The 120,296-nt window shown below is 46.4% G+C and overlaps 2 protein-coding genes across 3 annotated transcripts; one reads left to right on the top strand and one right to left on the bottom strand.

The window, feature by feature from the left end:
- Positions 1 to 4,226: 4,226 nt before the first annotated feature.
- On the bottom strand, positions 4,227 to 75,008 carry LOC135260522 (metabotropic glycine receptor-like). The gene is made up of 11 exons (XM_064345804.1): positions 73,275 to 75,008; positions 61,454 to 61,559; positions 45,781 to 45,883; positions 39,714 to 39,931; positions 38,048 to 38,116; positions 21,065 to 21,174; positions 15,131 to 15,369; positions 12,602 to 12,740; positions 8,572 to 8,677; positions 8,070 to 8,216; positions 4,227 to 7,498 (listed from the first exon to the last, which is right to left on the bottom strand). The coding sequence occupies exons 1-11, from the start codon at positions 74,156 to 74,158 to the stop codon at positions 5,582 to 5,584; spliced, it is 4,038 nt and encodes a 1,345-aa protein (XP_064201874.1). The 5' UTR covers positions 74,159 to 75,008; the 3' UTR covers positions 4,227 to 5,581.
- Positions 75,009 to 92,810: 17,802 nt separating this feature from the next.
- prtfdc1b (phosphoribosyl transferase domain containing 1b) lies at positions 92,811 to 114,249 on the top strand. Of its 2 annotated transcripts, none has more exons than XR_010331602.1 (9): positions 92,811 to 93,180; positions 94,139 to 94,245; positions 96,741 to 96,924; positions 102,840 to 102,905; positions 104,983 to 105,000; positions 106,956 to 107,038; positions 109,100 to 109,229; positions 109,584 to 109,660; positions 111,813 to 114,249. XR_010331602.1 is itself a non-coding variant. In XM_064345805.1 (9 exons), the coding sequence occupies exons 1-9, from the start codon at positions 93,130 to 93,132 to the stop codon at positions 111,858 to 111,860; spliced, it is 681 nt and encodes a 226-aa protein (XP_064201875.1). In that variant the 5' UTR covers positions 92,811 to 93,129; the 3' UTR covers positions 111,861 to 114,249. The 2 variants fall into 2 exon arrangements, 1 of the variants encoding a protein (XP_064201875.1); XM_064345805.1 differs by having other exon boundaries at positions 109,100 to 109,146.
- Positions 114,250 to 120,296: the final 6,047 nt, after the last annotated feature.

Here is a 120,296-nt window from a genome sequence, read left to right on the forward strand (position 1 = left end):
CATCGCTCCCTGTGAGGCATTTGAGATTATTGTTTACCATCAGAGCACAATACTGTCAAAATGGGAGATTATTAAGACGGAGTGATTTACTATCAAGAAAGAGCAGATGCTGTATTGACTACATTTTCAAGAGTTGTTGCAGTGACTCTGTTGAACACGGGAGATAGTAAAGGAAACTATTAACCGTGAAAAGCTGAACTACATGGTGAACCCAGCAAATGTACACATCACCGAAGTCGCCGTACCATGTGACCAGGTTGCTTGTGGACAGTGAATGGCCATTGGTGAGAACAGCTTGCTCACCGGCCAATCGCTGCCACACTACACTACACACGGGTGTGACACCCAGGGGTTGAGCTGCAGCTGGGGGTAATAGCAGTTTAGGCCTCTGATTATGTGACACTGACCATGCGGCTGTGCCACACACACGGGGATCGGACATCACTCAACACCAGGCCCAGACTGAGCGGCTCGGCAGTAATGGTGAACAGAGAGAGCCTGGTGATCTCACTCCCTCACTCACACTTAAGGGGGTGAGTCATGGTTCTTCATGCACACTAAACCCCCGACAGACAGACCATGTCAGAAGCGGCCCAGGCATTCATAACAGAAGAGACAATCATAACTGAACAAGCCCCCTGTGCTCTCACACACTACAGAATATTTGTTATTAAAACATGGATATTTTCTTCAATAATCTCATGCAAAACTGTATAGTATTAAAACAAATGGGTTAGAGTCCATTTATGGAAGTGATGACTACCAAAACCACTAAAAAGAATACGAAACAATCACGTGTTATGAATGCTGGTATGGTGATTTTAAAAATATTTATGAGTAGGGTTATATATAATATCATTTGAATATTTCATAGACAAAGGATAACCGAAATTCGTCTTCGATTTGTGCCGAGCGAAAGTTTAAACAGTCTCTTTGGATGAATTGTTTTACTGTATATATGTCGAAGGCCCGTTCATTTTTCTGTTTTTCCAAAAAAAAAAAAAAAGTTGGAAAAAAATATGTCATGCGTATGTGTGGGTGTGTGCGCGTTTGTGTATGTGTGTGCGCGTGTGTTTGTGTGTGTGTGTGCATGTGTGTGTGCGTTTGTGTGTGTGTATGTTTGTATATGTGTGTGCGCGTGTGTTTGTGTGTGCATGTGTGTGTGTATGTTTGTATGTGTGTATGTGTGTGTGTGTGTGAGAGAGAGTGTGTGTGTATGTTTGTATGTGTGTGTGTGTGTGTGTGAGTGTGTGTGTGAGAGTGTGTGTGTGCGCGTGTGTTTGTGTGTGTGTGTGTGTGTGTGTGTATGTTTGTATGTGTGTGTGTGGTGTGTGTGTGTGTGTTGTGTGTGTTATGTGTGGTGTTGTGGTGTGTGTGTGTGTGTGTGTGTGAGAGTGTGAGTGTGTGTGTGTGTGTGTGTGTGTGTGTATGTTTGTATGTGTGTGTGTGAGAGTGTGTGTGTGTTTGTGTGTGTGTGTGTGAGAGTGTGTGTGTGTGTTTGTGTGTGTGTATGTTTGTATGTGTGTGTGTGTGTGTGAGAGTGTGTGTGTGTGCATGTGTGTGTGTGTGCATGTGTGTGTGTATGTTTGTATGTGTGTGTGTGTGTGTGTGTGTGTGAGAGAGAGTGTGTGTGTACAGGGAAATTATCTATGGTCTCCCTGGGCCCACTGATAATTAATTAATTACTACAACTCGTTGCCGTCAGCATTTTTGTGCGTTAAAGTGATAAAGCGAAATTGAAATCATTAGGGATTAATTGTTTTTTTTTTTCCCTTCCGGGGCCTGTACACACAGAAGACGGGATTCCCCGGCAAACGGCTTCCTATTGGACCACCGGCCGTTTTTGCTAATCGGCGCCACGGCAACCTGCTAGCTGCGGCACAATTTTCCGGGCTAATTCGCGTTCGCGTTTTTCGAGGACTTCGCCTCATGCGTCCCACTAGCAGACCTCAGAGGACTCCGTCTGCAGTATGCTGGGTCTGCTAGCCACCAGCAGGCCCGTTTCTATTGGCTGGGAGCATATATAAGGGCTTTGGGCAGCTGGCAGGGACTGTTTTGATTGGCTGGGAGAATATGTAAGGGCCGTGGGCAGCTGACAGGAACTGTTTTGATTGGCTGACAGATTATATAAGGGCCTTGGGCAACTGGCAGGGACTGTTTTGATTGGCTGGCAGATTATATAAGGGCCTTGGGCAGCTGGCAGGAACTGTTTTGATTGGCTGGCAGATTATGTAAGGGCCGTGGGCAGCTGGCAGGGACTGTTTTGATTGGCTGACAGATTATATAAGGGGCTTGGGCAGCTGGCAGGGGCTGTTTTGATTGGCTGGGGGAATATATAAGGGCCTTGGGCAGCTGGCAGGAACTGTGTTTTTATTGGCTGAGAGAATATACATGGGCCTTGGGTTTTGAGTATATGGACAAATGACCAGACAACAGTTTTAGAACCCAACTATGCTGTCACCTTCATGCATTTTAGTTCAATGTATATTTTGTGGCATATATTGTAAAACATACATTTTCAATATAAGACACAGTTCTTGACATATAAACTATAAACTTGACTTCATATATATTTATACATGATTTATTGCATTTTCCTAACGGTACCTTGTCGTTAAAAATAAATAGGTCTTGCGGTCATTTTGTCTTTCTGTAAATAAATTGGGGATCTCACGCTGATATTCCATATATGTAATATGATACTGGGTACCAAATATTTGCAACACTATTAAAGGAATAAATGAATATGCTGATTCATCGCAACTGAATGGAAGTCATTTCCAAAGATTTTTAGGCAGTAAGTTCATTAGCTTGGTGGAATAAAAAAATAAAAAAACCGCACATTTCGTTTCCCCAGCATCATATTAATATATAAGCACATCACTGGTGAATGCCTTTCAAAGCCAAAAGTGAAACCAATTGCGCACAGCATTGTTTTTTTATACAGTCTACAAGCTACAAGCGTATACATATCCCATTATTTTCACTAAGCTCTATGACTACTGATTGTTTTATTAATGGAAAGCTGAGGCATAATCCAGTGTGTCTTGGGAAATGTCGTCGAATGAATAACTGACACTCCTATTACACTAGAAAAACGAGACGCGAACATTAATTTTGAGAGGACAAATGGAAATTTGGCATTTTGATTGTACTGTTAATTCCTTGCCCCTCAAAAAAAGAGAGAAGCCGTCACAGAAAATAGCTTTTTTGTTTTGGATGCAAAGAAAAACAAACGGTAAAAATGTCAAATGCGTCTTACTGGTCAAAGACTGGCTGTGTTTGCACACACACATGAATGTACTGACATGAGTCTGTTCATGTTATATGTAAATATTTATACGTGTGTATGTAATGTAAACATGTAAACATATTTTTTAAAAAAACGAGTTCTGACTGTTGGATACTGAACAGCAGAACACATCTTTCTGTAGAAAGAAAGAAAGAAAGAAAGAAAGAAAGAGATCAGCAATGGTGTCTCACCTCCACAGGCGTGACCAATCCTTTGGCAACATTCTTGCTCGTGAAAAAAGCAGCGGCCCTCAGCCCTGGTCCAAGAGCACCCCTGTGAACGCTGGTGTCTCTCCAAGCCTTAATTGCAATCCCTCAATGATCAATAGCTAATAATTGCCTTTAATTACAGGCGATTAATGTCTAACGAGGGAGGATGAACCTCTCTTAATGGCACGTTATGCCAGAGACAGATGCCCGTTTAACAAAGACTGAATACTCCCGAAGAGGACTCGGCTGGATCGATTTCTCAGACAATGGACGCCTTCGTGGTGTGCTGCAGTGTGCTGGTGGCAGATCACTCCTCCTGGAAGCAGGTGCATCTCGTATCGATCAAGCTCATCGACGGCCGCACAGCTGACGCGAGTCCTTAATGCTTAATTAAGAGTGGACACCTGGTCGCTGAAATTAAAACCCTGTGTGGGAAAAACGAAGGGTTCTAGAACAAAGAGAACGGTAATGAGCCAGAGGAACACTAATGCGCCGGTCTGCTTAAGCACATAATTATGGAACGAGCGTATTTCAATAACCTAATAATCTCGAAACCTCAGCATGCACGCGGATGCTCCAGGACCAGGGCCGGGGAAAGCAAAGTTGCAGTAAAGTACCGACCGATTTCACACCGCACACCCGTCAGATGAAACCATCAAAGTGCATTGATAAGATAGGACCCCCCGAAACCCCACCCCACCCCTCCGCACCCGCCCCCACCCCCTAAGATTTTATTCTTTAAACTCCAGAAACATGCAAAGATGTGCAGAATGTGAGAGGAATGGTGAGGAATCCCGGAGCGACGGGATCCGGCCGACCCTCGCTATCATCGTCTGAGAGCCACAGCGCAGCCAACCGCTTTCTTCACCTCCATTTATTTATTTATTTATTTTTCTCCTGTCGTCGTCGTCGCTGTTTTATTTTTGGGAATTCTGAACTCCGCCTGCTCCTCCCCGCATGCTCTGGAACAGGAACAGGAAACGCCGCGTTCGCTCGCCGGTGTGCCGTCTCTTTTTTTCAGAGGCGTGCGAGACGCCCGTTCGGCCTCCGTGATGCGCCGCGTGGTGTTCGTATCCATAGAGACCGCCGCGTTAAGGCATCCGCTAATTTCCCCACCCGGTTAGCGCATGACCGGCACCGCACACCGGCACCGCACACAGAACCGCACACAGTACCGCACACCAGCACCGCACACAGAACCGCACACCGGCACGCACACCAGCACCGCACACAGAACCGCACACCAGAACCGCACACAGAACCGCACACCGCACCGCACACCAGCACCGCACACAGAACCGCACACCGGCACTGCACACAGAACCGCACACAGTACCGCACACAGAACCGCACACCGGCACCGCACAGAACCGCACACAGTACCGCACACCGGCACCACACACAGTACCGCACACAGAACCGCACACAGTACCGCACACAGAACCGCACACCGGCACCGCACAGAACCGCACACAGTACCGCACACAGTACCGCACACCGGCACCACACACAGTACCACACACCAGTACCGCACACCAGCACCGCACACAGTACCGCACACAGAACCGCACACAGTACCGCACACCGGCACCACACACAGTACCGCACACCAGCACCGCACACAGAACCGCACACTGTCTGCCCTGTGTGTGTGACTGACTCCTATGTGTGGCAATGTAGCGTCTAAAAACAAAACTAGATTTTAAAAAAATGTGCCAGATGTGTGTGCACTGCACTCGACAAATCTGTTGATATATCCCCTCGCTGTAGATAAAGTGACTAAGAGTTGCATAATTGTTTTTTTTAAATAACAACCGACCTTCTCAATTTCGCTAAATCCTTAGTAGGAATCTGGAATGCTTATTTTCACGATGATTCAGCTTCTTGGTTTTCTCCAGATCGCAGGGGAAAGATTAAAGATTAAAGAAAAAAGGCAACTTGTGCAAAACGTGTGTCTTCTTTTCTTTTCCAACAAGTAACATTTAAGTTTTAATATCAGTTACCTTACATTTTTTCAGGGATTTTGTACCATGTTTATATAAAAATGTATGTGGTCAAAACCGAATCATCTGATGAAGTGTCATGCGTTTTCCCCCAACATTTTGTCATCGAAGTCCCACGGACAAACGTCCGCCATTTTAGCGTTGGCCGGCACCGCCGCTGCCTTCAGCCCCGGCGAGCTGCGATTGGCCGCCGAGGCGCTCTTGCCCTCGGCCACGCCCTGTAGATCCCCCCTGGGGCAGATTTCGGCCAGCCTGCCGTGGCCCGCCCCCGGCTCCCCCCCGGAGCTCTTCCGCCGCTCGGCTCCGCCCACTCCGTCGCAGGGGCAGCCGTCGGCCATCTTGGACTGGCTGACGCGGCGTTTCTCTGAGGACCGGCTGGAGGAGCCCTTCTCCTTGCTCTTGGACCTGCGCCTCCCCTCGTCCTTGTCCTTCCCCCTCTCCTTCTCCTTCTCCGAGGAGGTCTTGGCGGTCTTCTTCTTGGAGCGGGCGGAGTCCCTGGCGCGGGGGGTGCTGGGGGAGGAGGGCGGGGTGTCGTAGTCCCAGGGGCAGACGTCGGCGCGCAGGCCGGGGGGGTGCAGCAGGCTGCCGGTGGACTGGGAGTGGTCCGAGTGCAGGACCTTCTCCTTGCCCCCCCCCTCGGTGGGGGTCACGCTCTTCTTCCGCCTGCTCCGGTCGGGGGACAGCCCCGCCTCCCGCCCCGCCGACGGGGGGTCCCCCCCGGCGCCCCAAAGGCGCATCTCGGGCCTCTGCGGCGTCCTGTCGCCGCGGTTACGGCCCGCCCGAGGCCCGGCCCCCTCCTCCTCCCCCTCCTCCTCCTCCTCTTCCTCCTCCCAGTGGCAGACGGCGAGCCGCTCCCCTGCCGGACGCTGGCGGTCGGGACCCCTCTGTTTGGGCGGCGCCCCCCGTCCCCTGAGGGCGGTCCCGTGGACCACGGTGGTCTCGGCGGGGGCGATGGACACGTGCTTCTGCGCCCGCCCGTCGGACGGCGGCGGCGTGGGGGGCGGGGCCTCGGCATCCCAGGGGCACACCTCCGACAGGTCGTGCAGGTCCTTGGCGCGGCCCGGCTCGGAGCAGATGGACGGCTGGCTGCCGCTCACCTGCTGCCTCATGATGCCCGCCTTCGCCGCCGTGCGCCTGTACTCCACCGACTGGCTCACGCTCATTTTGGGGTAGCGCTGCTCCGGCTCCGGCTCCCGCTCCGGCTCCCGCTCCTGCTCGGGCTTCCCGCCGGCCTCCGGGCGCCCCTTCCCGCCCCCGCCGCCGCCGTCCCTCGCCCCCCGGGGGTGGTGGTGGCCCCTCTTGCCGTCGTCCCCGCCCCCGTGGATGCGCCCCGTGAGGCCCAGGGTCCGCTCGCGGGCGCTGGCGATGACGCTGAGGGACTTCTGCAGCACCGAGGTGCGCAGGAGCGCCGGCTTCTTCTCGGCGGTCAGGTTGTGGGCGCTGGCCGACTTGCACACCAGGGGCACGGACTCCGCCGACCCGCCCTCCGAGGCCTTCTCCTCGCCCCCGCCGCCCCCCTTCCTCTGCCCCGCCGGGGCGTCCGGCAGAGAGTTCGCGGCGGCGGCGGCGTCGGAAGCCTCCGCCCTCCCGTCGGCGGCGGCCATCTTGCCCTCGGCGGCCATCTTGCCCTCGGCGGCCATCTTGCCCTCGGCCTCGCCCTGCTCGAGCGCGTGGTGGTCGTAGCTGCTGTGGGACTTGTGCAGGGAGAAGACCTTGTGCTTGGAGGCGTGGGACGGGTCGAAGGGGTTCCTGCGCAGGGTGCAGATGCTGTTTCGGGTGCCCCCGTGCTCCCCCTGGTGGTGGGGGTGGTGGTCCCCCTTGTCGTCCCGGCCGCACTGGCGGCTCATCGTTTCGGGGATCTCGGTGATCCGGCGCATGAGCGACCGCCCCAGGCCCTTCCTGGAGCTCCGCTTCTTCTGCAGGTGGGGGTTGTTGGCCAGCATCTTCTTCCGCTTGTAGATCTCCAGCTGGGAGTACAGCTTCTTCAGCTCCTCCTGTTGGGGGGGGGGGAGGGTCGTAAACACAAGCACAACAGGCCAAAAGAGGGTGAATAAAATCAGAATTTTGACAGCATTTTATTTTATTTGTCTGTTTATTTAGCGAGGACTGTGCAAAACCTGTCAGCTATATGTGAAGTTAAGGAATGCACACCCAAGGTTATTGAATTGAAAGATTTTTAAAGAATTGATGATTGTCACCAATACTTCCAGCAAAATTCCTTCTTTCCTACGACTGTGCATTTTGGTTTTGTCTTTTGTTATGTTTTGGTTATGTCTCCAGTACCTTGCTCAAGGGTACAACGGCAGTGCTCTACCTGGGAATCAAATCTATGACCTTTAGGTTGCAAGACCAGCTCTTTACCTGTTATACTACACTGTCTCCCCACGTACATGACTATGTATTACCGGTATCTAAATGGCATTTGAAATATAAATGCTTTTTTTTGTCCTTCTCGACAATTTAAACCAGCCAGGAGTAAGTTCACAGCAGGCCACATCTGGCCCCTGGCCCAGGAGCTGAAGAGCCTTGCACTAAGCGGGGGATCGGGACGCGATCAGCACCCACCCGGATGTCCTCGGGGTCCAGACTGTGCTCGCTCCAGGCGGACGTTATGCTGCTGTTCAGGTAGGACCCGGACCGGCCCATGTCCAGCTCCTCTTCGTAGGCCTCCGTGGCGAGGTCATCACGTGTGTGCGTCGCCGTGAACAAGAACTGAGGAGGACATGATTATTATTATTATTATTATTATTATTATTATTACTATTATTATTATTATTACTATTATTATTATTACTATTATTATTATTATTATTACTATTCTTCTTCTTTTTCTTCTTCTTATTATTTTTATTACTATTATAATAATAATAATAATAATAATAATAATAATAATAATATATATACTTTCATACAGCATTTGGATTAACTGTGTCCCAACCACGGAAAAAACGGTTTTACTCCAAAACTTTCCACAGGAGGTATGCTGTCCCCATTACCACCATCTTCTGCACTTGAGCTGTGTGGTATTATTATTATTATTATTATTGGTATTTTTGTTATTATTTACCTTGGGAATGAGCAGGAGCCCCAGAGTGACGGTGACCGTCAGGTGGGTGTGGCCGAAGATCAGCATGAGCATCCAATCAGGGTGCAGGGCAGGAGCCAGAGTGAACCTTGGGGTGGGAGAGCAGCCAATCAGCAGCGAGCAGTCAAACACAACCCTTATCACCACGTTAGGAGCAGCCAATCAGCAGCGAGCAGTCAAATAACAACCCTTACCGCCACGTTAAATGCACAGTAATAAAGAGGTTGTATCGTATTATGGCCGATAATAGTCTAAATAGCTTAAATTGGCCGAGATAGCTGGTATCAGCCGATAAAATACGATTATAGCCAACGATACAAAACAGCGTACACACACCACAGAGGCGACGTATTTAACACAGTGCTGATGCCGTAAATTCAGTGAAAATGTCAAGAAGTCCAAACAGAGACGGACGGTGAGGCGGTGATGTTACTAGCAGTAAAACAGCACTCTCACAAATGCCCCCATAGTCCTGGGTTGCCATAGATACTGAAGAGATGCCCCTCCACCTCAGGGTCATTAAAATGGCTGACAGGACTACACGTCTTTTCATTTTTCAGTGAGTTTCACATTAAGCTGAGCCTTTTGGTTAATGGAGAGGGAAGACGTGTCGTCATTAATCCAACAAAAATCAATTTAGATTTAGAAGAATTATAATTTATGGCGAGGATACACATTATTTAATTATTTGTTTGATGGATGCTTTCGTCCGGAAAAACGTACGCGGTTGACATGTTCACGATACATTAAATGAATCACAGCAGAGTCGAGGCCATCAATCAATGTAGGTAGAGCAGCCAGAAAATGGATGGATTAGGGGTGAAAATATTGTCAATAAAAACTTAATAAAACGGTGGCAAGCAGTCGTTTTTAAGAAAAACACAATTAGATCAAACCTGACGGAACACAATGGACTTTAGTTTGCTGTATATCACCGCCACCAATGGAGCCCGACCAGAGTGAGCGTCTGGCAAGAAGCCAGGACCAGATAATGTTGTGATCTCAAGATTACTTCTGACAATTTCAGCAACCTGAGACGCTGTCTTACTACCTACAGGCAGAAAGAAAAACTGCCCCTTCCCCCACACCCCACTCCACACCACCCCTGCCTGGGCAAAGGCTGAAAATAAAACTCCACAAAGGCTTTAACGAGAAGTTGTAAATTAAAATAACACAAAATAATCAAGGAGTAAAAGAGTAGGATCCTGCTGCTCCTTCAAATTTTGTCTTCATTTAATAATGATGGAAAAACACTAGACCAACACTACAGGGAGCGACAGGAAGTGTGGTAAACAAAGACAGTACAGTAGAGAATTACGTCATACAGTATCCTGGAGTGCACAAGGAGCAACACAGACCTGGGGTCTACCTTCTACCATCCTACCTGCAACTCTTTCACTATAAAGTATAAGTTATTTTTCACTCATGCATTGAGCAGGTCATTGGGGTTTTATTTTTTAAACATAACAGCTCTCTGACCACCAGAGGTGGTAACTGCTGTATCTACAGTATATAAAAACTTAATATCATCTTTTTTTTTTCTCATGTAATTACTTTTTAATGAACATTAATGGCCAGATGCTTTAGTGCTTTTTTTTAATGAGGGAAAACAAATCAGCTCCAATCAAAACCTTACATGTTTCCTTTTCTGTCTCCCCCTCTTTTCCCCTCTCTCTCTCTTGGGCTCTGACTCCCTCTCTCCTTCACCTCCCTTTCTATCACTCTCACTTTCGCTTTCTCTCTCCTTCTTGATCCCCTGCTTCATTTCTCTTCCCTCCTCCAGTTCCTCTTCCTCCCTCCCCCAGGGCTCTACAGTCCATGGAGGTCTTCTATCTAGTACCATAACAATGGTGGTTCATGGAGGTATTCTATCTAGTACCATGAGAAGGAGCGGTTCATGGTGGTGTTCCATTTAGTACCAAAAAAAGAAGAGCTCTTCTATCTAGTACCATGAAAAGGAGAGGGTCATGGTGGTCATCTATCTAGTACCATTAAAAAGAGCCCTTCGTGGTGGTCTTCTATCTAGTACCATGAAAAGAAGGGGCTAATGGTGGTCTTCTATCTCGTACCACGAAAAGGAGTGCTTCATGGTGGGGTCTTCTGTCTAGTACCATTAATAGGAGGAGCTTATGGTGGTCTTCTATCTAGTACCATTAAAAAGAGCCCTTCATGGTGGTCTTCTATCTAGTACCATGAAAAGAAGGGGCTAATGGTGGTCTTCTATCTCGTACCACGAAAAGGAGTGCTTCATGGTGGGGTCTTCTGTCTAGTACCATTAATAGGAGGGGCTTATGGTGGTCTTCTAGCTAGGACCAAGAGAAGGAGCGGTTCATGGTGGTCTAATATTTAATAGCAAGAGAAGGAGCGGTTCATGGTGGTCTTCTATCTAGTACCATAAATGGAGCAGTTTGTGGTGCTGTTCTATCTAGTACCATGGAAAGTAGTGGTTCACGGTGGTCTAATATCTAGTACCATTAAAAGTAGTGCTTTATGGTGGTCCTCAATCTAGTACCATGAAAAGGAGCGGTTCATGGTGGTCTTCTATATAGTACCATGAAAAAAAGCGGTTCATGGTGGTCTAATATCTAGTACCATGAAAAGGAGCACTTCATGGTGGTCTAATATCTAGTACCGAGAGGAGCGGTTGGCGGTGACGTTACTAAGCAGCAGCGGTCCCAGGCGGTGCGCCCGTGGGCCTGTAGAGGCGGTCTTCTGCTTTTGTGACATTAAAAAAAAAACCAGAGGCAGACTCACAGGCTCACATTTTCACAACAATAAAAAAAAAAAGCAGGAGCAGGAGGAGACTACCGCTCCTGAGCCAGAAATCCTTCCTGTGGGGAATACTGTCTGTCACGCCGCAACTAGGCTATGATAAAATGCTTCTGCCGCCGCAAAAAAGAAAGAAAAAAAAGAAGAGAGAGAAAAAAAAAAGAGCTTTTGAGCATCGCCGCCGAATCCGGAGCCTTGGTGCTCCTCAGACTCTATTTAAAGAACACAGCCACAGACGAATTCACAGCTAAAACACCGAACGCTACCGCCCCAACTCCCCGAACACGTCTCAGGTGTGTGTGGAAACATGCGCGGGGGAGATAAGCCTCATTACCCAACTGTTCCGACCAGAAGAAATTCCAATTATGCTGTTTCTGGGGAAAGGGGGGGGGCAGTGCATTTTTTTAACCATTAGCTGACTAACGCAGGGAAGGGGGACATGTTATTGCTGGTATTATACTGGAGAAGGACAGAGCACTGAGGCCTGTTATTCGGGGGGGGGGAGGTGGGTGGGGTAGACTACCTCCTGACTAACTCTACCTTTCACCAAAGACTTAAGAGTGGATTATCTGTTTGAAGTAACTGGTACAGACAAACAACCATTTCATCATATCGCAGAACTGAATGTCAAAAAAAGCCAGGAATAATAATACTAATAATAATAATAATATGATGATGATGATGATGATGATGATGATGATGATGATGATGATGATGATGAAGATGATGATGATGATGATGATGATGATGATGATTCATTTCATGTTAGTATATTCACTTTCAGAGGGGGTATTTCTTCAAGCAGGAGTATTGAGTTTGCTGGACAACTGTAAACCCCAGAACCATCCTAAATCTGGAACATGGACTGAAGTAAAAATGGCTGTTCCAGGTTTTGCTCAGTGTTGGTATCCTGCTAACTCAGTTATCCTGCTAACTCAGTTATCCAGCTAACTCAGTTATCCTGCTAACTCAGTAATCCAGCTAACTCAGTTATCCTGCTAACTCAGTAATCCTGCTAACTCAGTTATCCTGCTAACTCAGTAATCCTGCTAACTCAGTTATCCTGCTAACTCAGTAATCCAGCTAACTCAGTTATCCAGCTTTGTGAAACAGGGCCCTGGATTACTGAGTTAGCTGGATAACTGCGCTGAGTAAAACTTGGCTATTTTACTCAGCTATTGAGCTCACCTGGTGAAATAACCCCCTGGGGTCTGTCTGCGGGGAGTCCCAGAGACCTGCTCACCTGACGATGTGGAATACCGCGGAGATGACCAGCTCGTTGTAGATGGCGACGGCCAGGTAGCGCGGCTCGTGGAACGCCGACGGCACGGTCCTCACAGCGTAGCAGAGATACACGCCCCAGAGCAGGAAGAGGAACTCAGCTGTGTGAGGGAGAAAAACAGGGTCCTCACAGCGTAGCAGAGATACACGCCCCAGAGCAGGAAGAGGAACTCAGCTGTGTGAGGGAGAAAAACAGGGTCCTCACAGCGTAGCAGAGATAACACACCCCAGAGCAGGAGGGAACTCAGCTGTGTGAGGAAAAACGTCCTCACAGCGTAGCAGAGATAACACACCCCAGAGCAGGAAGAGGAACTCAGCTTGTGAGGGAAAAACAGGGTCCTCACAGCGTAGCAGAGATAACACACCCCAGAGCAGGGAGGGGAACTCAGCTGTGTGAGGGAGAAAAACAGGGTCCTCACAGCGTAGCAGAGATAACACACCCCAGAGCAGGGAGGGGAACTCAGCTGTGTGAGGGAGAAAAACAGGGTCCTCACAGCGTAGCAGAGATACACGCCCCAGAGCAGGAAGAGGAACTCAGCTGTGTGAGGGAGAAAAACACACACAGTCCTCACAGCGTAGCAGAGATAACACACCCCAGAGCAGGAAGAGGAACTCAGCTGTGTGAGGGAGAAAAACAGGGTCCTCACAGCGTAGCAGAGATACACGCCCAGAGCAGAGAGACTCAGCTGTGTGAGGGAGAAAAACAGGGTCCTCACAGCGTAGCAGAGATACACGCCCCAGAGCAGGAAGAGGAACTCAGCTGTGTGAGGGAGAAAAACAGGGTCCTCACAGCGTAGCAGAGATAACACGCCCCAGAGCAGGAAGAGGAACTCAGCTGTGTGAGGGGGGAAAAACACACGGTCCTCACAGCGTAGCAGAGATAACACACCCCAGAGCAGGAAGAGGAACTCAGCTGTGTGAGGGAGAAAAACAGGGTCCTCACAGCGTAGCAGAGATAACACACCCCAGAGCAGGAAGAGGAACTCAGCTGTGTGAGGGAGAAAAACACAGTCCTCACAGCATAGCAGAGATAACACACCCCAGAGCAGGAAGAGGAACTCGCCGTTTCACGCCCATATTATTCACAGAATTACGGATTATACACAAAACACAATGCACATAATAATGTGTGTACTGCCTCCAGGGGAAAGAGACTGAATCGTAGGGATTTTCATGTTATGCTTCTATAACTGTACAATAGAGGACGGGGACCTATAATAAGAGGGGGGTCAAGGCAATCTCCCATCATGCCTCATTTTCACACTAAACTTCGGAAACAGGAATATGTAGCGAGGTGAAGTCACACGAGCAGCAAGCACAACGGAATTATCGACGGAATGCTGAACTCAAAGCCTATTTTTGGGAGAAACAGCTGCTGCCAGGGCTGGTTAAAAATGGAGGCGGGGGGGGTGCAGTGTGAGGCTCTCTCACACCCCCACCTGAGGTCACACTCTGCTCAGGAAAGCACCGCGAACTTCCGCTGAGTTTCCCTCCGCAGTCTCCCTCACACCCTCCCTGAGTGTTAGTCAGAATGAATCACTGCTCCTGTCAAACTGAGAAGATGCCTTCTCTCTCCCCCACTCTCCTCACTCCTCCTCCCCTCTCTCTCTCCCACCTACCTCTCTCCCTCCCTCTCTCCTCCTCTCCCACTCCACCTCTCTCTCACTACCTCCCTCCCTCTCTCCTCCTCTCCCACTCCACCTCTCTCTCACTCCCTCCCTCTCCTCCTCTCCCACTCCACCTCTCTCTCCCTCCCCCCTCCTCTCTCCCACCACTCTTCTCTCCCTTCTCTCCCATTCCACCTCTCTCTCTCCCCACCCTCTCCTCTCTCCCTCCTCTCTCTCCACTCCCTTTCTCTTCTCCCATTCCACCTCTCTCTCCCCACTCCTGTCTTCGCCTTCCATCTCTTCTTCCTCTCTCACTCACAGTCTCCCTTCCTCTCTTTCTCACCAACTCCTTGCTCCTTCTCTCTCCCTCTCTGTCTCTCTTCTTTCTTTCTCTCTTCCTCTCACACCCCATTTTCAGTCACATTCTTTCTCACTCCTCTCAATCTCTCCTCTCTCCTCCCCCAATCCTAACCCTTTTAGAGGCACGCTGAATGCCATCCTGAATATGTCCTGTATTCCAGTCCTAATATAGACAGGCATTATTATTACATTATTATATTTAAAAAGCGCCCCCCACCCCAGCACCCCCAAACCCTTAAACCCCCCCCTCCCCACGTCCAACAGGAACAGCCCATTCTGTTTCACCATCTGCTTCACTCACAACTGCGCCAAGAATTATGGGAGATTTAAAAAATAACTCACAGGACCAATAACTGCTTCTGCCTTGAAGACAAAAAAAAAAATGTGAAATTAAGATCTCCCAAATGCTTCACTGTGACTGAAGGAGGTGTGCAGAAAGGATGAGTCCATGGCGACAGTGTGTGATTGGAGGAGGTGTGCAGGTGCGTCTGTGATTGGAGGAGGTGTGCGGGGGCGTGGCTTACCGACGGCCATCATGTAGTCCCAGCGATCGAGCAGACAGAGGCTGAACTGCAGGCCCTCCTGGGTCACGCCCACGGTGATCGGGGACAGGTCCCGGCCCATGTTCTGGCAGACGGCCAGGGTCCAGGCGACCAGGAACCAGCTCACCACCAGCAGGATGACCACCAGCAGGCGAAGCACCCGGCAGCTGGTCATGTAGGGGATCCGCTGGGCCGTGCGCGACAAGAACACCTTCAGAACCCTGCGGAACAGAACATTCCAGAGCAGAACGTGTTTCAGAACCCTGTGGAACAGAACATTCCAGAGCAGAACACCTTCAGAACCCTGCAGAACATTCCAGAGCAGAACACCTTCAGAACCCTGCAGAACATTCCAGAGCAGAACATGTTTCAGAACCCTGCAGAACAGAACATTCCAGAGCAGAACGTGTTTCAGAGCCCTGCGGAACATTTCAGAGCAGAACACCTTCAGAACCCTGCAGAGCATTCCAGAGCAGAACACCTTCAGAACCCTGCAGAGCATTCCAGAGCAGAACACCTTCAGAACCCTGTGGAACATTCCAGAGCAGAACACCTTCAGAACCCTGCAAAACATTCCAGAGCACAACACCTTCAGAACACTGCAGAACATTCCAGAGCACAACACCTTCAGAACACTGCAGAACATTCCAGAGCAAAACACCTTCAGAACCCTGCAGAACATTCCAGAGCAGAATATGTTTCAGAACCCTGTGGAACATTCCAGATCAGAACACCACACCAGTCAGAACACTTTCACTGGAGCACCTGATCATGAGAACAGCCCCATTGAAACCCTGCAGAACATTCTAGAACAAGACAAGTGTTATGCACAACTATAGTTCAAGTAATGTGTCCTCCATTTTTTTATGTATAGGATCAATGTGGGATCGCCCCTGGTTACGCGCCCACCGGTGGTTCAGGCACCTCTTGTGCGACTCAACCCCACTCACTCATCTGCCTAATGAGGTGATGAGTCTCTCTGTCAGCCCTGTTTCCTGGGGGTGGAGGAGGTGCCAGAAAGATTGCTTCTACGCTTATTTAAACACCTAGCAGATAATTAGAGGCAAAAGTGCACTTGGATTCCAGAGCTTTATAAAATGCTGTTTGTGCTGGTTATTATGCAACAGCTCCAAACACTACAGAGTAAAATGTTCAGTGTTAAATCAATTCTTAGAGAGTTTATACATACTATGGGCAGAGTGGACTCATATAAACTCTGCTAGAGTTGAATTAACACAGGACATTTAACCTGAAACCATATTAATGAGCCATATTAATGACCGATTCACTGAAGTATTTATCCAAAATCGCATAACCAAGTAGTTTGCAGTGACCACAGTTCACAAGTACAATAATACGTCACACTTTTATTTAAGAAGTACCGTTGCAGATTTCCCTGGTGCTGCAGCTGGAAGCACATTCCATTCAGTGCTTTAGTGCATCATCTGCAATTCGTTTCTGGTGCTGCGACGGTTTAACAGACACAAAGAGCACAGCGGTCCTTTTGTGGATTCCCCCCGCGAGTCTTCCAAAAGAGAGAGGTAATAACGAGAGTTCTGTGCGCGTAAGCAAAAAAATAAGTTGCTCTATGATGTGAACATAAATGTGCGACAACAAGAAAATGTCTTTTTTAGATCCTTATTGTACTCATACGAACCAAGCGGCCAAAACCAGACTTCGTTTTTGAAGCTCATTTCCTGGTGTTGTAGTTCCTGGTTGCTCACTAGCGCCACTACGGATGGCTCCAGTATAGGTGTTTTCATATCCGGTTTCCATGTAAGTCTACGGTACAAATGCAATAAAAATACAAAGCCACTAATTTTTTCTCACAAGAACAAATAGTCATAATAGGTGTATTTTATTCGTCTTATGACTGTCCATGGGTCTATTTTATGATTTATTGCATCATTTGGGCACAGGGCCAATATTTGTTCTGGACCAATGAGGTACAGCTTGCGTCACTTCCGGATTACTTCGGAGGACTATGCTACAGTAGGGGCCACAGTCTATGGTCACTGGGGTGGGCGGTGGCGCTTCTTGGCCTTGCCATTGCGGCTCCGGCTCCGCCTGTGCTAAGTCTGAAAATGTAGGCATCCCATTTCGTGGTGATTTCATTATGGCGTGTGCTATTTACAGCTGCACTAGACGACCATAAAATAATCCTCCTCTTAAGTTTTTCGGTAGCCGAGTCATTTTTACTATTTCCTTTAGCCTACTTAACCAAATAATTACTCGGCAGAAAGCGTAATCAGCCTGCTATATTTGGTAAACCAGCAGTAGCCTGTGCTAAAACAGTTCGCAACTTCGGCTACCAAGCCGTTTGACTAGCTAGCTAACCTTAACCGCAAACATTCAATCTGTCAAACGTGTTTGGCGGCTTGTCAGTCGTGTACATTCCGTAAATGTCTACCTGGGCCATGCTTCAAGCATGTGACAAAGCTACTATAATCCCGATTTTGGGATAAACACTTTTTCAGTTTCACGAAGCGAATTAAGAGTCTCAAGGTTCATTTGCTGAAATCACACACACAGAATTTAACGAAATTAACCATCTTGGCATTTAGAAAGGAATATGTTTTTAGCATTTAAGAGACCGACAAGCTAGGCATTTAAGACAGTGGTTCTCAGAATCGGTTCTGGGGCTCCTTGCGTATATTGGCTTTTCTCCATTGGTTTTGATGATTTACAAGAAAAAAACGATAGCCTAATAATAATTAGAAATTCAACGTAGGCTACATTATTTTTGTCTTCATGCACCAGGTGGAAAACTTGCTGTACAAAGTGCGTTGTCATATTTACACGCCTGCAGATCAGTTATTAAAATACTTGGTAGATTTGTTAATAACCGCTGACAGTGTTAATTTTTATTCGGTAGAAAGTGATTTGCGAACGATCGGTCAGCTAGCGTCACCCAGCAAGTGAACACCACAAACGGCGATGGAGTAGCTAGTAGTAGCAGTTACTGGCTCATTAACTGACTGGCGAAAACCTACGACGATAACTTGCTCGGTTAACAGCAGATCTACCAGACAGTTATACGAAAATTAGCCTAGTCATATCACCAGTAGCCTACACATCTCCGATTGATTGACCATCAGTGTAGTCAATGTTCTTCCCCTGTGGTTCATATTGCTAATGCGTGAGCTAACCACGGATAGCCTACCTAGCTCACTGGCAAGCTGATATGCTAGTTAAGCATATTCGTTTTGCTGAGAAACATGAATTAAAGATAACTGAACATAGCCTAATTGTATTTTTAATGTCATACATATAACGTGATTACATGACAGTACAGTCACGGATGGAAATTAAACTCCGTAAACATCTGATAATATATTTTAAAACATAACGGCAGACAGTCAGCTAGCCTCGTTCAGGTTGATGGGCTTTTCCGCACCGGACTGTCAATCAAATTGTAAAAATCACAGAGCGGCTTTTAAACTCTGTGGTTTTGGCTCCAACTCCAAAATGGCCGCGCCCGCCATTGAGCTTCAAAACGTATTTTCGGAGACCCACGGAGAGTCAATGGGTGACGTCACAGTAGCTTTGTCCATATTTTTTACAGTCTCTGATACGAACTGCTACCTGTGAATGTCTATATGAGTGTCTGTGCAAGTGTGTGCATGTGTGTGTGTGAGTCACAGCTTAGACTAATGGCCTAACAATGCTTTTAAAAAGAAATGTAATATCTCACATATTCTGATATAAGGGAGTCTTTTCTGGTCCAGGCTGGAATTACCCCACATTGCCCCCCCCTGAAAAATCACACTAAGCCCCTCCCTCTAAGCTGCCTGGGTTTCACTGTCTTTGGCTGGTCCCCTGAGGAGAGTACTCCAAATGGACAGCTCGCTGAACTACATTACCCAGCTCCCCCTCACTTCCTGTGAGCGTTTGACTCGGTGGGCAGACGGCCTGGAGAATCTCCCAGGAGGTGCCAGGTGCAAAGGAGCAATTAACTTGGGCGATCAATCTATGAGGTGGGGGGTGGTCTCGCTCCTCTCCGACTGCCATCTAATCCATCGCCTAGCTGCACCCCCCCCCCACCCCCCCACAGTTTATGTCACTGCGAAATGGCGCAGCCTGGACCACAAGGCCAGCCCGTTCACACAGGAAGAAAACACACACTGACATTTAATAGCACGGCAAAATATCACCGTATCGCCACGTGGGCCTAAGACAGAGTTCCAGCCTGCCTCCTGCCTGCAGTTAAAACCCAAACTGTGTTCCCATGTCTTTCCTGAAAGGGGTCTGCAATGTCACGCGTGCAAACATTCACAACGCTGCATGTAAATCCAAAAACAGACACCTTTCCTGCCGTGTGCAGTGTGTGTCAATGTTGGAAACCGCACTGTCTGTGTCAGAAACGGGACGTAGTTTTGTGCGCAGAGGTGTTCTTACTCAGACACTTTGCGTAAGTTACCAGACATGGCGTAAAATTTAAGGACCAGCAGAGTCCTTTAATTCATAGGGAGTATCCAAGTACATAAGTCACCGATCGCAGACCACACCCCAAATTTCACAAATTTAACAGGTTGGATATCTTCCAGAAACTCCATTTTTCATGCAGTGCAAGTGTGGTACTTGGTATTCGTTCAGCTCTTTGTGTTAGAACATGCTCCTCTATTTATCCAAGCTTTTGCTAATCAATTTCCCTTCAGTGTTTACTGGTTAATCTCGCACTGTTGTCTTTCAGTAGCTGAGATTTGATTAATTCCTTTGTTTGGTTTGCTTTCCTAACCCAGATGGATCCCGTTGTGCCTAACAGTGATGTTCTCCTAGTTTTAATGTCAAATCACTTTATCAATATCATGTTTCTGAATGTTAAAGCTTTCACAGAATAAGCTCTGCCACATTGCACATTACATGTATTTAGCAGATGCACATATCCAGAGTGATACACACAACATTTTTTCATGGCATTTGCATCCATTTATACAACTGATATATACTGAAGCAATGCAGGTTAAGTACTTTGCTCAAGGCTACAGCGGCAGTGTCCTACCCAGGAATCAAACCTGCAACCTTTATGTTACAAGCCCAGTTCCTTACCTAGTAAAATGGGTATAATTTTCGGTGTATAACTGCTCATCCTGGTCTGGGTCACTGGAGCCTATCCCAGCGTGCATTGGGTGAGAGGCAGGAATACACCCTCGAAAGGCTGCCAATCGATCGCAGGGCACGTGCAGCATTCACTCACACACTCATACCTGTGGGCAATTTAGAGTCTCCAATTAGCCTATTTTCTTATGGAAACTGGATTACCAGGAGGAAACCCACACGGACACGGGGAGAACATGCAAACTCCACACGGAAAGGGCCGGATCGGGATTCGAATCCAGAACCTTCTTGCTGTGAGGCGACCCTTCACCATCGTGCTGCCCCAGCGCAGGTTCCACAGGGTCCGGACAGGCACACGGCCTGTTAGCCTGCGGCGCAGGGGACAGGTGACGCACCTGTACAGGCACGCGCCCTGTTAGCCCGCGGTGCAGGGGACAGGTGACGCACCTGTACAGACACACGTCCTGTTAGCCTGCGGCGCAGGGGACAGGTGACGCACCTGTACAGGCACACGGCCCTGTTAGCCTGCGGCGCGGGGGACAGGTGACGCACCTGTACAGGCACACGGCCTGTTAGGCGCAGGGGACAGGTGACGCACCTGTACAGGCACACGCCCTGTTAGCCTGCGGCGCAGGGGACAGGTGACGCACCTGTACAGGCACACGCTCTGTTAGCGCGCGGCGCAGGGGACAGGTGACGCACCTGTACAGGCACACAGCCTGTTAGCGCGCGGCGCAGGGGACAGGTGACGCACCTGTACAGGCACACAGCCTGTTAGCGCGCGGCGCAGGGGACAGGTGACGCACCTGTACAGGCACACGGCCTGTTAGCCCGCGGCGCAGGGGACAGGTGACGCACCTGTACAGCTTGAGGATGACCGTCCCGTAGACGACGGCGAAGCCCAGCAGCCGGACCCACCGCAGGAGGACGCAGCGGAAAACGCTCGGGGCGAAGAACAGGATCACCACCTGAGAACCACAAAGGGATTCTGTTAGGGACACAGCGCACAACCACCTGAGAACCACACAGGGACTCTGTTAGGGACACAGCGCACAACCACCTGAGAACCACACAGGGACTCTGTGTTAGGGACACAGTCACAGCGCACAACCACCTGAGAACCACACAGGGACTCTGTGTTAGGGACACAGTCACAGCGCACAACCACCTGAGGAACCCGCAGAGAACCTGTGTTAGGGACACAGTCACAGCGCACAACGTCACACACTCACTCAGCACTTACTCAAGACTGGCGCTTTCTACAATACGATTCACGTCACAAGCTGACTGAACACTTACTCAAGACTGGCGCTTTCTACAATACGATTCACATCACAAGCTTACTGAACACTTACTCAAGACTGGCGCTTTCTACAATACGATTCACATCACAAGCTTACTGAACACTTACTCAAGACTGGTGCTTTGCACTAGTGAACTACAGTACGATTCACATCACAAGCTTACTGAACACTTACTCAAGACTGGTGCTTTGCACTAGTGAACTACAGTACGATTCACATCACAAGCTTACTGAACACTTACTCAAGACTGGTGCTGTGTACTAGTGAACTACAGAACGATTCACATCACAAGCTTACTGAACACTTACTCAAGACTGGTGCTGTGTACTAGTGAACTACAGAACGATTCACATCACAAGCTTAATGCGCTGTAAAAAAAAAAAACATTTTTGGAACAGCTGAAAAAAGCAGCGGGTTGGAAGAGCAGTTACAAAAAACGGTTAGAAAATTTCACATTCAGAATAAGACACAGCACAAGTGTTGAGTAAGCTTGCGATGTAAATCGTGTTGTAGTTCACAAGTTCAAAGCCTCAGTCTTTTTTTTTTTTCCCCCCAAAGCTGAGTGGATAACATCTCGGCACACATACATATTCATGAGGAGACACGCTGAGCCAGGCATTAAAGTTTCTTTGTTCGCCATCGTGTGCGGTAAAGTTCCCTGAAAGGAAGCGCCCTCCTCGCGCGCGGCCTGGGACCGGCTCCCCGGAGTCGCCGTCTTCGCCGAAAGGGATTTATTCGCGGATTAATTCCGGTGAATATAACGCGGGACGCATCGCTCGCTTGCGTTAGCAGCGGTTACTGAGCGAACGATAGCGCTGCAGTATGATAACGTCCCCCCACACCGCACCGCACCCCACCCCACACCGCACCCCACACCGCACCCCACCGCACCCCACACCGCACCCCACACCGCACCACCCCACCCACACCCACCCCACCCCACACCGCACCGCAGTCGCTGCTGCGCGCGGTGTCCCTGCACTGCTGCCCCGGCGACGCATCGAAGGCGCTTGTTATGGTGTTGTGTCGGGCGCGGGGGGGGGGGGGGTAAAGCAGGGGTGTGAGGTACGCCGTTTCTGTAAGGCCAACGTGTCTGCGGAGCCCGCGGTGTGATCCCAGCCCGTTAAAAAATGTGGCAGAACGGGGGGGGGGGGGGTGTCTCGTGGCGGAGCCTGTAGGGCACTGTCCACGCGCTCATTGCGAGCCGCGACGTCAGCGGTTCGAGTCCCGACTGTGCAACCCTTTGTCGCACGTCTCTCCCTCTCTCTTCCCCTGCTCATCCTGTCTTTCTACACGGTTCTGTCCAATAATGCTGAAAAAAGCCCAACAGAAAAAAAAAAAAATAAATAAATAAAACGCAGCACGCCACACAGGCTCCCAACCATTTCTCTTATCCGGAGTTTTGTTTTTCTTCTTCTGACGACGAGCGACAAAACTTAGGGGGGAGCGGCCGGCAGGCTGTCCTCGGCGATCGAGAAACCGCGCCGAACATCTGCGGCCCGGGCCCTCCTGTTGCCATGGCGAACATCTGGCGCTCCTCTCCGGCGCGCTCGTTAGCGTGCAAATTAGGGGAGCGCTCCTTCCGCGCGAGCCTGATACCGGGGAGCGCTGAGCTGCCGCTCGCTCGCTCGTTCCTCTTTCCCCGATCTAAGATGGGGTTCGGTTATACGGTACATTAATTTCACCGCGGTCCAGATACTTTATGAAATTTCTCTACTGGGATATTCACATCAGGTTTTCACCCCAGATGATCTCTGTCTTCATCGGTATCTGGGGGAGGGAAGTCACGGTTTGTCGGATTAGTTGGCTTCAATTTGATTGGTTCAGCCTAGATTCTACGTCGCCCCCTAGATTCAGGGGGCGACGTAGCTCAGGAAGTAAGACCGATTGTCTGGCAGTCGGAGGGTTGCCGGTTCAAACCCCGCCCTGGGCGTGTCGAAGTGTCCTTGAGCAAGACACCTAACCCCTAACCCCTAACTGCTCTGGCGAATGAGAGGCATCAATTGTAAAGCGCTTTGGATAAAAGCGCTATATAAATGCAGTCCATTTACCATTTACCATTTAGATTCAGCCAATGACAGTGTATTACATTAGTATGTGTATTACAGGTCAGTGGTTGAGTTGGCTGGAATTGCAGGGTGCAGTTACAGGACCATGCCCACCCACACGAGAACACGATTCATCAGAAGCAACTGATTATTATTTTATTAGTAAAGCAAAACAAAAAAAGTTTTGGCGAAAATGGCTGCCATTCATCGCCTGGGTGGGTTTTACACAGTGCTGGTGGTTGAGGAGCTTCCCCCTTTGGTCTATAGTGAGTTGGGATTACGGAATGAAGGGCACTAAACACATGCAATCCATATTAGTTATGAGCAACAAGTAAAGACACAACACTGCTCGATCTGATCGGTGACAGCTGATTTTCGAGTTTCCGACAACCCAGTCCAAGAGCACGCTATAACTTTTCCAAGGGTGTATCCATTACAATATTATTAACGTCACACTTTTGTTCCAACTCGAAAAGGAGCGTTTCCTCGGCAAACACAGAAAACCAGGCCACAGAGCCCGCCAGTCTGTCCTCCGTTCAACCGCTGCTCAAAATCAGGGATTGCAGCGATTCAGACTTTATTTAAAAAGTGTACTTAATTAGAGGAGAGAACTGTTCAATGACAGGTTCTTGCATCCTTTTTGGAAGCCAATCAAGGGCACCCATGATTTGTGGAGCTGTGGAGCTGTAATTAAAATTTCCTTTTTGTTTATATTTATGTATTTTTGTGAGCAGTAGTTCTTGGCCTCAGGGGGCATCGCTGACAGTCTCGGCTGCAAATCACAACGGTGCCTAAAATTATTATTTTTTTTTTGCAACGACCTGCTATACGGCTAATGTTAGCTGCTAGGTTTTCCCCAGAGAAAAAAATTATCTTTTTCATGTGTGTTTGTGTGTTTCTTCCCTTTTTCTGTGATTTATATATTATTTATGATTACCAGTTTAAAATACATTGAAATACATTTTTTTTAAATACACTGTGAAATATATCCTTCACAGAGAAGAACTTTTAGAGACACTTCCTTCACAGTCAAGTGCATTTAGAGTCACCCTCTCCTTCACAGGTAAGCACTTCTAGAGTCCCCTCTCCTTCACAGTGAAGTGTTTTTAGACTCACGTCCTACTTCACAGTGAAGTGATTTTAGATCAATAGAAGGTGCAGTGCAAACACAATTCATTATAGCTGCTGTCACCCCTAATAACCGCTGGGCTTTGGAGCAAACAGACACTGGATAAGTGCCAACACACAAAGAAAACAGCATGAAAAGTAAGCCACGCATGGCAGAAAACGCTGATTTTACTTTTGTTAATCTAATTATCAGCCCGTCATGTCCAGTATAGTATTTCCCATGGCTATAACCACTCGCCCTAAAATATAACATATTTATCAATATCAGAAAAGATGTCTCCTCTCCGTGTGACCACAGCCTTGTGAATCTGTGGCTGATGGGCAGCAGAGAGCACTGACTGAACCAGACAGGCGGGGGGGGGGGGGGGCGTGCTGTGCCAGCCCAGGGGACAGGGGTAGGGGGTGTTGGCAGGGGGGTACATGATATTGCTCTATACATACATACATAGACATACGTACGTAGAGCGCCATATTCTTAGGGACAAACACTTTTTTTTCTTTTTGATTTGGCTCTGTACTCCACCATTTTAGATTTGTAATCAAACAATTCACACAGGGTTAAAGTGCAGATCTTCAGCTCTGATTAAAGTCTATGTTTTATACATTTTGGTTTGGGTATGTAGACATTACAGCACTTTTTATAGACAGTGCTCTCCCTGATTTCAGGGTACCATAAGTTTTGTGACAAATGAGCTGAGAGTTCAGCTTGGGGGGGGGGGGGGTTGGGGGGCACATTGTAAAACAGCCAGACTTACTAAATGAATCGAGTAGTCTCTACTTTAAAAAAAAAACGAAATGTCATAACTTGCAATATAAGGTACATAAATCCCCTGTGTAAGGCAAAATGATCACAGTAGCATGCATTAATCCATACGCATATATATCTTGGGGAGAAAAAAGTTCTCTCACAACCCAGAACGTGGAGTTGTGATGTGATAATAGGTGCAGCGCTCTCACCACGAGGAGGTTGCTGTGACCTGATTCAGCAGCAGGCAACACTGCATTCTTTTCAGCGTAAGATTTGTTAAGGACTCCCTCAAATGTTTTTTTTCAGCTTTCTTTGTTCACACAGAGGAGTCTATTCTTTAAGTGTTATGGTTTAAGAAGCACGCCCTGTGAGTCTCTTTGTCACCATTTCAGACTGTTTAAAATTCAGATGTTTGTTAAAAAAAAAAAAAAAATGTTAGATGTTAGAATCGTCCCCTGCTCAAAAAGTCCAGCTAAGACCAGCTCGGGTTATAAACTGGACGAAACTTCCAGCTGGTCACAGCTGGTCCGCGGTGGGTCTTAACTTGTCTCTAGCGGGTCAAAGCTGGTTAAGCTGGCAAAGTTAGCTGGTGGTCAAACTGGTGGACTGTATAGGCTGGTCAGCTGGCGAACAGTCGGATGACCAGCTAAAACTGTCCAAAACACAGCTAAAACTAGCGTGACCGGTTTAGGCTGGTTTAAGATGGACGTTTTTGTGCAGGTATGTTTGATGTTATTGTTTGTCAGGCCACAAAGCGACAGTTTAAGTTCTGGGGTTTTGTTCACCACGAAGCCCCAAAATTCCCCTGCAGCCAATGTAAAGCCACCCGGTCATCAGAAGACGTCCTTCATCGCACACAAAACCCCGTCTCAATTCAAAGCCAATTTTAGCGTCTTTTGAGCCAATTCAAAAGACACTAAAACTGAAAAAAATAAAAAATAATAAACCTCAGAAAGTGAACTATCCCATTAATCTTGCAATCCAAAAAGCTTCCATAACAGAGGCCGACCCTGATATTGATGTGGGTGTCCAGGGCGGCTGTCGCCCACAGACAGGCCAATCGAGGGGTTACAACAGACGGGATAAATAGCTGCAGAAAATAAATAAAGTTTATTGATTAAAGAAGCGCTTGCACGTTCAGGGTCAGGCTTTTCGGCCTGCTCCCATCGATCCCCCGTCAACCACTCAACTTCCCCCTCTGTTCTCATCCTTCTGAAATACTTTCAAAGACGTGAAACAGTGAGCCTGGAGATGAGCCTGCACTCCGTCGTTTAAGGGACGGTAAATGCGTTTTATACGGGTGCTGCTGGGTGGCTTGTCCTGTTAAAGCACCGCTCTAGCGCACAGGCAGGCCCCACTGGTCTGCCGTCCAGTTCGTGCTGTGTTGACTGTGGCAAGCAGCCACACAGTGTGTTCCACAATTCCTGCTAGCAATAGTAATAATAATAATAATTAATAATTCATTGCCTTTATATAGTGCTCATTTCACATTCAGAGCATTTATACTCATGAGGGGAAATGTCGCCTCAGCCACCAACAGTGTGTAGCACCAACCTGGGTGATGCCCGGCAGCCATTTAAATCAGGGGATGATTAGGTGGCAGGTCGAGAGAGCCAGGTTGGGAATTTAGCCAGGACACCGGGGGGGGGGACCCACAAATTTTGTCACGGGGGTCTTTAATGACCACAGTGAGGCAGGAACTCTTTATTGCACGTCGCTTTGGATAAGAGCGTCTGCCAAATGAACGAAACGTAATGCGATGTAACGACCTCGGTTTAACGTCTCGTCCGGAAGACGGACTAAGCGTTTCGTGAGATTCGCGTTCCTGACAGCGCTTTAACAGAGAGGAAGTGAAGCGGAAAGAGGAGGACTGTGTCTAACCCGGCAATGGTGGAGGATTCCTTTAGAGCCTTAGGGAGGGAGGGGGGGTGAAGTGTCCACCCCTGTCCTTGTGATTATAGAAGAGTCCAATTCAGGGGGTGGGGCTAGAGGTGTAAACAAAATACCTTAAAAGCCCAGTCACATGCTCGTGGACCGAGCAGACTGCCACATCAAAGGGGTCATATGGAAATGCTAAATACATAAGTTTTATTATCATTATGCTCATATCCCCGCATGAGTACACTGCCACTCAGCACAGTTATTCAGCTAACTCAGTAATCCTGCTTCATGAAATCCCCCCCCCACCTACAGACCCTACGATCCCCTCCCTGGAAGCTGGCCTGATGTCAGTGTTACCCCTGGGGGATGAGAGCGTTCTCTCAGTGAGGTTACCCACAATGCCCTCGCCCGCCTCCCCCCGTGGAGCACCCCAGGTAAAGTCACCTCTTTTGATCTCAGAGCTGAACCTTCTCTCCAGAGAGCAGGGGTGCACCTGTGCACCCGTGTTCAAATATCTCTCAGTCACAGGGCCTGTGCAGAGGCTCCCGAATGTTTAAAATGTATGAGGAGAAGCTCTTAAAACTCCCAGAGGAGCCGGTCTCCTGGCCCAGCCTGAACCCCGCGAAGCGTTAACATTCCCAGCACTCTCCCGCCGCTAACATTCCCGCCGCTCCCGCGATGCGTTAACATTCCCGACGCTCCCGCGATGCGTTAACATTCCCGACACTCCCGCGATGCGTTAACATTCCCGATGCTCCCGCGATGCGTTAACATTCTCGCCACTCCCGCGATGCGTTAACATTCCCAGCACTTTCCCGCCGTTAACATTCCCGACGCTCCCGCAATGCGTTAACATTCCCGACGCTCCCGCGAAGCGTTAACATTCCCGACGCTCCCGCGATGCATCAACATTCCCGACGCTCCCGCGATGCATCAACATTCCCGACGCTCCCGCGATGCGTTAACATTCCCGACGCTCCCGCGATGCGTTAACATTCCCAGCACTCTCCCGCCGCTAACATTCCCGACGCTCCCGCGATGCATCAACATTCCCGACGCTCCCGCGATGCATCAACATTCCCGGTGTTCCTGCAATGCGTTAACATTCCTGCCGCTCTCCTGCTGTCTCTAACAGCTGCCCTTACACGTGAGGGCTCACGGTAAAAGTTAAAAAAAAAAAAAAAATGAAACACTCACTGAACACTGAAAGAATGGTCAAAGAGAACAAGCGAATAGACCAGCACTTTTGCATGTTCAGAGATATGTCGTATGAAGTTAGTGACACTAGTTTTTTAAAAGTTTAAAAAAAAAAAATGTTTTTTACATAATTTACTATACTTATTTACAGGACTGCTACAGGATGTTTTTTTAAATGACATCCACATTCAACCAGATTTCATACTGGGTCACAGATCCCACTCTCTCTGCAAGAGACAGACAGAAATTGCAGCATATTGCAGAGCAGGCATTGTTCTGTTCGAGGGACACAGAATGAGCATACACTCTTCCACACAAAGGCACACACATTTAACCAGGCATTACATGAAATATTAAAAATCTAAATGTGTGAGAAAGCGTAATTCAGATCAATGTTTAATTCTCATCCTGTTCGCACTTCATGCTACGCTCGCGTAGACAGCAATATCCTACTCTAAATATTACATCTAGGTTTAGGCCTGTATTCAATCAATGCGTGTCCTTAATTTTTGAGTTCAAAGACAAGTGTAGCACTTTTTCTTCACAAAGTTTTTGAAATTAATTTTAGTGATGGCTGAACTTGCCAAACTGTGTTGGTGAAGGAAAAAAAAAAAAAAAGAGAAACTCTTGCTATTACATGTCAGTCAACATAAATGACAAATACAAGTTCAATCCCAGCCTTGGCGTCTGTTCTATTGGAACCACACTCTAGTTCCAGGCCCCGCCCTGTCACCATTCTCAAACCGCAGCTATAAAACTTCTCCGAATTCGAGCTGAGATCATGATCCGGAATTTGTTGGAGAAGTTAAAAACCCCCTGGTGCTGTAACTCAGCCAATCTCCCCCCTGTCACCAGACTGAGCCCCGCAGCGTGTCCACTTACTGAGAAAAGGCCCGGAAAAATCTCCCGCTACTGAGCGAATCAATGAACGACACGTTGCGTTTATATTGCACTTTCCCAGAAGCTCCAAGTGCTTTACAGTGAAATTGGGGGGGGGGGGGGGACTCACCTCACCCGCCACCAGTGTGTAGCACCCACCTGGGGGAATGCACGGCAGCCATTTTGTGCCAGAACGCTCACCACACATCAGCAGAGGTGGAGAGGGAGCGAGCCATTTTTAGCCAATTAAATCAGGGGATGATTAGGTCGTGGCAGGTTAAGAGAAAGCCAGATTGGGAGTTTAGCCAGGACACCGGGGAACCCCCTACTCTTTTGCGATGAGTGTCATGGGGTCTTTAATGATTTTTTAAAATGCGTTTTGTGTTTACACAGTTTCAGCATTGTCTAAAGATGTGAGACCATTCGGCGTGACAAATATGCAGCAATACAGGAAATCAGGAAGGGGGCAATTACTTTTTCATGGCACTGTAATCTCAGGAATCCCTGAAATTCACACTGAAATATATGTGGCATTATCCTGTGCTTCCACCACAGACAGGGTCAACTCTATTATATACCATCAGTTCAGGGAATACATTTACATGCAATTAGCATTTAGCAGGAATCCATTCATTTCATTTCAGTTCATGTTCCGCGCTGACTTTAACTGACCCCTGAAAAGAGACGTTTGGAAAGCACGCCGCAAAAAAAAAAAGCCAACTGCCTCATTCCAGTCCCCCCTACCTCTCATGACTTTCCGCGTTTGACAGTAATCTGAAACCCATTTTAACATTTCATCAATTTTTCAATTTTCGCCTTGGCAGTACCCCAAAGTAAAACAGCTTATACCTGCAAACAGGACATACAGGAGGTATGAAATGAAAGGTAAGGCCGCATAAATCATCTCTGAATTGATGATTACACAGTATGGCGACTCAACCTCTCCGATTGCTCCCCTCCCCCCCCCCCCAAGCACCTCGGCCAATGGGAGCTCAGGACTTAAAGAGGTCATTTTGCTAGCGTTTCATTCCAGCAGACTCCCATGAAAAATAGCCAATTGAAGAACACCATGCTTCCCGCTGTGCACAGGAAAGAGGGCATCAGTATGTTATGAGCTGCCTCAACAATGGCACATCACTAAAAGTACGTCTTTGAGCCCACGTCCAACGGACATAAAACCAAAAAATTTGCTCCCATCATCAGTCAAAACCCCACTTTCAGTTCAGCCAACTCCCTGCATCCCCTCCATCCATCATCCAATAACACACAGCATCTTTACACAATGGGCTCAAGTATTACATTACAGGCACTGGGAACAGTTTAAAAATAAAAAATAAATAAATAATACTGAAAACATAGCGCTCATCGGAATTTGATTAAATCAACACCTCCCCCGACAGCACACCTTGTCCTTTTCCATATATAACCTGCATTGTTTCCCCAGAGAAGGTGTGAAAATTCAAACTCATCTTCACCGAACACCTTTATTTCTTACTTCTCCATATTCCGAAAGCCTTTTTTTTTTAAATTTCTCTGCGAGGCAAAGCATTGACAAGCTTTGTCACCAGGACTTGAACTGGCAGCACAAAGGCCAAACGTAGCCTGTCATTGGCTCACTACAGACTACCTTTTGTCAGTGAGAAAAACAAAAACTTTCAGATGTATGGAAAATTGTCGCTATCTGCCCAGAGTCAGCATATCTCCCAATAGCGGGAGAATAGCAAGTAAACACATTAACGATGCGTCTCCTGTGTTTACACACACATGTGCATCTTACATCTTATTCATGCATGGCTTACCAGCCCCCTGCATGATTTTTTAATAATCTGGGGCCTTACAAAGACTCCTGGATTACATCATCCAGTGAGAACACAGCCGTTACCCACAATGCAGTTTGTTAAATGACGCTAAGAAGTGCCCCATGCAATGAGAACATGGTACAATGTTCTATGAATGGTGCTACATAGGAATGTATAACCCCTTCATAAGCACCTCATAAACATTAATGAATGCTTAAGTCAACAAGCACAAATAGGCACATGGTTATAACACCACTGATTCTACATCAGTGGTGTTATAACCATGTTCCAATTTGTGCTTGTTGACTTTACCAGGACTAGTGGTGACCACTATATGCCTATTTGTTACCATTGACATAAGCAGTCATAAATGGTTTATGGAAAAACTTACATTGCTCTTATGAAGGTCATTTCAGAGAAAAGATTTACCAAAAGTTTCTCGTAAACCCATACCAACACCGTTAATTCCCTCAGCTGTCATGCGATTCAGAAACCGAAGGAGCTGGTTACCAGCCAGAGAACATCAGTAACAACGCTAGGAACTTAAGAGCACAAACCTCATGTGACAACAAACCTAAAATAAACCTATAAGTTGACGTCAATGGGCAGCGTGGAGGTGCAGTGGGTAGCACCGATGCCTGCTGGTTTTTTAGGAGACCCCCTGTGGCCAGTGAGGTCTGTGTGTGCAGCCCCCCCTCCCAATAAAATCCCGCCAACTCTGCGCTGCTGCAGCTTACCGCTACACATATATTTTTTAGTGCTGTGGAGACCAGTATATTCCAGGGCCCACAGCCTTTCTTTTCTCTACCCTCCCAGTCTCTGCACCATGGTGAGGGGGATGGTGAGGGGGAGGGGGAGGGGGGGTGAGGGGGGGTTGGGGGGGCTGAGAGGCTGCTTGAGAGGCTAACGAGCGGCCGCTGCGCGGACGGGGGTCGCCGCTCGGTGACCCGCCGGCGGTGCGGAGCAGTCCCCCGTGCGCTCAGCGCCGTCACTCCCAATCTGCGAGGAGCCGCTAAACAGCCAGATCCCTGACGCGGCAAAATCCGCCCGGTAACGGGCCCCCACCGCCGTCGGCATGGGAACGGGCCGAGAGAAAAGCTGCGTTTGGGTTTAGAGCAGGGGTCCCCGAATTTAATCCGGGAGGGTCGCACTGTATCTGCTGTAGTTTTTTCACATTAAAAACTCATTTTAAGCAGCTGATTGGGTAAAGAGTGCATGGGGTTGTTTCCAAGGCCTAACTTGGCTGCTGATTGAAAGGAAAACACAGAAACCTGCAGACACAGCGCCCCCTCCAGGACTGGAGTTAAACCTGCAGACACAGCGCCCCCTCCAGGACTGGAGTTAAACCTGCAGGCACTGCGGCCCTCCAGGACAGGAGTTAAACCTGCAGACACTCGGCTCCGACTGAGAACCGCGACATGCCCTCCAGGACTGGAGTTAAACCTGCAGACACTGCGGCCCTCCAGGACTGGAGTTAAACCTGCAGACACTGCGGCCCTCCAGGACTGGAGTTAAACCTGCAGACACTGCCCCCTCCAGGACTGGAGTTAAACCTGCAGACACTGCCCTCTCCAGGACCGGAGTTAAACCTGCAGACACAGCGCCCTCTCCAGGACTGGACTTTAACCTGCAGACACTGCGGCCCTCCAGGACTGGAGTTAAACCTGCAGACACTGCCCCCTCCAGGACTGGAGTTAAACCTGCAGGCACCACACTGTGGCCCTCCAGGACAGGAGTTAAACCTGCAGACACTGCCCCCTCCAGGACTGGAGTTAAACCTGCAGACACTGCCCCCTCCAGGACTGGAGTTAAACCTGCAGGCACCACACTGTGGCCCTCCAGGACAGGAGTTAAACCTGCAGACACTGCCCCCTCCAGGACTGGATTTAAACCTGCAGATACTGACCCCTCCAGGACTGGAGTTAAACCTGCAGGCACTGCGGCCCTCCAGGACAGGAGTTAAACCTGCAGACACTGCGTGCAGGTTGGCCAATTTTTTGTCCATATAAGAGCCCCCCCCAGCATTGGTATTCTCTGAGCTGCGGTCCTTTCTCTATCCGCAAGCTTGTCTGCTTTCTCTCTATTAGAATAACATTTTTTTTTTATTTTTAGACTGAAGAGAAAAACAAAAATTGGACTGTGGAGGGCTGTTATACTTCTTACAGTTATACTTAGTATCTTTAAAATATTTTTATCATTTTAATGTAACAGCATTCCACCCCCCTATTGCCTCCTTCTTTCCTCTGGGCATCACAGTGTGTGATGGTGCCAAAAATATATGATCCCCCCTTCACCCCCCACCCCCAACCCCCCAACCCCCCGATTAAAACTGCTGTGTGCATCTGGTCTGGTGCTGAGCCCCATGCATCTTTAACGCCTCCATCAAGACCCGGCGCGATGCGATAAAAATAAATCTGCTGATTAATTAATGTCTGCGCTGGAAGACCCTGATTTTCAGCTGAAATACAGCGTAAAACAAACGTGCTGCTTCCCCCCGCAGCCAAACTCCCTCTGCTCCCGAAAAAAAACACTGATCTCTGTTTTTGTTTCCCCCCCCCCTCTTTACATCAAATTCCATCCGACCATCTAAACCCGCTTACTCCTGGTCAGGGTCGCGGGACGGGGGGGGCGGCGGCTGGAGCCTATCCCAGAATGCATTGGGAAAGAGGCAGAAATACACCCAGGACAGGCCGCCAGTCCATCGCAGGGCACACACACCATTCACACCATCAGAGTCTCCAATTAACCTTAGCTGCACATCTTTGGACTGTGGGAGGAAACTTGGAGTAATCTTGGGCAGGAGAGGAACCCCACATTGGATCAAACTTTTCGGAGAGAGCAACAACCACACGACCACCCAGAAAAGGCCGTGGCCAGGATTCGAACCCAGAACCTTCCTGAGTTTAGCGGTAAGAAACAGGACTGCAGAACGGCGAGGGCATAAAGCACAGCCCGGCTTGGCGGGATTTCAGCGGGAAGGAGGCTGAACACACAGGCCTGACTGGCCACAGGGGGTCTCATGAATGGCCCTGTGTTTGATAGCCGCCATAGAGATCTAATGCCTTCCCTATTCTGTAGGGCAGCAGTAACCAACCCTGCCCCTGGAGGTCTACCAACCTGTAGGTTTTCAGTCCAACTGTAACAAAGCACACCTCTGTGTGTGTGTGTGTGTGTGTGTGTGTCTGTGGTGTGTGTGTGTGTGAGTGTGTGTGTGTGTGTGTGTGTGTGTTGTGTGTGTATGAGGTGTGTGTGGGTTTGTGTGTGTGTGGGGGTGTCTTTGTGTGTGTATGAGTGTGTGTGTGTGTTTAGGTGCGTGTGTGTGTGTTTGTGTGTGTGTGAGGTGAGTGTGTGTGTGTCTGTGTTTGTGTGTGCGTGATTTGGTGAGTGTGTGTGTGTGAGGTGAGTGTGTGTTTAGGTGTGTGTGTGTGTGTGTGTGATTGTGTGTGCATGATTTGGTGAATGTGAGTGTGTGAGGTGAGTGTGTGTTTATGTGTGTGTGCATGTTTTTTCTCTAATACAACAAACACTGAGTTTCTGTCACTATTATTGATTGCTCTATGGCAACAGGACTGAGGCTAGTGTATGACCCAGATTCAGCTTTTCTGAAGGATTTCAGTTACATTTCTACAGTTCCTTTTTTTCAATTTCTTCATTCCAATTTCACCGGCCATTTTACTGCTTCTCCATTTATCGACCGGTCTCTCAGAGGTCTTGGGGTGAATCTTCCTGCAGTTTGTGACAATTTCCCCTCTAATTCTTTATGGTTATGAAATTTGCTGAAAACGTCTGGCAACACACTTCTTAAAAAAGAACTGCAAACACACGGAAAAAACACTAGCAATAAATACACATTTTGCTATAAAATAAATGATGCCCAACCTTGACCCTAAAATGAAGCAGTAGATACTATATTGTTTTAAGCTACTTATTATTTGATATACAGCATCACTGTCTACTTGCTTGACTGAAAATGACTGCGTTTCACTGAACGAAAGCACAACGTGATTAAAGCAGCAGGCTGAAACTCCCTAGGCCGACGTACCATAGAGGCAAATAAAAACGATCAGCGTTTCAGCAAGGTTAGCACTGTGCACACGTGGACGCCATGGAAACCGGTCATGTGTGACTGCTATCCGACACGACGTCTATGGTGCGTCTCCCACAAGAAAGCCAAGCTAATGATGTTATATAAGGAAATAAGGGCAGTGACTCCCCTCCCCGTCACTGTTCGGAGAGGGCAAAGGGTACTGCGGTCGGACCGGATCTGGCCCAGTAGTTTGCACTTTGTTGGCAATTTAAATTATATTTGAAATGGGGGAGGAAAGATTTAAACAGTTGCACTATTTAAAAAGGACTATAATCCAATGTTCACACCGCACCTTCAGCAGAAATACTGCCTTTACATTATTTCCATGCTTCTAAAATTAGCGCAAGCCATGAATGTTACAGTACAATGCTTTAGTGTTATTTTATTTTATTTTTTTGTAATTTATCTATTTCAGATCTGTTCTCATCAAACAAATAACAATTAAATAGTAAACATCTTCGTCTATACAGGCGTAGCAAATTAGCATAAGCTATAAAATGTTATAGTAAAATATTGTGAATCATTGCTTTATTATTTTTTTATAATAATGCATCAATGTCAATTTTTATCTGTCTCTACCCAACAAACAAAAATGAAATATTAAACATTTTTCAACAGTAGCGTACAAGCATTGGAAATTAGCATAAACTATAAATATTACAGCATAATCCAACGTTTATAGTTTAACAATTCAATTTATGTCAATTTGTATCAGACAAACAACAAATAAACATCTTCTGCACATGCAACGGAAATTAGCATGAGCTATAAATATTTACGGCTCAATACACCCGATGATTTAAATGATTTATACATGTTTTGTACATTTTTTTTTTACAATGTATCAATGTCTCTCTTTATCCATCTCTATCCAACAAACAGCGAATGCTGGTGGATGCTCTTTTTAAAGGAGAGCGGAGTGTGTTATTCTTGCAGCAGAAGCAGGAGAGGAGGCGGGGGGGGGGGGGGTGAGTAGGTGGGTAAGGGGGGGAGTACGTTGTGGGGGGGCGCTAATCCCGTGCCCAAACGCTAACTTGCCCCTCTCTGAGCCAGAGAGCAGTGGGTTCACCATAGTGGCAACACAACCCCCCCACCACCACCCCCCCCCCCAACGGGGAGCCACGTTTCTGCATGTGACATGCTCAAAAATAAAAAATATAAAATAAAAATAAAAATGCATAACCCCGCCAAGCGGAAGGCCGGTGGAACCGGGGGGGGGGGCTGGGGGGGGGGGGGTAGGCCACACCCACGCTCAAGCTGCGCCCCCCCCCCATCCCATACCACCCCCCGCCCCCGCTCTCACCTCAGCTCGGCTCGGATGGGTAAAAATAGTCCAGGCTCCAGGAAAAGAAATTATTTAGACTAAGACTCAAGACTCCGGCACAGAGCAGCCCCTGCCAGACCCAGCTATAAGCAAGAGCACTGGCTGCCTGCATCCGCAATGCTGGCGAACAGGACCCAGCAAACAAACCCAGATTCAGAGCTGAACAAAACCAAAACACTCCAGTCAAAGCTCCGTCGTACCCACAATTCCCCCCAAAAAAATTACAATGAAACCTCAGGGCCGTTTAATAATTCAACAACAAATTCCACACAGAGACTACTCTCTGCAGCTGAAAGCCCACCTTCTGTAAAAGTCAGAGGAACGGTGCCGATTTCCTTTATTTCCTCTCTTATTTCTTTTAGTTCCGTTTATGACGCAATTCGACAGCCTCACAAAGCACTATTCCCCCATTAGCTCAGAGTCTACAGGAAAATGGCGGCCGTTTGTCACAGAGCTCTGGATGACGCCTTAAACAGAGATTCGGCTGGAAGCAGAGCGGGGCTGGACACTCCGCTTGTGGAAAACAACTCTGGTGTTTGATTTGGGGAGAGTCTCTCCCGCCCTGTCAGCCAATCACAGCGTGAGCCACTATGGGTACAGCATGCTGGCGTACGCTCTCATTATGAAAATAATAATGAAAAGTAGTAGTTCCGGTTCATTGTGATTATTTTTTATTACTGTATTAAGAAAAATCATAATCATTAGGATAATTATGATGATGGCTGCTATCGCTACTGCACTCCTAATTAATAATAGTAATGGTAATAATGACAATAATAATCGTCATGATCATGTTCGTATAATGAGATGTTTATACAGCAGCTTTCACTGGGTCAAGGAGAAGACAAGTTTACGGTAACCACAGCCAGCGTATGATGCAAGGCAGCCATTTTGTTTCAGAACGCTCACCACACAAGAGTTCTAGTGTGTTATGGTTATGCTGGGGGTGTTATTGGGGCATTACCAGAGGTGGGTAACCCGGCTTGAAAGAGTAAAAAGACTGACCATGTATTTGCTCCACCAACATGCACTAAACCAGCTGATTACAATAATTAGTTCTCCTATCATGCTGAAGAGTTATGCTAATTAGAATCAGCTGGTTTAGTGCATGGTGGTGGAGCAAATACATGGTCAGTCTTTTTACTCTTTGAAGCCGGGTTACCCACCTCTGGGCATTACACACACAGTAAAGTACAGTTCCAGTGTGTTACGGTTGGGTATATCAGTGCATTACACACACAGTAAAGTACAGTTCTAGTGTGTTACGGTTGGGTATATCAGTGCATTACACACACAGTAAAGTACAGTTCTAGTGTGTTACGGTTGGGTATATCAGTGCATTACACACACAGTAAAGTACAGTTCTAGTGTGTTACGGTTGGGTATATCAGTGCATTACACACACAGTAAAGTACAGTGCAGCTGAGAGGGATAATGTGTACTTACAGGGAAGTACATCAGCAGTGCTCCGAACAAAATGGCTTCCATGAGAATCAATCCAGACGCTCGGATTCTCTGCGAAATGAAATAAGAACCAATCAAGACACTCGGATTCTCTGCGTAATTAAATAAGAACCAATCAAGACGCTCGCAGTCAAATCTTGCAATCGAGATTTTAAAAAGTGCTGCACACAGTGCAATGAAGACATTTATGATCATAGCAGTTTGAGGTGTATAATCGCGTGTATAATGTCTGCTCGTGGATGAGTCCATCGACTCTGGTTCATCCCCGGTCGCCTCAGACAAGGCACAGCTTACAACTACACCTCAGAGGGAGGGTATGATTAAACAGCTGAGCGTTTTTTTCCCTCCATAAACTCCACAGCCTTAGTAACACAGAAAACCAGCAGACCATGCAGGTCTCCAGGAACAGTGATGCTCTATACTCTGTACTCATCGTATTCACTGAAGAAACAGGAGCCCAGGTTTTTTGCTCTAAATTTGACCATACCATGGCCCCAATATCCATTTTAATTTCTCATTCACAATTTTTATTATTATTGTTATTGTTATCCACTATCTATATCCGCTTATCCTGGGCAGGGATGCAGGGAGTGCTGGAGCCTATCCCAGCATGCATTGGGCAAGAGGCAGGATTACACCCTGGACAGGCACAAACCTATCACAGGGCACCCACACCCACACACTCACACACGCATACCTATGGGCAATTTAGAGTCTCCAATTAGCCCACCTGCATGCCTCTGGACTGTGGGAGGAAACCGGAGTACCCGGAGGAAACCCACGCGGACACGGGGAGAACATGCAAACTCCACACAGACAGGCCCCAAGCCGAGATTCAAACCCAGGACACGTCTTGTTGTGAGGCGGCTGTCCCTGAAATTCTGACCCCGAATTTCGCCCTGTGGCACTTTCTGTCTGATTCGTGAGGTTGACTGACAGCTGCATTGGACGTGAGATACGACCAGCTGCCTTGAATGTGAGGGTTCTAACAAGCAAGCACTGCTGCAGCAGCACTGTGTGACCATCATCGCAGCCATCATCAAAGGCCATCATCGCAGCACTAATACTGATCTCCAGCTCACCGGGAGCAGTGATCTCAAACTGCAACCCTGAAGGGCCCACAGCAAAGGCCATCATCCCAGCACTAATACTGATCTCCAGCTCACTGGGAGCAGTGATCTCAAACTGCACCGCTGAAGGGCCCACAGCCTCTGCTGGTTTCCTGTGTATCTCAGCACTTAAGTTCTTAATTTAAGTCCTTCCGTCAGGTTAAAGCTTCCGCAAAAACCCTGTTTCCCAGGCCTATAAATGGACGACCGCTTGTTGAAAAAGAAACCAGGTCAGAACCTAGTATATGGCTGGACCTAACGCACGTGATCCGGGCGACCAGTGGTGTGACTTCATAACTCGGCCGACCAATGGTGTAACTTCATAACTCGGGCGACCAATGGTGTAACTTCATAACTCGGCCGACCAATGGTGTAACTTCATAACTCGGCCGACCAATGGTGTGACTTCATAACTCGGCCGACCAATGGTGTAACTTCATCACTCAGTCACTCAGTCAGACATTCGCGTTTGTAGGGCTGGCCCCGCTGTTGCGGTCCAGCCAAAAAGAAATAAAGAAGGAAACTACAGGACCGCTCACCTTGTTTCTGCGGAAGTGGTAGGCCACCAGCATGCTGACCAGGTCTCCCAGCATGCACAGGGCCTGGAAGGAGATGACGGCCAATCGCAGCGAGTCGTCGGGCTGGGCGTGGCAGGGCGTGTCGTCGCGGCAGTAGGCGCACCCCTCCCGGCAGGGCAGGCACTTGGCCGGCCCCTCCGTCACCCCCCCGCGATGGCGAGCCCCGTTCTTCTCCGTCCCTGTGGACGGGGGCGGGGGAGGGGGGCAAAACACAGACAGGAACTCAGCGTTTTAAATGGGAGCTCTGGGCTACGGGACTTTGGGTGCAGCTTTTCCTGTGCTAAGCTCCACAGCTGCGGGGGGTGGGGGGGGGACAGAACTCCCAAAACAGCCCAGTGAAAGTTTTCTTGTCTACTGCAGCACTTCCCCAAATTCTGCAGCCGGCCCAGGACCCACTTAGCGAGCGGGCCTGTTTGTGGGCCGCCCCTCCTTAAACGGACCGGCTCAGCCTGTGTAATCTTCCTGGAGTCTGCCGCCGTACGGCACCGGGGTGCGTAAAATAGACAGGAAGTGATGTCGTAAATCACCTCGAACTCTCCCTCCGCTCGCTAATGGGTCCCAGGACACAGTTTTCGGGAGCCACCGGGCTGTTATCAGCTGTGCTTGGCGTCTGGTTTTATTTTATTTGGGGCATTTGTACAGCGCTTCCTTGCAATGCGGTCACCCTGACGGTGCCTGGTTCTTTTACTCTGGACAGGCTAGGCCTCTGTCCGCTTTCCTTGACAACTGCACGCGTTCTCGTACTGAATAATTCCACAATGCGCAGCGATCTCCGCTGATTTCCCTGGCATTTCACAGCTGATTAAATTATGGTTTTTTTTTTTCTTTATTGAAATGAAAGCTGGAGCTCGAGATAGATTTTTCCCCCTTATGGCTGATGTAGTGAACAATCTTCAATACGTAATTAAATTTACAGCTATTACAGTAACTTCGTTATTTAATGATATTAGGCATTCTTAAGAACCAGACCCATCCATCCCCATTGTGAAAGGACAGTCAGTGATCATTGCGTTCTGTACAGGGGGGTCTGTAACAACAGACGCCTGCAAAAAAAACCAGAACCAGACAAACATGGCCTACATTTCACATAACACTGAAACAGAGGGAAATTAAGTACATTTGGCCACACTTCCCCATAAAAGGCATCAACACTTTGTTTCAGAGCATATTATTCATTTATCAGAAGCTTATTGCATAGCACATTATCCACTTATTACAAGCTTATTTCAGAACATATTATCAATTTATTACATGCTTATTTCATAGCATATTATCCACTTATTATAAGCTTATTTCAGAACATATTATCAATTTATTACATGCTTATTTCATAGCATATTATCCACTTATTACACGCTTACTAACTCTCTGCAGGCAACTTTTAAAAGCAATGTCATGCGATTCTGAGAACAATTGACTACATTTACCACAGTGCACAGGCTCAATCCTACACGGTTTAGGACTCAATCCGGAACAACGATTTGGGAAATTGATGCTCCGCTATTATCTTACGTTGAATATTCTACACTAAAATGGAAAGTGGAAAAAGTAAGATAAAATTATGACAAATCTGCTGCTTGTACTGTTGTGCTGAATGAGAGAATATCGCCCAAACCTGCCCAAAGCTCTCAAATGACTAATCTCAGAACTCTCAGTGTTTTACATTATGACATCACAGAGCACCTCTTGTCACTCATTTTGATTGACGTACAGCCAGCAGCCAGCAATAAGCACGCAAGATTCACTGCAAGAGATCAAGCTTTAATTGCAAAACTCTCCTTTTCAATCTTGCCAAAGAGAACTACTTCTAGTCGGGATTTAAAACTTTTTTTTTTTTTTTTTTTTTAAATTGCCAGCAGGGAAAACAAAGTTTGTTTGCAGTCCCTGCCTCGCTGCGGGTACAGAGACGGAATCAGAAACGGGTCGGAGGCTGTTTTGGCTCGGCGTTAATCTCTGAACTTCTTTGTGCTTAAACATGCACTTATAATGCAGAAATGATGCATCGCACCGAGCGAGCGGATAATGCCTCCCGCACCCTATTAGCAGAGGCGAGAGGGCGAGGATTGATGCGCACATTTTAATGCGAATTCTAATAGCGCTTTTATGCAAATCGCGCGTCTCCCCAACAACGGCTTCATTAAGAAACAGAGGGAAGCAAACGTGCGACTCGCAGCCCATTCCAGGAGGGCATTCTCTCTCCGTCTTTAATGTGGATACGGGTGAGACTGCGGGCCAGAAGGACAAAGCATGTACAACACGGCACAGTGTGTTAAGGCCCCTGGGACTGCTCAGAGAAACATAAAAATAAAGACCATTTCTCTGTGAAAGGTGAGTTTTTTTTTTTTTTTTGGGGGTCTGATGACTCCAGTCTCAATCACATCTCAAGTTAAATGAAGGGGCGGGTGGTGGGTCTGGGGTTGTGGGGGGGCTCTGGCGAGCTCTGAGGAGAACCGAAATGTGACGTTCCACGCGTCAGGTTATCCACGTCAACGTCACGGGACCAATCACGCAGTTCCGCCCCTAAACGGCGCAGTCTCGTTTGACGGAAGAACCGTAATCTGCGAAAGATTTAGGAGAAAACAGCTCCGCTCTTCCTCGGGCTATGACTTGCAGGTCGTTACGTTTCAGAAAGGGAGCGGTGTCACCCTGGAGGCAGCACGGAGATTCCAAACCAGGGTAGAATAGAATGGGAGGGGGTAGTGTTATAAAAATAAAAATCTGAAAAAGTTTTTGTGGCGGAGGAGGAGGAGGAATTAAAGGGGATTTAGTGCAACGATGGGCTCTGGTAAATAATCTGTGTCCCAACCCACTGATCTGGGATCAGCCTAGTCTCTCCCGATGCTGAAAGCTGACCACAGAAGGAAGTGGCCGGCGCTGATCCAGGAGCAGCGCTGCTTCGGGACAGGAAGCAGAAAGCCATCGTGTCCAATTAGCCGGGACCGTCCTGCAATACTAGCCAAAAAAAAAAAAAAAAAACTGTATTATAAACAGCCGATTTAGCCAACGTGCTAAATAAACGGCATTAAAGTGTGAGAAATGGCTGGAGGAAAGCTCTCCCCAGCCGCTGCTCTGCCTGGCCAGCGCTGGATTGGATTAAAAAAAAACAAGCGTTGTGTCCGCTCCAGTTAGCGCACTCCGTTACCCACAATGCCCGGAGTGGAAACGCTTCTGCAAACATGAGATAAACTCAAGGGGTCTGGCAAACCTGCTTCTGGGAGGCTTGCAGGGTCCGCCGGTGTCCTGCTGTAACCTAGCATTTAATTGACCAATTAAAGCAGTTTATTACACAAGTTAACTCGCATCACCTCACATATGTTTGGTTTGTTTTTTTTGGATCTGTTGTTGTTTTCAAGGCGGAAACAAATACCCAGCAGCACCTTGTGGCTCCCCAGAACCTCTCCAGAGTCACAGACGCCCGGAGATAACTGGACCAGACATCCACAAGACACAGGGAACAGCCTGTCCTTACAGGCACTGAACATAATAAACACATATTCACATAAAATATATTACAAAGGCACTGGAAATATATTACATTATTACTCCATATATTGTGAACTGTTACACATTGCTGTGAAACGTATACATCATTATATTTTTGAAGAAGTCTGCATTTTCATAATGTATTGCAGGGTAATCTGTCCATTAGGGTGGCGTGTGCGTGGATTAATGTGATATGGCCATATAGAAAAATTATATATTTTATGTACTGCTATAAATAGAAATATGATGTCATGAAATTAATAAAATGATTAGGTGCAATGATTATGATTACACATTCGCTCCAGATGTCTCAATGCTTCGACTTACAGGCCAGGCAGCCTTCCTCTCCGTTCCATACAGGAGATTCAAAAATAAAAAATAACAGAAAAAAAAGCAGAAAAACTCCTAAAATGTCTCCTGTCTCCTGTGAGGATGTGCTGAAGCAACGCCCTCCGGGATTCAGTGGTCTGTGGTTCCCCACCGGAGAGCAGAAACAGAATATTTCTGAATCTCTCTCTTTCTCTCTCTCTCCCTCTCTCTCGGTCTCTCTCGGTCTTTCTCTGTCTCTCTCTCCCTCTCTGTCTCCATCTCTCTCCATCTCTATCTCTCTCTCTATCTCTAGCTCTCTCTCTCCCTCTCTTTCTCTCCTGTCTGTAATCACATCACTCTCCTCACCTCTTCAGTGTGCACAAAGGTGTCACCTGCTTTTCGTAGGCCAGGGTGTGGGTGGGGGTGGGGGTGGGGGCAGGCAGGGGAGGGGTCGGGTGAGGGGGCTAGCCTCCCAAGGAACAAAAAAAAAACCCAGCCAAGAGAGGGCAGCACTTCTCAAAACCTAAACGCACTTCTAAAAATCAAAATGCACCGTTAAAACGTTTAAATGCACTGCCACACAAATCCAAACATGCCACTACACATTTTAATTCACTGGTACAAATGTATCCTACAAATCTAAACAGATGGCTACAAATCCAAATGCATGGTACAAATGCAAATACCCTGCTAAAAAGCCTACACACGCTGCTACAAATCCAAACCCATGTCTACAAATGTTCACAAGTCTAAATACTGGACAGGAGTTCACCCTAATTCTGGGTAGCGGATTGAATTATTATCATCATTACAAACATTTTTTTTTTTAATTTTTTTTTATTTCAAAGCAAATGAAAGATGGCATCAAAGGGCACCAAGTTATTCACTTGTAAAAATGTACAAGTTTATCAGTTTTACCTCCTTAAATGACCCCAGAGAGTCCTAGCGAATGTGCCAAGTACCGCCATCGCAAAAGACCGCTTTTGACCGGACTGGCAAACCCAGGCGGAACGCGCGGAGAACTCCGAGTGACATCGTTGCATCACTCCCAAACGCCCGACTAAAACTAACGGGACAATCAGGAGGAATAAATCACAAAAAAAAAATCATGCGTCGGTAACGACACGGGGCGGGGCGGGGGGTGGGGGGGGGGGCGACACGCGGCTCCCCGTCCGGCCGAAAAAGGATAATTAGCTCGGTCTGTGTCTCCGTGGAGACGGCTCTTCAGCCCTCGCGTTCGTTAACTTCGTTAACCTCGTTAGCGCAGATGTGCGACTGGTGGAGAGACGGGAGAGAGACGGGGCCCCCGTTATAGTTAATTACCCGCTTTAAACCCGCCGGACCGAGACGCCCCAGACTCCTCAGCGGCCGCTAAACGGGATACCTCTTCTCCGTTGCCATGGCATTTCCTTTTTACGTGCCGCGTTAATTGAGCAACGAAAGATAAAGCGCCGCCCCGCAGATTCTACGGACTCTCGTTAAGATAACTCAGCTCTCCGTGTTCCCAACGTTTAAAGTTTTATCGACGAAGCCGACACATTCTTATTTGACGCAGCGTTTGAAAAATAGCTCGGGGGCTGGAGCAGACCGGTCGCCCGGGCTCAGGCTTCGAGGAGACAAATGCACTGTCACGGGCGGTCACGGAAGCTATTTGTATATTCTGCACAATCCGATACTGTATTCATGCTGCAGCACTGATGCGGTCGGATGCTAACCAAATTGTTTTGTGCTGTTTTTGTTGTGCTAAATCAGATTTACCTACAGGGTCCAAGTTAAACTATGCAGTCGTTCCCTGCACTTGGAACTGTACTTCCCTCTAGGGTTTTCAACACACTTGTTCCTGGTTATGGTTATACACTTTGTTGTACGTCGCTCTGGATAAGAGCATCTGCCAAATGCCTGTAATGTAATGTAATGTAATAATTGGTCTCGGAAATAATATCCCCCGATGTATAAAGTTAGTACATTTTTATTTCATATCAGAAAAATACAATAATTAAGTTTTATATGAAAATGATCAGATATATTTCTGGGGAGGAACAGAATTCTTAGTAGGCGGGTCCCTTCCTACCCTATAAGCCCCGCCCATAGCAATGAGTCCAGCCGTATAAGCCCCGCCCATAGTGAGAGGTAAAGCCATATAAGGCCCGCCCACAGCGACAAGTCCAGCCCTATAAGCCATAGCGACGGGTCAGTCGTGTGAGGGGGGAAAAAAAAGGTTTTTGGCGAAACTTACTTTTGAAGCCGTTGACAGCCACCCTGCTGGGATGGTAGAATCCTTGCTTGCATTGACACTTGTATTTGTCCAACACGAACCCGTGGCCCAGAACAGGCTGGCACTGGCAAAGACAGAACACAAGCAGGTGAACACAAACAGGTGAACAGCATTCAGACAACAGCTGAGAAACATCCTTAGCATTACATTACAGGCATTTAGCAGACGCTCTTACCCAGAGCAACTTACACAACTCTTACAATAGCATTTACATTGCATCCATTTGTACAGCTGGATATATACTGAAGCAATGCAGGTTAAGTACCTGTATTAAGATTACAACGGCAGTGTCCTACCCAGGAATCGAACCTGTGGCTTTTAGGTTACAAGACCAGTTCCTTGACCATTATACTTACGAGTTACACAACTTTTTTTATTGTTGTTCCTAAAGAAACACTGAATGAGCCAAAACTGAAGGCATCACACTGACACGCTGGCTACTGACAGATCTGGGTTGGGTTCAGAAAACAATCTGTTCAATTTTCATCACTTCTGTGGATGAGACAGGAGCTGGGCAAGACTAACAGAAACTATATAGGAATTCACTCCCTGAATCTTTCCATGCAGCGAGCACCAATATGCATGTACAAAAAAGCTACTAGTGCATTTGGACTACTTATACTTCACGAAAAAGCTACTACTGCATCCAGAACACTTAGACTTCCCTCCAAGTTTACATTTCTTGTACCCATTCATGACCTCGGAGTTATTTCTCTCAAATGACTGACTTTTGTATTAAGAGAAAATGTACTCCAGACTTCATTCTGAGTTCCATATATATATATATATATATATATATACGAACACAATCAGTCAGCTCTTGATACGGTCAAGTAGACATCATAAATCACGGGTATCAATAGTAACGATGCGCACATCCCATCAAAGACCAGAATGCAGAGCAAAGAAGTGTCGTGCGTCTTAAGGGATAAAAAAGCAATCTCTGCTCGCAATTCTCCTCTTGTTATTCACCGAGATTTGATTTGATATGCTGTATCCACAAAATTCAATTATCTGTCTGCATTTCATTTGAGGCGACGCACAGACCCCGTTAATTAACCCTCCACCAGGGTGTCCGGCGGTAAGCGGGCGGTTATATCAGATCCAATTCGTACACAAATTAAACGCCATCTATTTGCACAAATGAAAGGGGGCGCGCTAATTCCATTTCAAGGGTAATGCGGTTCGGTTTTCCAATCATCCACGTCGCGAATGAAGAGTAAATATCGGAAACACGCTCCACGAAATCCTCCTTAGCGAGGCTCAGGCAAGGCTAACGCAGGACGGTTCTAGAATGTTGATGATGATGAACATTCCGCTGCGACTCGAACTTGGCCGTGAGATAATCCGTTATGTCCCCCCAGGTCTCAGGATGAATTTTATTGTTCCAATTGGGCTCTGTCAACATCATTACAAAACAAAAAAAAAAAACGTTCCAGGCATGTTTCATAAAAACTTTCCGTAACCTTGCAGGTGACATATCACTAAGTCATGAAAAGAACAACATCGTGGAGGATGCATATCAGTAAGATGTTTTAAATGGGTTGCTTTAATGGTTTTAAAAATATATTTTTATTTCAGTTTTTGGTGTATGTCTTCAATTGGCCCAGGCAGTTTTGTGTGTGGTAAAGGATATTTAATGATGAGCTTCACAAATAGCTGGAATCAGGAGAAACCACCTCACATCACTAGTGCTGCGAATATATCCCTCCAGGCATTATGTGTGTGCATATTACCTGATTCTTTAAAAAAATAAAGACATTTAATCTTATTTATGGATGATGTGGAACTATGATGCGAGCAAACCGAGAGAGCTGTGACCAGCTAAAAGAAATGCCACAGCTTCCTACATCAGCAGCACCACACGTGGAGAGAGCAGTAAATTACTGCGAGACATCACAGCAAGAACAAACGCAGAAGACGGGAAAATGGCTTGTCGCTCGTGCAATTCCACCCAGTGAGAGGAAAAAAGTGACAAATTATCCTTCGTGTCACTTTCAACCAACTACAACCCAGGTCTACTGAAAATGTGGCCAAACAAGATGTCCGCAAAAACAAGATGTCAGCCCACCCAATTTACCGTCCTTTTCCAACCTCTCTCTGTTTCAACTCCTTGTCCGTATATTTAGGGGCTCGAATAAAGAACTTTAAGCTGTTTATGTGGATGGAACTCACTTCTGGTACGTAGCCGGATATTACTGGAACATCAACATCAACAGTTTGAAAGCGGCTAGGCTGATGCTAATAAACGCAACAGCACCGGAAGTGTACTAGGCTGCCCGTTGGACAGGCTGGCCCAATCTAACCAGGGTTCTCTGGGCCTGAGAATGACGAGCTGGCCCTGCTTTTGGAAGTGAGAAGGAAAGAAGTACCAGCACGCTATAAAAAACTTATTTTTATGTTTGTAATTGTAAATAAACACTATAAATTCAACCCGCTCTCATACATCGCCTCTGGAAGTCTGTGTATTATTTATTTAGTTTTTTTTTTGTTTAAATCACAAACCCGCCACTGTCCCAATACCAGCCATTGTAAAGCCAGCATGTCATAAGAAATTTCTGTAAAAATCTAAAATATCGTTGACTGCACATAAAAACTCACTGGGCCAATTAAAAACATAAACCAAAACTGAAATAATATAAAAACGTGAGAAAGAGAACTCTCCCTTAAAAAATGTTCAATCCCTTTAGGAATGCAACTGCATGGCAAGACGTTTCAACATTAAAAACAATGTTTAAAGGATATCCCGGAAGCAGGATAAATATCTATTTTAGGGATGCTAATCTTACCTTCCCAGGAAAGTGGGATGAAGCAGAGGGGTGTGGTTTCTGTCGTTTTTATTTCCAAATTTAGCCATGACATTCTAAATTATGCCATTTCCATTTTGGCTTTCAAAACGGGTGTTTTGGAATAATGTCGTTTTGGACTCGAAACACTCCAAATATATTTGAGAAACATAACGGAGTCACGGACGGGTAACGTCGCAAAAAAATAGTAATAGTTTCGTCATTCCCTTTCTCGGCTTCTCGTGTGAAGTTGCCTGTGGCGCGGCTTTCCGTTTGTACCTCGTGCTGAAAGCGCGAGTGCAGCACCGCGCGCTGCTCGGCGCTGTGGCGCGGTACGCACACTACAGGCTGCTCTCGTGCTGTGAAATAATAAAAACGCTGACAGTTCGGAAGACGGGGATGAAAAGCGCCAGGCAACAGCCGTTGAGATAAATCGAATTTCGGGAGCGGGGATGAGGAAGTCCCGATTTGTCTGCGACGCAGAGTGACAGGATTCACAAGCGGGAATGGAAATGATGGACGTGCTCCAATAAAAAAAAAATTGCTGCTGCTGGGTTAAAAAAAAACCCCCCATTAATTTCAAATAGACCTGTATATTTATACTCCTCCCTTCTATGCTTATACACAACAAAATGCCCACTGTTATGTCGACTCTAACAGATTACAAATGAGTCAAATAGGGTAAGAGGTGATTTAACACTGAACATTATTTAAAAATTTGACCCAACATGGGGCTGAGTTTATCCAATTGCTTAATCTACCCTTCCATTTTGTTTGCAATGGGAAGTACGTCACTAAGTATGGGAGTCGAGATACAATGTTAAGATTGGGCCAAGTATTTTCGTAATAGGCCATTCTTAATGGTGCTTCAGTGTGATTTTAGGGGCCATTGCCATTTGGGTTTGTGTTCCACAGTAGAGGGAACAATCTCACGTCCCAAAAATGTTGGATGAAGACATCAGAAGGTTGGATTTAGAGAACCGTAGAGTACTGCTCCGTCACCAACGCAATGAAATTTGTTCTGCTTCAAAAAAACTTAAGTCTGTCAGGAAACAGAATAGCCAAAAGGTCACGCGCTAAGCACTGTAAATAAGATTATATTACAGTTTGCTCGTAGTTGATAAGGCATAACAAATTACGCGTAGGCCTGTTGGTTTGACAGCACATTTTGCATTTGACAATTTCCCCATCTGGGATAGGCATCGGATGTTACAGCCGAGAAATGTGTTCTGATTTCCGAACTGTCAAACGGGAGACGTTACTTAACCATGACTCAGCGCGCGAAATAAAGTCAACGGGAGGAAAAATGTAAAATAAATAAATGAGAAAAAAAAGATGTAAAGGAAAAAATAAATTACGAAGAGGTTCTCCTGCCTCCACAACAACATTTTTCCGAAGCTATTTAGGGATTTTTTTTAAAAACAAAACAAAAAAAAACAGGTTACAATCACTGTTCCAGATGTGTTGCTTTTTATTAGGAACCAAAGCATCAACAACGAATAGGAACAATCGTTTTGTGACTCTGGTTTGAATGTGATGCCATTTGTCTGAAATGGTGATTAGAAATTTAATGAGACTGACTGTAGGAAATGGCTATAATTTCACTGATGATTGGAATCTGGTTAAAATTGGGGTTTTGTCAAAAACAAACATTAGAGGCCTTTTGAGAAAATAAATTTTAAATGTCAGAATTAAGTTTATCAGTGGTAAGAATATGATTTGAATGTGGCAATGATCTCATATTTAACATCACCAATGTTATTATGTTCATGTCACAATCAGAGTAGCGATGACGTCATAAGAGAACGTTGATCGGTATGTCGTCGCCCTGGAACAGTAGAAATGGCAGATGTATAAAAAATTTGAAGCAAGGAACTGTGGAAATATAAGAAAGCAAACTGGTGTGTGTGCACCACTAGGGCCCGACTCAGCGAACAGAAATAAATCATCCAGCCTCCAGTAACAACGCTGTATCCTGTGGTTAATTCTTTGGAAAACAAAAACAAAAAAAAGACTATTTAATAGCTCATTTAAATCACCGACAGACACAGGGGACATAAATACAAGTCGGAGGGAAAGCGCGAATACAAATGAGGATATTTTTTCAATTTAATTGGTTTATTACAAAAACGAAAAAAAAAACTTCCTTTTTTCACCACGGGAATGCGATAAACACTCCAAAGCGCCTCCATCCTCAGCGTGAAACACAGTTTAGTTTCCCTCCCATTCACGCAAATCCATCACAAAACTGTCCTGTCCTGTCCCTATAAACCAGGGGTCCTCCATCTTAATCCAGAGAGGGCTGGTGTGGTTTCTGTTGCAACCAAGCGGCTACACATCTGATTCCACCAACCAATCACCACAGCCTTTGCTAAGAAACCTTGATGAGCGGAATCAGGTGTGTAACTGCTCAGTTGGAACAGAAGCCTGCACCCACACCGGCCCTTTCTGGATAAGCCTGAGGTCACCTGCTGTAACTCATTACATTCCATTACATTTACTTGGCAGACGCTTTTATCCAAAGTGACGTACAATAAGTGCATACCGAAGGTCACTGGAACAACTACAAAACACAGACACGATAAGGTGCAATACTCATTATGTAACAGTTATTCATAGCCATGAACACATTAAGTCCAGTTCACACAGTGAACGTTACTCTCTGACCTAACCTATGCCAAGTCAAACGAGGAGGCATGACGGTGAGCTACAACATCAAGATAATGATACAGAGTACAATAAGTGCTGGATGGAGGTACATGTACATGACACGAACGTGGCACAGGAGGTACAGGTGGAGCATGAAAGAGTTTTTAAAAGGTGCTAGTATCTGCTTATCGCCCTCCGCTTTAAAAAACCTCCTTCTGAAGTACGAGTAACGGCTGCTGAGGAGGTTTAAAGGCCAGAGGCTATGACTCCAGGCTTCGAGAGGGAAGGTTTTAAAAGCGCACCGACAGAAGGGTACCTATGAGGAAGGCCAGGGCTGCCCGGAGAGGGGAAGGTTTTAAAAGCGCACCGGCAGAAGGGTACCTATGAGTAAGGCCAGGGCTGCTCGGAGAGGGGGAAGGTTTTAAAAGCGCACCGGCAGAAGGGTACCTATGAGTAAGGCCAGGGCTGCTCGGAGAGGGGGAAGGTTTTAAAAGCGCACCGGCAGAAGGGTACCTATGAGTAAGGCCAGGCTGCCGAGAGGGGAAGGTTTAAAAGCGCACCGGCAGAAGGTACGCACTCTTTAGGCACGCAGCACGTACCCCGATGCAGTAGGATGCGTTTTAAAGCACGCGAAGGTTTTGCACGCGTCTGATGTTTTTTTTTTATTTTTTTAACGGAGTGCCTTCCATCTGGCGGGGCGTGAGTCAGATCATCGAAAAAAAAAAGAGGAGGCGGGATCAGAGCCAGGCCTCGGCTCCCCGAATGCGAGGGGGGGTGGGGGTGGGGTGGGGGGGCGGAATGGGGGGGCGCTTGATATTCCCGTCACACGAAACCTGTCAGACGCCGTCTGTGCCCCTCGTACGAGGGGAACGTACATCTTTTTTAGAGCGTCGCCGTCGACGCCCGGAGAGCACCCTCTTAAAAAAAAACCACCCGACCTCAACATCGGAATGCAGAGCAGCAAAAAGCAATGGTGCATCCTTAAAATTATGACTTAGCGAAAGGCTAGCGTACTGCCCCACCAGCGCTCCTCTGCATAGCAACGCATAGCAACGCATAGCAACGCTTAAGGTCAATAACCTTGCGTCTAATTCCAGCTCTTGGCACGGGGGGCTGATTTGTGGGATGTCGTAATGTCAGAATGTCATTTCCTTTGAGAGATTGATTTCATTTCCTGCGAGAAACTTGAGTACCGAGTCCAGCTATTGAGTCTGGCTTTCAAATAAATCATCTGAGATACTGATACCTCTAGCCCGCTAGCTCTCCTGTCTGTTTTTCTCAGACTCACAGATCGCACGTTTCTTAGTTTTGCCATTGGTAGGGTGTGTGTTTGTTAGGGGGTAGGGCGTGTGTGTGTGTGTGGGGGGGGGGGAGTTTGTGGGGGAAGGGGCGGTGACAGAATTTAAACTGTATTAACCAAAAGTTCAGTTATTAAACCTTCATTAGGTTAAAGATGACAAAAAGTCAGTTGCTTTTAAAAAAAATATGAACTGGCCTCCGTTGTGTCTAAATAAAACTTCCTGGCGAGTTTACAGTATATCCACCTTCTTATTGGTGGATTTATGTGGCCTATTAGAGCAGGGCTTTTAACCGGGCTAGGCCGAGGAATCACCGGAGAGACGCGTTAAATTATATTTTGCGGACACTGAACCTTGAGGGGGGTGGGCACAGTGAAGAACCCCCCCCCCCCACGCTCGCTCACCATAGCAGACCCTGGAGAATGGTGTGGTGGGGGGGGGGGGGGGGGGGAGATCAATATTCATTATTAATGAAGGATAAGATGGATGGCCAGTTCCGGTGATCGTATAGGTCACCACGGAACGCGTAACCACAGCGACTCTGAGTCCTCGTCCGCTTTCGTTTTTTAAACCGTCGTCTCTGCGCCCGTTCCCTCGCATTTCAACATGGCCCCCGTAACTCACGCACACGGGAAATGGTGTTTGTTACAGCAAAGGTACTATAAACTCCATTTGTTAGATATCTGTATGATAGCAGTAAACAACTGCAGCAGAGCATTAGTCTATAGTATGAGATGAAGATACTGAAAATTGAACACAGTACTGGGCTGGCATCTCACAGCTCGAAAAAATCTTATCTTAAAGTTAATTCCTTGAACCCCCAGAACTTCACCAGAGGATCATCAATAACGACCAATCTAAAAAAAAAAAATACAGGCTCGGTGTTGCCCCCGGCAACAGTGACTCATGCAATGGGAATGTGATTTCAGTAGTCCACCCGATCAAATTGAGTGTGCAAATTGCACTGTGGACCATAAAATTAGGCAACAGCGGTGGTAGTGTCCAGCCACGCTCTGGGCTGGCTCCTGTGACCTTGAAAAGTTGATGCTCTGTGCTCGACTAGCAATGTTTTGAGTAGGCCCAAAATGTTTTTTTTTTTGTTTATTTTTTGTTTTTTTGGGGGGGGGAGGGGGGGCAGATGATGCAAGAGGTACTGTGCAGTCTGTCCTGGTAAAAGACGTGCCATATTTGGACGTGCCAGAGAGCCAGACGTTCTCTCGGTGCATTGCACACGGACAGTTTGTAAGCAGACTGGGCCGGGCGTTAGATTCACAGTGATAATACTGTGCTCCTTTTTTTAAATTTTTTTTGGCAACGTCCTTTTATCGCACCGAGCAATTAGCGAGCGGACAAGGAGCGGAGGGGCATTTTCAATCCACTGCATCGTGTCCTTCCTTTGCACAGTCATTTTAATCTCCAGTTTGAGGCATCAGACGCTCAGGTGAAGGCCGTCTCCAACAAGACAAAATGAATTCAGTCATGCGTCCGTAGCGAAAACGCGCACAGTATTTTCCAATATTGTCTTTGTGTCCCATATTCCTTTATTGGACAGAACAGAGTAGAGAGACAGGAAGAGCAGGGGAAGAGAGAGGGAGAGACGTGCGACAAAGGGTCGTGCGGTCGGGACTCGAACCGCCGACGTCGCGGCTCGTAATGAGCATGTGGACAGTGCTCTACAGGCTACACCACGAGACACCCCCTCAATCAATAACTTAAGTCGTTTGATTATTATTATTCCTGAAACGTCAGTATTTCAAATGTGAGTGGAAGCATCAGTCCACATCAGTCCACAATTTTATTTTCTCAAGAATGTTTTGTTGTTGTTGTTGTTGTTGTTTCTGGTTTTATCTGTACGTTTATGACTGAGAGCTAAGCAGGCATCCAGGTAAAAACTTCTCTATGCACTTTACACACGCACCTCACTGAAGAGTATATTAAATCTGGGAAACGTTAGAGAGGTATCCTCCATTTTGGCTCTGCTCCAGTGTGGGAACTGCACTTTAACATGTATGACCCGAGCTCCAACTGTCAAGTCAAGTTACCAGTCCAGGCATAACCCACTAAACTCCGTGCACTTAATGGCTACACGCATCATAAATGTATGAGCCGGAATCCGAAAGCATGCCCACAGGCACTTAAATCAGGCGCTTTAATTAAGCATTTCAGGTACAGCGACCATCAATAAGAGAGAAATCGGTAATGCCCTTTACAAATGTAGCCAGAGGCAAAGGCTAAACACCAGGGTGTCCTGTAATTATTTCACCAACATTATTAAAAGTCATCACAACCCGGACTGGCATTTGAGATAATAATCCCTGTTAAACATCACTTTCATTATGACAGAATTCAATTAATAAAACGTGATTACCGGCATATATCATTCTACTGATCCTGATCCACATTTATTCTGCAGCAATGTGGTACAGGATAGCCATGCAGGTTAGTCCACAGACATTTTCTGAACTTCACAAAAAAAAGAAAAAAAAAGAAAGAAGTACTTTGGCATAAAAAGATGAATAGCAATTTCCACAAAGGGTTCTTCGGGAAAAAAAAAGTAGCACCAGGTGTGCACAAGTTTGTGGCTGAAAAAAACCTTCATTTCAAATATTCTTTTCCAAAGGATTATGATCTGACACTAGATTAATATTGATGGAATATCACAAAGATGAGTCGATTTCTGTACGACGACAATCTAGCCCACAACACTTTTACAGATAAAGGAAACGGGATATTGTGATTGGGCGACCAGGCCAGTGTCAACCCACCAATCGACACTAGCTTTTAACCCCTTAACTCCTTACGCTCCCGCAACACTGCCCCCCCCCCCCACCCGGATCACAATCCAATCGCCCTGTCCACAGCAGATCGAAACTGGGAGGGGGGGGGGGGGCAAAGACAAACACGGGTGCAAGGCAATACAGACCTAATTATACGCCACCTGGCCCCAGCACAGAGCCATTAGAGCAAGTCACTCGCGTTTGTCTGGGTATTGGAAACTAACGGTGGGCTGCTGCTTTGAATAGAGGCAATTATCTGGCTGAAGGATCACCTTCTATTATTTTATTATTATTATACATTTTTTTTTTACATTTTCACAAAATATATGCATAAATAGGTTCAGGTCCTGCACAGATGAGACTGCTTTCTATACCAGAGTAATTCACGGCATTTGATTTCAGAGTGGTGAACAGAGAGCTAAACCGACGCACCGTGCATCTTGAAAAGAGACAAAACGCCACCTGTAGAGCAAGAGAAATGCTTTATTTTATTTAATCGAAAAATAATTATTTTCTTTGGCTTCAGAACGATATCAACAGAAATGCGGCGGCGCTGTCTCTTTCGATCGAGCCGTAAAAGTTAATGGCGCGAGTAAAACATTTAGGGAGCCAATCAGCAGCTCCCATTAACACATCAGTGCCTGCACCCTGAACCCAGTCAGACGATAAATCGTTCATCTTCAAAAAGAAATTAAGACGGATAAACCTCACACGCCGCCTGAATTATTTTTTTAGCTTTCATTTTAACGATTTCACAAAGACCTCAAGCGAGCATCTCACTGGTCGCTGATCCTGAGGCCAAGAACATGCAGGCCACACCTCTCCTCAGGGCCCCACACCTCACTCTGGGGTCACACCTCCCCCAGGGACCCACCTCTCCCCAGGGGCCCACACCTCACTCTGTGACCCACACCACCCCCAGGGGCCCACACCTCACTCTGGGACCCACACCTCCCCCAGGGGCCCACAACTCACTCTGGGACCTACACCTCCCCCAGGGGCCCACATCTCTCTCAGGGGCTCACACCTCCTCCAGGGGCCCACAACTCACTCTGGGACCCACACCTCCCACAGGGGCCCACATCTCCCTCAGGGGCTCACACCTCCCCCAGGGGCCCACATCTCTCTCAGGGGCTCACACCTCCTCCAGGGGCCCACAACTCACTCTGGGACCCACACCTCCCCCAGGGGCCCACAGGTTCATCATTCATTTTTTTAGCTGAGCTTAAAAAATACAGTCACATTCCATTACAGTCAGTTTTAATTCCCTAATTTCCCACAGGCCGTCTCAGGTGCTTTTCTGCCAACGTGTTCTCATTCCCAACTCGTCATGCACTGAATCCCTGTCATCCCTTTCGGCGCCCCCCAGCCTCTTTATGGTGACGCCAAGGGTAAACAAGATGGTGGAAAGCGATATCTTTTTATTTCCTGAATTGTGAAATGCAAAAAAAGCGATGTTTAATTTTATGAAATCATAGCATGTATATTAGATTCTAATGTTGGTTCATGTAAAGATCTGGTAAGATGCACTGTACCTGTTTACCCCTCACGTCAATATGACATGTTCACAACATAAAGACACTGAGGGTTTCCATTGAAGTCTATGAGATACCGAGGGCATCTGGAAGTGGTGCCAAAGGACTCCTCCTGCGTTGTCTAGTGAGCCCAAAAGCTTCTGACCAAACGTAAACACGTAAGGAGTTTGGAATGAGACCAGATAATTAGTACTACAGAGAGATTCAACTTCACTGCTATCAGTAGTCCCACTGTTCACTGATGCCAGAAGTAAATAACTAAATGACTAATTAGACTTAATTGAGATCACTTCCCAAACGTGTCTACGGGGCAAGCAAGTATAATTTTTAAATGCTTCAATAAAACAACATTGCTGTATCTTTGTTGTTAGCATTAGCACAGCCGTAGCCGCTGCTTCACCGCTTCACTTAATAAATTATGTCAAATGAACACCGGCATTCTAACAGCCAATTATCTGAGAGCCGGGCCAGAATGAAACCTGCCGCGTGTGGCGTACCCCATGGGTCAGTCCTGGGACACACTAAATTAAAGCATGGATCTAAATTGTCTGCACACCAGGTCTTAATACACTTTAGTTTTCCTTCTTCTCTTCTTTCAGGCACAGCCATCTTCCCCTGCCACAGCCCCCAAGAAAGGTATCTTATAATTTTCAAGATTTTGTTGGGGAATTTCAGTCAACGATTACATATTTAATTTTAATATTCATCCCTTATTTATCCAGGCGAGTCCCACTGAGACCGAAATCTCTTCATCACAGAAGACCCGGCCTGGCTTAAGAGGCAGCCGCATTAGCAATGCGTCACAAAAGCGGTGATCACATGACCAGAGAACATCCCACTATCCTGTGGAGCATGCTGGGCATTCTGGATAAGACACCAGACCAGACCAACGGCATCTCTCAGTTCCCATCCAATTAAATCAACTTAAACAGAGTAATTAAGGACACAAACACTGCAGAGCTTTTCCATTCAAACCCTGCAGGGAGATAAAAAACTGAATGAATCCAAGGGGGGGGGGGGGGGAACTGTATAAAATAGCACAATGAACATGTGCGATGACTCATTGATTTTCCCCTACACAAGGTGCGTCCCATAATGCACTGGGAGAGCTGAACCCGCTGGAGTCCGTTGCTGTAATCCGCGCTTAGCAACCGCTCGGCACTTCCTGTCGCCGCCGCGCCGTCGTCGTGCGTTATTATTCTGCGAGTGCTCCTGGCGGGTCTCCGCGCTAATTGAACCCTCCCCCCGCCCCCCCCGCCTCCCTCCCACGTGCTGCTCAGTCCGCTCAGACTCTCTCTGGGGGGCCGCCCCATTAAGATTCACCTCACGGACCAAACGAAGCGGCTGGCACCTGCGCAAGATTTGATTACGCGCCTTATCCCCCCCCCCCCCATACCCCCCACCCCCACCCCCCACCTCCACCCCCCCCCTCTTATTTTTTCTGAACGTTGCCAACTGCCGGCGAGACTGCGGAGCCGGGGGAGCGGGTGGGGGGTGGGGAAGGGAGGGGGGGGCGGACGGTTTAGGAGTCAGGCCAAAGTGAAATCGGGCCCGTCGGCGGTGGTAAATTCGATGTAAAATTTAATTAATTAGCCGGGAGGTGTGACGTGAGTCCCGTCGAAACCGAGCCTTTGAAGAGAAGGCAGGAGCCGCTGCCCCCAGCGTGTCTGTCTCCTGAAACGGGACGACAGAGTTTTACTTGCAGAAAAAGGGGATTTAATGTGACATGCTTTTTTTTGTGTTGTTTTTTTTTTCTCTTTCTTTTACCTCCCCGCCTTGCTGCTCTGTTCAATTTCAGGGATGAAATTGCGCAGGACTGGATTCTATTTATAGGAAGCACTCAGTGGGCGAACCCCCCGCCCCCTCCCTAACTCCTACCCCCCCCCCCCCTCCACTCCCCACCTCTATGTCCCAAACTACCAGAGACACCTCCTCCAGTTAGAGAATCGGAGAGGGAGAGTGCGAATCCGTGACTGAATTCAGGCCAAAGGCATTCTGGGTTTTTCACTCCAATAACAAAAAGAAGGTAAAGCGCAAAGGATCCTGGGATATTTTTGAAAAACGAACCCCCTGCTGTCACACTGCTGTCTGCAGACCCAGCACACGACAACACACACACACACACACACACACAGGCATGAACACACACACACACACACACACACACTAACAGACACACACACACACACCTGCACGCATACACACACTCACACGTCCACACACACACACACACACACACACACTTACACACACAGATCACATCACAACAGAAAATTAAACAGTAAACACAAAAAATAAACCAAACCCGTAAAAATGGGCGGAGCCCTGCAGCCTCCCGTCCCCCAGCAGGGGAGTGGGGGGGGGGGGGGGGGGGGGGAATGCAGAGACAGAAAGAGAAAGAGCGCTTAATTATTTAAAACTCGAGCTACAATCCATTACATGACATTTATTATAGATTACAGCCAGGTCCACTCCACGCCAGCTATAAGAAAATTCTTATGAAATCATAACCCAAAGAGATTTTATTCAAACCATAAACCCTGAACATATATTGAATTGTTTCTGGAAGATGGACTAGACCTGGTAACACAATCGATATACTTTATAATATAAATACACAATATTATATAACATACAGAATGTATTTTAGATTGAGACGCTTGTGCATTTTTTATGCCGTTTCATGGTTTATTTCTATATTTAGAATGGCTGCAACCAACCAATCACAGACCAGCACAGGCTCTCCCCTGTAATCACAGACCAGCATGAGCTCCCTTTTAATAACAGACCAGCGCCAGCTCTCCCCATAATCACAGACCAGCGCTAGCTCTTCCCATAATCACAGACCAGCCCGAGCTCTCCCCTTTTAATCACAGACCAGCACAGGCTCTCCCCCGTAATCACAGACCCTGTAATCACAGACCAGCCTGAGCTCTCCCCCGTAATCACAGACCAGCCCGAGCTCTCCTGTAATCACAGACCAGCCCGAGCTCTCCTGTAATCACAGACCAGCCTGAGCTCTCCTGTAATCACAGACCAGCCCGAGCTCTCCTCATAATCACAGACCAGCACAAGCTCTCTCCTGTAATCACAGACCAGTGCGATCTCTCCCCCATAATCACAGACCAGCCCGAGCTCTCCCGTAATCACAGACCAGTGCGATCTCTCCCGTAATCACAGACCAGTGCGATCTCTCCTGTAATCACAGACCAGTGCGATCTCTCCCATAATCACAGACCAGCGTAAGCTCTCCTGTAATCACAGACCAGTGCGATCTCAAGCCGCTGCTCTTTTTCACTGCACTGTAGAGCAGCCAGGCTCACAGAGCCGGACATGGACTCAGCCTACAGGTTACCAACGGCACACTTGAACCTAAGAATCACTGGTAAGGACAGGAAGTCCTGCTAAATATCCCTTCCACACTAGAGTAGCACTGGGTGGCACACCACCTCACTGCTGTGTGCATATGGCATGTTTGTGTGTGGCGGGTCATGCTGTAGTGTCGTGGTGTAGGAGTAGTGGTAGCTGTGTGGGCGGGTGGAGCGAATCTGTGTTGCGTGTGTGTGCGTGTGCGTGCTCATGTGCATAAGTGTGAAGATCACACTTGGCAGATCTTTGTGAATGGGAGACATAACTTCTAGAATGGTCTACAAGTCAGTTGATGAGGAAACACAAACTCCCGTGTGCTAACCAAGCTCTGACTATTAATAGAGACACGTACAGACAAAAAAAACAGGAAAGTCTACAGTGAGCGCAAAATGTAAAGTAGGCCAACTGGAGCACAGAGTTCAGGGGAAAACCCGCTGCAGCACAAGCGCTCACATTTCGCATGAATGAGCTTGCAGAATCTACGGCCTGCTGGACCAGCGCTCGAACCTGGGATCTGTAGTTTTTCTTTTAGCAGGGACGTATCCTCGGCAAGAATTCAATCTTCCAAGCGAGTCGCTCAGCGGAGATCTGTCACTTCTGGCCTGTGGTCCCGCGGGATCGTCTTAAACGGGGGTGTGCCGCGCGGGGAACGCGTGTTCTCCCGCGAAAGAAACCCAGAAATAGAAGCGTGTTCGATGCACTGGGGCGCTGACGATAAAAGCGTGTAAGATCCCGCCGCAGCCTCTGCACTTCCTGTTACCGGGAGCGTCGGGAAGAACACGCCAGAGACGCAGCCTGAAACGGGTACGCTCGGAGCAGAGAGCGCTTACACCCCAACATCTGAGCCTAGGGCTCCCCCGAGCTCTTACACCCCAACATCTGAGCTTAGGGCCCCCAAGTTCTTACACCCCAACATCTGAGCTTAGGGCTCCTGAGTTTTTACACCCCAACATCTGACACCAACACATGCACTCTCTCTCTCTCTCTCTCACACACACACACACACACACACACACTATTTCATATTGCCTAAACATAAAGTAATTGCATGTGTGTCAGGCAGTCGCTCAAAGAAAATTGATTGGCCATCTGCAGCTATTTTCAAAGAGAAGAGGTCAAACAAATATGAGACAGCTCAGAACTCCAATCATTGTAAAATATTCAAAGACAAAGCAGAACAGTTTAGCCCCCAAACACCAGCAGTGAGAGGACAGGCTCACCTCCATAGTGGTTAAATTGCATCTGTGTGTCCCTGCAAACCAGCCGTTGGCAGAGCACTGGTCAATGTCCAGGTCCTGCAGGTTCACGTCCACCCGAACCACGCCCCTGGAGAGAGACAGAGGGATCAAAAATATCACCATTATCATCCATCCATCCATCATCTATACCCGCTTATCCTGGGCAGGGATACGCCGGGTGCTGGACCCTATCCCAGCAACAGATTGGACAGGCCCGTCTGTTCTGTTCAATCTATCGCAGGACACACACACCATTCACTCACACACCCATACCTATGGGCAATTTAGAGTCTCCAATTAGCCTACCTGCAGGTCTTTGGACTGTGGGAGGAAACCGGAGTACCCGGAGGAAACCCACGCGGACACGGGGAGAACATGCAAACTCCACGCAGAAAGTCGAGATTTGAACCCACAACCTTCTTTTTGTAAGGGGACAGGCTGTAAAATGACATTAGTTTGAACGCAGTAACGCATAAATAAAAAACAAAAATCAAATCGCCTCATATACTTCACGGCTGATTTTCACCACACTTTCCCGATAAATACGCCGTTCCTTTCATTTCATCCTGCAGTTCTCTCATCTTTTAATATCCATTTGTTTTAACGATGAATATCATTAACCGTGACTTTGCCTCATTTCCATGACCTCCCTCAGGATGTTTCCCCCCCTCCCCCTCTCTTTCTATTCTCCTGTGGAAAAAAGGCGAAGCCCATTCGCCAATCACAGAGCTGTTCTTTGAAACTAATCCAGGTCACGTGCTTGACCAAGATTTAGGGTTCACTTATGATGGCATTCTTCGCACCTGATGCAAGAGAATAAATAAATAACTTGAATTATCCGTGAGTAAACTAATTTACATTTGTGTGGACAGTGCCCTTGCGGCCATATGCAGACCATGCGTTTTGGTTTCATGAGGTTTTAATCACGCGCGGTCTGCTTGCTGTTCACCATTAGTGCGCATTTGAATAAACCAATCTCACTGTGAAAGTGCCCAATATTTTCATATTAACAAAAACAGTCTTATAGATAGTATCTATCTAGTCTGTAGGTAATCAGAGCACTAATTTAGTCAGGAAGATGGCGAGCATTGTTGGGCTGAATGGCCTGTTGTTGTCGTTATATTATGTTATATTGGAACAACGTGAAGCGCCCAGAGTCTTCTCCATAGGTTTCAACGTGTATTTCAATGTGTGGAATTGTGTGTATAGTCCATTACCCCAGAGCTAGCAGGCCGCATCGTGGTTCAAACCTGCCGTCTGTGTTCTGGGGTTAATCAGGAAGGCTGGAATACAATGAGAAGCACTTCAGTCGATTCTCAGTTTTCAATTTTAAAAAAATGAGGAGAGAAAAAAAAAAAAAAATCAAGATTTCAACGAAAGAATAAAAAGGCTTTAAAAGTTTCAGCCGAGCCTCTGGGGCATCCTTTGAAGACTCGTAATGAGGAAAGAAAAAAAAACCAAAACTTTCAGAAAGTTTCAGCTGAAGAGCCTGTTTATCAGTGATGAACTGGATCGAAGCTGGCAATGCCACTCACCCGTGACAAAGCAGGAATACATTTGTAGAAGTAAAATGAGAGATTTCTCCTCCTTGCCTATCCATACACATTTTTTTTGTGTTGATGTTCTCTTTTAAAGACCTCATTCATATCAGCAGCAAAAAAAAAAAATAAATCTTAAAGAGCAGGAGGGGATTTTGAATAAAGATACTTATTTTAACTTTATAAGAGCTATAGTGCCAAAGCTTAACCTTGACAGTTGGTTATAACTATAACAGAACTATAATTCAAACCAGAAAAGATATTCGAAAGAAACCTTTTTAAAACAGAGGCAGACAATAATTCAGTCAGACACTAAAAAAACAGAATAACTATTGTGATGCAGCCACTGCTCACAAGGCAGACAGACAGGAACAAAACAAGAGAAAGTTTGGCTTACCGCCTTTTATTGGTCCAAAACACCAAAGTTATAAAGACCCTTAGGAATACACAAAAAGGCCAATCTGGCAACCAAGCCCTTCAAAGAAAAAGGAATAACAGGAACTATCCAAAAACAAGAACATAACCATCATACTGTCTATAGCCCAGCAACTAAACACAATCTAAAAGCACCCTCCCCTAGGCCTGGAAGCTAGGCCTCTTATAGATCCCATGATTAGGTAATGGGCCGCAGCTGATGTGATTACAATGAACCACAGCTGCAGCCATACCTGTCTGCAGGGCCGGTGCTGCCCCCTGGTGGTCAGCACCCCCATTCCCCTTTCTGGCATCACACCACCTATATACACAATTGACCAAACCCCTCAGCTCAACTACTAAATTAATATATTGAAATATCATTAGTCCGCATACCTTCCCAGCAAGTAGTAAAGATGTTTTTAAACGAAAAACCGTATTATTTATTGTGAAGGTTCATTATGGTTATGGTCTTTTTTCTCTGAGTGATGACAGGAGCGAGGTGGTGTGGGTTCTCGTGTGGGCAGTTCGTTCCACATTTAGACGTGTTTACAGATGGCATCCGCGGCTGACATTTTGCTCTCCGTCGTGTTTAGTGTCATCAGAGCACGGCGCTTACTCACTTAACAGCGCTACGAGGAGGATGATTAAATGTCAAAACAAGGTCTGCCTAAATTCACAACAATCTTGCCCCCCCCCCCCACCCCCACCCCCACCCCTGTGAACACAAACGTCTCCAGTAGCGCGGTGGCATGGCGCAGCGGTTGGCACTGCCGTGCCGCCTCGCAAGAAGGAGGTTCGAGTCCCGGCCAGGGGTGTTTTTCCGGGTATTCCGGTTTCCTCCCACACTGAGAGACATGCATGGAATCAGGTGGAAAAGCTTGCCTGGTAGTCGGTGGGTTGCCGGTTCGATCCCCCGCCCTGGGCGTGTCGAAGTGTCCCTGAGCAAGACACCTGACCCCTAATTGCTCCCAACGAGTTGATTGGTAACTTGCATGGCAGCCTTTCACTGTGAGTGTGTGTGTGAATGGATGAATGAGAGGCATCCATTGTAAAGCGATTTGGATAAAAGCGCTACATAAATGCAGTCCATTTGCCATTTTACCATTTACTAGGAACACTAACCAAACCACTGGCCTCTAAACTGACGTTGGTCCCGGGGCAGTGCACTGAGGCTGCCCACTGCTCCTACTGCAAGTAGCAAAGACAACAGAGTATCCAATAGCTTAGCTTAGTGCAATGGTCTCCAACCCTGGTCCTGGAGAGCTACAGGGCCTGCTGGTTTTCATAGTCACTCTGCACTTCATGAATCAATTAGAGCAGCTGATTACACAGTTAACTCAACTCACCTGGTGTCTTGGGTCTCAATTGGATGCTGATTTTAAGGTGAAAACAAAAACCAGCAGACCCTGCAGCTCTCCAAGACCAGGGTTGGAGACCACTGGCTTAGCGGTAGTCCTAGGGGTGAAATGAAGCAGCTGGTGACATCACGTGTTTCAGAGACAAACCGTGGATGTCGAAGGTACACTCTCCCGAATCAGCAGTCGGGTTCACAGTATGACCCCCCCTTGACTTGATGTTTTGTTGTTTTGCTGTTTTTGATGATGTTGTTGTTTTGTTATTGTTGTTATACTGTTGCCCAATCACTATGTATGCATTATCTTTTACCATCTTTTAGGTTTTTAAGTGTACAGAGTGTTCACAGAGAGACATCTGTGAAATGCACTTTAAATAAATGATGACTTGACTTGACTTGACTTGACAGCTGCGGTTGCAGACGATTAGCCATTCCAAAATTTGAGAGGGAACTGGAGAAGTTCAGCCCCATGGTGGGTGCCAAATCAATCTTTTTTTTATTTTTTTAAAGAAGATGGCATCTCCAAAATCTCACTGTTATTTATGAACCAAGAACCAGCCGTGCCTGCCAGCTAAACTCAGCCAGCCTCCTGGCCTCGCCTGAACATATTGGCTCAGTTTAAAATTGCCATCAAAATTGATGTCAAAAATTAAAATCATAATTAAAACTCGAGATTTAATACGACTGAAATATAGAGAAGATGTCAGGTCTGCTGGTTTGCATGGTACTGAGGAGGTGCTCGTGTATCTTTCCTTTTGTCAGGGAAAACAGAACGGGTGATAAATCTAAAGACTAAGGAATAAAAGATGAAGGGGTTCAATATAAATGTATGGATCCTGGTAGAATCATTACTTGCTATTATACAACCATCTTACATAAGTTGCTTTGTTTTAGAATGCTGTTTCTGGTCCCTTTGAGGATATAAATCTTTAACCATGTAGGCATTTAAAAACGTCCTTTGCTATGACAACTAAGAAGTTCTACTGTGGGGAAAAGGGGGGGGGGGGAAACTTACCCGCAGCAACTACACAGCAAATCTTAATGCTGCAGCATACAATCACATTCTAGATGGTTCTGTGCTTCCCCAACAGTTTGGGGAAGGCCCTTTCTTGTTGCAGCATGAGAATGTCCCCTGGCCACACAGCAAGGTCCATACAGAAAAGGTTTTGTCGAGAACGGTGTGGATGAACTTGACTGGCCTGCACAGAGCCCTGACCTCAACCCCATCCATCACCTTTGGTTTCAATTGGTAAAGCTAACTACGAGCCAGGCCTAATCGCCCAATCAGTGCCCAGCCTCACTAAAGCTCTTCTGGCTCCAGCAATGCTCCAGCTATCTAGTATAAAGCCTTCCCAAAAGAGTGGAGGTTGTTACAACAGCAAAGAGCGGACCAACTATAACAAATGTTAATGCCCATAATTTTGGATGAGATGTTGGATCTGAGGTGTCCACATACTTTTGGCCGTGTAGTATATCGGCTGTATAAACGGACACGATGTAAAACTGCGTTTTTGTCACCCTGCTGACGAACGCCTGCGCGTCGATGTTAACGAGGGTGAGAAACAAGATGTCCGCTCAACATCCGAGTCTCGGGCAAGTCGGAGGCCACAGGCAGATGGGTCACAGGTGATTCGGCTGAGACTTTCGCGGACACGGGCCGTTACCCGGAGAAGAATCGGTTAGAGGGAACTCTCCCGGCTCCCGTGGTGAGATGAGGACACGGCTCCTTGTCATCCTGACGCTGTAGCGCTTTTATCACATCTCAAGTAATCATGCCTCACTTATAGTTTGACTTGCCAAAACTTTATCGACTTTATTAAGGCTTTGCTTACAGCGTGAACTAGACTTTATGTTATGACTTGATGACTATGGATAACTGATACTGTATGAGAATTGTACTTCAGCAGGCCTGTGTCCTGCACTTGTTCCAATGACCTTTGGTTTGCACTTGTTGTACACCTCTGGATAAAAGTGCCCACCAAATAAATGCAATGCAACGTAACACAACGGGTCTGGCGTTGCCGGTACGAATCAGACTGGAGATGCGAGGCGGCCGCCATCTTTATTCAGGAACGCAGCAGGGGACCCACAGCAAGGGCGGGAGAGAGAAGAGACGCTCGAAGCACAGCTCAGATCAGGGAGGCTCGCATTCCCCATCTTGTTTACGTGCCTCCCCTGGCTGAATGCAATAGGAGACTAAAGTTATGACTGGAAGCCTTTTGATCACGGCTAAGCCGCATGCAGCGGATGACGCAGTCCGTCCCCCACGCACACAAAGCCAACGCCACTGCTGCTGCAGAGTCCTCATAACACTGCAGTCCGGTCCTCACAAAGTAACACTCAAACCAAGAGAAACCACCAGCAAAGGGAAGCCCTCATTAGAAGAGTGTAATGGTGCATGTCACAGGCAACGTGTCACATCACAGCAAGTATTCTATAAAACACACACACCCTCACACATGCACATTCACACACACACACATTCACACACACACACACGCACTCATACACACACACACGCACGCTCACGCAAGCACACACACTCACACACTTCAGATGTTATTTTCATTTGCTCAGGCTGAAGTTAGTAGCAGTCTATTAGATAAAAGACAATGAAGTTACAAGTTGGGGTGATTTTGTAGATTTGGATAATATTAAAATAATAAGATAATATAATCGAAATGCCATCTGTTCTTTTAATTCAATTTGTCTATCTGGTTAATCTTACTTGGACAAAAATATCTCGAAAAACTTCTTGACTCTTGAAATTAATGATGCCTGACCTGCACTGTAGAAAAGGAAACGTTGATAATTATACCATCTCATGCTTCATCGCACAAAATACCCCTCATACATAATGCCCAACTGCTGCTCTGTAGAAGAGGGCCAGTTTAGGCTTTGCAGTGGAGAGAAAGATATGCATGAAGATTATGTGTCTATGACTGTCATGTCAAAATGAGTTCACTTCAGCCTTGCAAGACATTAATCAGTGAGTGAGAACACAACTGAAATACACTCACTGCACAACAGCACCACATACTAACAGACCAGCTCTATATGTCAGCGTTACAGAACAGAGGCAGCCAATCGCGAGTGCTCACAGAACAGAGACAGCCAATCGTGAGTGCTCACAGAACAGAGGCAGCCAATCGTGAGTGCTCACAGAACAGAGGCAGCCAATCGTGAATGCTCACAGAACAGAGGCAGCCAATCATCAGCGCTCACAGAACAGAGGCAGCCAATCATCAGCGCTCACAGAACAGAGGCAGCCAATCATCAGCGCTCACAGAACAGAGGCAGCCAATCATCAGCGCTCACAGAACAGAGGCAGCCAATCATCAGCGCTCACAAACAAGGCAGCACATCACGCTCACAGAACGAGGCCATCTAGCGTACAGAACAGAGGCAGCCAATCATGCGCTCAGAACAGAGGCGCCATCATCAGCGCCACAGAGAGCAGCCAATCATCAGCGCTCACGAAACAGAGGCAGCCAATTAAAACTCTACATTTTTGCGTTCTGAAGATTCTCCTAAGCACCACTGGCCCAACCAATTACCCTGGGCCTCTCCCAGGACATCTCTACAGGGCCTTATGCCCCTTCAGTCACCTGCCGAAACGTGATAATGGGCACCTCTTTCCACCGCCCCCCCCCCACCCCCACCCCCACCAGCCAGCTGTCAACCGACTAAATGAAAGTGTGGTAATTAAAGGTCATTACGGCTTTGATGGCCTTAGCGGCGAGCCCGTTAGCGCTGACGCGCCGACTCCCCCAGCTCCGAACGAAACGTGAACTTTAAAAGTCAGGAGAATAATAATAATTAAAAAATGTCGAAACGGACGCGGCCGCGCCGGCCGGACGCCTGTCCTTCAGCGGCGGCGGCGGCGGCGGCGGGACGGCAGACGGTTCGTCTCCGTAGCGACGAAAAAGGTTTAAATTCGGCGGGTCCGTCACCCGTCCGACAGCGACATCACCGCAGCTGAAGGATATTTCCTGGCTGACGGGGCCAGACACAGCATTGCCTGGCATCGGGGTTTCTGTATAACTCGTACTGGAGCTGATGAAGGTATGAGTCCAAATCCAAAGCAATAACTCTCAGCATATATTACAACAGTAGTTATATAACTGCATACATTTTAGAAGTTATCAGCATTTTAATTACATTGCAGGCATTGAGGCCTGTTATCGCACACAACTTTTTACCATACCCTTACCAAGGACTCAAACCTGTGACCTCTGGGCTGCTAGACCAGCTTCTTACACTTTATAGTACACCACCACCCTGTAACAATCTTATTTTGATTCTGTATAATTTGACTAGATTGTTCCATTTTAAACTGTCCAATTCAGTCAGAGGAGGCCTCTCTCTGTGCACGTGACCTAAAGACAAAGCCGGTCTCGTTCGCACAATGACACATCGTTACTGAACACCCACCCCCGCTTCCCCCCCCCGGGTGGAAAATGGCCAATGGGCTGTCCCACATCAATGGATTGAGGTTTGAATGACAGCTCAAATACCTGTGCCATCCCCGGGCACAGTAATTCATTTGCACTGATCAGGCAAACATTCAGCCGCAAACGTTTTGAATGACACTCACTGCGAGCTCCCGAAGAAAAAAAAATTCCACCAAAAACAAAAATTCATGTGATGACGGTTAACTCAAATTAGTTTCATACTAACTTGCACTGTATAGTTTTGCAGTGCCAGATGATTTTACATGAATGTTGCATTTTATTATGCAACTATTATGTGGTTGTTGTTAAATATGAATGTACCCATACATCTTAATCCATATAGTAGTCCACAAAAGCTATTGAAGTACATATACAATGTAAAATTAACTTAAATTCTGCTTGTTTAATGCATATTTAATTAATTACTCATTGCATTATTGACTGGGTCATTTAACTGGCAGGGCGCCTAACAGACGGTCATATTGACGCTGTAAATTTGCTTCGCGTCTTTCCATTGGAGGAAGCATGATGACAGGTCAAGATGTCAAAGGTCAGAAGGTCAAAGGTTGTTCAAAAGAGCCGAGAAACCCGGGGGGGGGGGGACAAAGCTGAGACAGCAAACAGGACGGCAAGCCGGAGCCAGGAAGAAGGCACCTGAGTCAGAAAGTGGGCAATTTTCCAAAATAAAAGCCAACTAAAATATGCAAATGTGCGCAGTATAAACCGCAACGTATCCACCTGTTTCACAGGGAAAGCCAAATACAACCAAACTGAAGCTTCTGTCCAACAGGGACTGCAAGTTACTCAGCATTGCAGACTGACTGCATCACTGAGGACATCGCACAAGCTAGTCACCGTCTGCGTAAAAGAAACGTAAAACTGCAGGGAAAAAAACACGTCTGATTTCCGTAGTGAAACTAAGCGTGGCACCGTGTACACGTCAAACATTAATTAAAATGATTGTGCTGCACCGGTACTTCCAGTTGAGCCCTATAATAAAGTGAGAGCTTCGATTCCCCCGAGATTAATTAAGATTTTCAACTGTAGCGTCTGTGATTGGCAAGGCGAGGCTACATTCAAAGGTAGCTTTGGTTGGGGTCTGCAGTGAATACCGACACGGCGAACAGAACACATCTTACCACGTTATTCTACCGCTCACATGCGAATGAAACTGCAGTCCACAATGTCAACACACGAACTTAAACCATCGCATATCAACCCCTTCCAGGGCAGGGTCATGGGGGGTAGGGTGTGGGGGGGGGGGGGGTGGGCTGGAGCCGATCCCAGCATGCATTGGGCGAAAGGCAGACACAAACTTACACCGACAAAACATTATTTATTTTCTATTTTTGCAACACAAGTTAGTTATTTATGGTTGCCGTCGAACGAAACACAAATGACGAACACGTTTTCGCTCAAACATAAACACAAGTCTCAACACACGATACAAAGATCGGTTAAATCCCACCCACCTGAACTTCACAGCAGGCAATAACAACGACGGAAGAGTAAAACCCTACTGCACATGTGCAAATGCTAAAGTGCACAATTGACCAATCAGCAATCAGCTATAAAAGAGAGCAGCAGTGAGTTGTGCTGTTGGGAAATGGAGGCAGACAGAAGAGGAAGACCACAGAGAGGGAGAGGAGCAGCACAGCCTGGGCCACAGAGAGGAAGGGCGAAGGTCCATATGCATGGTGGCACAGCAGCCAGGGGAATGCGAAGAGTGGACGTATTTAAGTTAAATTAGAGCCACAGTTGTACCCGATGTAATAAATCATGGTCTTACAATGAGAGAAGCTGGCCAGAGGGAGCAGTCCAATTTGAGCTGATAAACAGCTGCATCAATAACCAGAATATGCAGAAATAATAATACAGTAACAGTAAGTGACCATGTTCTTGACTGTATTACTGTATTACATAAAATGGTTTATGTTTGTAATCCTTTTTTTTTTAGGCCGGTAATCTATCGAAGGGCACACCCACTATCCACTCACACACTCCATGGGCAATTAAGAGCCTCCAGTTCACCCTGCCTGCATGCCTTTGAACTGTGAGAGGAAACCCACGCGAACACGGGCAGAATTTGCAGGCTAGATTCAAACCCAGGACCTGCTTGCTGTGTGGCGGCAGAGCTAGAGCCACAGCACCACCACGCCACTCCCACTGTAAACACGGGCTACGCCCACCCTACTCTCCATCTCTAAACCCAAAAGAAGATCTCTTCCCAGCATGGAGGTGGACAGTCCAGTCCATGATCTCTGCCCCCATGGGCAAGTGTGCCTCATTGGTACAATGAATGCAGGCTGTCAGCCAATCACAGCAGCAGAAGACTTGCCAAGGATGACTCTCTGACACACAAGAACATTTTTTTCCCACGCTGCATTGCAAGAGGAAATGTTAATATATGTGATGTCGATGACAACATCTGGCCTGACAGAGGGGGCAGAATTGATGACAACTGATTTGAGAGCAGAACTCAATGAGCAGTCACTTTGAGTTTATACATTTTTATATAACATTGAGTTTACACATTTTGTATATTGTTTTATTTATAAAGACTTTATTATTTATTTACAGCAGAATTCCTTCAGTATTTATGTATGATGAACTGCTGTGGTGACATTTGATTCTGCTTTGATGCACTTATTTGGTTTTGTGCGTATGGGTTTGATATTTTGAGAGCATTAGAGAATTCTGCAAGTGAAATGTTTCATGTCGCAAAGAGCGATTCTGTTCAGAAGGTTGTGTTAACCGTTCTGAGAAAGTGACTACTCTTTCAAAATAGCTTGTAAGCAATAGAAAAATACTGTAACTCGGGGTACAATACATCAGAAATTTTGTTAAACCGCACGGCCATTGCCAGATCGCTAAAAAAAAGTGGATTCTTTCCAAAAGAAACGACACTAATAGTTTGATCTAAGATCATGTTCTAGGCTTCCCCTGGCCCGAGGCCCGGGTGGTGTATTGATTAAACAGTAATTTTACAATGAACACAGCTGTCTGATTCAAGCGGAATCTAGATATACTGTATGTAGGCAAATAAAACCCAGCTTGTCTCGCTCCGTTTACAGAACAGTATGTGCGCCCAGTGTTCTAAATAACTATTTGAACGCTGTTAATTTGTTCGGAATCGAAAATGCCCCAATAATTAATGTTAGCCAAGCCCACACTCTTGTCTATTTAGGTCTAGCTAAAAGGATGTGTACGCCAGAGAATACCGGTATTAATAATGCACTCTGAGCACACGTAAACAACACATCAGTGCCGGTAACTTCTCCTGTACGACACATTCGTCTCAGTAATGCATGCACCTCAGTGCCACGTTGACAATTTAATTCGACCGGCTTCCTGTCGAGTGCGTCCATTAAAATATGCCGGTTTTCAGTCAGGTAACCAACTGCTACCAGGGGAAAAATGTCATCGGGTTCCTGTGGAGGTGGGATGCGGGCAAAAAAAGGAAACTAATTAGCCGGTTCGAGGATTGAGGAGAGAACGTCGGCGGCTAAATTTAGCATCATCCTCCACACTTCCAGTCAAGCGCGGCAAGTAAGCTGTCAGCGCAGCTGCAAAACGTGCACATCAGTCGACTCTACGGGAGCACGGGGGCATGGGAAGGAAGCGCGTGCTTCCTTTCTGGGGAAAGCGCGCGAAGGAAACCACGAGCGTGGCTCTCATTATTAACCCGATGAGTGTCGCTATAAATTGTCATTTGTGTGGCCCACTCTTTTTCCACGCCGTCGTTCGCAGAATTCATCTAAGTGCACACGGGGGTTTTATTTTGGGTGCAAAGCAATCCATTCGCGCGAGCAGGCGAAGTGCAGTGTTCCATATACGGTGTTCCGTCCGTCGTAAATTAATAATGAAAAGCAAGCTTTCCGTTCATGTTTAGTTGCCAGCTGTATAAATGTTTGAAACGTCCCTATAATGTTATATTGCCATGATTTCGTTACGCGCAGGATGACCGTAGTTTTTTTTAAATTAATGTTAAAGCAAAGATTCGTTGAGTTACCCTGCAATTAGAAGCGTAGGCTACGTACCTGAACTCTGGGACCAAATTTGGCTTCAAACTGTAGAATCCAGCCGACAAAGTGAGAAGCCAATGCGGGATGAAATTTCCATTTTCACACTCGAGGTAGGGCGCGGACCACTTAATCTGAGTTTTATCGAGAACGTAACGGTCCCCCCGTCTAACCGAGGCGTCGGTTGCTTTAACGTCCTGGCTCGGCACTCTCCTTCGCACGTGGGTTTGTTTTTTGTCCCTGAACTCGTTGAACCACTCCGTTTCCGGCGTCTTGTTTTTCAGGCGACGGTGGGCCGTGTCCGAGAGATCTTGGAGAACTATGTCGCTGTCCGTCCTGGTTGCCTGGAGGAAGATGTGAGGACCAGGAGTTGGCGATTCGGTGTTGAACGTGAGCACAGCCCGGTGGATTTTGGGGTCTCCCTCTAGAATGCTGCGAACCAACGCGTGGTACCACATAACGTCTCGCCGGAGGGTGTGCTCCCTAGAACTGTTGGCTTGCAAGATCATGTTTAAGAAGTTGGTCGCGTGCGCCACCGTTTCAAGCACGCTGTGCAGAGGATAATGAGGGGCGATGTAGGATCTCCCCCGAAGGCTGCTCAGCTCGTACCTCCGCGAGCAGTTGACATGTTTTAACGTGGCTGAATCTCCCGTATGAAGAAAAGCCGTTACGACCCTCGGCAAGTCCTCTTCGATCCTGTGCGCTACCACGTTACGCTCGGTCCAGGGTTTTGTGAAATACGTCGGGTTGTGTTGTGATTCCTTGTTGACGTGTGTGTTAGGAACTGTGTGTTGTCCTTTGACGTCCAGGTCTTTGTCTTGCTCCGACCACTCCACATACCCGTAATTTGATCCCGCTGCAAATCCCAGTTGCAAGAGTAAGGAAATCAGAAAAACAGCCATTTCGCTGTTGCCCGAGAGCGCCCAGTGTTCGTTATTATTCCAAGCAATCAAGTGCGAAAAACCGCCCGCACGGACGTCAATACGATCTTCAACAGAGAAATCTATTTGTATTCACCTGTAGAAAAGTTCGTTAGGCTACTGTCTCGAGCTAAGATGCTGAACTGGCGAAGGCGGGCGAGTCTCACATCCTCCTGGCTCAAGTGAGATGCTATGAATAGCTTGCTCGTGTCTGTATCGGCGTATCTTGAGGTTTCATGAAAACATTTGGTCGTTTCGTGAACAGCAAATGCCTTGTTGTTTTCTCGCCTCTCCCTTTACAGTGACACGCATGTGTACAAACAGGCTCGAGTCGAAAGTGAGAAGAGAGCCCTACTGTAGCTTAGACACACGGAGCCGCTCCTCACGCGCTCCTGTGTAGCGCACACTCCGCCCTCCTCTGTCCATAACAAGCACTAACAACACCAGGGGGACAGCTGGAACCAACTGCTCTTAAATCCCGTCTCCTTCATTATCTTATAGGGTTCCTAAAGTGTCCTTGACTCGCGTATGGGCATTTATTCTGCCAATCATGTCTTTGAGGCTGACGGAGGTGGATTGGAAGGAGCGACGGAGCTGTCCAGTGCTGAAAGAGAAGCGCGAGGGAAAGGACTGGCGGTTAAAGAAGGAACAGCGTTTTTTGTTGTTGTTTTTTTTGGTAAAACGTTTTCCCCTGGCGGTTTGTGTGGAGGGGGGTGGGGAATATTTATGGTAAACTGATCAATTATTTAAACATTTTTTGTAATATTTAATCAAACATGCCCGCATGCCCACGTCGTGGGACGCGTGAAGAAAAGTCGCGGCCGCTTGGTGGATTATGTAGGCCTTTTAATTGACTAAGCACGTGCCACTTAAATAGGCCTAGTTCGTTTCAAGACTGCTCTGTGTACTCTACACTTGCAACTGATGGCCTCCGTATAATCTTCTCTTACCCATGGTGTTTACTCAGCATTTTGCGGTTATCTGTGTAAATATTATTTCCGGTTTATGTCTTCCCGCTGCGTTTGCTTTGGCTGTTGCGATCCCCCGCTGTCTGGTCTACACGAGGCGAAGTGTGCAGGCCGCGCGCGAGCAAGATGACAGGAATGTCTGTCCGTCGACATTTTCTTTGACCTCACCTATGACCTCACTCAACAAAGCATGATAAACAAGTCGCAAACAAGATGAAAAAATTATGTTTTTACAACATAAATACAAAAGGTCATAACTTCTGGATTTTTTTAAATTAGGTATTAATGTGCCACCAGCATATAGGCCTATTTATTAATACAACATTTTGCGTGAATACACAGCCTTGTATTGCAAGAATAGTTTCTTGTTCCCAATTTGCCTACCAGCAACCCACTTTATCAAAACATCCTATTTCATACACTGATGATATCCTGTTGATTTGTTATGATTGCTGCATGTGTTACCAGCATGAATTAAATTTTATTACACCCCCCTGGGTAAACTCTGTCGAAAGTGTCATTGAATCATTCATTTTTGTGTGAATATTCCACTTCTTCTTGGTGACAGACAGCTGGTTTATAACAATTCTAAATGTTAATGTGAATGAGTAAATGTTAGTTATAAAATGAGACGTTTTCCTCCTTGTGCCCTGATGCACTTTGTTTTCAAACATTTATGTGAAACCGAACCGACAGAGAGAAGTTTGCTTTTCTTCTGTTTATTCATAAATATCAGGACCAGTATTCATAAGGCATCTCTGAGCCAGAGTACTGATCTAGGATCAGTTTTTATCTTTTCGCTCATAATGGAGAAGGCTATTACATTTTTAATTAAGGTTGCTTGAGGCTGCAGGGGTTGTGTACTAGCTTCACGGTGTTCTTATCACAGGTTGTGTAACATGTGCAATATGTGTAACGTGCAATTTGTGGTTGTGATTTGCTTATGTTGTTTTTTTATTATTACTACTATGGAGGCAGCTATATGTGTGCAGCATTTGAGTCCAAGACAGATTTCCCCACGGGGACAATAAAGTATATTGTATTGTATTGTATTGTATTGTGCGGTACTATATTGTATTGTACTGTATTGTATTGTACTGTACTGTACTGTATTGTATTGTACTGTACTGTACTATATTGTATTGTACTGTACTGTATTGTACTGTACTGTACTATATTGTATTGTACTGTATCGTATTGTACTGTACTTATTGTATTGTACTGTATTTGTACTGTACTGTACTATATTGTATTGTACTGTATTTGTCTGTACTGTACTATATTGTATTGTACTGTATTGTATTGTACTGTACTGTACTATATTGTATTGTACTGTATTGTATTGTACTGTACTGTACTATATTGTATTGTACTGTACTGTATTGTACTGTACTGTACTATATTGTATTGTACTGTATTGTATTGTACTGTACTGTATTGTATCGTATCGTATCGTACACGGACAGGGGAATGCTGATCCCTGGTCAGCAGTCGAATTGATCACTGATTTGTTATATAAGCCTGGATTAGATTAGAACGGGGTGGGGGGGGGGGGGGGGGTTCCAATCTTATCCAAAAAGGGCTGGTCTGGGTGCAGGTTTTTGTTCTTGCCGAGCACTAAGACACCTGATTCTACTCCTCAAGGTCTTGATTGAAGACCATGATCAGTTAATTAGTTTAATCAGGTGTCATAATGTTTGGCTGAAATATGCACCTGCACCGACACCAGTATCCCTTTTCGGATAAGATTGGACACGCCTGGATTAGAACACATGTAATATATATTTCCCAATCCGGAACCTGGAGACCCCTGCACTAGCTGCTGGCTTCTGTAACTATTGGTTTAGGATTGATTGCTCCCTACCCCCCACTCCGCCCCCCCATTCCAAATTTGTCTTTTAATTAAATTTTGGTCTGCATCTGACATTTCAGCGCAGTTTGGCAGAGGGAACAGAAGCGTTTCCTGTTTGTTGTTCTGCAGAATAAATATTTGCTGATATTTGAGAGCGACTTCAGTGTGCGGGTAGCATTGTAGCATTGTTTTAGTTTCTTTCTTTTTTTCCATTCTACCTTGCACCTGGTACCCTTTCAAATGTGCGTGTATTTCATTTTTTTCTATAAAAGGTAATGCTGATTTCTGCAAGTATCTATTTTGAAAATTTAATTTATGAGTGCTGTCTCTGTCGATCATGCTCAATTTCTTTGTGTTATCAGAGCTAACACTGAACAAGATTTTTTTTTAAACTGCCATATAAATTGCGAAATACAAGTTAATAGACTGGCAATGCTCTCTGTTAACATCAGCAGCCACTCCCCATGCACCTTGCTCTTGCTAAATGGGAGCGGCCATGTAGTGTAATGGGTAAGGGGCTAGTTTTGTAACCTGAAGGTCACAGGTTCAATACCTGAGTTTGACACTGCTGGACACTCAAGCTAAACAGGTGTGGGCTTGGTTAGTACTTAAATGGGAGGCTACCTGGGGAAACTGTGTTTTAACGTGGGTGGGCCTGTAGGGGGCGATCTTCCCTCTGGTCCAATAAACCCCAGTGCGCTGATGGGGGACACTGTGCAGTAGGCGATGCCATCATTTGGATGAGATGTTAAACCAGGGTCCTGATTCACTGTGGTCATTAAAGACCCCATGACACTCATCTACGAAGAGTAGGGGGCTCCTTGGTGTCCTGGCTAAACTCCCAACCTGGCTCTCTCTTAACCTGCTTTAGCTGAAGACACCCCCCCCCCCCAATCTTTATCTCCTCGGCCACTGTAGCCTGCACTCTGCGGTTATATTTTAACCCCCTCAACCTTTCACGGGCTCATGAATATTTAAACAGCATCTGGCACTTCACCAACACTCTGTGGAACCAAGGCTCTGCAGCTGCTTCTGCAGCAAAAAAATAAAAGGCTGTGGAGAATTCTCATTGGCTGGCTTTAATAAAATCCCTGACTCAAGCAGATGAAGGATTCCCATTGGCTGGTCTTTACCCCTGACTTAATGTGCCAGGATTCTGAAAACATACTGCACTAATATGGGTATGTACTGGGATTGTGAAATTGCACTAGTATGGGTATGCACTGTATTTGTGAAATTGCACTACTATGGTTATGCACTCTGATTGTGAAACAGCACTAAATATGGGAATGTATGTAATTGTAAATATGAGTATGCTCTGTATTTGTGAAATTGCACTAATATGGGTATGCACTGTATTTGTGAAATTGCACTACTATGGGTATGCACTCTGATTGTGAAACAGCACTAAATATGGGTATGTATGTAATTGTAAATATGAGTATGCTCTGTATTTGTGAAATTGCACTACTATGGGTATGCACTCTGATTGGGGCGACATAGCTCAGAAGATAAGACCGATTGTCTGGCAGTCGGAGGGTTGCCGGTTCAAACCCCGCCCTGGGTGTGTCGAAGTGTCCTTGAGCAAGACACCTAACCCCTAACTGCTCTGGTGAATGAGAGGCATCAATTGTCAAGCGCTTTGGATAAAAGCGCTATATAAATGCAGTCCATTTACCATTTGATTGTGAAACAGCACTAAATATGGGTATGTATGTAATTGTAAATATGAGCATGCTCTGTATTTGTGAAATTGCACTACCATGGTTATGCACTATGATTGTGAAACTGAAACGGTTTGCTGGCTAGATGCACTGCCCCGTGGTTTGAGACCGGAAAGCGTCTTACTGAATTTAATTTCCGCTTGGGCGAGAGTAAAGCCAGCAGGCATGTGACCGTGGAGCCGGGGAACTCTGCGTTCGGCGACGGCCTGGCGGAGGGACGTGTGCAGATCGGCCCGTTTGGCAGAGTGATGGACGGGCCTCTTCCGGAGCACCCGGGGGGCGGGGACTCGGTGCCAGGCGTCCCGTCTCCAGGGAAACCAGAGCGAAGACAGGTGGGACATGTGACTGTGCGGTCCAGTGATGTTTGTGTCCGCACCTGTGCGAGCACAGCCTGCTTCCTGTGGCCTCAGCTTTGATTCGCATGATAAATACTTTTTATCGTGCAGAAAAGTATGGTGTAAAAATCGTGCTGTGTTCTTTGTCCTCGCACAGTTTGGCGTGTTAATGCTACTGACTGCTGAACTCGGCAAACTGACTTTGTGAGGAAAATAAAATAATGCTTTCGTTTAATTTTCAAAGTTAACAAATGTTGATCAAATCCCTGCCAAAGTCTTTGGTTGGTCTGTATCAGTTACATAAATGCAAGTGGTTGTTGTTTGTTCCAAAGACACGAAACGTACAGTTTAGCGAGTACGGTAACGACCAAAATGAACTCTGCGAACTGTTTCTGTGGGGGCTACAACTGCAGGCTGCACATTTATCCTTGGTATCCCTGGCAAAAAAAAGAAACATGCTTACTGTGCTGAACCAATATGTGGGAGTGAACCAGCTTTGGTGTGTGCTGCCCTTTAAATAATTAAGCCTGAATAAATTGGTTTGAACAACAAACCAGCTCGCTCGCCAGCACTCTGGGACTGGATTCCGACACCCTTGCCCCCCCCCACCCCCCCCACCCCACCTCAGTCTAACCCATCCCATTCGCCTTCCCATCACCGTCATAAATATTCACACCCCTATCTCTATTCCGGCTAGTTTTAAAGCCGCACCCCGCAGGCGTGGGGGGGGGGGGCGGCTGAGATTTTTTTTTGCCGTAAACATCTGGCATCCCTTCATCCGAACATCTGTCCCCATCACTCGGCTGGCGTTTGGCCAGGCCTTGCTCTCTCTCTCTCTCTCTCTCTCTCTCTCTCTCTCTCTCTCTCTCTCTCTCTCTCTCTCTGAGTCCGTGTGTCGCTCAGGCACAGATAAAGGCCAGGCACGGAACGTTCTTTAACACCGCAAAACACTTCTTAATGCCCAGTAAAACGTTAAAACATTCAACCATTTAACAGAGTCCGAAAATGCACACACACACACACAATAGTTAAAAATGCCATGGTTTCAAGAGTGATTTGTTTCACACAAGGATACTGATTCACACGAACATTGGGCCTGAATCACAAAACTTTTTTAAAAATTATTCTTACTTTTGTTCTTAAAAATGTTCCTGCGAAAATGCATGAATTCTGGCTGTTTGTAAATGTTATGCACAATCCTGTTCCCGTGATTAGCATAAGGAAGCAGCCATGAACAAGTACAGATAAGAAAAAAAAACAATGAATGCTAAAATGTTCTTGGGCACGTTCTTGCACAGTTTACGATCAAATGTGATTGAGGCCCATTGTCACTATGTTAGTGTTTAAATAGACTTTTTATATTTGATGCAAAATAACAGCATTGCCGTCTAACACGTTGTGAATCGTTTGCACACTAGCAAGCGTCATGCAGCACTTCTACATTTCAAGGAGCAAAAAAATGGGAGAAAGTTCAGAAAAATATTTGGTCTGAAATCAACACCGGTGAGATTTTCATTCTGTCTCATTCGGATTCTATCTAAACTCTTTCAGAGTTAAGTAAACAGAGTTTAGTTAACTCTGAAACGTGACACTGTGTAGGCGTTGGCATTTGAGAAAACATAGCACTCTGGCAGGCATCACTTTGTTAGATTACAAAGTTTTCATGGAACAGGCAACACCAACAGTGGCTAAAAATGAGGTTGCATGACAATATGAGAAAACTCATTCCAGGTATGCTTGGAGTTGAATCGATGAAAGTAATCATTTATCGTAAACGTCAATGCGTTTTGGCATATGGCCATGATCAGGTTTCATCTGCATGCCCAAAACGTGCTGGCTTTACCACTGAATGAATACTTTCATAACATTACATGATGGCAAGAACAGGCCATTCAGCCCAACAATGCTCGCCGTTTTCCTGACTAAATTGTTCCTAGTGCCCTGATTACCTACAGGCTAGATAGTATCTTAACACCGTATCAAGCCTAGCCTTGAAAATCTTCAGAGTTTCTGCCTCTACTACATGACCTGGCAGGCTATTCCACACATTGACTACTCCCTGCATAAAAAAAAATTATTTGAACCTTCTCCAGGGCCTCTACATCTTTCTTATAGTACAGTCCCCAGAACTGCACACAATACTCCAAGTGTGGTCTAATGAATATATTGTATACGATAGGTATACCTTCCTTGGATTTATACTCAATACTTTTGGCTATATAGTCCAGCATCCTGTAGGCCTTGTTCCGTTCAGCTCCAAGTGTACCTGGAAGTCTTTCTCCACTTTACCGCGGGGATTTGAAAGAAAGGGAAGCGGACTCTCACCCAAGGCACCGGCAGAGCAGTTTGGTCACATGGTCCGCTGGCGTTCATCGTTACCCAGCACTTAGGAGAGCAAATTAAAGCCTCTGATTACACAGGTAAATCTGTCTCACCGTGTAGAACACGGGAAACACAGGGAGGGGAGTCAGGGGGGTAATCAGCGGCTAATTAGTCCGTTACGTGCTCAGTAACACTGAAGACCTGGGCGGCAGTGTAGCGTAATGGGTTAGGAGCTGGTCAGGTAACCTGAAGGTCACGGGTTTGAGTCCCAGGTTGGACGCTGCCGTCGTACCCTTGAGCAAGGTAAGCCTGCAATGCTTCAGTACGTATCCAGCTGTATGAATGGATGCAATGTAAATGATGTGTAAAAAGTTGTGTCGATCGCTCAGGACAAGAGTGTCTGCTAAATGCCTGTAATGCAATGTACAATAATGTAACCTGGCATGCTGTCCAGGGCCAGGGCCGGGGGCCACCTGATATGATATATCATGGCCCACCTTTTTGCGATCTACACAACTGGAGCCCTCAGGGGAAATCTTTTACAGGGCGAGGGCCCCCTCCCCCTCACCCCTCCCCCACCACCCGTGCCCCTTCCCACTCCCCCACCCCCTATGCCCCCCCCCCCCCCAGTAAAAGTCTCCCCTCAAGGCTCTGATGACTCATCCGGACTCGAGGTTCCTGGCCTCGCTGTGACACTCCTGACTGTCAAAGTCTCCCTGTTTAATTAGGAAGATAACACACTGTTTAATTGATAAGACAGAGTGAGGGGTGGGGGTGGGGGGTGGGGGGGGGGGGGGTCAGGGAGCTGACAACACATTAGACCAAGCAGTTCTCACCAGTTTCTGGAAAGCATAATAAGAACAAAAGGCCTGGACTAAACACTTTCTTTTGGGAAGGGGGCCCCACAGAGACAGCATTTACACCAGGCCCAGGATTTTGTGCCATACCCCTGTTTCTGTTACTCCCCCATGAGAGTATTTACTTATAACATAACGTATAACATGAAGTAACATATAACATAACACACAGCATAGCATACAGTAACATAACATATAACATATAATATAACAATAACATAACGATGAGAACAGGCCGTTCTGCCCAACGACGGGTCGCCATTTCCCCCCGTCTGAAGCATGCCTACCTAGCGCTCGGGTTATTTACAAACCAGACGGTATCCATCCAGCGCCGTATCAAAGTCGACTCTGTTCACTCGGTTTGGCGGGGGGGGGGGGGGTGGGGGGGCGGGGCCTCGGCGGCGGCGGCGGGGGCTGAGCTCATTTGCATGCGCAGCGGGGAGCGCCCGCACAGACGGACAGCTCGTTTCCGCGGAGGTGACATTTCTCATTTTCCAGGGCCGCTTCGGTTCGGCGAGGCTGGAATGGGTCCCCCACCGACCCGCGAGTCAATCGACCGTCTCCACACAATCGCGGGGAGCGGAAATCTGTATGCGGGGGGGGGGGGGCACACCGGACGGCACCGATCTCGCACCGGCACTCGCATCCCGAGCACGGCGTCCTCAACCGACCTCCACGCGTGTAAAGGCACGGGCGAGCGTGTGTGTGATGTGTGTGCAGAGAAAACGCACAAACCACACACACACACACACACACACACAAACAAACGCGCACAAAAACAAGCACACACACCCGCGGCAAATCAGTTCACATCCTTTTTGATTGTCACGAAGGAACACAGTGATAGCCACCCCTGTTCCTCAAGATCTACCGTCCTGTAGGTTTTCACTCCAGCCCTAACAAAGCACACCTCACTCAACTGCTAGAGATCTCCTCGTTGAGCTGCTAATCAGTAGAGTCAGGTTGAGCCAAATTAGGGTTGAAATGGAAACATACATGACGGTAAATCGCCAGGAACAGGGCTTGGTTACCACTGAATTAACTAACTGAACACTCGCTTGCCCTGCAGGGTAAAAAAAAAAAAAGGGTAATAGCCCACATTTTAAAATATCAATCACAGAATACTGAGTATTCATTTCTGCATGGGCAGTTGTGCCAGCTGTGAAAAAGCAAGCTGACCTCACAAAAGATTAAGCAGAATTTGACAGATCAAACAACCGGTCTTCAAGTTCCCTAGTCTGAACTTTGGAGTCAGAGAAACTGCTGGATAGATGGAAGGATGGATGGATAGATGGATGGATAGACAGACAGATAATGCAGGCCTAATTTAACAAGACCATGTTAAAACCTAGTTTATGGCTGGACCTAACACACGTGATCTGGCGTTACAATGGTGTAACTTCATCACTCAGTCACACAGTCAGTCAGTCACAGACATTCACGTTTGTAGGGCGGGCCCCGCTGTTGCTGTCCAGCCAGAAACAGGTGCCGGGGAAATTCTGGCAATACAAACAGAATAATGAAGAGGGAAATCTAACCTCTTCACCATGGCCGAGGTATAGCCACGGCTCAAAAACACGGCTATAAATAACTCCCTAGTAGCGGCGGGGACGCCGGGTCCATATTAAGCGAAATCCTGACACTTTAATTAGTTGCAATCTGAACGCGGAAAGCGCGGGAAGCCCCCAGCCGCGATCAATTTTACAGCCGCGTAGCTAAATTGTTAAATGTCACCTCTCACTAGTGGACCAGCAGTAATGATTTAATTAACGGAGTTTAAAAGCCGCGATGACGATGTTTGCCGTATAAAAATGTCAATAGGAAACAAAGTGACTGCGGGTCGTCTTTTCGGGTTCACAGAACTCAAAGGTTCTCTGTGTGCGTCTCGCGTACATTCAAGAGTCGTGAGTGAGTAATCGCGAGGATCGATGAAACGCGTTTTTTTCTGCTTAGGACTAGTCTTGAAACTGCCTGTGGACTTAAATCGCCTATTCGAATGTCCGCGGAGATAGATTTGTTTCAAGGCCGCCGTAGTGTGGTCGCGTGGGACCGACGTGGAATGTCGTTACTCGGGCAGGCGTCACAGAACGTTCGCTGCATATCACACAGACAGGAAAGGGAGCTGCGCCGAGGAAACCGTCATTATAGGGAGCTATCCCAACGCCCAGCAAGGTCTCACTGATTCTATCAGACAGCCGTAGAATGACTCAATCCGTCTCTCTGAGCTGCGGCGGGCGGCCCAGCCGGAATCACAGTCTCCCCGCAATTACTCCTTAAGTTTCCGTTTGCGTAGATGGCAACCGGAAAGCCTATCTATGCGCGCGAATGAGTTTCACTCGCTATAGGTATTCGTTCACCGTACACAGTAAAATGGTAGAGTTGCTAAATCACCTCTAAGAAAGCACACGAATCCAACAGGGACCATATGTACTCGGTAAGAGTTGAGCATTTCACTAAGTAGGCTTACACGTGGTATGAGGGTGGATAGGGGAAGGAGGATGCAGGGTGGATAAATATAACTGGTCATTGATTGCGTTCATTAAATTATGCTGCAGGACTGACAGTCCTGTATTTCAAATTCTATTAATCAACGTTAATGTTCTATAAATTAGAGTTTAATAGATCTAAAAGCATACATTTAAAAGCGAAGTGTGAAGAAAAAAAAACTACTGCACATAGGCTATGGCTGTTTTTAAAAACGTACAGTAGGTCTACTGTTGCAGGTCCAGATTGCGAACAATCTGTCTCCTTGAGATAACGGTTTATGTCCTTATACCTCCCAGGACGTGTGCGGAAAAACCAGAGAAAAACAGCAGCAGGAATGCGCGTGGACTGCAGCCACGCGTTGTGGGTGTGAAGAGGCGCGCGCGAGAATCGCAGCTCCGATGCAGCGCCTGGGAAATCGCGATTGTGAACATCACCCTGACAACATCCGAGATGCGCGGTGGGGGAATCGCTGAAGTGAGTCACGCGCCCGAGGTTCCATTTCAATTTGCTGTTTAACGCGCGTGATGGGATCAGGGGAGCACGCGCGGAGCACTATGCAGTTATTATTATTATTATTATTATTATTATTATTATTATTATTATTATTATATTGCTATTGTTATTATAGATTGCATTTATATAGTAATGGACTGTAGTGTTATGTAAGTTCATGATCTCACAGTGTTTTACAGTGAAGGGAATTAACTCACCAATCAAGGGCGTTACTACCATTGGGGGAGTTACTACCAATGGGGCAGTTACTACCGATGGGGTAGTTACTACCAATGGGGCAGTTACTACCGATGGGGTACTTACTGCCATTGGGAGAGCCCACCCTGGGTGGTTCATATGAGCTATTTGGGAACCATTATATTCACCAAACATCAGCAAAGTCAGTGGGAATGAATTATTGAGGCAGTAAAGCGTTGTAATGACTGGACAGCAGATTGAGAGAATCTGGCTGGAAATTTAGCAAAGATGTAAGGAACCCCATAATCGACAATGTTCAGTAAGAGCCATATAGGAGCTTTAATACTTTGAGCCTTAACATTGGTATACTTGCTGGTCCAGATGTGTTTTAACATGCTTATAACATGCTTATTACATGTTTTGCTTCCTTATTCACTGGCAATATGCCATGTGCAAAGATAACAGAATGGATTACTGAGTTTGCCGGAAGAGCTCTTTTCACTTCAATCCATGTTCCAGATTTGGGAGGGTTCCGGGTTTTACTCAGTGCAGGTGTCCAGCTAACTCAGTAATGCTGCTTTGTGAAACAGAGCCTTGGATTACTGAGTTAGCTGGATAACTGCGCTGAGTAAACCCCATGTTCCAGATTTTGCAGAGTTCTCGTACTTTCAGTGAAAATGTGCGAATGCACACTTTATGGCAGAATCTGACTGTGTAATGCCAAGAAGTACTTCTTGTCCCTGCTAACTGAGGGACCATTTATGATGTACAGCACAAAGTAAATATGGCATCCACCATTGCTACAGTTCTCTGAGAATCGCAATTTATTCTGTTTGTGTGAAACTCATTCAAATATACTTGATTGAAGCGTGAGTGACAGGGCGATGCGCCATGGCAACAAGGATGGGAGGTTTCTCCGCCAGTCGGGACGATGGCGGTTCAGCACACACAAGCGCCCCCTGCTGGCCAATCAGGGGAGCGCTTGCAGCAGCACATGACTGCCTCCCGATGGTGGCGGTGTGACGCGTGACTTGGCGGTAAAGCTGGTGAGAACAGGCGGTGGGTGGCGATGGGTGATGGTGGGTGATGGAGAGTGATGGGGGTGATGGGGGGATGGTGGGTGATGGGGGTGGTGGCAGGGATGGAGGGTGGTGGCGGGTGGTGGCGGGTTATGGTGGGTAGTGGTGGGTGACGGTGGGTGATGGAGGGTGACGGGTGTGATGGGGGTGTCGATGGCGGTGATGGAGGGTGATTGGGGTGATAGGGGGGTGACGTGGTGATGGAGTGGTGATGGTGGGTGGTGCAGATGGAGGGTGGTGGTCGGTGGCTGCGTGAAGGGGTGATGGGGTGATGGTGGGTGATGGGGTGATGGGGGTGGTGGCAGGGATGGAGGGTGATGGTGGGTGGTGGCGGGGATGGAGGGTGGTGGCGGATGGTGGCGGGTGATGGGGGTGATGGTGGGTGATGGCGGGTGGTGGCAGGGATGGAGGGTGGTGGCGGGTGACAGTGGGTGATGGGGGGTGCTTCAGCAGGACAGCTTGCGCGTGTGCCTGTGTGTGCGCTCTCTCGCTAATCGATTGTGGCGGCGGCAGTGAGAGCTGATAAGATGCGTTTGGACATTTCAGATTTGGGAGAAAAGGATTTCAAATGCATGCAGGGAAGCTTTTAGTAAACATGCACCACTAGGCAAAAAGAGAGGGAAGAGCAGCACTCAGTATACGACTGCTCCCTCAGCAGTTACCATATTTCACAGGGCTATAACAGTCTGAACACTGCATACTCTGCTCAAACACCGTGCTCAAAGACTCCACACTCTACACACACACACTGCACACTCTGCACACACACTGCACACTCTGCACACACACTGCACACTCTACACACACACTGCACACTCTACACACACACTGCACACTCTGCACGGACACTGCACACTCTGCTCAAACACTACACACTGCATTACACTGCATACTCTGCTCAAACACTGTGCTCAAACACTACACACTGCATAACACTGTGCATTCAGCACAAACACTGTGCTCAAACACTACACACTCTACACACACACTGCACACTCTACACACACACTGCACACTGCACACTCTACACACACACTACACACTCTGCACACACACACTACACACTCTGCACACACACTACACACTCTACACACACACTACCCACACTCTACACACACACTGCACACTCTGCACACACACTGCACACTCTACACACACACTGCACACTCTACACACACACTACACACTCTACACACACACACTACACACTCTACACACACACTGCACACTCTACACACACACTACACACTCTACACACACACACACTACACACTCTACACACACGCACACACTGCACACTCTGCAGCTCTGTGCACTGATTGCCAGAGCAGGAGGCTGCACTGTGACTGGCTAATTAGGCATGACTTTAATGTCACATGGAAGATCTTTAATAGCTGCACTGGCATTCACTTCAGACCTTCAAATCTGAAACAAGTTGTTCCCGCCAATGAATTAATTATGTTAATAGCACGCCTCTCCATCATTCCTGCAAAAAGGTGGCACCATTTCTCTCCCCCCCCCCCCCCCCCACCCCACCCCCCATAAATGCTAAAAAGCCTCACTCAGTTTTTGACTTTCAGTCTGTTTTCCATCTCCTTTTAAAATGGACCGAATTCATTAAAGGTCTCAGGTAAAAGAATGTGTTACACAATACGTCTAGCCTCAGAGGTTTCTAGTTTCTGTGAGAGGTGGTAAGATTTTTGTGGCTGTCACGCTTTTGCAAGGCCGTAAACGAATATGAAAATCCCTGCTTTGTACCGAGGTCATATGAAGTCACTGGGAGACGTGATGCCCATAATTTCAGTTTCCATGTATTGATAGCACAGCGACAGTTAGTCGACATAACACTGAAGCAAGGACAAGGAGAATATAAACCTGGAACAGAGCCTAATTAATATTTTTGTAGATAATTTCTAGATATATATATTTTTTCTTCTTCTTCAAAGGAAGTTTAATTAAATAAACTGGAGATTCAGTACAACACAGGAATATATATTTTGTAAGGTCACTTGTTTCTCTTAGTTGTTCCCTCTGGTGTTTTTTTTATTTAATTTTGGTATATGTTCTGCATGCTGGAAGCTGTCTGCTGTACCGGACCTAAACCAAGTCCCTTTTAGAATAAGGTTGTGGACTTGAGATTTGAGACAAACCGAAACCAGTAAACCCTGTGGCCTCCTATTTGTACTGGTACATCACAACATTGTGCCTGAGGCAGGGTTATTCAGCCAATCCACATTTATCATATAACACGGAGTTTATTTTCATATCACTCCGTCCACAAACACACTGTCACTTCAGCACCTGTCTGAGTCATTATGGGGGAAAACTGGAAAATGTATTCCCTCACCCCTTAAAATGGCAACCGGGCCTAAGGGAACATATCACAGCTTTTTAAAGGGTGACAGTCGGGACGTCCCAGGATGAAAGAGGTGCCTGCCGAAAGGTCGCTCGTTCCGTGTGAGCGAGCCTGTGGGCTTACTGGTGAGTCACCCTGCCCGTCTAAACTGCCATACACTTCCCTTCATTTGGACGTGTGCTGTTCCAGCTAGTTTACTGTCTCAGCCCATCTTGTTTTCTGTGATAGATCCCTTATTAGGTTCCTGTTACATTCGCTATAGGGGGCGATATAGCTCAGGAGGTAAGACCGATTGTCTGGCAGTCGGAGGGTTGCCGGTTCAAACCCCGCCCTGGGCATGTCAAAGTGTCCTTGAGCAAGACACCTAATCCCTAACTCCTAACTGCTCTGGCGAATGAGAGGCATCAATTGTAAAGCGCTTTGGATAAAAGCGCTATATAAATGCAGTCCATTTACATTCCACTCTACCGCTATTTTACACAGGGCTGGCCTGTGGAGGATGGGCCATCCCTCTATAGTCAGGTTCCTCGTGAGATTTCAGAGTTTTTTCTCACCTCTGTTTGAGGGGTTTTCTTCCCACTGGGGAATATATTTTTTTAACCTCATGTGCTTGCTGTTTAGGGAAGTTCAGGCCTGATTTTTGCTCTGCAAAGCATCTTTGAGGCAGCTTTCTGTAACGGGAACTACACGACCAAAATTGATTTGATTTGCCTGGCACTTAAGTGCATGACACAGCGTTTCTCCCAGGTGGTGATGGGAAAATGAGTCCGCACTGCCGAATGTTGCCAGTCCCATGCTGATTCAGACCAATCACAGCCTTGCGTCGTGAAGCGCAAAGCCTTCTGATTGGCTCACACATATACAGTGATTATTAACTCCGCCCCGTTCTCCCATCACTCCTTGCAGGATCTCAGTTTGCGGGAACCGCTAATCAGCCTCTGGGTAATCAAGTGCTTGTGCAAATGAGTGCCTTTGACACATTAGTGAAGCGCGAAAAGGACAGAGACAGAAAAATTAATAATTTATTGGCCTTTTGCTATCAAGTACATCAGTGGTGACAGGGCTCATTCGCGAAGCAAAATCATTTTAGCACTTGTCGGTGACCATTTCTGTCTGAGCCTGTTGAAGGTATTATCAATTATACCGTAATGTGATCTTGACTCATGTTGCAGCAAAGCAAAATTATTTGACATAATGATATCTATGTCACGGGTCTGCATCCCGGGTCCTGGAGTGTTGTAGGGTTGGCCGGGTTTTTGTTCTTTACTTATCAAAGCACTTCTGCCATTTGTACACAGTGAATATAAATATCACTGAACAGAAGCTGAGAATCTGCACTTTAACCACATGTGAAATGTTTTCTTACAAACCTAAAATTGTGGAGTTCAGACAAATATGCCTTTAAATGTGTACTTTGTAAGTCAAGACAATATATGTGCATTTGTAATTTATTTTCAACAAATGGTGCCTCCACAGTTAATAAATATGCAAATGATTTATTAGTTCGTTTATTGTTTTTTTAAATTTACTCATGTCCAACAGATGGCACCGTGAATAAATTTGATGCAGAAACCTGGACCGGACAGTCTGCTGATGATCACCTGTGAGTACATGTCCAGAAATGATACAGTGACTGCAAAAACTCTGAAGCGCTGCAAAACGATCGACCCCGGGGAACGTCGCCGGGTGGATCTCCGCGATGCCGTCTTTCAAACCGCGTTTCAGATTTAACCGTCTGCTTTGCCCGACACGCTCAGCTTCACAAAGTCAAAAGCTACGAAACGATTCCGGGTCCTGAAAAGCCCAAGTACACGCACTGCAGAGATGAACTACCAGGAACTCAACGGGGTTTCAAAAGAACACTTCAGGCGTGTTTTATTTCTTTATTCCAGGGGTTTTCACAACACAGTCATATTCCACTGCAACAGAGGCAGGTTTTTTTTTTTTTAAATGTTCTCTTTCAGTCGGCAGCTGGTGCTGGCCTTGGAAACAAGGTGAGTGGACTCTTAAGTACCCAATGACTTAAAAGTGCTGAAGTGCTTTAAGTGCTGAAATCCGTAGAAAACCAGAAAACACTGGTCCTCCAGGATCTGACTATTAGAGATCACTGCTTTAGTCGGTGGCCAGTTGTGCTGTTCTGTGTTATTTACGAAGCCAGAAGATTATTAGTTTACTGGTGATTGTTTCCAAGGGCAAATTAAAATCATGTAGCTTCCCGTTTAGATGCCAAATAGATGTCGCTGGGCGATATTCCAGAATGGCCTGTCGCGGCTAAGATATGCAAGTTTTTTTGAGCGATGATGAATGCTCATAATTAATAAACGAGTCCACATCAGTCGAATTCAATTAAAATATTTATTTATGGGAGATGAACCAAAGCCCCCTGTCGCTTTGACCCGTGCGGCTGCTCACTGATTGGTTGAAATAAGTGCAGTCATTTCTGTGTGCTTTACTCACAATTTAGCAGGGGTGGGGTGGGATTGTGCAGGCCAAGGGAGAGCAGGAGGTGTGTGTGGGGGGGGGATTGTGCAGGCCAAGGGAGAGCAGGAGGTGTGGGGCGGGGGTTGGAACCAATTCAAGGGCCAGTCTGTTGTCACGGAAACCACCCCCAAGAAGGTATTCATGCAAGTGGAAGAAGGAGCTGGCAATGACACCGCTGAAAAAGGGGGGGGGGGGGGAGCAAGAGGAGGAATGTGAGAGAGCGAGAGAGACAGAGCAAGAAAGAGAGAGAGAGTGAGCGAGAGACACAGAGAGATCACTCTAAACTATATCTTTTAAGTCACACTTTTGAGAGTTTTAAATGTGTTTCCTACATATAAATAAGTCCGTTCAAGAATAGTTTTATGTTTTATGAAAAGTTAACCTTTTCTTTACTCTCCTCTGGAATGACAGTTTTCACTCCACTAATAACAAAGCACACCTCATTCGACAGCTAGAGCATGGCTGCCCAAACCTGTTCCTGGAGATCTGCCGTCCAGTAGGTTTCCACTCCAACCCTAACAAAGCTCAGCTCATTCAATAACTAGATATCTTGTTGAGTTAATTAGTAGCCTAGAGTCCGGGGTGCAAAATTAGGGTTTAAATGGAAAAACTACAAGACGGTAAATCTTCTACAGGGTTGGGTTACCGCTGGGTTATAGCTACAGGGAGGGAGCGCATAGTTTACAGTGAGGACCATGGCTGCAAAATTGTAAAATAAAGTGGTTGTTAATGTCCTCAATTTGAGGCAGGGAGTTAAAATAATTATAAGTCAGATGGTGATTAAAAGAATGTATTAACTACTAAATAATAGTGAGAAGTCAAGTGAAAGTGTTCTGATAACCTTGTGGTCAAAATGGAATTATATTGCAACAATTAAGACTGTTTATCGATTTAATCCGTTTTAACGATGTTGGGTTTCATTTGCATTTACGGGAACGCGGCCCATTTTGTGGTGACTCAAACAGAGGACGAAAACAAATTGAAATGGGTGACACTGAGATATTGTCCGGGAGCCGATTGCCAGCACGCTGTATGGGGCTCGTGTAGTATGAACGAGAACTCGAAGCGTCGTTGTTTATGAGAATTTCACGACGGGATTAATCATTCATCACAACGAAGTGGCGTAGGCTGTGAAAGTTTCTGCTTCGAATGAGCATTACTTTCGGAAACAAAGAACTAATTTAGAAACTTTGTCAAATTTGCGAGGAGCCAGAACGTTGTAAAACGAAAAACGTTGCGAAAGATTGCTGTAACGTTCTTATTTAACCACAACCTTACTACAATGTTATAAAATGTGTGCTAACCCGATAACTTATGGCTGAGTTTTTATGAGGACACATGAACTGCAAGAGGTGGATTCCTACGGAATGAAGCCTACTGTTCTGGAAAAAACGTAGCCAGATAACAGACCTCCATACGTCCACAGTTAGGTTGTATGTGGGAACCATAGCCAGGGACAGACCTCCAGACAGTTGTGGTGAGTCGGAGAACTTGCCACAAAAACTTTCCCTCTTCGAAATTAGGTCCCAGGTATTGATTGTCATTAGAATAGTTAGATAATTCGGAAAACACAGTTTTTGGCCTTATACTTTGTAGTAGACTAGCATACTTTAGCTTTTTCCCATTTAGAAATTTAGAGAATTTATTCGGATAAGAATTGCTTAAATATCTGGCAACCCTGGTTCTGCACAATCGCGTCCCTCCTCCACGTTTTTCGTGTTCAAAGCACAAGCTTATCTGACTGAACTTTAAGGACAAGACGGGTGCCTGAGTTGCTGGCTGACAGGTCGAAGAAAACCAAAATGGCAGATTTCCCTGTAATTAAAGCGGAAGGAAAATGCGAAGGCATCGTGGTAAATCGTTTTTTCTCTCTCTCTCTCTCTCTGGTTTGTGAAAACTGTGTTACTTTACAAACGAATGATTTGGCTGATCGATGTGTGGAACAACAATAGTCATAACGTAAAAAATGCGCGCTGCCCGACTGTCTGTCTCTGTGTGTGGTTTTTTAAAAACTTAGAAATCCAGAGTAGAGTCCTCGTTTGTTAATTGTGCACATGGTTAACTGGGCACTCGCGTTTAACTGCAAAAGTTGTGAGGCAAAAGTAGTTTCATAGTGTAAATATTTATATGCGGAAGGATGCTTGGATTTGTGCACAATGAATTGTTAGCCAAAGTAGGCTATAGTACGCAAACATTGTAGTTGTAGTGGTCTATATTTGACCGCAAAAGTACTACACTACGTGTGCGTAAGTAGTAAATGTGTTTAAAAACTTTGACGCAGCAAAACAAACGTAGTTAAGTTTGCACAGTAGGCTAGTTAAGTTTGTAGTTCTTTTTTCGGTTTGCTTGTGCGCATATTTTCACAACGATTGCGTTGTACATCAAAATAAATATGAACGTGACCAAGAGTTTGGGGAAAGTTTTTCTGTGGCATAAGGGGAAGACAGGCTATAGGAACGAAAACTAATTGCATGTGAATTGATTCTCAGCGCACGTCTCCTCGTGCTGCGCGTGATGTGCGACTCGCTGTCTGTTTTTCTATGGACTATTGTGTCTTACGTGACGTTCCTGCTGCGCTGCACACTGATGACTGTTATGCAGAAGCTTTTTTATGCAGAAGGGTAACGTAGTGTACAAAAGGTGTTTGTTTAAAAATGGCACAAATATGACAGTGTTTTGTTGTTGTTGTTGTTGTTGTTGTTGTTGTTACCTCACTGAAGTCACATTCAGTGAAAAATTATTTGGCTTTCAGTTGCATTAATTTGTTCATTTTTCTGCATGTATGTATGTGTGTCACTGTGGTTTTCTTAGATCAAAGACGAATGGCCAGGCTACCATTTAGACCTCTTTACCTTTCCTGAGCATTACTCTGGGGATCTAGAGTGTGTCTACCTGCCTCACGGAATCATCATGGACAGGTTAGTACCCTGCTAACGTGACTGTTAACCGCTGGTCATACGCTGGGTAGTACTCTGCTAGTGATGGTTAACTGCTGGTCATTGGCTGGTTAGTACTCTGCTAAAGTGACTGTTAACTGCTGTTCGTATGCTAGTTAGCACTCTGCTAGTGACTGTTAACTGCTGGTCGTATGCTAGTTAGTACTCTGCTAGTGATGGTTAACTGCTGGTCATATGCTAGTTAGTTCTCTGCTAGTGACTGTTAACTGCTGGTCGTTGGCTGGTTAGTACTCTGCTAGTGACTGTTAACTGCTGGTCATTGGCTGGTTAGTACTCTGCTAAAGTGACTGTTAACTGCTGGTCATTGGCTGGTTAGTACTCTGCTAAGTGTGTAACGGCTCTGTTGTTAACTGCTGGTCATTGGCTGGTTAGTACTCTGCTAGTGACTGTTAACTGCTGGTCATTGGCTGGTTAGTACTCTGCTAGTGACTGTTAACTGCTGGTCATATGCTAGTTAGTACTCTGCTAGTGACTGTTAACTGCTGGTCATTGGCTGGTTAGTACTCTGCTAGTGACTGTTAACTGCTGGTCATTGGCTGGTTAGTACTCTGCTAGTGACTGTTAACTGCTGGTCATTGGCTGGTTAGTACTCTGCTAGAGTGACTGTTAACTGCTGGTCATTGGCTGGTTAGTACTCTGCTAGAGTGACTGTTAACTGCTGGCCATTGGCTGGTTAGTTCTCTGCTAGTGACTGTTAACTGCTGGTCATTGGCTGGTTAGTACTCTGCTAGTGACTGTTAACTGCTGGTCATATGCTAGTTAGTTCTGTTAGTGACTGTTAACTGCTGGTCATTGGCTAGTTAGTACTCTGCTAGTGACTGTTAACTGCTGGTCATGCTAGTTAGTACTCTGCTAGTGACTGTTAACTGCTGGTCATTGGCTGGTTAGTACTCTGCTAAAGTGACTGTTAACTGCTGGTCATTGGCTGGTTAGTACTCTGCTAGAGTGACTGTTAACTGCTGGCCATTGGCTGGTTAGTTCTCTGCTAGTGACTGTTAACTGCTGGTCATTGGCTGGTTAGTACTCTGCTAGTGACTGTTAACTGCTGGTCATATGCTAGTTAGTTCTCTGTTAGTGACTGTTAACTGCTGGTCATTGGCTAGTTAGTACTCTGCTAGTGACTGTTAACTGCTGGTCATTGGCTGGTTAGTACTCTGCTAGTGACTGTTAACTGCTGGTCATTGGCTGGTTAGTACTCTGCTAAAGTGACTGTTAACTGCTGGTCATTGGCTGGTTAGTACTCTGCTAAAGTGACTGTTAACTGCTGGTCATTGGCTGGTTAGTACTGTGCTAGAGTAAACAGTTGACCGTGGTGTAGATCTCAGTCACTGTTCTGGGCTGTGTCATACCCCCTCTGATGTGGCACAGTGCAAGCACTATGTTGGAGAACGTTTCCGTTCATTTGATGCGGTCAGTGGGCTTGTCATTCTGCAGGTGAAATTTGCAGTTTGTCATGTTCTCTGTCACCATGCCAGCCTAACCAGAACAATTAACTCTGACTGACTGGCTTTTTAAATGTATTTATTTTGTCATAAAGCAATGCTACGCAGATAAGTTTAGTCAAAGCCACTGTGGCCCCGTGACCGAAAAACACAGTATTTATTTATTTATTTTTTTCTTCTGTTATCTACATTCATCTACATCATAAATATTTTACCAGAGGAAGTGGTGTCACTGGCCAAGAATAGAAGGTAAGAATTTGAGAACATGGAAAGAACAGGCCTGAACAGGCCTCTTCCCGGTGCGGGCAGATGCGTTGCAGCACTGTGTGCGGACGCAGTTTCGATAACGGCCGGTTCTCTCCCCAAAGCCTTTGTGACGTCTGTCGATCGATCGGTCTGGGCATGATACGGAGAATTACAATGAACAGGTTCCAGTTTGAAATGACTGCAATGTTAATTTGTCGCCTTATCGTTTGTATGTATACATTTGTTTAATTGTGTGCAGGTCTTTAAATGGCACACAACATGGTACAGATTTATATATTGTGCGTTCATGTTTGCGTGTGTATGTATATGTGTGTTTGTGTGTGCATGTGTGTGTGTACATGTGTGGGTTCACTTAGCCATTCCAGTAAAATGGGAAATTTTTACTAACGTATATCTGACTGAGACCAGTTGAGTTATCTCATGTGGGTTCTGTACCTCAACTGAGTGTCTCTGTGAATCTCAGAGAACAGCTTCTCCGTAGATCGAAAGCCAGAGTCTCTGACCTGATTTGCAGTGTAATGAAATGGTCAGGGGACTGCGGGTTTAAATCTGAGGTTGGGGGCATTGCCATTGCACCCTTGAACATGAATTTTTTTGTGTTGGGGCGAGGGGCATGGGGCGGGGGGGGGGGGGGTGTTGAGGTAATGTTTGTAAGTCGCTCTGGATGAGGAGGGAAAAGGGAAAGTAACGTTTGGATGAGGTCATCAGGTGACACGCCGAAATTTTAAACGCGACCGTGGCTAGCAGGACGGAGCGTCTGGCCCGGGACATCATGGACGACCTCGGGGACCACGACATCGTGGTGCTGTGCGTGCTGAAGGGCGGCTACCAGTTCTGCGCCGACCTGGTGGAGTACATCAAGGCCCTGAGCCGCAACTCCAACAAGTCCCTGCTCATGAGGGTGGACTTCATCCGGCTCAAGAGCTACCTGGTGAGTACCTGCATCCGGCTGGAGAGCTACCTGGTGAGTACCTTCATCCGGCTCAAGGGCTACCTGGTGAGTACCTTTATCCGGCTGGAGAGCTACCTGGTGAGTACCTTCATCCGGCTGGAGAGCTACCTGGTGAGTACCTTCATCTGGCTGGAGAGGTACACTGGTGAGTACCTTCATCTGGCTGTAGAGGTACACTGGTGAGTACCTTCATTTGGCTGGAGAGGTACACTGGTGAGTACCTTCATCTGGCTGGAGAGCTACCTGGTGAGTACCTTCATCCTGCTACCTGGTGAGTACCTTCATCTGGCTGGAGAGGTACACTGGTGAGTACCTTCATCTGGCTGGAGAGCTACCTGGTGAGTACCTTCATCCTGCTACCTGGTGAGTACCTTCATCTGGCTGGAGAGCTACCTGGTGAGTACCTGCATCCTGCTGGAGAGCTACCTGGTGAGTACCTTAATCCTGCTGGAGAGCTACCTGGTGAGTACCTGCATCCGGCTCAAGAGCTACCTGGGAAGTACCTGCACCCGGCTGGAGAGCTACCTGGTGAGCGGTAGTTTCCCCGCGTATTTCCAGAAACACTCCCGGGCCACGTCTGTGATCGAGGGTTTCTGGACTCTGATATTCACGATTAATTTGTGAACTCTGCCCGCACTGACATTTCACAGCACGTCCTGAGACGTGGACGGCCACGTCTGGTCATTTATGCCAAGAATCTGAGCAAGAACTGTGGTTTCCAACATGGACACGTGCCGCATACTGCAGGAAATGTTCCGTTTCGCGGACTTGTGTCCGGCCCGTAAACGCATCTTTTCATTGCAGTGATCTGGATCAGAGCGGTCCTGTACAAGCACTCATTTAACAGCTGCAGTTTTATGTTTATTTTTGTTAGGCACTCACTCACATAGCGGGGGAAATTTACAGAAGTCAGTTCAGGTTAATTACGTTGCTCAGGAGTGCCCTAGCTGTGCCTCACCTTGGAATCGAACTCGCAGCCTCTGCATGCTGTTCTTAGTGCAGTGGTGTAGCTTAATGGTTAGAGCTCATGACACCTTCTGTGCTGTGGTGTCGTCTCTATCTGTTATCCTCTCAGCTGTCTACCCGTCTGAAGGAAGCAACAAAAGATGTGAAATATTAATATGGGAGACCCATAAATGGGAGGTACTGTGTGCTGCCAAGAGGCGTTCACACTGTTATGCTACACACAAGGAATGAATGTGACCACACTCCCTTGCAGGTATACCTGCTGTGATAGGCCGACAGGCACTTTTAAGGCCCCTCCCATTGCAGAGCAGTAGGATGATGTCACTCTCTCTTTGCTCTACACCGGGGATCATCAACTCTGGCCCTCGAATCCAAATCCAGCCCTGGTTTTCTTTCCTCCCGGGGTGATTAGTGCTACTGATTGGCCGGACTGTCTTCACCCCTGACTCCCACGCAAAGGGAGGGTGGAAAACCAGCAGGTCTCGGCCCTCGAGGACCGTGAATGTGATTTCAGTGCTAGTTTGTACTTGGCAGGATTGTTGTTTGTTTGCTGAACAGGTTACTCTACAGGGTTGGAGTCCTGATCTATGTGGTCACTTCTGGCACTACAATCTTTACTTCACTCTAGTGTGTTTCTTTTGCACCTCTGCACCTTGAACTAATGCACTTGTTGTACGTCGCTCTGGATAAGAGCGTCTGCTAAATGCCTGTAATGTAATGCAATGCAATGTAATGAGTTGCTGATCCCTGCTCTACACCCAGGGTGTAAAACTCCAGTCCTGGAGGGCCACGGTGTCTACAGGTATTTGTGGTTTCTGTTCAATATGCAGCCAATTTAAGGCCGTGGCAACAAGGTGTGTGGACTCTTTAGCCAGTCGATAACTTGAATGATTCACTTGTGCTGAGATGGCAGCAGATGCTGTGGCCCTCCCGGATGGGAGTTTCGCACCCCTGGCCTACACTGTCTGGCTCGTTCCCCTCCCAGCAGAGCTGACCCAGGTCTTCAGCACTGTGAAGATCTTGGATCCGCTGCTTTAATTCAGATCGGGTGCCGTTTCTCTTTAGACTTGTGAAGACCTCTGATTTAACTGCGTACACGGACGGGCTTTGTTTGCCTTTCAAAGGGGCCTTCGCCTGTTTTTACACAGAGGCTGGCTAAACTCTGATCCTGGCCCAACATTGAGAGCTGTGGGGCCTAGCTTCACCTTGATGGGGTGGCCGTTTGGTTCTGTAATCCCAAAGTTTCCTAATGAACTCCAGCTTTTAATGGGGTTTTCTATTCAGGGCTTCAAGAAAACTTTGTCCCCCCCCCCCCCCGCTTGCTCAAAGACACTTAACATATTTCCATTCAGAGTTCTGCAGCTTGGCTCTGTGTACTCAGGCAGTACTGCTTGTGTGCAGTGTCTCCCTTACATGCACTTGTTAAAATGTTTGTCATGGCTGGGACTACTTGCCATGAAAAAAAATCATCATTCTAATTCTTAACTTTCAACCCTTTCAGGTATGAGGTCACAAATACGTAATAAGAATGTTCTCAACCGAACATTCTAAACTGATCATTCTTAACTGTCCTTCAGTTAAGAACGTTCTAATCACATGTGTGTGATCCCACGCCTGAAAGGGTTGAAAGACAACGTCCTTACCAGCACGATGTGTACTAGGGAGAGATATCTGATCGACGAAAAATGAAGTTGACAAAGACAAAATAAGAAATTTTTAAAAATATGAATAATTTACAGGGCAAGTCTGAATTCTGAATGCTTTCTCTCTTTCCAGTGCGTTTTGAGGGGGAAGGTGTTAACCACAAAAAACAACAACCTGTCGATAAAGCACCGCGTGAATAACTCATGCACGAAGCCCTAATTGGGAAATTCCACCAAACAAAACAGATTTTATGGAGCGAAACGAAATGACAGAATGTTTATATTTTTATGGCTGTGGACGGCGGCGCCATTTCCCCCCCCCCCCCAACCCGCTGCTCTGTTCTGACCAGCATCGGCGTGATGGGGGGGGGGGGTGGGGAGAGACAACATTTTAGATGTGAATTTTAAAAAAGGGACGTGCGGACTCTTCTGGAGTAGCGCTGCGGTGGGAGTCTCGCCACGCGGTGGCTTGGCGACGCGGCCTCGCCCGCTGCCTCCCTCAGCCCCGCCCCCCCCCCGGGGGATTCCGCGCTCTCTCCTTACGGAACGCTCCAGCCAGACGATGGTTCGGCGCCATGGCAACGTGCTGTATTCTCCATCGCGCGCGTAACCCACACCTGTACACCCCACAGGGACGCCGTTGAGTCTAAACGCATCTTCCTTTCACCACTCTCTCAGACACATAGACAACAAAAATGTATAAATAAATAACGGCAGTAAATTTATTTGCGCATCACTTTTTTCACCTGTATTCAAAAATGAACAAACCAAAAAAAACAAAACAAATATCATATATTCCATATATTAGTCTGTCCTGGATCAGGGTTGATGATCGCTGCTCTCTAAGAACTATATAATCATGTGCTCTAAGATCTCTAGAACGATTCACTGTGATCTCAGAAGCCAGTCCGTCCACCTTTCTCCTTCACAGAACTCAAAATCCTCTCTCATTCGCTCTTTCACACGTCAGACACTTCCACTGTACTGCTTTCCAAGCAGTGGAGTTCTAGAACACTGGCTTAGAATTCAGATAAAACATTCCCGAAAAGACCCTAACTCTTTAAACAGGGTTAAACTTAATTTTCCAATTTCTGAAGACATAATCTGCAATATCTGAATGGCCTTACAGCCAGCAGGGGGTGCTGTTGTGTAACATTTTTTCCCCTCCTTCCAATCTGTGGTGAAGTGCTGGGTCTGAGTGTTGTTGTTGGAGGCCCTTCCAGTGTGCTGATCTCCTGCAGGTGTTGATGTCGCTTGACAGCGCTGAGTATCACAGAGGGTACCGCGGCTCACACTTCTCATTTCTCCCTTGCGTTGTGGTTTAATGGCTGTTGACTGGTGTGGTGCTTTAGTCTCTGGGTGAATATCGTCCTGCCCTTTCTCTGATCAGGAGGGTCTGTACCTCTCCCCCCCTCTCTCTGAAAGGGGGTGTCCCTGTGATTCCCCCCCTCGGGTTTTGGGTCGTTTGGGCAGTAACGTTCTCCACCATGCTCTTCATATGTATCCCAGTAAATCACCATGCACTATAGGGCAGTTTAATAACCTAAAATCTGATTCGTCTTATTACAATAAATGATTGTCTTGCATGCCATCTTAAAAATAATAATAATAATTATTTTTTATAAATCTTTTTATTTGAGGTTCAATTCACAGACGTTATTTCAAGTGCTGAAGTTCATAACATAGAACCACATTTTTTTCCATTCTCAACATAAAATGAACAACAGCAGGAGCCAGTTTACAAACTTATAAGCGGAAAACAAAGACAAATACACCCCCCCTAAAAATAATTTTTTAAAAACATGTAGAGTTTAATTGGGGGAAAAAAGGTCAGAAATAGTTTGCAATTCACTTCTCTTCAATGGTTGTATGTGAAATATTAGAATTATGTGGTTCCACAGGTTAACTCTGACCCCATATGCTGCGTGCTGAAGATTCAGTAGCCTGCTTCTTTCCTTTTTTAAGTGGAGACGAGTTTTAAAGGACATTCACAAAGCTACAGATAGAGAACAGAAGCTATAGATAGCGAATTGGACACGCAGATGGATGGTTGGCCGATACGTTTGTTTCATTGATTGATTGAGGCGGAAGAGCGAAGGTCCCTGGTCTTCGTTTCCTGGACCTGCAGCCATGGAATGTGTCCTGCAGACTTACAGCAAAGATCAATCAAGAGCAGAGAAACGTACCTCTCTCTCTCTCTCTCTCTCTCACTCTCTCTGTCTCTCTCTGTGTCTCTTTCTCTCTGTCCATGTCTGTGTCTCTCTCTCTCTCCCCCTCTCTCTTTCACTCTCTCTCCATCTCTCTGTCTCTCTGTATATCTCTCTGTCTGTGTCTGTGCCTCTCTCTCTCTGTCCCTCTTTCTCTATGTCTGTGTCTCTTTCTCTCTCTGTTTCTCTGTCTCTCTGTATCTCTCTCTCTCTCTCTATCTGTGTCTCTCTCCCTCTCTTGCTTTCTTTCTCTCTCAAGGTGTTCTCTGAGGTCGAAGGATTGCGCAATAGTCCTGTCGGATTGTTTACTTTGGAGTTGCCGCGCACTGAGTAGGGAAATTGCAACCACCGTGCAATCATTTGGAGTGAATGTCGCCTTGGGAACAAATAAAAATCTGTGGGTTGCAAACACTTTGTATCAGTGCTGAACCTGTGTCAGAACTGGCATAGCCTGAGGTGAAATCTGAAGATTCTTTATCTTGCTTGTTTGTCACACACAAAAGCACAGACTCACACATGCATGCACACACACACTCACATACACACACACCCGCGCACACACACTCACACACACACACACACACACACACACACACATCTGTGATTGCACACTTACACTTAAACATGCATGTATGCAAATATCACTTACACTTGCGCACACACACACACACACACACAAACTTACATGCATGCACACACGTACACACACACACACTCATGCATACTCACACCCATGCTGTTAGTGTGGAGTTCTACCTAGCTGTGTGACTGCCACATTTAGCTCCCAGTGGAATAAGCCCAGACTGAAAGGCGCTATATTCTGCCCTCGTGATTCTGCTGCATGTGGCTCACAATCCCAGCCTTTTCCTGGGATCTGAGGGCTGTCAGAATTCCAGGGAGTCCTGGTGCTCCAAATGAAGCATGTCCGATTTAATCAGCGTAGTGTAGGATTTGGGTTGTGTTGAGAACTTGCGTGATATCGTCACAGTGTGGTTTCTATTTCATGAATTGACAGTTGAACTGCAAAATATTTTTTGTAATTTAACTTTTTAAAAATATTATTCATTTTCGCTTGCAGAATGACAAGTCCACAGAGGATCTACACATCGTGGGAGCGGAGGACCTCTCTGTTCTGAATGGGAAGGTACGTACAGCACAAGTTGATTTCTCATCAGCTCTTGGGTGGCAGTGTTGTGTAATGGGTAAGGAGTTGGTTTTGTAACCTAAAGGTCGCAGGTTCAGTTCCCCAGGAGGACACTGCTGGTGACCCCCCTTCAGAGGTCAGAGGTCACTGAACCAACTTGGTCTGCTGCACCACAGATACTTTATGCCCACTAGATACTCAGTTCTGACCGGTTCTCCTGCACCCGAGATACTTTATACCCACTAGATACTCAGTTCTGACCGGTTCTCCTGCACCAGAGATACTTTATACCCACTAGATACTAAGCTCTGATCGGGTCTGTTGCAGCACAGATACTTCATACCCACTAGATACTCAGTTCTGTATTCTTGCTTTCGAATGTTCTGTCTGAAGCCGTTTAACTGAAACATTCCCATCTGATGCGTCTCAAAGGTCATCAGGGCCGAGGGCTGTGTGGTGGCAGTTTGAAGTTCTGTTCTGTAATATATTGTCGGAAGCTTCCGTTACCAACCGGAATCTCCTGTTGCTAGGAAACAGAAAGGTCAGAATGCAAGCTGGAGTTGACCCTCTGGTTATTCTGTAGAATCTCTGGCTGGTGCTTGCCCTGAAGGTGGCTAAGAGAGCGATGGGGGTGGGGGGGGGGGGGGAGTCTTTAGCCTTGATGTTTGTTGCTACGCTCGATGATACGCCCAAAAATTGAGTTTCGAGAAAGTGTGCAGAAGATCCATCAATCACCGCTGTGCCGTGTGAGAGGTCTTCTCCTGTGGATTTATTTTGGCCGTTGGAGGGGGAGGAGTTTAACGGTCTCTGGTGCTCACTGGGAAGGATGACTCAGCGCTAGACGTTACTTCAGCAATGCAGTGGGTCCAAAGGTGCCTCTTTCAGGACGTTTGAAAGGCCGGGGTTATGATGTGCTCGGACCAGGCCAGGAGTGTTTATTAAGGCCCATTAACGTCCGATAAATTAACGCCTCCGAACGTCGCCCCTGACGTTGCTTAACGGATGACGACTCTTTCCAGAACGTTCCAAAAATAATCTCACGCCCCAGCCACTTTAGACCTGCTTGTAAAACATAAACTATCAATGTTGTTTGTGTATATATGGACTGCTGACATGTTTGTGAGAACATGTAGGTGTGCTGTAATCATTAATGACAGTGGTGACCTCATGTGATGTAGTTCTGTATAGCTGTTTACAGCCAGTACGAGTGACCATGTTAACGATGATGCAATCAAGGGGTATTTCAAAGTTTTTTACTTGTTTATATGTTTTGGTGACTGACCAGCTCCCATTTTGTCACTAGCCGATTGGGTGGTTTGTATACATTTCTTTTCATACATTTGTTGCACTGCTGATATGTATGTAATGTTCTGCTGAACTTGTCTTGTAAATTGTTCTTGAAATGTTGATCAGAGTGTTACTTGAATGTTTTTTGAAGTAATTAGTCTGAACATTTCCCTAGTTGACTTGTATTTTTTTAGGTTAATTGATACAGTATGTCATACTTTAATGCGTTCAACACTGACTGTCCCTCTATGGAGATAGGCTACAGGCCTAGTTAAATTTTACGAAGGCCTGTATCCAACAACCACGCAGCTTCTAGTGAGACTCCACGCTGACCCAGGATGCTGTGCGAATTAGCACGCAGTGTCGTATTTATGATTGGTGCACAGTCTCAGAGGGATTTTCCACAGGCATTGCCGCCAAATTCACATACCCAGCGTTTGCAGAAGTGGCCTTTTCGATGGTTTCGCGATGAGAAAAAGGGAAGCCGTTTATCGGTGGATTTAAGAGAAGTGTGTGAGGGGGCTGAAGAGCGGTCTAGGGGGGCAAACGTGTAGTTAACGAAATAAGAGACCGTCCCGTCTGAAGGAGGCTGTCTGTCTACCTGCTACTTCCTCCCTCTTAACCACAGGCTGTCGGCAACGGTGTCGTTTATCATCGTAAATCTTTGTGGTTTGAGTGGTTGTGCAATTTTATGCTTAGTGTCAGCTTTACATGCGATATTGAGCAATCCTAATAATTGTTTTTTATTGTCTTCTTTTTTTCTGTGTTTTCTTTTTGGCATGCGATGAAGAACGTCTTGATCGTAGAGGTAAGTCGACAATGTCAAATTCCAATTGGTTACAAGAGGACTGAACCCAGATGTCGAAACAAGCCTTTCTGTGATGCAGTATATTGATGGTGTATTTATTTCAATATATTTTCAAATATCGTCCAAAGCTTCACAATATATTGGGGAAGAAATTAATTATTTCTGCTTTTGAAGATATTGAATTATATTTTTTATACTGTCGTCCGCTACATTTATTTTTACATTTTCCAGAAAGTAACACATACTTACATTATATTTCAGTATTTTTCCAGTTTAATGAGGGCTAGGACTCAGCTGGAAATCATTCACAGCGCTACCAATGTGCGCAATTATTCATGCCATTCAAATTTACTGGACTGCCTAACGATCTCTCCTTCGTATGAATGCTGGACTTTCAGATCATTTCTATTCCAAGTTCTGCATGTACTCAAAACTCATCCCTACAACAATGACATCTCATTTAGAGTACATCATTCGTAATTCTGAGTAGGTACTTAGTGGTCTGTCACAGAGAATAACAGAACGAAACTAAATAAAATAACAACTGCTGTTGTTTACAGCGAGAAATAACGAGGGCTTTATTTCGCCGATTCTCTGGGGAAAACATCTCTAAATCAATTCCAATTCCTGTAGCGAACGTCTTTCAGCCGTTTGTTTCTGCACAGGATGTTGTTAGAGTTATTGGTTTTCTGTGCAGTCAAAACATGGTTTACACAAAATGTACCAATTAAGGCAAAGTTCAGCTGAAGTACTGTGGAAGCAGAAGCCTTTAGAAATAATTGTGACATATTTTTGTTTGACCTTTAAATAATCGGCCTTAGTTCATGTTTCCCATTTGCGTATGAGTTTTCGTGTTTGTGGAGCTTGACCTATTTCTAGACCTAGTTTTTTTTACTGGGTCAGAAAATCACCTGTGAATGTTTCTTTTTAAAAACTAACTTTAATAGTTTTTGGTGAGGACAGAGATTGCCCCCTGATAGCTCATCCTAGAACTGAAGTTTCTCTGTCTGGCTCCAGTCCTCACCCTCGCAGAACAGACAGTACGAGTCGAACACGTCAGTATTTTTCAGAAATATTTGGAAAGAATTAACATAAGAACTCAGTAAACAACCACATGGGGGCTGGGGGTGGGTGGGAGTTTGGGGGAGGAGACAGCCAAGTGATCTCTGTCTCCTTGTTAATGATGAGGAAGGCTTAGGGGGGGGGGGGAGGGGGAATGTGCTTTTGTTTGGGGTAACTGTCTGGAAACGGGGGTGGGACGCCCTCACGCCTGACTGTGTACGCACGCACGCAGGGGACCGTGCGGTAACCCCCCCCCCCAAAACGCACATTGAGAGACAGTGAGGCAGGATAATTACGTGATGCTGCGTTTGAAAGGTGAAGATGCACGACAGGCTGCGCAGACAGCCATGCGCTGGGGGAGGACAAAAGAGCGTAAAGAGACGGCCCTCCCCCCCCCCCCCCCCCGCTGGCTCCTGGGGGCCCCACACTGAGTCAGACGGGATTCCGTGACATTGTTACCTCGCATCTGGGTCTCCCCGCTTTTTTTGGGGGGGCCTTCCATCGATGCTGATCAGCCCCAAAACACACACGTGCACGCACACACACACACACACACACACACGTGCACACACACACACACACACAAACAAGAGCGAAATAATGCATCATTTAGCTTATCTAGGCTGACCATTTACCTACATGCTGGATAGACTCTGTTTCTAATGCATGGCTTTTCTAATACTACATTGTGATAATATTTCCAGTACATTTGAACAGTATATGCACGTATATACAGTGTATACCATGTAAATCTTAAGGGGTGGGGTGGGGGGGGGGGGGGGCAGTTATTTTCAGAAATGTAAAAACATTCGCGCGTTTTATGAATGTTGTGTATAGCGGAACGCGTTTGTGGAGGAACCTTCACGTGTCCTTTAACGTCCATCTCACTGCAGGCCATAGTCGACACCGGCAAGACCATGAAGGCTCTTCTGAAGCACGTGGAGACCTTCAAGCCCAAGATGGTCAAGGTCGCCGGGTAATCTGACGCTGCTCAAAAGAAATCAATAGAGCCCACTGCGATGTCAGACACTCACTGAAGACTGTAGCATACTTACTCATCAATAGAGCCCACTACAGGTCAAACACTCACTGAAGACTGTAGCATACTTACTCATCAATAGAGCCCACTACAGGTGAAACACTCACTGAAGACTGTAGCATACTTACTCATCAATAGAGCCCACTACAGGTGAAACACTCACTGAAGACTGTAGCATACTTACTCATCAATAGAGCCCACTACAGGTCAAACACTCACTGAAGACTGTAGCATACTTACTCACCAATAGAGCCCACTACAGGTCAAGCACTCACTGAAGACTGTAGCATACTGACTCATCAATAGAGCCCATCCTACAGGTCAAACACTCACTGAAGACTGTAGCATACTTACTCATCAATAGAGCCCACTACAGGTCAAACACTCACTGAAGACTGTAGCATACTTACTCATCAATAGAGCCCACTACAGGTCAAACACTCACTGAAGACTGTAGCATACTTACTCACCAATAGAGCCCACTACAGGTCAAGCACTCACTGAAGACTGTAGCATACTTACTCATCAATAGAGCCCACTACAGGTCAAACACTCACTGAAGACTGTAGCATACTTACTCATCAATAGAGCCCACTACAGGTCAAACACTCACTGAAGACTGTAGCATACTTACTCATCAATAGAGCCCACTACAGGTCAAACACTCACTGAAGACTGTAGCATACTTACTCATCAATAGAGCCCACTGTGGTGTCAGACACTCACTGAAGACTGTAGCATACTTACTCATCAATAGAGCCCACTACAGGTCAAACACTCACTGAAGACTGTAGCATACTTACTCATCAATAGAGCCCACTACAGGTCAAACACTCACTGAAGACTGTAGCATACTTACTCATCAATAGAGCCCACTACAGGTCAAACACTCACTGAAGACTGTAGCATACTTACTCATCAATAGAGCCCACTACAGGTCAAACACTCACTGAAGACTGTAGCATACTTACTCATCAATAGAGCCCACTGTGGTGTCAGACACTCACTGAAGACTGTAGCATACTTACTCATCAATAGAGCCCACTGTGGTGTCAGACACTCACTGAAGACTGTAGCATACTTACTCATCAATAGAGCCCACTACAGGTCAAACACTCACTGAAGACTGTAGTACACTTACTCATCAATAGAGCCCACTGCAGGTGAAACACTCACTGAAGCCTGTAGTACACTTACTCATCAATAGAGCCCACTGCAGGTGAAACACTCACTGAAGACTGTAGCATACTTACTCATCAATAGAGCCTACTACAGGTCAAACACTCACTGAAGACTGTAGCATACTTACTCATCAATAGAGCCCACTACAGGTCAAACACTCACTGAAGACTGTAGCATACTTACTCATCAATAGAGCCTACTACAGGTCAAACACTCACTGAAGACTGTAGCATACTTACTCATCAATAGAGCCTACTACAGGTCAAGCACTCACTGAAGACTGTAGCATACTTACTCATCAATAGAGCCCACTACAGGTCAAACACTCACTGAAGACTGTAGAATATTTATGAGTAAGTACTCTACAGTATTCTGCAGGTTAAATGCTTGCTGAAGCCTGTAGTACACTTACTCATCAATAGAGCCTACTGAAGGTCAAACACTCACTGAAGACTGTAGCATACTTACTCATCATTAGAGCCTACTGCAGGTCAAACACTCACTGAAGCCTGTAGTACACTTACTCATCAATGGACCCACTGCAGGTTAAATGCTCACTGAAGCCTGTAGTACACTTACTCATCATTAGAGCCCACTGCAGGTCAAACACTCACTGAAGCCTGTAGTACACTTACTCATCAGTAGAGCCCACTGCAGCTCAAATACTCAAGTCTTTGGTACACTTCGTCTGTCTGCTCTCTCTGTCCAGGTGGCAGGAATTTTAAACGAGGTCCTTGATGTATATGCCAGTGTCAGAGTCGGTGAGTGGGATGAGCCGCGTGTGAAGTGTTTCCTGTTTCCTGTTTCCTGTTTCAGGCTGCTGGTGAAGAGGGTGGAGAACGCAGTGGGGAGGTCCCCGGACTGTACGTTGTTTTTCCACATCAACAGTTTTTTTTTCTTCTCCAGCAGGTTTTGAGTTTCTTCACCTGTAAAATTGGAATGGCAGGTATGCCATCCAGCCAAGTTACACCTTGGCGGGGCATGCCCCACACCTGTACAGCACCGAGAGTTTGGCATATCGTCTTACCTTATTTGACACTCCAATTAAACGTGGTTTCACAGGTATAAAAGCACATCCTTGTGCATTATAGAGAATATAGAAAAAAATTGTGATTACGTACTTTCAAAGCAGTGTTTATTCTGGATATAAAATGATGACAGCCTTGAAGTCTCGATGGATGAATCACCACATTTATTTAATTTTTTTAATTTTAATTTGTGGTGTCGTGGTTTTTTATTTTGGTTTTTTTAATCGAGCCTTGCCTTAATCTTTTTTTCTCCCTTGTTTTATTTGAAACAGACGTAGGGTTTGAAATTCCGAACCGATTCGTCGTCGGCTACGCCCTGGACTACAACGAGTATTTCCGCGACCTGAACGTGAGTTTCTGCGCTTCCCATCGCGTCTGGGAGCGTGTTTTAGGGTATGTTGGGGCTACGTCTGGGATCGGCCAATCAGGCGAGGGGAAGCGTGGGCTGGGTGACTCACGGACGATGAGTCACAGCGTCAGCGTTTTCAAGCGCAAAGAACCAGAAACACCTTCCCTTCTCAGGGACATTAGCATAAAGTCAACAGACAAATGCAGTTACACTTGCATTTGCATTTGCCACTTGGATTGGCAACAGCCTTAGGAGCCAGTCAAGTTAAAAAAAAGAAAAAAAGAAAACCACGTGCAAGTGCCTGCGTTTGTCAGGCATTATGAGGATTTGATGAAATATGCAGTTTATTGCTTCTGATGAAATGATGCGACCTATGGGTGGGTAGTCCCATAACAATAATTATCAAATGCAGTACCGGCCAGCGCCACCGTGTGGTGTATTGCCTTTCTCTTTTTAAAATTGTACTTAATAATTAATTATACCTGACTCTATGGTGAACTTCCCGGTCGTGTGAAATGCTTCTGGGAAGAAAAACATGCCAAATCAGCCAATCAGCAGCAAGATCAGACAGTGTGACAGTGTGATCATGTGATGTGTTTTTGTCAATCACATGGAAGCGGCGAGGCCTTGCTGCTGATTGGCTGCCTCGTGAGCAGCCAGTAGATAACAGCGGGTGATGTGTGTTTACGAAAGCGCTTGTTTTTCAGTGCAGCGGGTCACAATAAACAAAGCGGCTGATTTTTATTTTTAATTTTTATGAGACACGAACGCCGCATCGAAGCGGTTGCGTCCATCATTTGAGTCCACAGGGCTGTGGAGCCGTCAGTCTGTCTGTCTGTGGTTTGGGGGGTGGGGTGGGGGGGGTCGGGGGGGTGAAGTGATGTTTGTTTGCTGCCGGTCTCGATCTTCAGACTGCGCCTTGACTCCTTCTGTGTCCCTAAAGCTCAGTTCTTCTCTTATGGACGTTCCTTTTGACGTCCTGATGTCAGGGGTATTGCTGCATAAAGCAAGGACAGCGCTGTAGTGCCATTTTGGTTCATAGTACTAACCATTCGATTGTTCAAATAGCTACACTCACGATATCAAACAGGAAAATGCCCAACACACCTCAGGCCAGCCAGCTAAATTAAAGAAGGACTAAACTGGTGCTCAACAGCCAGGAGAGTCAGCCTATAGAGAGGGACTCTTTAATGGGACATGGTCCCGGGGGGCTAGCCCGAAATAGGGAACACTGGAGAACACTGAGCTCAGGGCAAAAGATGCCGTTTAATGAACAGAAGAGAAAAAAAAAACGACACTTCCTAATTATCAATGGGCCTATTGTGTCCTCTTGGTTGTGTTGCATTCCTGTGGCTGACGCTGGTCTTCTCCACGTCCGGGTGAGGTCTGCTAAGCGGCTGCAGTTGACCGCGACCCTGCTCAGGATAAGCGGGTATAGATAATGGATGGTCCCTGCTCAGGATAAGCGGGTATAGATAATGGATGGACCCTGCTCAGGATAAGCGGGTATAGACAATGGATGGTCCCTGCTCAGGATAAGCGGGTATAGATAATGAATGGTCCCTGCTCAGGATAAGCGGGTATAGATAATGGATGGTCCCTGCTCAGGATAAGCGGGTATAGATAATGGATGGTCCCTGCTCAGGATAAGCGGGTATAGATAATGGATGGACCCTGCTCAGGATAAGCGGGTATAGATAATGGATGGACCCTGCTCAGGATAAGCGGGTATAGATAATGGATGGACCCTGCTCAGGATAAGCGGGTATAGATAATGGATGGACCCTGCTCAGGATAAGCGGGTATAGATAATGGATGGACCCTGCCCAGGATAAGCGGGTATAGATAATGAATGGACCCTGCTCAGGATAAGCGGGTATAGATAATTGATGGACCCTGTTCAGGATAAACGGGTATAGATAATGGATGGACCCTGCTCAGGATAAGCGGGTATAGATAGTTGATGGACCCTGTCCAGGATAAGCGGGTATAGATAATGGATGGACCCTGCCCTGGATAAGCGGGTATAGATAATGGATGGACCCTGCTCAGGATAAGCGGGTATAGATAATGGATGGATGGATGGATGGATGGCTGCAGTTTGAACGTTTGACCGATCGAGCCGTCCCGCCCGTCTCCTCGTCCCTTGCAGCACATATGTGTGATCAGCGAGAGCGGGAAGATGAAGTACAAGATCTGAAACGGGGCCCGGGGACGCCGTCCGGCTGTCCCGCACAGGGAGGATGGACCCGTTGCCATGGACGCATGTGGCGCCGGTCTGTCGCCAGCACCTGTCAATCAGCAGGCTCCTCCCCCCCCTTGCCTCTCTCTATCTCTATCTCTCCCTCACTGTTTCTCTCTATCTCTATCTCTCCCTCTCTCCCTCGCTCTCTCTCTCTCCTCTCTCTCTCTCTCTCTCTCTCTCTCTCTCTCTCTCTCTCGCTCTCTCTCTCCCTCTGTTATTCTGTCAGTGCCAGGTGAGCTAATCGCACACCACATCCGCAAGCCCGCACCACAAGCTTGCTTTGGTCCTGAAAACTACAAAAAAAAACTGTGAAACCTGCCAGCGTTTCTGAATCCGGTTTACTGAAGCTATTTAGATCAGTGAGTTTTAAGGGGGGGTGGGGACTCCAACTCTCTTTTTGCCTGCACTGTTTGTTTTGTGTGGAGGGATTTATACAAAAATGTTTTTGAAAACGGTTTACTCACCTGGTGCCTGATGGACTGAGAATCCTGGGAAGTCTCTGGCGTCCCGGAGCTGATCAGCTAACACCGTGTCATTGACATGTTTGCATTGTGAAATATGTACTCATAACCTACTGATGCTTTTATCTGTGTGGCTTGATAAAATAATGCCTGTTAAATGGAAAATATCACACAGTTGTGCTGCATTGGAGTGATGTTTAATTCATAGAAAATTGATGACAAATATGTAAATGACTACATATCTGGATCTAATGTTAATGTTTATCTAAAGAATAACAGAATCATCACAGGTTTTTACATTTATTCAGTATTGCTCTAGAAATTTCATTGTGGGTATTTTTTTTCCCCCAGGTATGGATTTGCACTATTTCTATAGAATATTATTTTGAGGATAGATTTAGTGTAATTACATCAACTTTTTAATTGTGTTGTATTTTAACAGCCTATGAAAATGTTTTCATTTAAAATGTGCTTTATTGTGACTGATAATCCGATACTAAGAATGCATTACATTACATTACATTCTATGCATTTGATGTGCAGCTAGTAAGCAAGGCTTTGAGGAGGTACGTCATATATTTTATGATATATTTTTACTGTTCACGGTGGTCTTTTCCGATTGGTTGTGCACAAAGAATGCTTGACGTCCCACTGAAGCCAACCAACGGGGAGTGTGATGATTTGTATTATGATGTCATAATCAACAAATATCCCCCTCAACTGTGTTCACATAGCTCAGCTGAGGAAGTGACTGGCATTCCACTGTTAATGATGCAACAGTAGTTGGAATACGGGAAGAACAGTAACAATGTGTTACTTGGAGAAACTTCCTCTAGGTTTTGATCTTGAGCTCAAGCCTTGCATTAAAATTTTTTAAGCCTCCCATTTTTAATTTACTGCCAAATTCTGTGTTTTATTTCTCCCCGGGAGGTACAGAAAAAAGGGCAGTAATCGCGACACATTAGAGCCATCAGAAAAGCTCCAGTTTTTACAGTTTTATCATTTTACTCATACGCTCAGCTGGTCACACAGCAAAATAAATCTCCTACATCTCTAAGCAAGCAAGCGGCCAAAAAAACGAGTGTTAAAACACTGCGGCGGGGGGGGGGGGGGATTCAGCTTGATCTCGGCCTGTACCGAAACCCTGCTCTGCACCTGCTCCACCACACCACCACCTCCACCCCCCCCCCCTGCTCCACTTTCCCCCCTCCTCCACCACTTTCTCTACTCCTCCATTTTCCTTCTCCTCCCCTCCCTTGCTCCACCCTTCCCCTCCACCACTCCTCTGGTCCACCCCACCCCCCACTCCTCTGCTTTCCCCCGCCCCGCTCCACCCCTCCCCAGCTCACGTCCCCACTCCACCCCTCCCCTGCTCCACCCCCCCTTCTCCACCCATCCCCCTACTCCCCCCACTCCCCTCCTCCTCCACTCCACCCCTCCACACTGATCTCTTCAGTTCTTTGTTAGAATCTGATTGACGTCGGAGGCCCTGGAGTTATAACTTTATTAATCATCGTTCCTGCGTTGCTTGCAGGTGCTCAAAGTGCCTTAGAGACATTTTTAAAGAGTCCTCTAGTCATAAATCTTCCTCCTGCCACGCTTCCACCTGTCTGTTTGATCAGCCTCTGCTTATTTAGTACTTTTACCTGTTCAGGTATGAGAGCTGCTGTTTGCACAGCTTGTCCAAGTTCCCTGTGTGGCTCTGCATTTGGCAGCAGTGCAGGACAGAACCACTACATTCCACCTGACACTGTTTACAATCCTGTAAAAAAAAACTAATTCTCTTGAATGCGTGCGTATATCTGAGCCCAATGCTGTGAAAATGTGTTTGTGTGCAAATGTGTTCTTTGGAGACCAATAAAGGTGTACAATATTCCACAATATGACTGCTTTTGTTTTTGTTTTTTGTTCTCTTTTGGCATACCATTTGTACATCCTGCACAGAAGCATATATCTGAGTATTAAGCTGAATTTGAAAAATACGCTGGATGGAGAGTTTGGCCCACGCGCCTGTTTTTAATTCTAATGAGAGGAAGGAAACGTAGTGTTTATTGTTTTTCTTCCTCTTCTTCTACTTCAAGTGGAGTGTTTTTTTTTCCCTTTTTGCTTCCCTTTTCCAGTACGGACACCTTGGTATTCCCATATTTTCCCACGAATTCCCAGGTGCCAACGTTCCGCATATCCCAGAAACATAAATACATATGATGGTGGTTCTTTTTCCTAGAGGCAGTAAGATGGTTTTAAAAAAAAGAAGAAAAAAAAACCTTGGTGGTGGGGGTGGATTTGGGGGTTCCGGTGCTTCTTGTGAGGTGGAGATTTGAGTGGTAATGTGCACAGTGTTGAAAGAGCCATGGGGGGGGCAAGGTGCGGGGTGGGTTTTTGGGGAGGGCAGGTGTGTTTCGGCTGGCTTCGTGGTTCTGGAGGCCGAGGGAGGACAGAATTTTTTTCAGACGGGGTAAGCGTATGAAAATAAGGTCATGAATCGAAGGCAGGTATGAATGGCATCGTAACGAGCGCGTAGCTGCTGCTAAAAGATCCATTTCAGCTGCCGCTTCATCTTTCTGTTTCCCAGAAACTAGTTACACGCCGGCCAGGTGTCCAGTAGAAGAATCAATGATCAATAATCAGTAATCAATGAGCTTCGCTCCTTTTGGAGTGTTGGTTATTTTCAGTCAGCTTTTCCTATTGGACGCCTTGTCCACGGATTCCCCATGTAATTACTGATGGGTTAGTGAGATCTCAGGTGTATTGCTGTCGGCTGTTGACTTCCGTTGTCGTCCGCTTTCAGAAATCTTCACAGCAAAGTCGGTTTCACGTGTTCATCCTTCGTGTGAATAAGTGACGTTTTTTTTTTTTCTTTGGAAGTCCTCCGACATCTACAGGAGGACTCCACTGTCGCCTAAATATCGCAAGTATGCAAAATATTTATTTGCCCCGGACTGTTTTATTATACTGTTTCTGAGAGAGGGTAGGGGTTTTGCAGAAATTGTTAACGATCGCGATGCTCGCGTGATAATTCCCCTTGGTGTGCGGTCCAGGCAACGATGAAAACCTTCTGAGATGGCTCTTTATTCTGCTTTCAGTGCTGTATTGAAGTCAGGCTGAGTTCCTGTTCGTAATGTACACCTCTTTGTGGCTGTCTGAAGCGTAGCCGGCTCCCCACTGTGTGTTCTGCTTAACAGGTGTGTCGGGATCAAGGTCTCGCTTAGCGTATCGGGGTGGGGGGGGGGGTTGTGGGTATTATATCTGCGGTGCGGTGGCGGAAACAATACAGGATGTCTCGTTGTCCTTTAATGATCGCGGTCTTGTTGGGCCACGGACGTCGCTTTGTACCTCTTTTCAAGGGCCGCGAGCTTCTCCTGGGAATCCGTGTCCCGACAACAATGGACAAAAGGGAAACCGAGACGAGCGATACAGAATACAGGAGTGCTCACACACCTGCGTTAAGAGGACACGTGAACACTTACACACCTGCGTTAAGAGGACACGTGAACACTTACACACCTGCGTTAAGAGGACACGTGAACACTTACACACCTGCGTTAAGAGGACACGTGAACACTTACACACCTGCGTTAAGAGGACACGTCAACACTTACACACCTGCGTTAAGAGGACACGCGAACACTTACACACCTGCGTTAAGAGGACACATCAACACTTACACACCTGCGTTAAGAGGACACGCGAACACTTACACACCTGCGTTAAGAGGACACGTCAACACTTACACACCTGCGTTAAGAGGACACGTCAACACTTACACACCTGCGTTAAGAGGACACGTCAACACTTACACACCTGCGTTAAGAGGACACGCGAACACTTACACACCTGCGTTAAGAGGACACGTGAACACTTACACACCTGCGTTAAGAGAGGACACATGAACACTTACACACCTGCGTTAAGAGGACACGTCAACACTTACACACCTGCGTTAAGAGGACACGTCAACACTTACACACCTGCGTTAAGAGGACACGTGAACACTTACACACCTGCGTTAAGAGGACACGTGAACACTTACACACCTGCTTTAAGAGGACACGTCAACACTTACACACCTGCGTTAAGAGGACACGTGAACACTTACACACCTGTGTTAAGAGGACACGTGAACACTTACACACCTGCGTTAAGAGGACACGTGAACACTTACACACCTGCGTTAAGAGGACGTCAACACTTACACACCTGCGTTAAGAGGACACGTGAACACTTACACACCTGTGTTAAGAGGACACGTCAACACTTACACACCTGCGTTAAGAGGACACGTCAACACTTACACAACTGCTTTAAGAGGACACGTGAACACTTACACACCTGCGTTAAGAGGACGCGTGAACACTTACACACCTGCGTTAAGAGGACACGTGAACACTCACACACCTGCGTTAAGAGGACACGTGAACACTTACACACCTGCGTTAAGAGAGGACACGTGAACACTGACACACCTGCGTTAAGAGGACACGTGAACACTTACACACCTGCGTTAAGAGGACACGTGAACACTTACACACCTGCGTTAAGAGGACACGTGAACACTTACACACCTGCGTTAAGAGGACACGTGAACACTTACACACCTGCGTTAAGAGGACACGTGAACACTGACACACCTGCGTTAAGAGGACACGTGAACACTTACACACCTACGTTAAGAGGACACGTGAACACTTACACACCTGCGTTAAGAGGACGCGTGAACACTTACACACCTGCGTTAAGAGGACACGTCAACACACTAGGAAAACTAGGGTATCGGTAGACTGGTGTAAATGTACTGAGGAGGGGGAAAAAATGGCGGCAGAGGTCTTTGGGCCGACAAACATACTCACGCCAAGCGTGCGACTTTTCAGTTTAAACTGTGGAGGAAGCACGGCTTGTCCCAGCAAATACGAGTTTCCTGTTTAGTTACGTAAGCTATTTTGTTTTTACGTTTATGGCTCTTTTCTTTGGCAGCCGCTGAGGTAAAACTAGACGCAGGAAAAGTCAAGTCTGTATTTGGCCCAGCAAGTCTGAATTTTATTTTTAAGTTTTAAGATATTTTTCGCTTGTACTTAATCAGACTTTACAGCTTTTTCAGTTATGCTGTTTGTGTGTATCTGTAAGTGTGTGTGTGTGTGTGTGTGTGTGTATCTGTATGTGTGTGTGTGTGTGTGTGTGCATGTGTGTATCTGTAAGTGTGTGTGTGTGTGTGTGTGTGTGTGTGTGCATGTGTTTATCTGTATGTGTGTGTGTGTGTGTGTGTGTGCATGTGTGTATCTGTATGTGTGTGTGAGTGTGTGCATGTGTGTATCTGTATGTGTGTGTGAGTGTGTGCATGTGCGTATCTGTATGTGTGTGTGTATGTGTGCATGTGTGTGTGTGTGAGTGTGTGTTTGTCTGTGTGTAAAATGCATTAAATAGAATCAAAGACATGGGAAATGACATAATGTCATGCCATGTGTTTGTGATGCATAAGCTGCAATGTGTGGTTTTAGGAGTTCTGGGTTACTAGACAACAACAGCCATTTACCACAGAAAAAAACACATTCAGTTGTTTCTCAGCTTTTCTTACTTACTATTGAACCGTGGTTGCAAATACAATGAACACACTGTGTGTGTGTTTAAGGTGGTTATTCCACTTGAAAATCAGAGAGAGAGAGGGGGACGGAGAGAGAGATTGAGGGAGAGAGAGAGAGAGGGAGAGGCCCGTTTCTTGGAAGAGTCACTGAGGGAGCATATTCAGGTGATTCAGGTGGCACCTGTTCAGGTGTCTGGGGGGTTTCGAGCGCTTGTGTGTGCAGAAGCTGGGCTGACGTCACTCGGGGGGTGTTGACGTTCTGCGAGCTCGCCTCTCTTCCCTGGGGGGCGAAACGCTGAAGACCTACAGAGATGCTGCAGAGTCGGCCCAATGCTCTTTTTCATAAACGAACCGATCCGGAATTTAATAAATAACATTGTGTACCAATGCCGTGTACTCACTCGGTCCTTACACGTTTTTAGTTGCTATGATGACGAAACATCCTCTCTGGAGATTTGTTCCCGCTGTCCTTTTAAACATCACTCAGCATCTCTGATATTATCACTAACAGGCTACAGGAGACGGTAACACCTTTTAACGCCCCCTGGTGTCCCACAAAAACTACTGGATGCCGCACGGTGACGGTGATGGTGATAGTGGACTTCTGTGCCTTTCGGGTTGATCTGTGTAACCATGGTAACGGCACTAGTGTCCGATAAATGTCGGACGTCCGTTATCACCATCACCAAAGCATACATCTAAATAAATATGTAAAATAATAATAATGATAAATGTAATAATATATAACAATAACGACAATAACAGCAACACTGGCAACAGAAGTAAATCAGTAAATATGCACACGTTTATATGGGCTGGGTGGTCACTCACTGTCCCTTGGGTCACCGACTCACTGTCCCCAAAATAGCACCCGGTAATTTTATCAGTGCACTCTCAATCCTCATAAAGAACAAAGGATGAGAAAGAGGGAGAGAGATAGAGCAAGGGAGAGAGATAGATAGCGAGATGGAGTGAGAGAGAAAGAGAGAGAGAGTGGGTTGAGGATCTGTAACAATAAATAAATAGGAAAGTATGCATTCAACAGGGATTTAACTTATTATTGGGTGCGGGGGGACTTACTATTCAAATATGTACCCATTAAATACCTCAGTTTTTGGCAGTTTGAATTGTTATTACATGGTTCTTGACTATGAAATCTTCATGAATGAGGGTCTAATAAATCAGCATAATTAGTACATGGTAAATAATGGATTCGATCAATTGATAATTTAAATAATTTCACGTATTTTCCTGTTTGCATGGTGTTTGTAGATATTGATTTTTTTTTGTCAAACAAGTTACATTTATAAGGGAACTCACAGAATGCTTCAGGAGGAAGAACTGGGATTTGACTTCTTGAACCTTCAAACTTGGGACATATAGAATATTCAAATGCACATCCTCCAAGTCTTGACATATTTATGCATGCACTAATTGCAGCCAGGTCTGGCCAGTGTGGAGGACGTCCATCGTGTAATCATGGCAAAAGGCCAAATTCATGAATAATGTCATCCCCAGTTTCAGTGTAGGTTGCTAAAATCACTTCTTAAAATATGTGATATTTATGCAAGATGCACATTTGTTTAAGCTCTAAATACACATTAGTTAAAATAAGCAAATGTTATTACAAAACAGGCAAGAGAATATAACTGTCTTTTTTGTTTGTTTATTGTAACCCACAAGTTCTAAAGAAGCACATTTCTCTTGGACTAAATGACTATTACGTCCACTTAGTGCCACATTGCAACATAACCGCATAAGTCAATTGTGAACAAAATAGCCAGTTTTTGTTGAATGAAATCATTACTGATATAATCACTGCTGACTGAAAAGGGTTTCAGCAAAATAATGGGATTTTTCTTCAGCTACTAAGCGTATTACTCCGAGGTATACAAGAATATTTTACATTAAAAAATAAAGTATTGATAATGCATTACAATGAATGTCTTTTGGCAAGATATTCAAGTAAGAGAGCATATATTGTTCAAAATGATAGAATATCCAATTATTTTAATGGGTGATAGGTCTGTTCTCTTATGTGAAAGTGTTTTTTTTAATGAATGGATCATAGGTCAGCTACATTATCTGGTCGTATTGTATCATGGAACAAGCAGACTACTCTCATTTCTCTTTGGTCTATGACTGTTATTAAATCAGACAGAATTTAATTTCTCATTAAAAATCCTGTCTACGCCATCAAATATGTAACTAATGAGTGACCTACATTGTGTATTTGACGAATATAAACAGCTGTAATTAAAACAAAGAGTAGCCTAATATTAGTTATTTCATGGTTTCTTACTAGTTTTCATTTTTTAAATTACTTTTTCCACACTCACAGTCATGTAAAACGCC

This window comes from Anguilla rostrata, chromosome 8, assembly GCF_018555375.3.
Source record: "Anguilla rostrata isolate EN2019 chromosome 8, ASM1855537v3, whole genome shotgun sequence".
Lineage (NCBI taxonomy): Eukaryota > Metazoa > Chordata > Actinopteri > Anguilliformes > Anguillidae > Anguilla > Anguilla rostrata.

What these genes read in the sequence shown, in the direction of transcription:
- prtfdc1b (XM_064345805.1), top strand. Translation starts at nt 93,130, where the DNA reads ATGGCAGATTTCCCTGTAATTAAAGCGGAAGGAAAATGCGAAGGCATC. An exon ending in GAAAATGCGAAGGCATCGTG is followed by an intron (nt 93,181 to 94,138) that starts GTAAATCGTTTT and finishes TGGTTTTCTTAG; the next exon opens with ATCAAAGACGAATGGCCAGG. An exon ending in AGTGGGGAGGTCCCCGGACT is followed by an intron (nt 109,147 to 109,583) that starts GTACGTTGTTTT and finishes TATTTGAAACAG; the next exon opens with ACGTAGGGTTTGAAATTCCG.
- LOC135260522 (XM_064345804.1), bottom strand. Translation starts at nt 74,158, where the DNA reads ATGGCTGTTTTTCTGATTTCCTTACTCTTGCAACTGGGATTTGCAGCG. An exon ending in GTCATCCTCAAGCTGTACAG is followed by an intron (nt 15,370 to 21,064) that starts GTGCGTCACCTG and finishes TCTGTTCCGCAG; the next exon opens with GGTTCTGAAGGTGTTCTTGT. An exon ending in TGGACCCCGAGGACATCCGG is followed by an intron (nt 7,499 to 8,069) that starts GTGGGTGCTGAT and finishes CCCCCCCAACAG; the next exon opens with GAGGAGCTGAAGAAGCTGTA.